Source organism: Bos indicus, chromosome 15 (genome assembly GCF_029378745.1).
Source record: "Bos indicus isolate NIAB-ARS_2022 breed Sahiwal x Tharparkar chromosome 15, NIAB-ARS_B.indTharparkar_mat_pri_1.0, whole genome shotgun sequence".
NCBI classification, from domain to species: domain Eukaryota; kingdom Metazoa; phylum Chordata; class Mammalia; order Artiodactyla; family Bovidae; genus Bos; species Bos indicus.
The window spans coordinates 79149938-79294116 of record NC_091774.1 but is presented as its reverse complement, the minus strand read 5'-3'; the positions used below and the strand labels follow the sequence as shown (position 1 = coordinate 79294116).

The following is a 144179-nucleotide window of genomic DNA, read 5'->3' as shown; positions in this document are numbered from 1 at the left end:
TACAAGTAATAAAACTGAAGCATAGAAATGTAATTAAATTTTCAGAGTGTACATTGACAGACTCCTATTCTCACTTCTTAACTGAAGTACTATGGTGGGTCTGATGTTGAAAGATTTTCTACTGCTGTAGGAATTTTATGATATATCATTTGAATATAGAATATCAGTGTGGTAAAGAACCTCAGCCATTATTTGACGTTCTTATATTTCAGATGCCACCACTACAAGATCATTCAACATGTGGCATGTCCACTAGTGACTTGAAAGAGTATATCATATCCAAAAACAGGTTATGAGATCAAAGTCTGATTTTTCTTCCTTAAGCCCCCATGAAAATTGAAAAACTGTCTAGAGAGTTTCTGTAGTCAGTTGTTGAATGGGAGACTGAGCATTCCACAACAATGTCACTTCTTTTGAAAGATTCCTCTCATATAACTTTGAACTGAGATCTTGATTAATCTAACATAAGCTGAGCCCCACTGATTCCCAAGGAGATCTTATGTGACAAAGCTACTTCTAAAAACTGCCCATGGGTGGATTTTCATTTTGCTCTCCTGCTTAAAGTATTAAATGTAAAGTTTGCCCTCTCTCTTCTTTTCAAATTGTGTTGTACTGTAGTAATTAAACACACACAGGATATGGACACACAGGATATGGAGTCAGTCAAAATTTAGTTTAACCTCAGATGTGACATTGAATGTTGTATAAGTCATTGAACTTCTCTATGTATAAACTTCTTTATTTCATTTAATTAGCATAATACATGTGTGCTTTCTAAGTCACTGCAGTTATGTCTGACTTTGCCCAACTCTGTGGACTATATAGCCCACCAGGCACCTCTATCCATGGGATTCCACAGGCAAGAATACTGAAGGGGGTTGCTATTTCCTCCTCTAGGGGATCTTCCTGACCCAGGGATTGAACCCAAATATCTTATACCATAAAATTGAAATCAGGATTATGTTGGAAACCTTATGACACTTTACAGGGCTTGCTATATTATCAGTTCAGTTCAGTTCAGTCACTCAGTCATGTCCGACTCTTTGTGACCCCATGAATCGCAGCACACCAGGCTTCCCTGTCCACCACCAACTCCTGGAGTTCACTGAGACTCACGTCCATCGAGTCAGTGATGCCATCCAACCATCTCATCCTCTGTCGTCCCCTTCTCCTCTTGCCCCCAATCCCTCCCAGCATCAGAGTCTATTCCGATGAGTCCACTCCTTGCATGAGGTGGCCAAAGTACTGAAGTTTCAGCTTCAGCATCATTCCCCCCAAAGAAATCCCAGGGCTGATCTTCTTCAGAATAGACTGGTTGCCTTGCAGTCCAAGGCACTCTCAAGAGTCTTCTCCAATACCACAGTTCAAAAACATCAATTTTTCGGTGCTCAGCTTTTTTCACATTCCAACTCTCACATCCATACACAACCACTGGAAAAACCACAGCCTTGACTAGACGGACCTTTGTTGGCAAAGTAATGTCTCTGCTTTTGAATATGCTATCTAGATTGGTCATAACTTTCCTTCCAAGGAGTAAGCATCTTTTAATTTCATGGCTGCACTCACCATCTGCAGTGATTTTGGAGCCCCAAAAAATAAAGTCTGACACTGTTTCCACTGTTTCCCCATCTATTTCCCATGAAGTGATGGGACCAGATGCCATGATCTTCGTTTTCTGAATGTTGAGCTTTAAGCCAACTTTTTCCCTCTCCTCTTTCACTTTCATCAAGAGGCTTTTGAGTTCCTCTTCACTTTCTGCCATAAGGGTGGTGTCAACTGCATATCTGAGGTTATTGATATTTCTCCCAGAAAGCTTAATTCCAGCTTGTGCTTCTTCCAGCCCAGCTTTTCTCATGATGTACTCTTCATATAAGTTAAATAAGCAAGGTGACAATATACAGCCTTGACGTACTCCTTTTCCTATTTGGAACCAGTCTGTTGTTCCATGTTGAGTTCTAATTGTCACCTCCTGACCTGCATATAGGTTTCTCAAGAGGCAGGTCAGATGGTCTGGTATTCCCGTCTCTTTCAGAATTTTCCACAGTTTATTGTGATCCATGCAGTCAAAGGCTTTGGCATAGTCAGTAAAGCAGAAATAGATGTTTTTCTGGAACTCTCTTGCTTTTTTGATGATCCAGCGGATGTTGGCAATTTGGTCTCTGGTTCCTCTGCCTTTTTTAAAACCAGCTTGAACATCAGGAAGTTCATGGTTCATGTACTATTGAAGCCTGGCTTGGAGAATTTTGAGCATTAGTTTACTAGCGTGTGAGATGAGTGCAATTGTGCGGTAGTTTGAGCATTCTTTGGCATTGCCCTTCTTTGGGATTGGAATGAAAACTGACCTTTTCCATTCTGTGGCCACTGCTGAGTTTTCCAAATTTGCTGGCATACTGAGTGCAGCACTTTCACAGCATCATCTTTCAGGATTTGAAATAGCTCAACTGGAATTGCATCACCTCCACTAGCCTTGTTAATAGTGATGCTTTCTAAGGCCCACTTGACTTCACATTCTAGGTTGTCTGGCTCTAGGTCAGTGATCACACCATCGTGATTCTCTTGGTTGTGAAGATCTTTTTTGTGCAATTCTTTGTATTTTTGCCACCTCTTCTTAATATCGTCTGCTTCTGTTAGGTCCATACCATTTCTTTCCTGTATCGAGCCCATCTTTGCATGAAAAGTTCCCTTGGTATCTCTAATTTTCTTGAAGGGATCTCTAGTCTTTCCCATTCCGTTGTTTTCTTCTATTTCTTTGCATTGATCACTGAGGAAGGCTTTCTTATCTCTCCTTGCTATTCGTTGGAACTCTGCATTCATATGTTTATATCTTTCCTTTTCACCTTTGCTTTTCGCTTCTCTTCTTTTCACAGCTATCTGTAAGGCCTCCTCAGGCAGCTATTTTGCTTTTTTGCATTTCTTTTCCATGGGGATGGTCTTGATCCCTGTCTCCTGTACAATGTCATGCGGGGAGCTGCCCATGAAAACGGGGTCATTTGTCCGAAGGACACAGCTCTGGGAGCTGCCTCAGTCCTTGAGGGTTTGCTTGCAAACATAGCTCTCTGTCCCACCACCCCAGAGATTAGGCGCTTATTTACTACAAGCACCTGGAGTTCTGTGCAAACTTCTCATGCACAGGGAAATGTTACCTGGTGTAAGAAATAATAACAGGGAGCCATTCCCATGCTCTCAAGATTTCTTGTGACTGTTTGTAGGATGTATAGGCCAACCAAGAAAAAATGTCAACTGTCTTGTCTTTCTCACGCTCTTCTGTATAAATATGAGGTGCTGAATAAAGTTGGTGTCAGACTGCGTCCCTTCTTGGAGACGTGTCTGAACCTCTCGACCCCATCTTTGTTGTAGTCTCTTGCTTTAGTTTCTTTCTTAGCCCCGCCGTGCACGTTCTCGGGACCTGATCGACTTTGCTGGCTGGCACCAGCAGGTGGCGCCCAAAACAGGGACTCAAGAATCGGAGGGCGACCACGGCCGCTGCCCGCCAAGATTGAGGTAAGTAAAAAGGAATTCCTAATTAATTAAAGTAAAGGGCAGGGAGGGTGATTGTCAAGAGTAATAAATCATGGGACAAGGCAATAGCTGCCAGTTATTTGTACATATGTTGAAAACTATGTTAAAAGGTAGGGGAATTCATGTAAATAAGTTACAGCTAGAGAAGTTTTTACTTTTTATAGAAGAAGTTTGTCCCTGGTTTCCAGAGGAAGGAACAGTTAGTCTGGAAACTTGGAAAAAGGTAGGAAAACAATTGCAGACATACTATTCCTTACATGGTCCCAATCGTGTTCCTGTGGATGCTTTTTCTTTGAGGACTCTCGTAAGAGACTGTCTGGATCCTGAACATGAGGGACATAAAATTCAAACAGCTCTCAGGGATTCCACAGAACCCGAAGTTGCAGAGCCTCCAGCCCCTCTGCCTGAGCTGCTTTATGCTGTGCCTGAGGGAGCAGCTTGTAAGGCTGGAGGGAGTGATGATGTGTTAAGGTCTGATGAACAGGAAGAGTTAAATGAACAAGCGGCTCAGTACCATAGAGAGGATATGCCTTGGGAGATGATGGTTAGCATTCAATCCCCCTCGGGAAAAGGGGAATTAAAGCATTCAGGGCTTTCAGAAGAACAGCTGGAGAATTTAATTCAGAGGATTGTTATAGCAGTAAAAAAGGATGCACAGGGAGACTCCCACTCCAACCAGCCTACTCCTCCAGCATATCCTCCCTCGGTTCTTGCTGGACTCGATCCACCTCTGCCTTTTGCAGAGCTGCGAGAGCTTATATCTATGCCTGCTTCTTGGCCCGGTGAAAACATAAAAATTAAAAGTGAGATATTATTATCTCCTCTTCAACAAGCGATTAAGCGAGCTAATGAAGAAGGAGAACATATTCCCGGGTTTTCAGGAATCTATCCAGTATTTGAAAATGCTCAACAGCAGAGGTATTATGAACCGCTGCCCTTTAAGCAACTGAAAGAGTTAAAAATGGCTTGTGCACAATACGGCCCGACTGCACCGTTTACTCAGGCTATTATAGAGGCTTTAGGAAATCAAAATCTGCCACCTAATGATTGGAAACAGGTTGCTCGAGCTTGTTTATCTGGAGGAGATTATTTACTATGGAAATCTGAGTTTGCTGAGCAGTGTGGGATCACAGCTGATATCAATCGGCGACAGGGACTGAACACCACTTATGAAATGATGGTGGGAGAGGGAGAATATCGAGACACTAATAGTCAACTTAATTATTTGCCTGGAGCCTACCCTCAGATTAGTGCTGCAGCTCTACGAGCATGGAAAAAACTTCCAAATTCTGATAAAAAGACTGAAGATTTATCTAAAATTCGCCAGGGGCCAGATAAACTATATGAAGATTTTGTTGCCCACCTGCTTGAGACAATTAATAAAATGATAGGAGATGAACAGGCGGGAATGGTGTTGGCTAAATTGGGTTATTGCCTTAGCTGGTTTTAGTGGATGGCTTGATAATCATTATCCCTCAGATAAAATTTTGCAATTTGCTCACTATCACCAATTTCTCTTCCCAAAAATCGTTGTTTCTCAGCCCCTTGCCAACGCCCTAACTATTTACTGATGGTTCTTCTAATGGAATAGCTAGTTTGATTATACAGGACAATACTACCACCTGGCGTACTAATTATAAAACTAATTATAAGTACTTATAAAACTAATTATAAGTCTGCTCAAGAAGTAGAACTATTTGCTGTTTTTCAGGCTCTATTACAAATTTCTGCTCCATTTAATTTATATTCTGACAGTCAATATATCATAAGAGCCTTAAACACTATTGAGACTGTTCCATTTATTGGTACCCTGAATTCTACTATCCAAACTCTTTTTCGTGATATACAACATTTAATTTGTTCCAAAGTTAATAAATGCTATTTTGGTCATATTCGTGCTCACTCTGGGCTTCCTGGACCTTTAGCACGAGGCAATGCTTTGGCTGATGAAGCTACACGTATGATATTTCCTTCATTGGAACAAATGGCAAAAACTTCCCACAGCTTACACCATCAAAACAGCAATAGTTTAAGACTTCAATTTGGCATTACTTGAGAAGCTGCCAGACAGATTGTTAAGCAATGTCAAACATGTCCTCAATTTTTTAGCGTCCCTCATTATGGAGTTAATCCTCGAGGATTGTTGCCAAACGATATATGGCAAATGGATGTTACCCATATTCCTAAATTTGGTAAACAAAAATTTGTTCGTGTTACTATTGACACCACTGGAAAAACCACAGCCTTGACTAGACGGACCTTTGTTGGCAAAGTAATGTCTCTGCTTTTGAATATGCTATCTAGATTGGTCATAACTTTCATTCCAAGGAGTAAGCGTCTTTTAATTTCATGGCTGCAATCACCATCTGCAGTGATTTTGGAGCCCCCAAAAATAAAATCTGACGCCATTTCCACTGTTTCCCCATCTATTTCCCATGAAGTGATGGGACCAGATGCCATGATCTTAGTTTTCAGAATGTTGAACTTTAAGCCAATTTTTTCACTCTCCACTTTCACTTTCAACAAGAGGCTCCTTAGTTCTTCAATCTCTGCCATAGGAGTGGAATCATCTGCATATTTGAGGTTATTGAAATTTCTCCTGGCAATCTTGATTCCAGTTTGTGCTTTATCCAGCCCAGCATTTCTCATGAAGTACTTTGCATATAAGTTAAATAAGCAGGGTGACAATATATACCCTGACATACTCCTTTTCCTATATAGAACCAGTCTGTAGTTTCATGTCCAGTTCTAACTGTTGCTTCCTGACCTGTATACAGATTTCTCAAGAGGCAGGTCAGGTGGTCTATTATCCCAATCTCTTCCACAATTTTCCAAAATTTGTTGTGATCCACACAGTCAAAGGCTTTGGCATAGTCAATAAAAGAGAAATAGATGTTTTTCTGGAACTCTTTTGCTTTTTCAATGATCCAACAGATGTTAGCAATTTGATCTTTGGTTCCTCTGTATTTTCTAAATCCAGATTGAACATCTGGAAATTCATGGTTCACGTATTGTTGAAGCCTTGCTTGGAGAATTTTGAGCATTACTTTACTAGCATGTGAGATGAGTGCAATTTGTAGTGCAGTAGTTTGAGCATTCTTTGTCATTGCCTTTCTTTGGGATTGGAATGAAAACTGACCTTTTCCAGTCCCGTGGTCACTGCTGAGTTTTTCAAATTTGCTGGCATATTGAGTGCAGCACTTTCCCAGCATCATCTTTTAGAATTTGATATAGCTCAACTGGAATTCCATCACCTCCACTAGCTTTGTTCGTAGTGATGCTTCCTAAGTCCTATTTGACTTCCCATTCCAAGATGTCTGGCTCTAGGTGAGTGTGAGTGATCACACCATCGTGATTATCTGAGTTGTGAAGATCTTGTTTTGTACAGTTCTTCTGTGTATTCTTGCCACCTCTTCTTAATATCTTCTGCTTCTGTTAGGTCCATACCATTTCTGTCCTTTATTGAGCCCATCTTTGCATGAAATGTTCCCTTGCTATCTCTATTTCTCTTGAAGAGATCTCTAGTCTTTCTCATTCCATTGTTTTCCTATACTTCTTTGCATTGATCATTGAGGAAGGCTTTCTTATCTCTCCTTGCTATTATTTGTAACTCTGCATTCAAATGGGTATATCTTTCCTCTTTTCCTTTGTTTTTTGCTTCTTTTTTTTTTTTCACAGCTATTTTTAAGGCCTCCTCAGATAGCCATTTTGCTTTTTTGCATTCCTTTCTCTTGGGGATGGTCTTGATCCCTGTTTCCTGTATAATGTCATGAATCTCCATCCATAGTTCATCAGGCAGTCTATCAGATTGCATCCCTTAAATCTATTTCCCACTTTCACTGTATATTCTTAAGGGATTTAATTTAGGTCATACCTGAATGGTCTAGAGGTTTTCCCTACTTTCTTCAATTTCAGTCTGAATTTGGCAATAAGGAGTTCATGATCTTAGCCACACTCAGCTCCTGGTCTTATTTTTTGCTGACTGTATAGAGCTTCTCCATCTTTGGCTGCAAAGAATATAATCAATCTGATTTCAGTGTTGACCATTTGGTGATGTGCATGTGTAGAGTCTTCTCTTGTGTTGTTGAAAGAGGGTGTTTGCTATGACCAGTGCATTCTGTTGGCAAAACTGTTTGAGCCTTTTATCTACTTCATTCTATATTCCAAGGCCAAATTTGCCTGTTACTCCAGGGATTTCTTGATTTTCTACTTTTGCATTCCACTCCCCTATAATGAAATGGACATCTTTTGGGGGGTGTTTGTTCTAAGAGGTCTTGTAGGTCTTAATAGAATCAGTCAACTTCAGCTTCTTCAGCATTACTGGTCAGGGCATAGACTTGGATTACCACGATATTGAATGATTTGCCTTGGAAACAAATGGAGATCATGCTGTCATTTTTGAGATTGCCTCCAAGTACTGCATTTCAGACTCTTGTTGACTATGATGGCTATTCCATTTTTTCTAAGGGATTCTTGCCCAAAGTAGTAGATATAATGGTCATCTGAGTTAAATTCACCCATTCCAGTCCATTTTAGTTCCCTGATTCCTAAAGTAGTGATGTTCACTCTTGCCATCTCCTGTTTGACCACTTCCAATTTTCTTTGACTCCTGGACCTAACATTCCAGGTTCCTATGCAATATTGCTCTTTACAGATCAGACTTTGCTTCTACAACCAGTCACATCCAAACCTGGATGTTGTTTTTGCTTTGGCTCCATCCCTTCATTCTTTCTGGAGTTATTTCTCCACTGATCTCCAGTAGCATATTGGGCACCTACTGACCTGGGGAGTTCATCTTTCAGTGTCCTATCTTTTTGCCTTTCCATACAGTTCATGGGGTTCTCAAGGTCATAATACTCAAGTGGTTTGCCATTCCCTTCTTCAGTGGAACACATTTTGTCATAACTCTCGACCATGATCCATCTTTTGGTTGGCCCTACATGGCATAGCTCATAGTTTCATTGAGTTAGATAAGGCTGTGGTCCATGTGATTAGATTGGTTAGCTTTCTGTGATTGTGGTTTCTCTCTGTGTGCCCTCTGTTGCCTTCTGCCTGTTCCTAGCATCTTACTGTAATTTCTCTGATCTTGAACGTGGGGTATCTCCTTCCAGCTGCTTACCGCTCCAGCATGTCGCAGCCTAAGAGGGAGTTTAGGAGTATACAATTAAGAGGGACAAGCTACTGTGTGTTAAATAGATGACCTATAAGGATGTATTGTATAGCATAAGAAATTATACCCACTGTCTTGTAATTTTTTTTAAATTTTGTTTATTTTTAATTGGTGGAAAATTTTTATTGGTTTCTTCTGTATAACACAAGTCCATTATAATTATATATATATATATATAATTATGTATGTAATTTATACTATATATAATTTATAATTATGCACATATTTATACATAGATATGTATATATAGGATAATTATATCTAATAAAATCAGGATATGTATATATGTCCCCTTCCCTCTTGAGCCTCCCTCCCCCTTCCCCTACCATACCCCTCTAGCTCTTTGAATAGAGTATAATCTGCCAAAATACTTAATCCTATGCTGTTCACTTGAAATTAGTACAATATTATAAATCAAGTATACCCAGATTTGTAAAGTTAAATGTTCTTAATCCATTGTCTTAATGCTCATGGTATAGTATTCTTTTAAGCAAACGGTGTAGTTAGTGTCCCCTTTGCATTTCACTCAAGAACAGTTAGAAGTTAAACTGACCCAGACCAAAGGAGGAGTACACACACATGCACACAAAGGGACATATAATAATTTTGTTGTGGGTTATGTACCTTTTTGATTAAGCTTAACTGATAAATAAAGAGGCAACTAAATATCCAATTAAAATTATTATATTTTACCTGGACAAAAAATTTTAAATAATATAGAGATCAGAAACCACTTTATGATCAAAGTGCCACATGCTTTATTTCATTTATTTTCATATGATCCAAGTGCCACTTAATGTTTTATACAGTTATCTGCATATGATCATATTTTAATTGCTTTGAGACTGAAGCTTGTGTCTTAAGAGGACTGACTCACAATTAAAACCTATAATCTAGTCCCCATGGTTACCCAACCCTCTTTAAAGAAAGCAAAATAAAAGGGCAGTCATGTGTACATTCTCAGAAGGTGGCTTGAAATTTTTGCAGAGATAATTCAAAGTTTTATGACTTTTCATTTCATTAAAAAAAATGTAAAGCTTTTTATTTTAAATTTCACCTGAGCGTATTAAGAATTCTAATAAGAAATAAAATAATGGACAGCACAACTAAGACTCTAAGCAGGAAGCTGTAAATACCTGGTGCTGCCATTCCCTGCTGTGGACAGGTACAGTATATGCAACTACGTGGAATTAATTTGATAGCATGCTTTGTAACGAGTGCAGTTGCTTTGGTCCACTTGAAAAAAACTACAAAAGCATTCTCAAGAATGTCATAGATGTCAAAATATTGGTTATTTGCAGTTGGCCCTGTGTTTGCTGCTTGAAGAACACCGGAGTGATTTCCGGATGGTGATGCATGAATTTTGCTGTTGAAGAATGTACAGAGAAGTCTTGATGAGAAAAGAAGACATTTGAGTTAACCATACATGCTTGTGCAGAGGATGAGAGAGAACTCAGCAAAAATAGCTCTATACTTTGCATTTTGGATGTGAGTGGGTTAGAAGAGAAAGAATAGAATGTATATGCTGCATTTTAGAACCTTAAATGGACTATACGGACTTTGACCAGCAAACAGGGAGTTCCACAACCCAGATTCAATACAGACAATTGGTTATTGAATTCCAGTGCTTGTTCATTTGCCCACTAATTTCCCCTTTACTACAGTCACTCCGGGAGTTGGTGATGGACAGGGAGGCCTGGCGTGCTGCAGTCCATGCAGTCTCAAAGAGCCAGACATGACTGAGCGACTGAACTGAACTGAACTGATAGTCACCCTGCTTACTCTACTATATTATCCCAGGATTTTATTTTTTCCATGTGTTAGTAACTTCATTAATATTCCTACTATTTCTTGTGAAATTTGGACAATGACATATTTACAAGGAATACAAGTTTAAGCATACAACATCTTTAGTAAATGGCTAGAAATAATTGTACTTTGCTGACAGAGTTCATCCTGTTGGGTTTAGCAGACACACTGGAGCTACAAGCTATCCTTTTTTCTCTTTTTTTGGTGATTTACACACTTACAGTTGTGGGAAATATTGGAATGATCCTTTTAATCAGGACTGATTCTCGACTTCATACACCTATGTATTTCTTCCTGGCAATTCTGTCTTTTGCAGATGTTAGTTATTCATCCACTATCACTCCAAAGATGCTGGTAGACTTTTTATCAGAGAAGAAAACCATCTCCTTTGCTGGCTGCTTTCTGCAGATGTACTTCTTTATAGCCTTTGCTACAATTGAATGCATCCTTTTTGGGTTAATGGCCCATGACCGCTATGTGGCCATATGCAACCCTCTCCTTTACTCCTTGATCATGTCCAGGACGGTCTGCCTAAAAATGGCAGCAGGGGCTTTTACAGCAGGACTGTTGAACTCTGTGGTTCACACAGGTTATGTGAGCAGCTTGTCATTCTGCAATTCCAATGTCATCCATCACTTCTTCTGTGACAGTCCTCCAATTTTTAAGCTCTCATGTTCTGACACACGCCTGTATGAAAGCATCTTGTCCACTTTTGCTGGTGTGAATATAGTTGGGACTCTGCTGGTGATCCTCACCTCCTACTGCTACATTCTCTTCTCCATCTTCTGTATGCATTCAGGGAAGGGGAGGCACAAAGCATTCTCCACATGTGTATCTCACCTGACAGCCATCATTCTGTTCTATTCCACCTCCATCTACACTTATCTCAGACCTTCCCCCAGCTACTCCCTGAATCAGGACAAAGTCGCTTCCGTGTTCTACACAGTGGTCATCCCCATGTTGAATCCTCTGATCTACAGCCTCCGCAACAGGGAAGTGAAGAAGGCTTTATGGAATGTAATTACTAGGAAAAGGGTCCCTTCATTTCTGGGGTTATTTGGTTAATTTTCTGAACTAAATGGAGTATTTAATTAACTTTAAAATACCGGTTGAAGCTTACTATGATTGTGGACTTCATTTTCTTAACTTAGTAAAGTACATATTGAACTTTAAAATGCTGGATCAACATTTTTCATTAGACTATTTTCTAAGTAATCATGTTGTGCTGCTGCTACTGCTGCTGCTAAGTCGCTTCAGTCATGTCCGACTCTTTGCAATGCCATAGATGGTAGCCCACCAGGCTCCTCCGTCCATGGGATTTTCCAGGCAAGAGTACTGGCATGGGGTGCTTGTATTTATATCCAAATATATGAATCCAACTGGAGATGGAAATTGCAACCCACTTTAGTATTCTTGATTGGGAAATCCCATGAACAGAGGAGTCTAAAGGTTTTCTCTGTCCATAGGGTTGCAAAGAATTGGAAATAACTTAGCAACTAACCCTCACATCCAATAAGATAAGCTAAATTATCAAATTCATATGAAACTCTAAAACTTTCATCTAATTGTTCTATATTTCCAATGGGTTCTCAAATATATGATGTGTTTTAATGAAATTTTGGTTAGAGAATAAAAAGACTAATTATTGGGCTTCCCAGGTGGCACAGTGGTAAAGAATCTGCCTACCAGTGACAGAGATGCAGGGGACATGGGTTTGACCCCTGGGTCAGGAGGACCCCCTGGAGAAGGAAATAACCCACTCCAGAATTTTTACCTGGAAAATTCCATGGGCAGAGGAGCTTGGTGAGCTGCAGTCTGCCATGGGGTAGCAGAGAGGGAAATGACTGAGTACCTTATCATTTAGAGACAAAAGTTACAATATCATAGGATCTAATCAACAAAGGTCCATCTAGTCAAGGCTATGTTTTTTCCAGTAGTCATGTATGGATGTGAGAGTTGGACTGTGAAGAAAGCTGAGCAGTGAAGAATTGGTGCTTTTGAACTGTGGTATTGGAGAAGACTCTTGAGAGTCCCTTGGACTGCAAGGAGATCCAACCAGTCCATTCTAAAGGAGATCAGTCCTGGGTGTTCTTTGGAAGGAATGATGCTAAAGCTGAAACTCCAGTACTTTGGCCACCTCATGTGAAGAGTTGACTCATTGAAAAAGACTCTGATGCTGGGAGGGATTGGGGGAAGGAGGAGAAGGAGACGACAGAGGATGAGATGGCCGGACGGCATCACTGACTCGATGGACATGAGTCTGAGTGAACTCTGGGAGTTGGTGAGGACAGGGAGGCCTGGCGTGCTGCAATTCATGGGGTTGCAAAGAGTCGGACATGACTGAGTGACCGAACTGAACTGAACTGAATCATATAGAGTATTTTTAAGGTCCATTTAGCTTTTCCTTTGGCCTTGTTTGTCAGAATTCATGATTAGTATTAATAAGAGATATTGCTATATTACATATGTCAAAAATGCTTAAAATTGATTTCCATTTTAAGTTTTTGAATTATTTCCCCAAGAGATGCTTAAGTCATATTTCAATACTCAACTTTTAATTGTAGCAGTAAACCTTTTATTTCCCTTCTTCCCCTCATGAACATATATGTTCATTAAATAATAAGTATGAGCTTATGCAAACATATGCTATCAAGAAAATTGCTGACTGACTAGAATGCACCAATTAAAGTAGCACTCTTTGGATTCCTTCCATTCTCCATAGATTTTCCAATGCTTTTCTCACTTTCTCTCTCTCCCAGACTGAGACATATACACAAACCACAAGCAAACACATTCAACTATGGCAATTTTTAAGCAGTACATGGCTCCAAATCAGGTAGGTCAATGCTCAGTGAATGAATGTGACACATATTCTGTATAACAAGTTCATGGATTTCCTGCATATGGGAATCTGTTATCAAGTTAGTAATAAACATGAGTTAAGATGTGATATGTCTTAAAGTTAAGCATTATATGGAGTTAGCTAGAAATCTGGCTTAGTAGGACTCTGGAGGAAACTGAGTAGGAGCCCAGACTTGCTAAGGAGACAAGCCCTGAGATTTGCTGTCAAGCTAACCTTATGGCCTGGCATGAAAGGTCAGTCCATTCTAACATCCATCGCCCTATGGTCCACATAGTTGATCTTCACTAAAGGGATATTCATGAAGCCATCAATGTTGTTGGTTCATCCCTGGATCCTGCTCTCACCCCACAGGTCCAAATGGTTATCTGGTCCTGGAGGCCATGCTGCAAACTAATCAGGCTGTTCTCAGAGATGGTTCACTCCTTCACTGAGTGACTCAACCACATTTTTCTGTACCAGCTGGCTGCTCATTGGCTGTATTTTTCTGCTTTCCCTGTCCTGAGTATTCAATGAAATCATATACATGGTCAAGATATTTCATTAATAAATATCAATATTATATTCCTTGCATCAAATGCTTTAATTTCTAGTATATTTTAGAAATAGAAACAATGTTTGGAAGGTTAAATCCATTTATGCTGTGATTTAGGGCTTCCCCAGAAGCACTCTTTAACAAGTGGTGCTGGGAAATCTGGTCAACCACTTGTAAAAGAATGAAACTAGAACACTTTCTAACACCATACACAAAAATAAACTCAAAATGGATTAAAGATCTAAACCTAAGACCAGAAACTATAAAACTCCTAGAGGAGAACATAGGCAAAACACTCTCTGACATACATCACAGCAGGATCCTCTATGACCCACCTCCCAGAATATTGGAAATAAAAATAAAAATAAACAAATGGGACCTAATTAACCTTAAAAGCTTCTGCACATCAAAGGAAACTATCAGCAAGGTGAAAAGACAGCCTTCAGAATGGGAGAAAATAATAGCAAATGAAGCAACTGACAAACAACTAATCTCAAAAATATACAAGCAACTCCTCCAGCTCAACTCCAGAAAAATAAATGACCCAATCAAAAAATGGGCCAAAGAACTAAATAGACATTTCTCCAAAGAAGACATACAGATGGCTCACAAACACATGAAAAGATGCTCAACATCACTCATTATCAGAGAAATGAAAATCAAAACCACAATGAGGTACCATTTCATACCAGTCAGAATGGCTGCGATCCAAAAGTCTACAAGCAATAAATGCTGGAGAGGGTGTGGAGAAAAGGGAACCCTCTTACACTGTTGGTGGGAATGCAAACTAATACAGCCACTATGGAGAACAGTGTGGAGATTCCTTAAAAAACTGGAAATAGAACTGCCTTATGATCCAGCAATCCCACTGCTGGGCATACACACTGAGGAAACCAGAAGGGAAAGAGACACGTGTACCCCAATGTTCATCGCAGCACTGTTTATAATAGCCAGGACATGGAAGCAACCTAGATGTCCATCAGCAGATGAATGGATAAGAAAGCTATGGTACATATACACAATGGAGTATTACTCAGCCATTAAAAAGAAAACATTTGAATCAGTTCTAATGAGGTGGATGAAACTGGAGCCTATTATACAGAGTGAAGTAAGCCAGAAAGAAAAACACCAATACAGTATACTAATGTATATATATGGAATTTAGAAAGATGGTAACAATAACCCTGTGCACGAGACAGCAAAAGAGACACTGATGTATAGAACAGTCTTATGGACTATGTGGGAGAGGGAAAGGGTGGGAAGATTTGGGAGAATGGCATTGAAACATGTAAAATATCATGTATGAAATGAGTTTCCAGTCCAGGTTCAATGCACGATACTGGATGCTTGGGGCTAGTGCACTGGAATGACCCAGAGGGATGGTATGGGGAGGCAGGAGGGAGGAGGGTTCAGGATGGGGAACACATGTATACCTGTGGCGGATTCATTTTGATATTTGGAAAAACTAATAGAATTTTGTAAAGTTTAAAAATAAAATAAAATTGTAGTTAAAAAAAAAAAAAAAAAGAATCTGCCTATTAATGCAGGAAACACAGGTTTGAACCCTTGGTCAGGAAGAACACCTAAAGAAGGAAATGGCAACCCACCCCAGTATTCTTTCCTGGGGAAGCCCATGAACAGAGGAGCCTGGTGGGCTACAGTCCATGGGATCACAAAGAGTCAGACAAGACTGAGCAACTAAACACCAAATTCTGAGTTTTAGGTTTTATGCATATCATATTTTTGAACCTTGTTCTCTAATCTCTCTAAGTCTGCTAAGTCACTTTAGTCGTGTCCGACTCTGTGTGACCCCATAGACAGCAGCCCACCAGGCTCCCCCGTCCCTGGGATTCTCCAGGCAAGAACACTGGAGTGGGTTGCCATTTCCTTCTCCAATGCATGAAAGTGAAAAGTGAAAGTGAAGTTGCTCGGTCATGTTCTACTCTTAGCGACCCCATGGACTGCACCCTACCAGGCTCCTCCACCTATGGGATTTTCCAGGCAAGAGTACTGGAGTGGGGTGCCATTGCCTTCTCCAAATCTAAGTCTAGTCTCTTATATTTAGTTACTTTCATTTGCAAAGTCTTCAAATATTTCCAACTTTGGGAACTATTACCACTTAATTATATTTGTTAATTTTAACTAACTGAATATGTACTGCTTATGTAAGTCAAGATTATTTATTTAGCCTTTAATTGCTTGTTAAAATTATTTTTAAATCATATTTTCTTGCTCATTCAAAGAATTTGTGTAAAATATATTCAAAATATGTATATTTTTAATTTTCTTTGACTCAAAAGAAACTTAGATTGTAAAAGCATTGAGACCTCTAATTTTGAGTTTGATTTTATCCTTCTCTTCTTTAAAAGACAATATTTATTAAACCCTCCCTTATGAATGTAGCATTCTTTTGTGCCTTTGGCTATTTGCATTTCATTCTGTTTTTCTAATGTCCCTGTCTTTTATTTCACTTAAACGTTTAACGTTACCACCTAACACTTATCAACCATGTATTGCCTTATTCAAGGGTTTGTGAGTGTTTTATTTACTAAAGTTAATGAATTTTAAAACCCATGCCTTTATGCTTTGTTCAGTCAGTATTCATCAGCAATTCTGGGAAATCAGAGACTAACTTACAAAACCTGTGAATGTCATAAAGTTGGAAAATTAAGCAAACACACTGGAAAGGATGAAATAATCACAAAGATTCAAATATACAACCTCCAAAAAAAAATGAGACTATTGGAGTCCTGTATTTAGGAAGAAGAAATGTGCAGAGACAGTAGGTATTAATATATAAAAATAATGTTTTATTTACATTAGCTAAATATAAACTAACATACCCAAAAATAATTTTCATTGGTTCATTTAAAAATGGGAAGTCTTACATTTTGTAAACAGCTATTAGGTAAAGGGTAGTGGTGAGGTTAAGTGAAGCAATAAGCCTGTTTAACTTCATACAACTCAATTAAGTTAAAACATAGTGTATTATGCTTCAAAAGACAAAGATCAGTGATATTATGTCAAAAGGACAAAAATTAATGGTCACGTGTATGGAAAAAAGTGAAATATAAAGTTGTTGAATAGATTTAAAAATATTCAATCTGTAGTAAAAGAAAGCACAATGAACTTTATTGAAAATATGTAGATTTATTGAAATATATAAATTTATAGAAGCAATTTTAAAACAAATAGTCTTTTAGAAACTGTATGGAATATATCTCAAATAGAAGGTGTGGTATCAGAAAGCAGAAATGTGGTCATTTGTTGTTAAACTTAGGTATACTTTATTTCTTTGGCTGGGAAATTGGTATGTATCATCTTTTTATCTTTAAATTTTGTGATTTTAATCCTACTGTGAAGACACTGCATATACCTACACTTCATTCTTAAGTCTCAAAATAGTTTGTGGGATGTTTTAGTTACTTAATAAAAATTATTACCCTAGAGTTGTTACTAAAGAAGGATGAATCTTGGCCAAGGAATTTCAAGTTTTTGCAAACAAAAGATCAACTGGTTGAAGAGCTATGTCAAAAACTTGGTTTCTGAATTGGGCTCCAAGTCCTCAACTTCCTGAAATTGTATGATCATTGTAACCTTGTGTTGTAAAATAAATAAACCTATAAGATATCATTCATTATGCATATTTGTGTTAAGTCTGTTTCAGATCCATTAGCACACTGGTAAGAGAAGACAGAAAAATGAAAAGAACATACAGACTTGGAGAGTATATGGAGATACAAAATTTATCTAAAGGCAACACTGACTCTTGCTTTAGTATAAAAAAAAAATCATTGCCAAGATGCATAATTCAGAGCAGTTTTCCCTACATTTTCTTTTGGATGTTTTATGGTTTCAGGGCTTATATTTATCTTTAATCAATTTGGGTTGATTTTTGTTCATGCTGTAAGATAGGTGTCCAATTTCATTCTTTTACAAGTGGTTATACAATTTTCTCAGTATTATTCATTGGCGAATTGGTCCTTTTCCCACTGAGTGTTCTTGGCTTCCTTGTCAAATATTAGTTGACTATACACAAATGTTAGTTGACTATACACAGCCGTGCTGTGCGGCATGCAGGGTCTTAGTCCCCCAACCACAGATCTAACCCAAGCCCCCTACAGTGGAAGCATGGAGTCTGAACCACTGGACCACCAGGGAAGTCCCTAAAAGACTTGGTCTTAATGCTCACGAGGGGTCCAAGAGATAACATTTTAGGCCTGCAAGGAACAGAAGTAGAGTATTATTTGCAATAGCGAAGACATGGAAGCATCTTGACTGTCCATTACTGGATGAATAGGCAAAGAAAATGTTGTATGTGTATGTAATGCACACACAAAATGGAGTTATTAGCCATAAAAAAGGAAACCTTGTGATTTGTGACAACACGGATGGACCTTGAGGGCATTATGCTAAGTGAAAAACTAACCAATCTGATCACATGGACCACAGCCTTGTCTAACTCAGTGAAACTATGAGTCATGCCATGTAGGGCCAACCAAGACAGACAGGTCATGGTGGAGAGTTCTGAAAAAATGTGGTCCACTGGAGAAGGGAATGGCAAACCACTTCAGTATTCTTGCCTTGAGAACCCCATGAACTGGGTGAAAAGGCAAAAAGATAGGGTACTGATAGATGAACTCCCCAGGTCGGTAGGTGCCCAATATGCTACTGGAGATCAGTGGAGAAATAACTCCAAAAAGAATGAAGAGACGGAGCCAAAGCAAAACAACATCCAGGTGTGGATGTGACTGGTGATGGAAGCAAGGTCCAATGTCATAAAGAGCAATATTGCATAGAAAGCTGGAATGTTAGGTCCATGAACCAAGACAAACTGGGAGTGGTCAAACAGGAAATGGCAAGAGTGAACATCAACATTTTAGGGATCAGGGAACTAAAATGGACTGGAATGGGTGAATTTAACTCAGATGATCATTATATTTACTACTGTGGGCAAGACTCCCTTAGAAGAAATGGAGTAGCCATCATAGTCAACAAAAGAGTCTGAAACCCAGTTCTTGGATGCAATCTCAATAACAACAGAAGGCACACCATTGAATATCAGGGTAATCCAAGTCTATGTCCCTATCAGTAATGCTGAAGAAGCAGAAGTCAAACGGTTCTATGAAGACATACAAGAACATCTAGAACTAACACCCAAATTGCTAATGCTAAGTCACTTCAGTCGTGTCCGACTCTGTGTGACCCCATAGACGGCAGCCCACCAGGCTTCCCCGTCCCTGGGATTCTCCAGGCAAGAACACTGGAGTGGGTTGCCATTTCCTTCTCCAATGCATGAAAGTGAAAAGTGAAAGTGAAGTCGTTCAGTCGTGTCTGACCCTCAGCGACCCCATGGACTGCAGCCTTCCATGCTCCTCCATCCATGGGATTTTCCAGGCAAGAGTACTGGAGTGGGGTGCCATTGCCTTCTCCAACACCCCAAAAAGTTGTCCTTTTCATTATAGGGGACTGGAATGCAAAAGTCAAGAAATACCTGGAGTAACAGGCAAAGTTAGCCTTGGAATACAGAATGAAACAGGGCAAAGTCTAATAGAGTTTTGTCAAGAGAACACACTGGTCATAGCAAACACACTCTTCCAACAACACAAGAGAAGACTCTACACGTGCACATTACCAGATGGTCAATACAAAAATCAGATTGATTTTATTCTTTGCAGCCAAAGATGGAGAAGCTCTATGCAGTGCCAAAAACAAGACTAGGAGCTGACTGTTGCTCAGGTCATGAACTCCTTATTGCCAAATTCAGCCTTACATTGAAGAAAGCAGGGAAAACCACTAGACCATTCAGGTATGACCTAAATTAAATTCCTTTCATTACACAGTGGAAGTGAGAAATAGATTCAAGGGATTATATCTGAGAGACAGAGTGCCTGATGAACTACAGACACTGTTTGTGACATTGTACAGGAGAGAGGGATCAATATCATCGCTAAAAAAAGAAATGCAAAAAAGCAAAATGGCTGTCTGAGGAGACCTTACAAATAGCTGTGAAAAGAAGAGAAGTGAAAAGCAAAGGCGAAAAGTAAAGATATACTCATTTGAATAAAGAGTTCCAAAAATAGCAAGGAGAGATAAGAAAGTCTTCCTCAGTGATCATTGCAAACAAATAAAGGAAAATGATACAATGGGAAAGACTAGAGATCTCTTCAAGAAAATTAGAGATACCAAGGGAACATTTCATGCAAAGATGGGCTCGACAAAGGACAGAAATTGTAGGCACCTAACGGAAGCAGAAGATATTAAGAGGTGGCAAAAATACACAAAAGAACTGAACAAAAAAGAACTTTACGACCCAGATAATCACAATGGTATGATAACTCAGCTAGAGCCAGACATCCTGGAATGAGAAGCCAAGTGGGCCTTAGGAAGCATCACTATGAACAAAGCTAGTGGAGGTGATGGAATTCCAGTTGAGCTATTTCAAATCCAGAAAGATGATGCTAGGAAAATGCTGCACCAATATGACAGCAAATTTGAAAAACTCAGCAGTGGCCACAGGACTGGAAAAGGTCAGTTTTCATTCCAGTCCCAAAGAAAGGCAATGCCAAAGAATGCTCAAACTACTGGACAATTGCACTCATATCACACGCTAGTAAAGTAATGCTCAAAATTCTCCAAGCCAGGCTTCAACAGAGTGTGGACCATGAACTTCCAGATGTTCAAGCTAGTTTTAGAAAAGGCAGAGGGATCAGAGATTAAATTGCCAACATCCACTGGATCATCAAGAAAGCAAAAGAGTTCCAGAAAAGCATCTATTTCTGCTTTATTGATTATCCCAAAGCCTTTGACTGTGTGGATCATGACAAACTTTGGAAAATTCTTAAAGAGATGGAAATATCAGACCACCTGACCTGCCTCTTCAGAAGTCTTTAGGCAGGTAAGGAAGGAACACTTAGAACTGAACATGGAACAACACACTGGTTGCAAATAGGAAAAGGAGTACATCATGCAGAGTTCATCATGAGAAACGCTGGGCTGGATGAAACACAAGCTGGAATCAAGATTGCTGGGAAAAATATCAATAACCTCAGATATACAGATGACACCACCCTATGGCAGAAAATGAAGAAGACCTAAAGGGTTTCTTGATGAAAGTGAAAGAGGAGAGTGAAAAAAATGGCTTAACGTTTAACATTCAGAAAACTAAGATCATGGCACCTGGTCCCAACACTTCCTTGCAAATAGATGGGAAACAGTGGAAACAGTAACAGACTTTATTTTGGGGGGCTCCAAAATAACTGCAGATGGTGATTTCAGCCATGAAATTAAGACTCTTGCTCCTTGGAGGGAAAGTTATGACCAACCTAGACAACATATTAAAAAGCAATTACATTACTCTACCAGCAAAGGTCTGTCTAGTCAAGGCTATGATTTTTCCAGTAGTCATGTATGGATGTGAGAGTTGAAGTATAAAGAAAGCTGAGCACCTAAGAATTGATGCTTTCAAACTGTGCTCTTGGAAAAGACTCTTGAGAGTGCCATGGTCTTCAAGGAGATCCAACCAGTCCATCCTAAAGGAGATCAGTCCTGAATATTCATTTGAAGGACTGATGTTGAAGCTGAAACTCCAATTCTGGCCACCTGATATGAAGAACTGACTCATTTGATAAGACCCTGATGCTGGGAAAGATTGACGGCAGCAAGAGAAAGTAACGACAGAGGATGAGAAGGTTGGATGGCATCATTGACTCAATGAACACGAGTTTGTGAAAACTCTGGGAGTTGCTGATGGACAGGGATGCCTGGCATGCTGCAGTCCATGGGGTCACAAAGAGTTCCACACGACTGAGTGACTGAACTGAACTGATACATATATGTTTCTTCATGGTCTCTCAATTCTGATCCATTTTTTTTTTTAACATGAGTACCATACTAGCTCAATAACTATAACTGTCAAATATCATTTGAAGTCTGGAAGTGTGATCACTCCAGATTTGCTCTTGCTCAAAATTCCTTAGCTGCCAAGGGGTTTTACATTGCTCAATGTATAAGGAAACTTGATGTAGTTGGGTGCTATTAATGAACACTTTCTTTCTAAATACTTTAGCAAATTACATCTCTCAAAGTAAGCTGCAATATGAAATGAATTGTTTCTATTTCTAGTACTTTTTTATTTCTCCATTTACAAATCCATCCGTGAAACTTTAAAATCAATTTGAATCCAGCAAGCAGCCAACTTAGTCATGCTACAAACAGACCTGACATGGGCAATCATGTCATGACAAAGAAGATGAAGAGAATGGAATCACAAAATACACTTTTAATAAGAGGAAGTGGAATGGAAGAAGAGACTGATGACAAGATATTTGTGGGATGTATTCAGGAAAAAATCTCTTGGACAGAATCTGAACTCAGTGACTCAGATTTTAGCATTGATGTCCTTTATGTATGGATGTGAGAGTTGGACTATAAAGAGAGCTGAGCACTGAAGATTTTATGCCTTTGAACTGTGGTGTTGTAAAAGACTCTAGAGAGTCCCTTGGACGGAAAGGAGATACACCCAGTCAATCCTAAAGGAAATTGATCCTGAATATTCACTGGAAGTACTGATGCTGAAGCTGAAACTCCAATACTTTGGCCACCTCATGTGAATCACTGATTCATTGGTAAAGACCCTGATGCTGGGAAAGATTGAAGACAGGAGAAGGGGGTGACAGAGGATGAGATGGTTGGATGGCATCACTGACTTGATGTGCAAGCTCTGGGAGTTGGTGATGGACAGGGAAGTCTGGCATGCTGCAGTCCATGGGGTCACAAAGAGTTGGACACGACTGAGCAACCTAACTGAACTGAACTGAACCTACCAGGTGTGAGCTGATAGCTCTTTTGTGGTTTTTATTGGCGAGGCCCTGCTTATTAGTGATGTTGAGCATCTTAATACACTTGTTGACCATTTATATATATTCTTTGGAAAAATGTCTTCAAATAATTTGCCAAGTTTTAATCTTTTTTATTATTTTTTTGCTATTGAGCTGCATGAGTTTCTTATATATTTTAGATATTAACCTTTTATAGAATATATGGCTTGGAAATATATATTTTCCATTTGAAGATAGCCTTTTTATTTTGTTGATGTTTTATTTTGCTGTACAGGAGATTTTTAGTTTGATGCGGTTCCACTTGTTTATCTGTGCTTTTGTTGCTTAAGATTGACTGGTTTGATCTCCTTGCAGTCCAAGGGACTCTCAAGAGTCTTTTCCAACAACACAGTTCAGAAACATCAATTCTGCAATGCTCAGCTTTCTTTATGGTCCAACTCTCACATTCACACATGACTACTGGAAAAACCATAGCTTTGACTGCACAGACTTTGTCGACAATGTTATATATCTGCTTTTTAATATGTTGTCTAAATTAAAAGACGCTTACTCCTTGGAAGAATAGTTATGACCAACCTAGATAGCATATTGAAAAGCGGAGACATTACTTTGCCAACAAAGGTCCATCTAGTCAAGGCTATAGTTTTTCCAGTGGTCATGTTGGATGTGAGAGTTGGACTGTGAAAAAAGCTGAGTACCAAAGAATTGATGCTTTTGAACTGTTGTGTTGGAGAAGACTCTTGAGAGTCCCGTGGACTGCAAGGAGATCCAACCAGTCCATTCTAAAGGAGATCAGTCCTGGGTGTTCTTTGGAAGAAATGATGCTAAAGCTGAAACTCCAGTACTTTGGCCACCTCATGCGAAGAGTTGACTCATTGGAAAAGACTCTGATGCTGGGAGGGATTGGGGGCAGGAGGAGAAGGGACAACAGAGGATGAGATGGCTGCATGGCATCACCGACTCGATGGACATGAGTTTGAGTGAACTCCGGGAGTTGGTGATGGACAGGGAGGCCTGGCATGCTGTGATTCATGGGGTCGCAAAGAGTCGGACATGACTCAGCGACTGAACTGAACTGAGGTCTGTCAACTTTTCTTCCAAGGAGCAAGCTCTTTTAATTTCATGGCTGCAGTCACCGTCTGCAGTGATTTTGGAGCCCAAAATAAAATCCTATGTCACTGTTTTCAGTGTTTCCCCACCTATTTGCCACAGAGTGATGGAACTGGATACCATCATCTTAGTTTTTTGAATGTTGAGTTTTAAGCCAGTTTTTTCACTTTCCTCTTTCACCTTCACCAAGAGGCTCTTTAGAACTTCAATTTCTGCCATAAGGATGGTGTTGTCTGCATATCTGAGGTTACTGATATCTCTCCCAGCAATCTTGATTCCAGCTTGTGTTTCATCCCGCCCAGCATTTCATATGATGTACTCTGCATATAAATTAAATAAGCAGGGTGACAATATACAGTCTTAATATACTCCTTCCCCAATTTTTAACCAGTTTGTTTTTCCATATCTGGTTCTAACTGTTGCTTCTTGACTTGCATACAGATTTCTCAGAAAGCAGGTCAACTAGTCTGGTATTGCCATTTCTTGAAAAATTTTCCAATTTGTTGTGATCCTCACATTCAAAGACTTTAACATAGTCAATGAAGCAGAAGCAGATGTTTTTTCTGGAATCCCTTGCTTTTTCTGTGATCCAATAGATGGCAATTTGATTTCTGGTTCCTCTACCTTTTCTAAATCCAGCTTCAACATGTAGATGTTCTTTGTTCACATGCTGTTGAAACCTAGCTTGGAACATTTTGCACATTACTTTGCTAGCATGTGAGATGATTGCAACTGAGTGGTATTTTGAATATTCTTTGGCATTACCTTTCTTTTGGAGTGGAATGAAAACTAACCATTTCCAGTAGGTTATCTGCTATCAAAATGAAAAAAGATTTAAAAAAAGTTGGCAAATATGGTTATAAGAGAATCCCTGTACACTGCTGGTGTGAATGTAAATTGGCAGAGTCACTATAGAAAGCTTCTGCACAACAAAGGAAACTATAAGCAAGGTGAAAAGACAATCTTAAGATTGGGATAAAATAATAGCAAATGAAGCAACTGACAAACAGCTAATCTCAAAAATATACAAGCAACTCCTGCAGCTCAATTCCAGAAAAATAAACGACCCAGCAAAAAATGGGCCAAAGAACTAAATAGACATTTCTCCAAAGAAGACATACAGATGGCTCACAAACACATGAAAAGATGCTCAACATCACTCATTATCAGAGAAATGAAAATCAAAACCACAATGAGGTACCATTTCATACCAGTCAGAATGGCTGCGATCCAAAAGTCTACAAGTAATAAATGCTGGAGAGGGTGTGGAGAAAAGGGAACCCTCTTACACTGTTGGTGGGAATGCAAACTAGTACAGCCACTATGGAGAACAGTGTGGAGATTCCTTTAAAAACTGGAAATAGAACTGCCTTATGACCCAGCAATCCCATTCCTGGGCATCCACACCGAGGAAACAAGAATTGAAAGAGACATGTGTACCCCAATGTTCATCGCAGCACTGTTTATAACAGCCAGGACATGGAAGCAACCTAGATGTCCATCAGCAGATGAATGGATAGGAAAGCTTTGGTACATATACACAATGGAGTATTACTCAGCCATTAAAAAGAATATATTTGAATCAGTTCTAATGAGGTGGATGAAACTGGAGCCTATTATACAGAGTGAAGTAAGCCAGAAAGAAAAACATCAATACAGTATACTAATGCATATATATGGTATTTAGAAAGATGGTAACGATAACCCTGTATGCGAGACAGCAAAAGAGAAACAGACATATAGAACAGTCTTTTGGACTCTGTGGGAGAGGGAGTGGGTGGGATGATTTGGGGGAATGGCATTGAACATGTATAATATCATATATGAAATGAATCACCAGTCCAAATTTGATGCATGATACAGGATGCTTGGGGCTGGTGCACTGGGACAACCCAGAGGGATGGTATGGGGAGGGAAGAGGTAGGGGGTTTCAGGATTGGGAACACGTATATACCTGTGGCAGATTCATGTGTATGTATGGCAAAACCAATATAATATTGTAAAGTAATTAACCTCCAATTAAAGTGAATAAATTTATATTTTTTTAAAAAAGAAAACAATATAAATGCATTTCAAAAATAAAAATATACAATAATTACTATATGACACAGCAATCCATTTCTGAGTAAATATTCAAAAGCAATAAAATGTCTCAAAGAGACCTCTGAACTCCCTTGTTTAATACGAAATTATTCACGATAGCGAAGATAGAAGAACAATGTTTTTGTCAACAGATAAATGAATAAAAGTGGTGTGGTATTATATGCAATGAGTTATTATTCAGTGTTAAAAAATAAAGAAATCCTGGCATGAATAATAACATGGATGAACCTGGAGGACATAATGCTAAGTGAAATAGGCCAGACACAAAAGACATATACTGCATGCAGTGCTTATATGTGTAATATAAATTAAGAAAACAGAACTCAGGAATGGAGAGTAGAAATACTGATTGCCAGGGTGAGGGAAAGAGGGAGATGTTGTTCAAAGGATGCAATCTTTCTGCTATAAAATAAGTTCCAAGGGAAGCTTTCCAGGTGGTGCTGGTGGTAAAGAATCCACCTGCCAATGCAGGAGATGCAAGAGATGTGGGTTCAGTCCCTGAGTTAGGAGGATCCTCTGGAGTAAGAAATGGCAACCCATTCCAGTACTTTCACCTGGAGAATCCCATGGACAGAGGAGCCTGGCAGGCTACAGCCCATTGGTTGCAGTCAGACACAACTGAAGCAACTTGGCACGTGGCACACAAGTTCTGTGAATCTCATGTACTTCACGATGACTGTAGAGATTAATACTGTCAACAAAATTTGCTAAGAGAAAAAACAGATGAGGTGATAGATATGCTAATTTTATTTTGGTAACTATTTCACAATTTACAGATATTTTAAATAATCACCTTGTGTACTTTAAATATATTACAAAGTTACAATTTGTAATACTTTTACATTACAGCTTTGCCAATTATACTTTAATAAATCTGGAAACAAAACAGAACCATTATATTAATGTTTAAACACCACTCCTTAATTCCTACCATGACTCTAAAAACTTCAAATTATATGAACAACTTGATTGAACAAGGAAAATTTACCAGAATTATTTTGTTTTTCTGTCTCCTCAAGAAAATCAAAAGTTAATTTAATTTGTGTTTTCCTTTACATATTTCATCTCTAGTTTTGAATGTTCATGCCAGTTACCCTTGAATAGAAATGCCATCAGGCCCAGCAATCAGATTTAGTATCTTTGTGATCAGCTCCAGGAGACTTTACCTTCCACGGAAAAGCAGTATAAAGTAGACCTAGACGTGATCTACAGTTCATGAGGTAGTGGCCGTATTCACGTTTTCACTTCTTCAATAGCAAAAATTTGACTTTCTTCCATAAAAAATGACAGATCAATATTTTTAAAATTTTTTCACAAAATAGTCATATAGAAACATCATATATTCCAATAATACAGATTTAAGGCATTTCCACTTGTCACGATTACTGAACTACCTTTCTTCCCATTGGATCAAAAATAAAAGAGATCATGACAGATGTGATTACTAATTTGGAAAGACTCAATGATGAAGGTATAAATCATTGAGTCCTTCAAAAGTCACATAGTTCTCTAGCTAGATGGTGCAATACTTGGAGTTGAATGTGCATCAGCAAATAAGACAAATGCCCTAGAATCAAGGAATTATGACAAGAGAGAAAGTCAGATCATGGAACAAATTTTAAAACATAATATAATAAAGGTCAAACTAGCTATTAAATAAAGAACACTACAATAGAAATGTTTAACTTCACTTGAAAGAATAATGGGTTACTTGTCATAGAATGTGACATATCAGCTCTACCTCAGAGATGAACAGGTGATTGACAGTCAGACCCTGTCACCACTTTATAGGCTGTAAAGTTGTCTGTGTCTTGTGAAGAGTATAGCACAACACCTGATACAGCTAGATATTTATTGAACACTACAATAAATGTGAAGAGGTGACTCCTTGGAAAAGACCCTGATGCTGGGAGGGACTGGGGGCAGGAGAAGAAGGGGACGACAGAGGATGAGAGGGCTGGATAGCATCACCGACTCGATGGACATGAGTCTGAGTGAGCTCCGGGAGATGGTGATGGACAGGGAGGCCTGGCATGCTGCCATTCATGGGGTCACAAAGAGTCGGACACGACTGAGCAACTGAACTGAACTGAACAATAAATAAAGTGCTTCCCTGGAGGCTCAGAGGTAAAGAATCTGCCATGAATGCAAGAGATGCAAGATCGATCCTTAGGTCAGGAAGATCCCCTGGAGAAGGAGGTGGCAACCCATTCCACTAGTCTTGCCTGAGAAATCTCATGGACAGAGGAGCCTAGCAAGCTACAGTTCATGGGATCCCCAAAGAATCAGACACAACTTAACAACTAGACAATGACAACAATAAATAAATAAATAGGTAAAGGCTGACTACATGATGGTAAGGAATCATTCTGCAATGCAGGAAACCTGGGTTCAATACCTGGGTCTAGAAATTCCTTGGAGAAGTGAATGGCTAGCCACTCCAGTATTCCTGCCTGGAGAATTCCATGGACAGAGGAGTCTGGGGGTTACAGTCCATGGCATTGCAAAGAGTTGGACATGACTGAGTGACTGAACTGAACTGAACTGACACAGCCTACCGAAGATTCAGAGCAACAATAAAAACTCAATCCATCCTTTCTCTCTTACTAAGTTTAAAGCCTTTGTGTCATTTTCCAACTTGACCAACTTCAATAGAAAACTTGAAACTCTGTGTACTATATTCTCTTGTGAAACTGTGTACTATATCCTTTTGTTAAAGCTTATTTTTTCTTATGAATATACTTATAATTAAAGAAAAATCCTATACATGGCATGAACAGAGGGCCATAACTCATAAACAAATTAGATAATGCATGAACACTGGATAATTTGCAAGATATAGCCTGTGAAGTTAAGAAATGGTGCATTAATAATTAGAAACTTAGTATCCAATGAATTCATACACAGATATAGATCAAATTTGAGATTCTGAATGTCCTATTCAGCCTTTCCCAGCAGGAGAACTGCTCTACTTTCCTAAGATGTAGAGTTTGGGGAGATAGGGAAAGGGGAGTGGCCAAGTGGCTAGAGCTCCTCAGAGCATATTCCACAGAGAGAGAAACTTCAAGGCAGCACTAATTGACCCAGAGGCTGTCATGGTTATTTTTTAAGTTATCACTTGATAAACAGTTTATTGAGTTTAAAAATATAGCATGTCATGAAGAGAAGATTCTCCTCAACAAATCAGAGGGTACTTTTTATACCTAAGTTGTACTGATTTAAGCAAATTATGAACTTCAAGCAAAGTTAAGAATGGATGAATTTGTTACTTGAATACATCAGACATTTATATTAAAAAGGCCATATTTTCTGTAATAGAGCAACATGTGGTGATTTTTAAAACAAAAGGTAAGCAGCTATAATTTTGCCCTGGTTAATTTATTATAGCATGTTTTTAATTCAACAATCAAAAGAAATACAAATTTTTTTTTTCCAAAAAAGATTTGTTTATGAGATAAATCTTCTGAACTTGAGATATACAGACAGTATATTGAATTTTGATTAACAAAACGGGCTCTGGTGTTACACTGCTGAATTTGGCATCATCTAAATCACACACTACCTTCTTGACATTGCACAATTTACTTAACCTTTCTTGCCTCTGGCTTTTTATGAAAATGTGAATCATTAGAGTACTTATTTCATTTATATTGCAATACATGAGATAACAAACAAAGTTAGCACATAATCTGTTTAAATGTTGATAGAAATAAAACATTTATTTCAGATAATCACACCTCTCTCCTTTCCATTGCTGATCGTCAGTGTTCTTGCCTGGAGAATCCCAGGGACAGGGGAGCCTGGTGGGCTGCCGTCTCTGGGGTCACACAGAGTCGGACACGACTGAAGTGACTTAGCCGTAGCCATAGCCATTGTTATTTAGTCACTAAGTTATGTCCTGCTCTCTCGGATCCCATGGAATATAGCCTACCACCTCCACTGTCTCTGGGATTTCCCAAGCAAGACTACTGGAGTGGTTTCCATTTCCTTTACTGGAGAACCTTCCCAACCCAGGGATCGAACCTGTGGCTCCTGCCTTGGCAGGTGAATTCTTTACCACTGAGCCAACAGGGAAGCCCATTGCTATACTTGTTTCTGCTAAAATAGAAAAAAATGGTAAAGGAAGAACCGAAGTTCCCATGTTGGAATTGCCAACAACGATTAATTGTTAGTGGAGAGAACAGATCAACTTCTGTAAAGAGAATAATCAAAAAAAGTTATTTATGGGGATGTTTCAGATATTAAATAGGATTTGAGTTAGATTTTTTATTTAATTTTGCTTTCTATAACATAGCCTCCTTGTCTCGTGTTTTCTTAGTACAACTGTAAGAATTGGCATAGATAAGAGAAAAAATACATTAAAAGTCCTGAAAGTTAGAATGTTTTTTCCCAAGATACTGTTTTTTGTCTGTACCTACCCAGCATAAAGTAATTACTAAATTTAACTCAGTATTCCTGACAAAACACTGCCTTGTACATCTTTTCTCTCCCAGGCTGAGAAAAATTCCACTCCAGGGCCGGATACAAAGTGGCTAATTTCCGAAAGAGCCAAAACTTAGTTTTAAAATAATAATGATAAATACAATAAGTATGATGATGATCATAAGAAAGAACGCCCTATAGGACTACAACCATCTATTCAAATCATAGTTAACATAGTTGATGCTACTTGCCCCTCAAAAAACTGAGTTACATCTTATTATTACTGTATATATTTTCAACTAAGAAAAAACAAGCTCTGGTAATTTAAGTAAAGATATATTACAAGAATATATCTAAGTTTCATTTTAAGTTATTCAATGTCAGAATCTTTGGTCAGTGAGTACTTGAATCTGTTTAAATGGACCATGATTGCTGAGTAGAAAATCTACATGCATGCAGTTGCCTGTCAAGAAATCCTTATACATAAGCTGTTCACCTATGTAAGTGCTTGACCAGTTTTTGGAATATGAAACTGAGTGAGTATATGAGTGCATTTTTTTTCCTGGAAAATATTTTACTATATTTTCTTAAAAGTAACAATAAAAGAATAATTCTGTGATACCCTAAGATATGACAATCTTCCTCAAGTTATTTTCTGGACCTCCCGTAATGCCTTTAATTCTCACTGGGTAGACTCCACACATCCTAGGTTTCTGTCTGACTCATCTATCTGAAACCACACTAATTTCTGAGTTTGTAATGACAGAAACTAAATTCATATTATTTATGCTTAGTGTCCATAGTATATAACACACTTTTTATTTAGCATCCACTTAGTAATAACAGCTTTCCCCAATAAACTACAATATGTATGACAAAATATATATTGATTTACTGCCTCATACATTCAAACAAGGGTTTACCAGGTGGCTCAGTGGTAAAGAATACGCCTGCCAACGCAGGAGTCACAGGGAGGAGACGTGGGTTTGATCCCTGGGTCGGGAAGGTTCCCTGGAGGTGGGAATGGCAACCCATCCAGTGTTCTTGCCTGGAAAATCCCATGGACAGAGGAGCCTCGTGGGTTACAGTCCATGGGGTAACAAAGAGTCAGACACGACTCAGCGAATGAAGACACACAGACACATTCATACAAACATCTGTGTCACTGAAAATTCAATCCCCCCTTTCCTCAGCTGGTTTTTAAATGCTATCATCTCTGAAGAAAAATAAAACATATATACATACATAGAGATATAAAATCTTGAAGGTGTGAGATGATATAACATGCAAAAGTAGCTACCCAAAAGTGCAAAGAAGAGGAAATAAAGAGCAAAGAGATCAGAAAACGTAAAGATAGAGATGACAAGAGAAGATTCAGAGAAGCACACTAAGTCTGAGTTTGAGCAACATACCATTAATATTTGAACTAGAACTTCTCAGGCCCTTGTTCCCTTCTCTTGACACTTTTGAGCTATAGGCAGAGATGAAACAGGAGGGAACTTCTGCCTTTAGAATTCACTCTGAAAAATTAATCACTGACTTAAAGATAATTCACTACAATAAGAAGGGAAAAACTTGAAATTAATGAGAGCTAAGAAGTTAAAGTAGAAATGGTAAATATTTGAGTTGTCTGGGTTTTGTGTCAACAGTGGGAAACTGGAGAGCTCCTTAAAAGAAGAGAGGGGAGTTGTGCTCTAAAGGAAGCAAAGGCAAATTAGGGAAATGAAGGTAAAAGTTAAAAAGAATGTATGACAGTGTGGATCTAGGAAATTGCAGCAATCTGTGAAAAAAGTCACAGTTTAGCATTAATGCAGGTTGGCTGGAAATCACAAAAAAATGATTTTGAGGAAGCAAGTCTGGTGATGGAGAGACTAAATTTATTTGGTGAAAATGCTTAAATATTAAAAGGAGTTGATTAGAGAAATGGTACAGTGCATTTAGCACTGACAGTGTGGATCTAGGAAATTGCAGCAATCTGTGAAAAAAGTCACAGTTTAGCATTAATGCAGGTTGGCTGGAAATCACAAAAAAATGATTTTGAGGAAGCAGTCTGGTGATGGAGAGACTAAATTTATTTGGTGAAAATGCTTAAATATTAAAAGGAGTTGATTAGAGAAATGGTACAGTGCATTTAGCACTGTGTATTTCAGATTCAGATATTTAGAATATATATTACTCATTCACAATACATTATACATATATATATATATAATATAATGCCTATATTAAGAAACTCATATTTAAAGATAAGAAAACATACAAAAGGACATCTTACATTTTGTCTGGCATGAACTCTGAGATTAAATTCTCTTAGACATTTTATTTTCCCTTTTTCTTACTTAGTTACCCTGTGAAGGCTATCATCTTTTAGTTTTTGTTGTTTAGTCACTAAGTCATGTCTGACTCTTTTAGACAGTATGCACTGTAGCCTGCCAGGCTCCTCTGTCCACGGGATTTCCCAGGCAAGAATACTGGAGCACGTTGCCATTTCTTTCTCCAGAGAATCTTCCCAACCTAGGGACTGAACCTGTGTTCCCTGCGTCTCCCCCACATTGCAGTCAGATTCATTACCACTGAGCCGCCTGGGAAGCCCCCATAATCTCACTTAAGTATTTTTAAAGGTCTAAAATTTGGTAAGCAGGTTTATCGGTCATTAAGATTGTTGAGGCGCCATGGTAGGGGTGAGGACGTATTCCAACAATTCTTACTGACTTTATGTCAGGTTCTAAACTTCAAGTGAATGTGTGACCCGCCATGATGTTTTATTTCTAATATTAATTTCTATGATATATTAAGTGGTATATTGCCCTCTATGATGGAGGCAAGTGGAGAGTTCTAATTTTTTTTCTGTCTGGGATCTAAGCCTCTTTCCCAGCAAGTGAGTGACCCAGGCTGACCTGAGCTCCATCTTGCAGTTGAGTTTTATGATCACCATGCCCTTTGGTTATCTGAGATGGAGCTCACTTCAAATCAGATGTGAAAGACTCTTATAAACTAATTGCAAATTAGAAGGTGCTAGGCAGAAAAAATACAGCTAAAAAGCAAACGGAGACCAGGAAGGGGAAGTATATTTCTTTAGAGAATGTCCCAAGTTACCTAGAGCTGTTCTTATCCTGAGAATAGGCTACTTTTCATGTTTGCTCTTATTTTACTGTTGTCTGTCTTGCTGTGTTATTCATATATTCAAAATCTCTCACATGAGTCAAAAGAACAGAACTCAAGATTTTTTTGTTTTTACATAGTGGAAACTGAGGATATTGGATTTGATATATCTTAAACACAAAACAAATAAAATTTTAAATGGATATATATATTATATTGTGTGTGAACATGCATTAATTCCCTTCAGTCATGTCTGACACTTTGCAACCCCATGAATCCCCACACTCCTCTGGCCATGGGATTCTCCAGGCGAGAATACTGGAGTGGGTTGCCATGTCCTCCTCCAGAGGATCTTCCCAACCTAGGGACTGGACTTGTGTCTCTTACATCTCCTGCATTGGCAGACAGGTTCTCTATATTCTATCAGTGAAGTTAAAATCATCAATTTATTTTAACCCATTTCACTGCTGGTTCCAGTGAATTGTAGTGACTTCTAACCTTTTGTTCGCAGATGGGATCCAGAGGACAAAATCCCCCACAGTGGAACCAGACTACATTGGTGGATTTCATCTTGCTTGGCTTCTCTGATATTCCCGACCTACAAGGATTTCTTTTTGGGGTGTTTTTGATCATGTATATGATTATTCTCATGGGACATAGTCTCATTATCATAATAACCAAGATGGATCCTTCCCTCCAGACTCCCATGTACTTTTTCCTAGGGAATTTTTCTTCCTTGGAAATATGTTATGTATCAGTCACTGTCCCAAGGTTATTAATAGATCTTTGCAGTCAAAGCAGAAATATATCCTTTCTGGCCTGTGCTGCTCAAATGTATTTCTTTCTGGTGTTTGGAGCCACTGAGTGCCTTCTTCTGACTTCAATGGCTTATGACAGGTATGTCGCCATTTGCAACCCACTGCTGTACCCTCTCCTCATGAACAGTAGGTTGTGTATCCAACTGGCCGCTGGCTGTTGGGTCAGTGGAGTTCCAGTGCATATAGTATTAACCTACCAGATCTTCTCTCTACCCTTCTGTGGCTCTAACCAGTTGAATCACTTCTTCTGTGACATACCTCCAGTGCTTAAGCTTGCCTGTGGGGACACCCTTATTACTGAGACATTAGTTTATGTAATTGCTGTTCTAGTTGTCACTGTTCCTTTTATGTTGATTCTTGGATCTTACGTGAGAATAATTGAGACCATCTTGAAGCTGCCTTCAGCCACTGGGCGAGCCAAGGCCTTCTCCACCTGCTCCTCCCATCTCATGATTGTGGCTTTATTCTTTGGATCAGGACTCATTACATATTTAAGACCAAAGTCCAGTCATTCTATAAGAATGGACAAATTTCTCTCTCTTTTTTATACCATTGTCACACCAATGTTTAACCCCATGATATATTGTCTGAGAAATAAAGAGGTTATGGTAGCACTGAGAAAATTTTTACTGAAATGAATTGTAATATGACTCAAAACCATCACTTCATAAAATTTGTTTCTTATTTATTATAGTCTCCATGCACTAATTTCTGTTCTTTTCCAATTTTTCTATGAATCTTAATTATTATAGATAAGTGATATCATGTCTAGATTAAATAAAGCCTCCTGCTATTTTTAAATAATAAATTTACCCCAAACTCAGTTCAAGGTATTGAAATTTCTGAAATAACACGTGGTGGTGTTGGTTTAGTCGCTAAGTCTTATCTGCTTCTTGTGGCCAGGTTGCTTTGTCCGTGGGATTCTCCAGGCAAGAATAGTGGAATGGGTTTCCATTTCCTTCTCCAGGTGATCTTCCTATCCCAGGTATCGAACCCGGGTCTGCTCCATTGCAGGCAGATTCTCTACCAATTGAGCTGCGAGGGAAGCTCTCATAGCAGTTATTAATGGTTTTTGTTAGTGTTGTTGCTTTTTAACATTCAAGAACATTGCCTATATGCATGCATGCATGCTCCATTGCTTAGTCCTATCTGACCCTTTGCAGTCCCATTGTCTGCAGCCCCCAAGCTCCTCTGTCCATGGGATTTCCCAGGCAAGAATACTGGAGTGAGTTGCCATTTCCTCCTCCATGGGATTTTCCTGACCCAGGCACCCACCCATGTCCAACCACCTGGGAAGTCCCAATGCCTACATATTCTGATTAAATGAGATTGTTCAAGCTTATATCCCAAGTGCCAACATATTGTCTAAAAAATAATAGACTAAAATAATGACTTATAACAAAGTATAGCAGGCCTAGTACTTTTTGCCCCATTTGAAGATGAGCACTTGAACTGAAAATACGACATCATTTTTCAAGACATAAAATGTTAACTTAGGGTAGATATACCTCTGATGACTTCACAGAATGATGGGAAGAAGTAATAATATCTTGTTGCATTTGAGTTCAGAAAGTTTTTTCCAGATTTTCCTTGTGAAGTGTGGCAAGGCAGGTCAGGAAGTTTGGTTTTTTTTTTTTTTCACTGCAAAACACCTCTCATGAAGACAACCCTGGAAACCAGTTTCTAGAGTGAGGAAACTAGACAGTGCGGGGAGATGGCCTCTAATGCTGCCAGTGCAGATGTGACCACAGTGATGGACAAGAGTGGTGCCTGAATGATCACCAGTCACTCCAAGTGTGTATAGAAAGCTGCGAGTCCTGTAGGACGAGAGTCAGTGTAGATGCTCCTACACACACCCCTGTTTCTACAAGAATTAGAGAGGGAAAGATCTGGGGATGCCTCCACATACGCTGGTAGGGCACCCTCAGGTACTGGCTTCTGAATATAGTATTCATCTCAGAACACACTACATGCTTGAGGGTACGAAAACACTGTCTTATTTTATAGGAAAAGAACCATTTTGGGGGTCAGTGTTGTTGCCAAAGAGAGATTTTCTACAATGGCCAACTCATTGATCTCCTGGGTACAAGATCACTTCTATATCATAACACGCATAGAGTCCATTGTGTCCCATTGAGTGAAAGTCCCTCAGCTGTGTCCAACTCTTTGTGACCCCATGGATGGTAGCCCACCTGGCTCCTCTCTCCATGGAATTCTCCAGGCAAGAATACTGGAGTGGGTAGCCTTTCCTTTCTGCAGGTTATCTTCCCAACCCAGGGATCAAACCCAGGTTTCTCACATTGCAGTTTCTTTATCATCTGGGTCACATGCATAGAAAACCTCCCCAAACTGGTTCCTTGGTTTTGACCACTTAAATCTTATTTTAAATGGGCATTTCTCTCTGAATATGCCTTTTAGCTCGCTATGTATTATTCTTCGCTTTCCAACATGCTTCCTAGTGTTAGTCACTCAGTCATGTCTGACTCTGCAATCCCATGAACTGTATCCCACCAGACTCTTCTGTCAGTGGAATTCTCCAAGCAAGAATACTGAAGTGGGTAGCTATTTCCTACTCCAGGGGGTCTTTCCAACCCAGGGATCTAACTGGTGTCTCCTGCACTGCAACAGTCTCTTTACCATCTGAGTCACTGGGGAAGCCCCTGGGATATCCTTATCCTTCCTCAAAAATCCAGGTCAGTACTGGCAAGTGAAGAGATCTGTTTTCCTCTGATATTAGAGGGAAAAGTTCAATGATGCTTTGTAAAAATAAGCTTACATGAAAAATATTATGAATATTAGAATGAAATTCCTTTACAAATGAGGACAAAATGTTTTACAAAGACTAATAGTTAACAAAGGAATTCAGAGCTTTTAATGAGTAGGTAAATTATAGGGCAGATTGTTTAGAAGTCAAGTACCACTATGAACATAGGGGTGCATATATCTTTTCCAACTATAATTTTGTTTGCATATATGCCCAGAAGTAAATTGCTTGATCATATGACAACTCTATTTTCAGTTTATAAAGGAACCTGCATACTCTTTGCTATAGTAGCTATATCAATTTTCATTCCCACCTATAATATAGAAGGGTTCCCTTTTCTTCACACCTCCAGCATTTACTATTTGTAGACTTTTCAATGGGCTTCCTTTGTTGCTCAGTTGGTAAAGAATCTGCCTGCAGTATGGGAGACCTGGGTTTGATCCCTGGGTTGGGAAGATCTCCTGGAGAAGGGAACAGCTACCCACTCCAGTATTCTGGCCTAGAGAATTCCGTAGATTATATAGTCCATGTGACCACAAAGAGTCGGACACGAATGAGTGACTTTCACTTACTTACTTAGACTTTTATGTGGCCATTCTGACTTATACGAGGTGCCACTTAATTGTAGTCTTGATTTGCATTTCTCTAATGATTAAGAAAGTTGAGACTTTTTCATGTGCCTGTTAGCCATCTGTATGTCTTCCTTGTAGAAATGTCTATTTAGGCCATCTGTCCATTTTTGGATTGGGCTGTTTGTTGATGGTATTGTTATTGAGCTATATGAGCTGTTTGTATATTTTGGAAGTTAAGTGCTTGTTGGTTGCATTGTTTGTAAAAATTTTGACCCAGTTGGAAGATTGTCTTTTCATCTTGTTTATACTTTCCTTTCCTGTGGAAAAGCTTTTAAGTTTCATTAGGTCCCATTGGTTTATTTTTGCTTTTATTTCTATTGCTTTGAAAGAATGACAAAAGAAAATGTTCCTATAATTTATTTATTTCTATAAATATTCTCTCCTTTCATATGGACACCCAATGTAATTTATTTCACCTGTGACTTGTATATTTGATATCAAAAATCTGTAGTTAATCCCCATGTAAGTTAAGAATCACAGACAATTTCAAAAAAATAAATGCATATGTGCTCTGAGGCATATAGTAATTCCCATTGGCTATCTATTTTACATATTGTAATATAAGTTTCCTTGTACACCTGTGGCTGATTCATGTTGACATTTGGCAGAAACCAAATGTAAAGCAATTATCCTTCAATTTAAAAAAATCAATAAATTTTTTTAAAAAATGAAAAAAGAAAAGAAAAAACAAATGCAATTTGTTTATATTTTCATATTATTGCCCTACTTGCTCAGGTAGAGTTTCTTCAATCAATGGATGTAGTTAGTGTCCCCTTCTCATTTATTTCACTCAAAAAATGAGCTGGATTAACACAATAATGGGATAAATTCCTTGCACTAAGGTTGAAAAGCAGAGACATTACTTTGCCAACAAAGGTCTGTCTAGTCAAGGCTATAGTTTTTCCAGTGGCCATGTATGGATGTGAGAATTGGACTGTGAAGAGGGCTGAATGCCAAAGAATAGATGCTTTTGAACTGTGGTGTTGGAGAAGACTCTTGAGAGTCCCTTGGACTGCAAGGAGAGCCAACCAGTCTGTTCTGAAGGAGATCAGCCCTGGGTGTTCTTTGGAGGGAATGATGCTAAAGATGAAGCTCCAGTACTTTGGCCACCTCATGAGAAAAGTTGACTCATTGGAAAAGACTCTGATGCTGGGAGGGATTGGGGGCAGGAGGAGAAGGGGACGACAGGATGAGATGGCTGGATGGCATCACTGACTCGATGGACGTGAGTCTGAGTGAACTCCAGGAGTTGGTGATGGACAGGGAGGCCTGGCGTGCTGTGATTCATGGGGTCGCAAAGAGTAGGACACGGCTGAGTGACTGAACTGAACTCAACTGAAGGTAAAGTATAATAACTTGATTGGGGATGTGCACCATTTTGGAATAAGCTAAAACTACAGAGAAAAAGTATATTAAATAACCAATCAAAATTAATAATTTTTAAACTTTGACAAGAAACATTAAAGTAACAAAGAGATCTGTAACTACATCATGAGTCAAATTCCACATAGTGTTTTATTGTATCTACCTGCATGTGATCATATGTAATTACTTCTGATAATGGAGTTTCCACTTTAGAGGATTGATTCTATAATTAAATCCTATTATCAGTCCCCATGGTTACCCTGCCCTCTTTAAGAAAAAACAGTATAAAAAGGCAGCAGTGAGCATGTATTCAAAAGTTGTCTCAAATTTTTACAAAGATATAATTCAAATTCTCTATGCTTATCATTTTATTTGAAGTGACAAATTTCCTATTTTTGTGCTTCAGCTGAGTTAATAGTTATTATAATACAAAAGGAAACAATAGACTAGAAAAGTTAGTACTAAGACAGATGCTATTAAGTGTGTGGTGCTGTCTCTGTCATTTACTACTGTGGACAGGTATATGGCATTAATTCGTTAGTGAGTTGTGTAAAGAGAACAGTCGTCTGATTTAAAGTACTACAGATATTAAAAGACACTTACTCCTTGGAAGGAAAGTTATGACCAACCTAGACAGCATATCAAAAAACAGAGATGTTACTTTACCAACAAAGGTCCGTCTAGTCAAGGCTATGATTTTTCCAGTGGTCATGTATGGATGTGAGAGTTGGACTATAAAGAAGCTGAGCACAAAAGAACTGATGCTTTTGAACTGTGGTGTTGGAGAAGACTCTTGAGAGTTCCTTGGACTTCAAGGAGATCCAACCATTCCATCCTAAGGGAAATCAGTCCTGGGTGTTCATTGGAAGGACTGATGTTGAAGCTGAAGCTCCAATACTTTGGCCACCTGATGAGAAAAGCTGACTCATTTGAAAAGACCCTGATGCCAGGAAAGATTGAAAGTGGGAGGAGAAGGGGACGACAGAGGATGAGATGGGTGGATGGCATCACCAACTCAATGACACAGGTTTGGGTAGACTCCAGTAGTTGGTGCTGGATAGGGAAGCCTGGCGTGCTGCAGTTCATGGGGTCGCAAAGAGTCAGACACAACTGAGTGACTGAACTGAACTGAGCTACAGAAATATTCTTATGAACATGAAAAATGTTAAAATAGCGGTTATTTAAAATGGGTTATTTTTGCTATTTGGAGAACACAGAAGTGATTTCAGAGTGGTGGTGCATGAATTTGGGGCTAAAGAATATAGAGAGCTATTTTTATGAAAAACAAAATAAATCCATTTGAGTTAATTCAAATACCTGTGACTATTTCAGCAAAGATAGTTCTGTACTTAGAATGTGGGCTAAGAGAGAAAGAATAGAACATAGATGTTGCATTTGTAAAAAGCAGAAGTGAAACATGGATTTAGATCAGTTATTTGAGAGTCATACAACCGAGATACAACACAGTAAATTGCTTAATCAATGTCAATGCTTATTCACTTGTACACTAATTTTCCTCTTGCTTTGGTTACTTTATTTAGTATGCTCTGTTGTCCTTAGTTTTTACTCATATTTTTTCTTATTTTGTTAATATTTATTAATAATTTATTAATATTATTTATTACTATTTCTATTATGTCCAGCAAACTTTTTAAAAGGAAATATTTATACCTAATGTAAGTTTAAGTAGAAATTAAAAGATGTTACTGTTGGAAGGAAAACTATGGTAAACCTAGACAGTATATTAGAAAGCAAAGACATCACTTTGCTGACAAAGGTCTATATAGTCAAAGCTATGGTTTCTCCAGTAATCATGCATGGATGTGAGAGCTGGACCATAAAGAAGGCTAACCGCTATAGAATTGATGCTTTTGAACTGTGGTGCTGGAGGAGACTTTTTTTTTTTTTTTAACTTTACAATATTGTATCAGTTTTGCCATACATCAACATACATCCGCCACAGGTGTACACGTGTTCCCCATCCTGAAGTCCCCTCCTACCTCCCTCCCCATGCCATCCCTCTGGGTCATCCCAGTGCACCATCCCCAAGCTTCCTGTATCCTGCGTTGAACCTGGACTGGCGATTCATTTCTTAAATGATATTATACATGTTTTAATGCCATTCTCCCAAATCATCCCCACTCCCTCTCCCAGAGTCCAAAAGACTGTTCTATACATCTGTGTCTCTTGAGAGTCCCTTAGACTGCAAGGAGATCAAACCAGTCATTTATAAGTAGATCAAACCAGTCAATTCCAAAGGAAATCAACCCTGAATATTCACTGAGAGGGTTGATGCTGAAGCTGCAATACTTTGGCCACCTGATGCAAAAAGCCAATTCGCTGGAAAAACAAAAAAAACCCTGATGCTGGGAAAGATAAAAGGCAAAAGGAGGAGGGTGGTGGAGGATGAGATGGTTAGACAGTATCACTGACTCAATGGACATGTATTTAAGCAAACTCCTGGAGATTGTGAAGGACAGGGAAGCCTGGCGTGCTGCAGTGCACATGGGGTCACAGAGAATCGGACACAACTTAGCGACTGAAAGCACACACACTAACTTATTTATAATAAATGGCCAGAAAAAAATATATTTCACTGACTGATTTCGTCTTTTCAGGATTGGCAGACACACTGGAGCAGCAGGTTATCTGCTTTTTGCTCTTTTCTGTGATTTACACACTTACAGTTGGGAATGTTAGGATGATCCTCTTAATCAGGACTGATTCCCGACTTTATACACCATGTACTTTTTCCTGGCTAACCTGTCCTTTGTGGGTGTCTGTTATTCATCCATCATCACTGCAAAGATGCTGGTAGATTTATGATCAGAGAATCCATCTCCTTTTGCTGGCTGCTTTCTGCAGATGTACTTCTTTTTAACCTTGGCCAAAAATGAATGTATCCTTTTGGGGTTAATGGCCCATGACCTCTATGTGGCCATATGCAGCCCTCTCCTTTACTCCTTGATCATGTCCAGGATGGTCTGCCTGAAAATGGCAGCAGGGGCTTTCACTGTAGGACTGCTGAACTCCAAGTTTCAAACAAGTTGAAGAAGCAGCTTCACATTCTGCAGTTCTAATGTTATCCATCACTTCTGTGACTTCCCTTCAATTATTAAGCTCTCATGTTCAGACACATATCTGTATGAAATCATCTTGTCTGTAGTGCCTGGTGTGAATACAGTCAGAAGTCTGTTGGTGAGCCTCACTTCCAACTCCTACATTCTCTTCTCCACCTTTTGTATGCATTCAGGGAGGAAAAGTGCAAAGAATTCTTCACATGTGCCTCTCACCTGACTGATATTATTCTGATTTATTCCACCTCCATCTACACTTATCTGAGACCTACTTCCAGCTACTCCCTGACTCAGGAGTAACTGGCTTCTGTGTTTTACACAGTGGTGATCCCCATGTTGAATCCTCTGATCTACAGCCTCAGAAATAAGGATATAAAAAAGGGTTTATGAAATATAATTACTAGGAAAAGGGTTCCTTTATTTTGTGAGTGGTTCAGGCCTAAATAGACTATGTCTTGAAATTTGAAATACTGGTCAAACTTATTTTCATTAGATCACTGTCTATGTAATCATGTTCTTTTAATACTCAATTCAGTTCAGTGGCTCAGTCGTGTCTGACTCTTTGCGACCCCATGGACTGCAGCATGCCAGGCTTCCCTGTTCATCACCAACTCCCAGAGTTAACTCAAACTCATGTCCATTGAGTCAGTAATGCCATCAAATCATCTCATCCTCTGTCATCCCCTTTGCCTCCCACCTTCAATCTTTCCCACCATCAGGGTCTTTTCAAAGGAGTCAGTTCTTCACATCAGGTGGCCAAAGGATTGGAGTTTCAGCTTCAGCATTATTCCTTCCAATGGATATTCAGGACTTATTTCCTTTAGGATGGACTGGTTGGATCTCCTTGCAGTCCAAGGGACTTTCAAAACTTTTCTCCAACACCACAGTTCAAAAGCATCAATTCTTCAGCACTCAGCTTTCTTTATAGTTCAACTCTCACATCCATATATGACTACTGGAAAAACCATAGCTTTGACTAGACGGTCCTTTGTTGGAAAAGTAATCTCTCTACTTTTTAATAGACTGTCTAGATTGTTCATAACTTTTCTTCCAAGGAGCAAACATTTTTTTTTTAATTTTATGGCTGCAGTCAGCATCTGCAGTGATTTTGGAGATCCCCAAAATAGTTGGTTACTGTTTCTCCATTTATTTGCCATGAAGTGATGGGACCAGATACCATGATCTTAGTTTTCTGAATGTTGAGTTTTAAGCCAACTTTTTCACTCTCCTCTTTCACTTTCATCAAGAGGCTCTTTAGTTCTTCACTTTCTGCCATAAGGGTGGTGTCATCTGCATATCTGAGGTTATTGATATTTCTCCTGGTAATCTTGATTCCAGCTTATGCTTCTTCCATTCCTGCATTTCTCATGATGTACTCTGCATATAAGTTAATATTATACAGCATTTATTTGATGAATATAATTTATCCTATTAGGTAAGAGCATAGAGTTTTCTTCTAATCATTGCATATTTCACTAGCTCCTTAAAATAGGGCTTATTTATAAAGAAATTTAGATTAGGGAAATAAAGGACTAAGTATATAGAGACAAAAGTAACAAGGTCACATGAAACAAACCATTTAATGACTTTTCCTTTTTTTTGATGTGTTTGTTTTCACCATTTATGATTTGCAAGTGATATATATCACCAGTGGCAAAATATTTTAAATTCATTATATAGTTCCATTTTATTTTGCTGAATCATTTCCTGGTGATATGCTTAAATAAAATTCAAGAATGTTATTTTAAATGTCATAGTAAACTCTTCAACTTTTTTTCCTTTATTTCCACAAATGCATACATATTCACGAAAGTATACATATGAATTGTGTGGCAGTGTTCTATATAGAAAACAGCTGTTTGGTTAAAAAGTACAATTAGGCCAGTTTTTTTTTTTCTATTCCTTTCTTTTCTTCTTAAACATTTCCTATTCTTCTATGAGTCTCTCCTCCAGAATGATACATATACACAAAGCCACATGAACACACACTCAGTTATGTTTAATCAGGGCATAGTCCCAAAACAGGTATATCAGTGTTTAATGGGTGAAAATGACATATTCTGTATAATAGACTCATGGATTTCCTGCTTATGGTAATCTTCTGTCAACTACCAACAAAATCCTTTAAAGTTAATCTGACTATTAAAAGTAAGCCTTAATGTGAAAGTGGAATGGGAGTGACTTAATAGAACTCAGGAGGAAATTGAGAGGGGGTCCCACTCCAGTGTTCTTGCCTGGAAAATCCCATGGATGGAGGAGCCTGGTAGGCTGCACTCCATGGGGTCACTAAGAGTCAGACACGACTGAGTGACTTCACTTTCACTTTTCACTTTCATGCATTGGAGAAGGAAATGGCAACCCACTCCAGTGTCCTTGCCTGGAGAATCCCAGGGATGGGGAGCCTGGTAGGCTGCCATCTATGGGGTCGCACAGAGTTGGACACGACTGAAGCGACTTAGCAGCAGCAGCAGCAGCTCTTGTTAAGATATTAACTTTATTGTATAGTTTTTGGAGAGAAATTCCCCATGGCCCTTGCCTTGCACTTGCTGCTGAAGTGGCACCTGATAAAAGCTGTGGTGTTCAAGTGAACTGGGATGAGGTAAAGCTGACCTCAAGACCTGTCATTAAGTTGTCATCCAGCTCAGACATCTAGGTCCCTTTGTGGCCCACATAATTCCCGTTGGTCAGAAGAATATTCATGAACTTAGTAGTCAGCATCTCTTCAATTTATTTCACTCAAACAGCAGTGGATTTCAGGTTAAACTTACCCAGAAATGTGGTGAGTTACATATACACACATTTACACTCACACACACACTCAGACTTATGCATACATGGGGGGGAAATTATAGTTTTGTAGTGGGTTATATACCCTTTTTGGAATAAGCTAAAATTATTAAAATATAGGCAAGTAAATAGCCATTTAAAAAATTTTTATCTTTGAAAAGCAACTTTCAAGTAACACAGAGATACATAATCAAGTTATGATGCAAATCCACAGTGTGTGATTCCATCTACCTGTGTGTGATCACATTTTAATTACTTTTGAGAATGGAGTTTCTGCCATTAGAGGATTGACTCACAATTAAAAGCTATAGTCTAGTCCCCATGGTTACCCAACCCTCTTTCAGGAAAAAAAAAATCCAGCTTGTTATATATTCAAGATGTGTCTCAAGTTTTTCACAGAAAGAATCCGTACTATCTCTGGTTTCATTTCACTTCAAACATTAAAATTGTCTCTTTATAATTTTTATGCTGCAACTGAGTTATTAGAGAAGATTCTGATAAGAAAGAAAACAATAGACCAGATGAATTAGTACTGGGAAGGATGTTATTGGGTACATGCTTCTGTCTCTATTGTTCCCTGCTGAGGACAGGTATAGTGACTGCTATTATAGGCCACTGATTTGATAATATGTTTTGTTAATGAGAACAGTTGTGTGGCTAACTTTTAAAATACTACATAATAATCTCAAGAATATAATAGGTGTCAAAGTAGTGGTTATTTTAAACAGATTATGTTTGCTGCTTGGAGAACACAAAAGTGATGTCCGGGTGGCAAGTCATAAATTTTGAAAATGAAGAATATAGAGAATCATCTTTGTGAGAATAAAAATGTATTTGAGTTAAACAAATACCTCCTCAGAAAATGAGAAAGACTTCAGCAAGGTTAGTTCTGAAATGTGTATTTTGGATATGGGCAATAAGAGAAAGAATGGAACAGGAATGTTGCATTTGCACAAAACTGAAGTGAAATAAGTTGACTTAGACCAAGGATTTGTGGACATTTAATATGGAGAATTGCTTAATAAACTCCAACGTATATTCATTTTTTCACTAATTTCTACATTATTTCAGTTGCTCTATTTACTATACTCTATTATCCAAAGCTTCCCCCTCATATGTCACTAACCTCATTAACATTCCTATTACTTCATGTAAGCATAGAGCAGTGAAATGTTTCCATCTAATGCAAGTTGACACATAATATATCTGTAATAAATGGCCAGAAAAAATTATACTTCATTGACAGAGTTCATTCTGTTGGGATTAGCAGACACACTGGAGCTACAGGTTATCCTCTTTTGCCTTTTTTCTATGATTTATATGCTTACAGTTGTGGGGAATGTTGGGATGATCCTCTTAATCAGAATGGATTCCCGACTTCACACACCCATGTATTTCTTCCTGGCTAACCTGTCCTTTGTGGATGTTTGTTATTCATCCACCATCACCCCAAAGATGCTGGTAGATCTATTATCAGAGAAGAAAACCATCTCCTTTGCTGGCTGCTTTCTGCAGATGTACTTCTTTATAGCCTTTGCTACAATTGAATGCATCCTTTTTGGGTTAATGGCCCATGACCGCTATGTGGCCATATGCAACCCTCTCCTTTACTCCTTGATCATGTCCAGGACGGTCTGCCTAAAAATGGCAGCAGGGGCTTTTACAGCAGGACTGTTGAATTCTGTGGTTCACACAGGTTATGTGAGCAGCTTGTCATTCTGCAGTTCCAACGTCATCCATCACTTCTTCTGTGACAGTCCTCCAATTTTTAAGCTCTCATGTTCTGACACACACCTGTATGAAAGCATCTTCTCCACATTCGCTGGTGTGAATATGGTTGGGGCTCTGCTGGTGATTCTCACCTCCTACTGCTACATTCTCTTCTCCATCTTCCATATGCATTCAAGGGAGGGGAGGCGCAAAGCATTCTCCACATGTGTGTCTCACCTGACAGCCATCATCCTGTTCTATTCCACCTCCATCTACACTTACCTGAGACCTACTTCCAGCTACTCTTTGAATCAGGACAAAGTGGCTTCTGTGTTCTACACAGTGGTGATCCCCATGTTGAATCCTCTGATCTACAGCCTCAGGAATAAGGAAGTAAAGAGGGCTTTATGGAATGCGATTACTAGGAAAATGGTCCCTTTATTTCTAGGATTGTTGCCTTAATTTTCTTGACTAAACAGAGCATGTTTTGAAGTTTTAAAGTGTGGATCAAGCTTACTATTTTTCATTAGAATATTTTCTAATTAATCGTGTTTTATTATTACTCAAGTACTTGTATCCAATTAGGTATAAACTAACTGATATAAAATGTGTATCAGACTGTTATAAAATTACAAAATTTTCACCTCATTATTTTATATTTCCATTGTATTATCAAAATTTGTGCTTATTCATAAAGTAATCTTAGTTAGGGAAATGAAGTTATTACATATTTAAAGACAAATATAACAGTATCACATGAAACTAGCCAAGTAAAGAACTTAGAATGTTCAGTTTATTTTTTCCAATGCCTCCTTTTTCACCATTTATATTTTGTAATAGATTGTTATATAGCACATATGCCATATTTTTAGTTTTGAAGAGATTCCCATTTTATTTCATGGAATAATTTCCTGGGGATATGCTTAAATCAAAATTCAGGAATATCATTTTAATAGTAGCAGTAAAAACATTGACTTTTATTTCTGCTATTCCTACAAACATATTCATTAAAAAAAGAAATTATGAATTTGTATAAAAGAATGTAACTTAGAAAACTGTTCTCTGATTAGAGTGCACCACTTACAGTAGTTTTTCTTCTATTGCCTTCTTTCCTTCTCAAAAATTTCCTATTCTTTTCTCACTTTCTGTCTTCCACATAATTTATACAATCAAAGCCACCTCACACACATTCAGCTACTCCAGAATTTAATTAGCTCTACCTGATAGATGTTGATATTGAATGGATGTAACATACATATTATGGAAATCTATCAATTAACAATAAGTAATCAAAATTAATCATAATATTAAAGCTAAACATTAATATTAAGGTGGAATGGGAATTGGCTTATTAGAACTCTGGATAAAGTTAGTGGGGTTCAGGGTTTGCTAAAAAGATCGACTCAGATATAATTTTTGAAGGGAAATTCTCCATGGCCTTCCTTTGCTCTTTCTGCAAAAGTTGAGCCTGATAGAAGCTGTGATGCTCAAGTCATCTGGGATGTGGCAGAACAGATCATGGTCTGTTGCTAAAGGTCATTGAGGTCAAGTGTCCACCGCCCTCTGTGGTCTGAAGAATATTCATACAATCATTTGTCTTGTCTGTTCACCCTGGGCTGTACTCTCGGTCCATATTTTTTCTCTTCCTGGAAGCCCTGCAACAGGCTGATCTCAGCGAAGATTCACTCCTTCACTAAGTGACTCACCTGCATTCCACTGCACCAGCCAGCTGCTCTTTGGTTGGTCTCTTTCTACTTTCTCTATCATAGGTACTTCTGGGATCAAGATACTTCATTAACAAATACTAATATTCTACTCCTTCCACTAAATGCTTTACTTTCTAGTAAAACTTAGGAATAGAAACATTGTGTTCAGAATGAAATACAGTTATTCTGCTATTTGGGTGTTTTGACATATTGCATTCAGAACCATATTCACTGTTCTCTCATTCAGCCTTCTGCATTTAATTAATCTCATTTAATCAAGCTTGCAAGTATTTAAAACTTTGGGAGATTTTTTTAAATTATTGAATGTGTGCTCCTTATATACATTAGACTAATTTTTAACCTGCGTTTTTTGTAAAACGTGTTTTTAAAATTATTGTATGTTCTTTCTTTTTTATATTTTATTTTATTCTTTAACTTTACAATATTGTATTGGTTTTGTCATATATCAACATGAATCCACCACAGGTATACACGTGTTCCCCATCCTGAACCCTCCTCCCTCCTCCCTCTCTGTACCATCCCTCTGGGTTAGGCTTCCCTCATAGCTCAGTTGGTAAAGAATCTGCCTGCAATGCAGGAGTTCTGGGTTCAGTCCCTCGGTCTGGCAGATACCCTGGAGAAGGAAACAGCAACCCACTACAGTATTCTTGCCTGGAGAGCCCCAGCGACAGAGGAGCCTGGGGGGCTACAGTCCATGGGGTCACAAGAGTCAGACACGACTTAGAGACTAAACCAGCACCACTGCCTTTAAGCCTGTTTGCTATACACTACGCTACTTCCTGTTTATCTAATTTTCCAAGTATTTTATCTCATTTGAATGTTTAATGTTACCACCTTTTCCAAATATATAGTTACCAATCCATGTTTTGCCTTATTCAAATCTTTATGAACAATTTATTCACTGAAAGTAGTGAAGTTTGAAACCTATGCTTTTGGCTTTGTTTTGCTCCATATTAATTAGTGTTTAGGTCAGATAAATCAAGCTCATAATACCTGGGAATGTCACAGTTTGGAAAAGTTGGGAAAAAAGTAAGTAAACAAGTTGAAAGGAATGATATAATCCATATTCAATAATCATATGGATCCCAATAAATAACCAAAAAGGGGGATGTTACTAAGAAACAGAGCCCTGAATTTAGGCGAAGAATATGCAGAAAGTGTTTGATATTAATATATAATGATGATTTTTTAGTTTAGTTTGTTAAACAGAAATTTCCCAACAAAATTTTTATGTGTCTACTGAAAACTGGAAATTATACATTTTGTAAGCAATAATTAGGTAAAGGTTAGTACTGATATTAAGTGAAGAAATAATCTTATTTCACTTCATACTGCTCAAATTAAATTAAATATAGTGTATTAATTAGTAATCACATTTCAATGGACAAAGATGAAAACATATGATGTCCAAAAGGTAATTTGTAAATGGGTAGGTGTACAGAAAATATTCTAATATGAATTAATTGAATTGATGTGAGAATATTCAATCTGTAGAGATTAATGTACACTATTCTATGCATCTGTGTCTCTTTTGCTGCCTCACATACAGGGTTATCGTTACCATCTTTCTAAATTCCATATATATGTGTTAGTATACTGTATTGGTGTTTTTCCTTCTGGCTTACTTCACTCTGTATAATAGGCTCCAGTTTCATCCACCTCATTAGAATGGATTCAAATATATTCTTTTTAATGGCTGAGTAATACTCCATTGTGTATATGTACCACAGCTTTTTTATCCATTCATCTGCTGATGGACATCTAGGTTGCTTCCAAGTCCTGGCTATTATAAACAGTGCTGCGATGAACAATGGGGTACATGTGTCTCCTTCAATTCTGGTTTCCTTGGTGTGTATGCCCAGCAGTGGGATTGCTGGATCATAAGGCAGTTCTATTTCCAGTTTTTTAAGGAATCTCCACACTGTTCTCCATAGTGGCTCTACTAGTTTGCATCCCCACCAACAGTGTAAGAGGGTCCCCTTTTCTCCATACCCTCTCCAGCATTTATTACTTGTAGACTTTTGGATCGCAGCCATTCTGACTGGAGTGAAATGGTACCTCATAGTGGTTTTGATTTTCATTTCTCTGATAATGAGTGATGTTGAACATCTTTACATGTGTCTGTTAGCCATCTGTATGTCTTCTTTGGTCACAGCAGGATCATCTATGACCCATCTCCCAGAATATTGGAAATAAAAGCAAAAATAAACAAATGGGACCTAATTAAAATTAAAAGCTTCTGCACAACAAAGGAAACTATAAGCAAGGTGAAGAGACATCCTTCAGAATGGGAGAAAATAATAGCAAATGAAGCAAATGACAAAGCTTGTATATCTCAAAAATATACAAGCAAGTCCTGCAACTCAATTCCAGAAAAATAAGTGACCCAATCAAAAAATGGGCGAAAGAACTAAACAGACATTTCTCCAAAGATATAAATTTTAAAAGTTCCCAGAAAAATAGAAAGAAATGAGTGAAATTAATGAATATTTAGAAGAAAAAGTAAGCATAATTTGGTGACTGACAAATGTAGGTAAAATAGATGAAGAATTACAAACCCATCATATTTTCCCTTGTGTTTGATTTTATGTATGATAAAATTGAGAATGAAAACAGAGGAACATGTTTGGAGAGAAACTGTATGTAAATATTGTGGCCATTTCTCACAATATACATACCACATTAATCCTAATTTCCCGCATAGATTACTGCAACCACATCTTAAGTGGTGTCACTGCTTCCACTCCTATGTGCACTAAAGTGTATTGTGTTCTTCTATCATAACATCTCTCAGACATTTTCCTGACTACTAACAATGGAAGAGTACACATTATATGTGATTCAGTTCAGTTCAGTCGCTCAGTCGTGTCCAACTCTTTGCGACCCCATGAACCGCAGCACGCCAGGCCTCCCTGTCCATCACCAATTTACAGAGACCACCCAAACTCATGTACATTGTGTTGGTGATGCCATTCAACCATCGCATCCTCTGACATCTTCTTTGACACCTGCCTTTAAGCTTTCCCAGCATTAGGGTCTTTTCAAATGAGTCAGCTCTTCGCATCAGGTGGACAAAATACTAGAGCTTCAGCTTCAACATCAGTCTATCCAAAGAACACCCAGGACTGATTTCTTCAGGATGGACTGGTTGGATCTCCTTGCAGTCCAAGTGACTCTCAAGAGTCTTCTCCAACACCATAGTTCAAAAGCATCAATTCTTCTGTGCTCAGCTTTGTTTATAGTCCAACTGTCACATCTATACATGACTACTGGAAAAACAATAGCCTGACTAGATGGACCTTTGTTGGCAAAGTAATGTCTCTGTTTTTCAATATGCTGTCTAGGTTTGTCATAATTTTCCTTCCAAGGAGTAAGCGTCTTTTAATTTCATGTCTGCAATCACCATCTGCAGTGATTTTGGAGCGCAGAAAAACAAAGTCAGCCACTGTTTCCCATCTATTTGCCATGAAGTGATGGGACCAGATGCCATTATCTTTGTTTTCTGAATGTTGAGCTTTAAGCCAACTTTTTCACTCTCCACTTTCACTTTCATCAAGAGGCTTTTTAGTTCTTCTTCACTTTCTGCCATAAGGGTGGTGTCATCTGCATATCTGAGGTTATTCATATTTCTCCCAGAAATCTTGATTCAAGCCTGTGCTTCCTCCAGCCCAGAGTTTCTCATGATGTACTCTGCATATAATTTAAATAATCAGGGTGACAATATACAGCCTTGACGAACTCCTTTTCCTATTTGGAACCAGTCTGTTGTTCCATGTCCATTTCTAACTGCTGCTCCCTGACCTGTATATAGGTTTCTCAAGAGGCAGGTCAGGTGGTCTGGTATTCCCATCTCTTTCAGAATTTTCCACAGCTTATTGTGATCCACACAGCCAAAGGCTTTGGCATACTCAGTAAAGCAGAAATAGATGTTTTCCTGGAACTCTCTTGCTTTTTTGATGATCCAGCCAATGGTGGCAATTTGATCTCTGGTTCCTCTGCCTTTTCTAAAACCAGCTTGAACATCAGGAAGTTCATGGTTCACGTATTGTTGAAGCCTGGCTTGGAGAATTTTGATCATTACTTTACTAGCATGTGAGATTAGTGCAATTGTGCGGTAGTTTGAGCATTCTTTGGCATTGCCTTTCTTTGGGATTGGAATGAAAACTGACCTTTTCCAGTCCTGTGGTCACTCCTGAGTTTTCCACATTTGCTGACATATTGAGTGCAGAACTTTCACAGCAGGATCTCCTAGGATTTCAAATAGCTCAACTGGAATTTCATCACCTTCACTAGCTTTGTTCATAGTGATACTTCCTAAGGCCCACTTGACTTCACATTCCAGGATGTCTGGCTCTAGGTGAGTGATCACACCATCGTGATTATCTGGGTTGTGGAGATCTTTTTTGCATAGTTCTTCTGTGTATTCTTGCCAGTTCTTCTTAATATCTTCTCCTTCTGTTAGGTATTCCATACCATTTCTGTCCTTTATTGAGCCCATCTCTGCATGAAATGTTCCCTTGGTATCTCTAATTTTCTTCAAGAGATCTCTAGTCTTTCCTATTCTATTGTTTTCCTTTACTTCTTTGCATTAATCACTGAGGAAGGCTTTCTTATCTCTCCTTGCTATTCTTTGGAACTCTGCATTCAGATGGGTATATCTTTCCTTTTCTCCTTTGCTTTTCACTTATCTTCTTTTCACAGCTATTTGTAAGGCCTTCTCAGACAGCCATTTTGCTTTTTTGCATTTCTTTTTCTTGGGGATGGTCTTTCTCCCTGTCTCATGTACAATATCATGAACCTCCATCCATCGCTCATCAGACACTCTATCAGATCTAGCCCCTAAATCTATTTCTCACTTCCACTGTATAATCATAAGGGATTTGATTTAGATCATTCCTGAATTGTGTAGTAGTTTTCCCCACTTTCTTCAATTTAAGTCTGAATTTGCCAATAAGTTCATGATCTGAGCCACAGCTACACAAGCTCCGGAACTTGTTTTTGCTGACTGTATAGAGCTTCTCCATCTTTGGCTGCAAAGAATATAATCAATCTGATTTTGGTGTTGACCATCTGGTGATGTCCATGTGTAGAGTCTTCTTTTGTGTTGTTGGAAGAGGGTGTTTTCTATGAACAGTGTGTTCTCTTGGCAAAACTCTATTAGCTTTTTTCCTGCTTCATTCTGTACTCCAAGGCCAAATCTGTTACTCCAGGTGTTTCTTGACTTCCTACTTTTACATTCCTGTCCCCTATAATGAAAAGGATATCTTTTTTCAGTATTAGTTCTAGAAGATCTTGTAGGTCTTCATAGAACCATTCAGCTTCTTCAGAATTACTGCTCAGGCCACAGACTTGGATTACTGTGATATTGAATGGTTTGCTTGGAAACCAACAAAGATCATTCTGTCGTTTTTGAGACTGCATCCAAATACTGCATTTTTTGGACTTTTTTGTTGACTGTGATGGCTACTCCATCTTCTAAGGGATTCTTGCCCAGTGTAGTAGATATAATGGTCATCTGAGTTAAATTCACCCATTCAAGTCCATTTTATTTTGCTGATTCATAAAATGTCATCATTCACTGTTATCATCTCCTGTTTGACCACCTCCAATTTGCCTTGATTCACACACTTAACATTACTGGTTCCTATGCCATATGGCTCTTTATAGCATTGAACCTTGCTTCCATCACCAGTCACATCCACAGCTGGGTGTTGTATTTGCTTTGGCTCCATCTCTTCATTCTTCTGAAGTCATTTCTTCACTGATCTCTGGTAGCATATTGAGCACCTACCATCCTGGGGAGTTCATCTTTCAGTGTCCTCTCTTTTTTGCCTTTTCCTACTGTTCATTGGGTTCTCCAGACAAGAATACCAAAGTTGTTTGCCATTCCCTTCTCCAGTGGACCACATTTTGTCAGAACTCTCCACCATGACCCGTGCAACTTGAGTGGCCATACAAAGTATTGCTCATAGTTTCATTGAGTTAGACAAGGCTGTGGTCCATCATTGAGTTGCGGTTAATCTGACCTTAAGGTTAGGTTTTACTGAATGCTTCAATAAATAAAGGCTGAATGTGTGAATTATTTTACATAGTTTAGCCTTATATTGCAAAAAATTAACACTACAATCTCTCTTATGTATGTAACTTTCAACTAATTATAAATTATATATATATATATATATATATATATATATATATATATATATATATATATGGTGACCTTAACTCATAAACAAACTACATGAAGGGTGAATTCTAGACAATTTCCAAATTCCATTCTGTGGGGTTAAGGAATGGTATTTTAATGAATTTAAAATTTTTATGCACTGATTGCATAAATAGATACTGCCCAAGTTTAAGACTGTGAATATTTTAAACAGGCTTTCCTAGGACAATAATCCTACTCTCCAAAGATGTAGAGCACTTGGAGACACATAAAGGGGCATAGGGAGGTAGCTAGTGCTCCCCAGACCATATGTCATAGAGAGAGAAACTGGTGCAGCACTAATTGACCCAGAGGAGGCTGTGATTATTTCTTAAGTTGTCTCAATAAACAGTTTATTGAGGTTAAAAATGTAGTTTGTCATGAAGAGATGTATCCACAATAAAAACAGACAATTTCTATTTAAGTTCACTGATAGATTTAAGGTATGAGCTTCAAGGGAAAATAGTAAGGATTGAATTAGTTACTTGAATAAAACCAGACATGTATATTACATAGGGCAATATAAATTATAAAAGAGAAAGGCATAGTGACTTCTTCACAATATAAAAAAAGAAAAAGTAAGGAGCAAGTATTTTAACCAGCTTATTTTATAGTAGTGTATTCTTTAAAATAAAGAATGAAAAAAAAAAAGTTCCTTTCAGTCAAATTCATTAATGAGATAAATCTCCTGAACTTGAAATATGCAGGCTATAAACACAAGAAATCAAACTCTCATTTTTAAGACAGTGAGTGAGATACGGCATTTGGCACTTGCTTTCTGATAATTATTCAGACAGAGATATTTTAAATCGATATTACATGACTTTCACATGTCTATAATATGTTTTACATATTCACAATATCTATGTATTTTCATAATTATCCATGCATATTCATAAATATATATCTGGAGGTAGAAAAATATGCAAAAGCTGACTTTGCATTTGTCTGTTGTCAGGTCTGTGACTGCTATGATCAAATTTTTATACCCATTTTTTCCCTTTTTCTTATTTAATTGCTGCTAAAGACCTCATGAGAAACACTGGACTGGAAGAAACACAAGCTGGAATTAAGATTGCCAGGAGAAATATCAATAACCTCAGATATGCAGATGACACCACCTTTATGGCACAAAGTGAAGAGAAACTAAAAAGCCTCTTAATGAAAGTGAAAGTGGAGAGTGAAAAAGTTGGCTTAAAGCTCAACATGGAGAAAACGAAGATCATGGCATCTGGTCCCATCACTTCATGGGAAATAGATGGGGAAACAGTGGAAACAGTGTCAGACTTTATTTTTCTGGGCTCCAAAATCACTGCAGATGGTGACTGCAGCCATGAAATTAAAAGACGCTTACTCCTTGGAAGGAAAGTTATGACCAACCTAGATAGCATATTCAAAAGCAGAGACATTACTTTGCCAACAAAGGTTCATCTAGTCAAGGTTATGGTTTTTCCTGTGGTCATGTATGGATGTGAGAGTTGGACTGTGAAGAAGGCTGAGTGCCAAAGAATTGATGCTTTTGAACTGTGGTGTTGGAGAAGACTCTTGAGAGTCTTGAGCGTCCTTTGGATCCTTTGAGAGAGTCTCTCAAGTTGGATCAAGGAGATCCAACCAGTCCATTCTGAAGGAGATCAGCCCTGGGATTTCTTTGGAAGGAATGATGCTAAAGCTGAAACTCCAGTATTTTGGCCACCTCATGCGAAGAGTTGACTCATTGGAAAAGACTCTGATGCTGGGAGGGATTGGGGGCAGGAGGAGAAGGGGACAACAGAGGATGAGATGGCTGGATGGCATTACTGACTCGATGGATGTGAGTCTGAGTGAACTCCGGGAGTTGGTGATGGACAGGGAGGCCTGGCGTGCTGCAGTTCATGGGATCACAAAGAGTTGGACACGACTGAGTGACGAACTGAACTGAACTGAACCGAAAGACCTCAAAATTATCTAATTACCTTTCAAGGCCCAACATGTAAAATATAAGTAGAGTTGCTAAGTTTGCTGGGGACCAGCCATAATGAGGTTGAAGACATGTTACATCAAATTTTTATTTATTTTTGCCAAAATAAATTAAATAAGAATTTGATGTAACATGTCTTCAACCTCATTAGTTTAAAAATAAAATAAAATTAATTAAAAAAAATAAAATATAAAAAAAATTCTTATTTATTTCATATTCTAAACTTCAAGTGAACGTATGACTTGCTATGATGTTTTATTTATACTATAGACTTCTGTGGTATATCACATGGAATTTGCATGTTGATGGCAAGAACATATTTCTTATTTTTCTAATGAAAGTTTGAGTCTCTTTCTTACAGAGTGGTCTGGAGCATGGTGGTGGTGGGAGAGGGTGGTACTGAACTGGGCCTGGCAGTGGAGTCTTAGTGATCACACTGTCCTTTGAGTACCTGAGATGCAGCTCACAAGAGAAACACCAAAGAAAACATGAAAAAAAACACATATAAAAATTGAAAATTAAGACGCTCAAGGCAGAAAAATACAAATAAAAAGCTAATAGAAACCAAACTGATCAGGAAAGAGAAGCATTTTTCAGAAGAAAATGCCCCCATTTCCTACAGCAATTCTTATCCTGAAAATAGGCTACACAACATGTTTTTTTTTGCTTTTGTTATTGTCTATTTTACTGTTACTCATAAACCCATAATCTTTATTGTGAGTCAAAAGAAAGAGTCTAAGATTATTTTCTACTTTACATTGTGGTATTTTAGGATGCTGCATTTGATTTATTAACAAAAATATAAAAAAAAGGGGGGGGGTAGCTATCATGTGAATTAATTTGAAATCATCAAATTATTTTGTCCAGTTTTTCTGCTGGACACTGTGCATCTGAGTGACTTTAAGCATTTTATTCACAGATGGAATTCAGAGGGTAAAATCCACCAGAGTGGAACCAGACTACATTGATGGAATTCATCTTGCTTGGCTTTTCTGATATTCCTGACCTACAAGGATTTCTTTTTGGGGTGTTTTTGATCATGTATATGATTATTCTGATGGGAAATAGTCTCATTATCATAATAAACAAGATGGATCCTTCCTTCCAGACGTGCATATATTTTTTCCTAGGGAATTTTTCTTCCTTGGAAATATGTTATGTATCAGTCATTGTCCCCAGGTTATTAACAGATCTTAGTAGACAAACTAGAAATATAGCCTTTCTAGCCTGTGCTGCTCAAATGTATTTCTTTCTGGTGTTTGGAGCCACTGAGTGCCTTCTTCTGACTTCAATGGCTTATGACAGCTATGTCGTCATTTGCAACCCACTGCTCTACCCTCTCCTCATGAACAGTAGGCTGTGTGTCCAACTGGCCACAGGCTGTTGGGTTAGTGGAGTTCCAGTGCATAGTGTTAACCTACCAGATCTTTTCTCTACCCTTCTGTGGCTCTAACCAGTCTAATCACTTCTGTGATGTACATCCAGTGCTTAAGCTTGCCCTTGGGGACACTTTTATGATTGAGATATTGTTTTATGTAATTGCTATTCTAGTTGTCACTATTCCATTTATGTTAATTCTTGGATCTTACGTGAGAATAATTGAGACCGTCTTGAAGCTGCCTTCAGCCACTGGGCGAGCCAAGGCCTCTCCACTCGTTCTTCCTATCTCATGGTTGTGGCTTTATTCTTTGGATCAGGACTCATTACATATTTAAGACCAAAGTCCAGTCATTCTATAGGAATGGACAAATTTCTCTCTCTTTTTTACACCATTGTCACACCAACATTTAACCCAGTGATATACTGTGTGAGAAATAAGGATGTTATGGTGGCTTTGAGAGAATTCTTACTGAAATTGATTGTACTGTGATTTAAAAATATTAATTCATAAAATTTGTTTCTTATTCATTACAGTCTCCACTCAATAATTTCTGTTACTTTATCATTAGCTGTCACTTAATATTTTAGATAAATGATTTATAATGTTTATATTACATAAACTATGATGTTATTTTAAACAGAAAATTAATCCCAAACTCTATTAAGGATATTGATAACTCTGATATAACACATAGCATTTATTAATGGGTCTTGTTACTGTTGTTGCTTTTTAATTTTGCAGAATATTGCCTATGTTTCTCTTTCCAATGAAATTATTCAGCTTTCTTTTTCTAATCCCAGCGTATAGCCTGAAAACTAATAGGCATCAAATTAGCTTTATTAGATTAAAAAACTAAAAGCATGATATAGCAGGCCTGGTATTTTTTTTTTAAGGGGATTATACCTGTTTTTTATTTATTTTTTTATTTTATTTTTAAACTTTACAAATTGTATTAGTTTTGCCAAATATCAAAATGAATCTGCCACAGGTATACATGTGTTTCCCATCCTGAACCCTCCTCCCTCCTCCCTCCCCATACCATCCCTCTGGGTCGTCCCAGTGCTCTAGCCCCAAGCATCCAGTATCATGCATCAAACCTGGACTGGCAACTCGTTTCATACATGATATTATACATGTTTCAATGCAATTTTCCCAAATCTTCCCACCCTCTCCCTCTGCAACAGAGTCCATAAGACTGTTCTATACATCAGTGTCTCTTTTGCTGTCTCGTGCACAGGGTTATTGTTACCATCTTTCTAAATTCCATATATATACATTAGTATACTGTATTGGTGTTTTTCTTTCTGGCTTACTTCACTCTGTATAATAGGCTCCAGTTTCATCCACCTCATTAGAACTGATTCAAATGTATTCTTTTTAATGGCTGAGTAATACTCCATTGTGTATATGTACCATAGCTTTCTTATCCATTCATCTGCTGACGGACATCTAGGTTGCTTCCATGTCCTGGCAATTATAAACAGTGCTGCGATGAACATTGGGGTACACGTGTCTCTTTCCCTTCTGGTTTCCTCAGTGTGTATGCCCAGCAGTGGGATTGCTGGATCATAAGGCAGTTCTATTTCCAGTTTTTTAAGGAATCTCCACACTGTTCTCCAATAGTGGCTGTACTAGTTTGCATTCCCACCAACAGTGTAAGGGGGTTCCCTTTTCTCCACATCCTCTCCACCATTTATTGCTTGTAGACTTTTGGATCACACCCATTCTGAAGTCTGTCTTTTCACCTTGCTAATAGTTTCCTTTGATGTGTAGAAGCTTTTAAGTTTAATTAGGTCCCATTTGTTTATTTTTGCTTTTATTTCCAATATTCTGGGAGGTGGGTCATAGAGGATCCTGCTGTGATGTATGTCAGAGAGTGTTTTGCCTATGTTCTCCTCTAGGAGTTTTATAGTTTCTGGTCTTATGTTTAGATCTTTAATCCATTTTGAGCTTATTTTTGTGTATGGTGTTAGAAAGTGTTCTAGTTTCATTCTTTTACAAGTGGTTGACCAGATTTCCCAGCACCACTTGTTAAAGAGATTGTCTTTAACCCATTGTATATTCTTGCCTCCTTTGTCAAAGATAAGGTGTCCATATGTGCGTGGATTTATCTCTGGGCTTTCTATTTTGTTCCATTGATCTATATTTCTGTCTTTGTGCCAGTACCATACTGTCTTGATAACTGTGGCTTTGTAATAGAGCCTGAAGTCAGGTAGGTTGATTCCTCCAGTTCCATTCTTCTTTCTCAAGATAGCCTTGGCTATTCGAGGTTTTTTGTGTTTACATACAAATTGTGAAATTATTTGTTCTAGCTCTGTGAAGAATACTGTTGGTAGCTTGATAGGGATTGCATTGAATCTATAAATTGCTTTGGGTAATATACTCATTTTCACTTTATTGATTCTTCCAATCCATGAACATGGTATATTTCTTCATCTATTAGTGTCCTCTTTGATTTCTTTCACCAGTGTTTTATAGTTTTCTATATATAGGTCTTTAGTTTCTCTAGGTAGATATATTCCTAAGTATTTTATTCTTTCCGTTGCAATGGTGAATGGAATTGTTTCCTTAATTTCTCTTTCTGTTTTCTCATTATTAGTGTATAGGAATGTAAGGGATTTCTGTGTGTTGATTTTATATCCTGCAACTTTACTATAATCATTGATTAGTTCTAGTAATTTTTTGGTGGAGTCTTTAGGGTTTTCTATGTAGAGGATCATGTCTTCTGCAAATAGTGAGATTTTTACTTCTTCTTTTCCAATTTGGATTCCTTGTATTTCTTTTTCTGCTCTGATTGCCATGGCCAAAACTTCCAAAACTATGTTGAATAGTAATGGTGAAAGTGGGCACCCTTGTCTTGTTCCTGACTTTAGAGGAAATGCTTTCAATTTTTCACCATTGAGGATAATGTTTGCTGTGGGTTTGTCATATATAGCTTTTATTATGTTGAGGTATGTTCCTTCTATTCCTGCTTTCTAGAGAGTTTTTATCATAAATGGATGTTGAATTTTGTCAAAGGCTTTCTCTGTGTCTATTGAGATAATCATATGGTTTTTATTTTTCAATTAGTTAATGTGGTGTATTACACTGATTGATTTGTGGATATTGAAGAATCCTTGCATCCCTGGGATAAAGCCCACTTGGTCATGGTGTATGATCTTTTTAATGTGTTGTTGGATTCTGATTGCTAGAATTTTGTTAAGGATTTTTGCATCTATGTTCATCAGTGATATTGGCCTGTAGTTTTCTTTTTTTGTGGGATCTTTGTCAGGTTTTGGTATTAAAGTGATGGTGGCCTCATAGAATGAGTTTGGAAGTTTAACTTCCTCTGCAATTTTCTGGAAGAGTTTGAGTAGGATAGGTGTTAGCTCTTCTCTAAATTTTTGGTAGAATTCAGCTGTGAAGCCATCTGGACCTGGGCTTTTGTTTGCTGGAAGATTTTTGATTACAGTTTCAATTTCCGTGCTTGTGATGGGTCTGTTAAGATTTTCTATTTCTTCCTGGTCGAGTTTTGGAAAGTTGTACTTTTCTAAGAATTTGTCCATTTCTTCCACGTTGTCCATTTTATTGGCATATAATTGTTGATAGTAGTCTCTTATGATCCTTTGTATTTCTGTGTTGTCTGCTGTGATCTCTCCATTTTCATTTCTAATTTTATTGATTTGATTTTTCTCCCTTTGTTTCTTGATGAGTCTGGCTAATGGCTTGTCAATTTTATTTATCCTTTCAAAGAACCAGCTTTTGGCTTTGTTGATTTTTGCTATGGTCTGTTTTGTTTCTTTTGCATTTATTTCTGTCCTAATTTTTAAGATTTCTTTCCTTCTACTAACCCTGGGGGTCTTCATTATTCCTTTTCTAGTTGCTTTAGGGGTAGAGTTAGGTTATTTATTTGACTTTTTTCTTGTTTCTTGAGGTATGCCTGTATTGCTATGAACTTTCCCCTTAGGACTGATTTTACAGTGTCCCACAGGTTTTGGGTTGTTGTGTTTTCATTTTCATTCATTTCTATGCAAATTTTGATTTCTTTTTTGATTTCTTCTGTGATTTGTTGGTTATTCAGCAGCGTGTTGTTCAGCCTCCATATGTTGGAATTTTTAATAGTTTTTCTCCTGTAATTGAGATCTAATCTTACTGCATTGTGGTCAGAAAAGATGCTTGGAATGATTTCAATTTTTTGAATTTACCAAGGCTAGATTTATGGCCCAGGATGTGATCTATCCTGGAGAAGGTTCCATGTGCGCTTGAGAAAAAGGTGAAATTCATTGTTTTGGGATGAAATGTCCTATAGATATCAATTAGGTCTAACTGGTCTATTGTATCACTTAAAGTTTGTGTTTCCTTGTTAATTTTCTGTTTAGTTGATCTATCCATAGGTGTGAGTGGAGTATTAAAGTCTCCCACTATTGTTGTGTTATTGTTAATTTCTCCTTTCATACTTGTTAGCATTTGTCTTACATACTGCGGTGCTCCCATGTTGGGTGCATATATATTTATAATTGTTATATCTTCTTCTTGGATTGATCCTTTGATCATTATGTAGTGACTATCTTTGTCTCTTTTCACAGCCTTTGTTTTAAAGTCTATTTTATCTGATATGAGTATTGCTACTCCTGCTTTCCTTTGGTCCCTATTTGCATGGAAAATCTTTTTCAAGCCCTTCACTTTGAGTCTGTATGAGTCCCCCGTTTTGAATTGGGTCTCTTGTAGACAACATAAGTAGAGGTCTTGTTTTTGTATCCATTCAGCCAGTCTTTGTCTTTTGGTTGGGGCATTCAACCCATTTACGTTTAAGGTAATTACTGATAAGTATGATCCCATTGCCATTTACTTTATTGTTTTGGGTTTGAATTTGTACACAATATTTGTGTTTCCTGTCTAGAGAGTATCCTTTAGTATTTGTTGGAGAGCTGGTTTGGTGGTGCAGAATTCTCTCAGCTTTTGCTTGTCTGAAAAGCTTTTGATTTCTCCTTCATACTTGAATGAGATCCTTGCTGGGTACAATAATCTGGGCTGTAGGTTATTTTCTTTCATGTCTTGCCATTCCCTCCTGGCTTGAAGAGTTTCTATTGAAAGATCAGCTGTTATCCTTATGGGAATTCCCTTGTTTGTTATTTGTTGTTCTTCCCTTGCTGCTTTTAATATTTGTTCTTAGTGTTTGATCTTTGTTAATTTGATTAATATGTGTCTTGGGGTGTTTCGCCTTGGGTTTATCCTGTTTGGGACTCTCTGGGTTTCTTGGGCTTGGGTGATTATTTCCTTCCCCATTTTAGGGAAGTTTTCAACTATTATCTCCTCAAGTATTTTCTCATGGTCTTTCTTTTTGTCTTCTTCTTCTGGGACCCCTATGATTCGAATGTTGTAGCGTTTAATATTGTCCTGGAGGTCTCTGAGATTGTCCTCATTTCTTTTAATTTTTTTTTCTTTTATCCTCTCTGATTCATTTATTTCTGCCATTCTATCTTCTAATTCACTAATCCTATCTTGTGCCTCTGTTATTCTACTATTTGTTGCCTCCAGAGTTGAGCACCATTTGTTGAGCACCATTAATAAAACATCTATGTTAAAGATGAAAAGTTTCTCTACCATGAGGATCACCCAGAGAGATTCACAACATTACATGGAGAAGAGAAGAGGGAGGAGGGAGTTAGAGGTAACCCGAATGAGATGAGGTGGAATCAATAGTGGAGAGAGTGGGCTAGCCAGTAGTCACTTCTTTATGTGCACTCCACAACTGGACCGCTCAGAGATGTTCACGGAGTTATACAGAGAAGAGAAGAAGGAGGAAGGAGACAGAGGTGGCCAGAAGGATAAAAGGGGGTGAATGAAAAGGAGGGAGACAGATCCAGCCAGTAATCAGTTCCCTAAGTGTTCTCCACCATCTGGAACATACAGAAATTCACAGAGTTGGGTAGAGTAGAGAGGGGTTAGGGAGGAGACACAGGCGACCTGGTGGAGAAAAAGGAGAGTCTAAAGGGAGAGAGAACAGTTAAGCCAGTAATCTCGTTTCCTAGTGAAAAATGGGTACTGAAGATTGGGTTCTTAAAGGTATAAAATTGGTAACAAATACATAAAAGCAAAAATTAAAAATCTAGAGTAGAGTTTGGAATTTTAAAAATACGATGTTAAAGAAAAGAAGAAGGAAAAGAAAGAGAGAAAAAACGAGCAAACAAAAACAAACAAGGTCGCGAAAATTATAAAGAAAATATAGGTACAAAATTGATAACTAATACTAAAAAGCAAAAGTTAAAAGTCTAGAGTAGAGTTTGGAATTTCAAAAATACAATGTTAAAAAAAAGAAGAAGAAAAATAAAGAGAGAAAAAAATGTTGCAAAAATTATAAAGAAAATACACGTACAAAATTGATATCAAATACCAAAAGACATAAATTAAAAATCTAGAGTAGAGTTTGGAATTTCAGATATACAATGTTATATAAAAGAAGAAGAGAAAGAAACAGAGAAAAAAAAAGTCACAGAAATTATAAAAAAACTATAGGTACAAAATTGATAACAAATATCAAAAAGATAAAATTAAAAATCTAGAGTAGAGTTTGGAATTTCAAAACTACAATGTTAAAGAAAAGAAGAAAAAAAAAAACAAGGTCAAAAAATTATAAAATATATATATATGAAGTTTGCTGAGGAAAACAAAATAAGGTCTTTTTTTTTTTTTTTTTCAAAGTAATAGGTTATAAAAGTGAAAATTAAAGGAATAATAGAGGACTTAAATTTTTTTTTTTACATTAAAAAAGAAAGAAAGAATGATCGTAAAAATAGTAAAAATATATCGAGGACTTTCTGGTTTTGTTGTGAGTATTGTGGGTTCAGCTCATTTTTGGCTAGTTCCTTGGTCCGACTTTTATTTCTCAAGATCTCTAGGCCCCTTCCTATGTAATAGGTAGTAACAACAGGGTTTTAATCTATTGCCTGTAGCTTCCAAGGCGGTTCCCTCTGTTATAGCTTCTTCTGTTTGCTGGACTCTTCAGTGTCTGGTTTCCGCCCTGACACAAAGGGGATGGTGGAGGACACTTTTTTTTTTTTTTTTGCTTTCTTTCTTTTTAGGCTCACTTTTTCAGTTGTGCTGTGGGGAGGGAGGGAGGGATGCTGCAAACAAGTAACACTGGCGTGTGCTCACAGTGCCTCAGCCACATTGGGTCTGCCCCCAGTCACAGCGCGTGTAGCCTCCCTGCCCACACTGCTCAGGCCTTAGGTTGTTCTGCCAGGAACCATCCGTGGCTGGCCCTGGGCTGCCTGCACCTCCCAGGTCCAAGCCGCTCAGGTTCAGGCACTCAGGTAGTCCTCAGAGGCACAGACTTGGTTGGGCCTGCGTTTTGTGCCCTTCCCAGGTCCGAGCAGCTCAGGTGATGAGGTGTTTAGTGAGCACGATTGCTGCAACTTATCGCCTCCCCTGCCACTCAGTTATCTAGGTGTACAACCGGCGCACCTTCTCAGGCAGATGTTGACCATCCAGACCCCCAAGAACTTTTAGGTAGCAAAGAAGCCTGCTTACAGTTTTATAGATAATGTCTCTCTGGGGCTGCAATTGCCCCCCTTCCGGCTCTGGCTGTGTGTCACCGGAGGGGGAAGGTCTGCAGCCGGCTATCTCTGTTCAGTCCTTTGCTCTGGCCTGGTGGTGTCTTAGGTTAGGGCTGGCTTTTCATGTGATAGATATCCCACAGTCTGGTTTGCTAGCCCAGATTATTTCACTCAGATAGCGCTCAGGGTATTCAGGCCAGGTCCTTACTCTAAGCGATGCAGCCCGTGCCGTGCCTCCCTGCCCAGCCCCCGCTTGCTAATGGCATGTGCAGGTGTCTGCGCTGCTTCTCCGCTGGGGGAGTAACCGTAGGGCTCACAATCTGCGAGTTTTAATTGTTTATTTATTTTTTCTCCCTGTTATGTTGCCCTCTGTGCTTCCAAAGCTAGGCACAGATTCAGCAGTGAGAAGGTTTCCTGATGTTTGGAAACTTCTTTCTTTTTAAGACTCCCTTCCTGGGACAGAACTCCGTCCCTTCCTCTTTTGTCTCTTTTTTTGTCTTTTACATTTTTTCCTACCTCCTTTCGAAGACTTGGGTTGCTTTTCTGGGTGCCTGATGTCCTCTGCTGGCATTCAGAAGTTGTTTTGTGGAATTTACTTGGCTTTTAAATGCTCTTTTGATGAATTTGTGGGGGAGAAAGTGTTCTCCCCATCCTACTCCTCCGCTATCTTGGCTCCTCCCCCCCAGGCCTGGTATTGATAGTCTCATTAAAAGATGTGTGTCTGAGCAAAAATTATGACATCATATTCGACACATAAAATGTTAACTCATTGGCAGTTGTACCTCTGCTGACTGTACAGAACAACAGAAAGAAGCAAAGATCATTTGTTGCATTTATTTCTGAGAAAGGTTTTCCAAATTTTCCATATATACTGGTAGGGCATCTTCAGATACTGGTTTCTGAATATAACTTTCATGTCAGAACATAGTACCTGCATAAGAAGAATATAGTTTTCTAGGAGAACCATTATTCTGATTGATAGAGGGTAGAAAAGAGAGATTTTCCAGCCATGGCTGGCTCGTCGACCTCTTGAATATAAGATCATTCCAGGAAAGATTTCCTTCAACATAACGTGAAAAGGAAGCCTTCCCAAATTTGATTCCCTGGTTTTGACCACTTATTCAGGCTCAAAAATCTTACTTTTAACTGGGTGACTTGCTCTGAACATGCTTTTTAACATTCTGTCTTTTATTATTTGCTTTGAGATATCCTTATTTTCCTCACTGAGGCTGGTGACTGAAGCCATGAAATTGAAAGATGCTTGCTCCTTGGAAAGAAAGCTATAACAAACCTAGTTCAGTTCAGTTCAGTCGCTCAGTCGTGTCCGACACTTTGTGACCCCATGAATCACAGCATGCCAGGCCTCCCTTTCCATCACCAACTCCCAGAGTTCACTGAGACTCACATCCATTGAGTCAGTGATGCCATCCAGCCATCAAATCCTCTGTCGTCCCCTTCTCCTCTACCCCCAATCCCTCCCAGCATCAGAGTCTTTTCCAATGAGTCAACTCTTCGCATGAGGTGGCCAAAGTACTGGAATTTCAGCTTTAGCATCATTCCTTCCAAAGAAATCCCAGGGCTGATCTCCTTCAGAATGGACTGGTTGGATCTCCTTGCAGTCCAAGAGACTCTCAAGAGTCTTCTCCAACACCACATTTCAAAAGCATCAATTCTTCGGCACTCAGCCTTCTTCACAGTCCAACTCTCACATCCATACATGACCATAGGAAAAACCATAGCCTTGACTAGACGAACCTTTGTTGGCAAAGTAATATCTCTGTTTTTAATATGCTATCTAGGTTTGTCATAACTTTTCTTCCAAGGAATAAGCGTCTTTTAATTTCATGGCTGCAATCACCATCTGTAGTGATTTTGGAGCCCCAAAAAATAAAGTCTGACACTGTTTCCACTGTTTCCCCATCTATTTCCCATGAAGTGGTGGGACCGGATGCTATGATCTTCATTTTCTGAATGTTGAGCTTTAAGCAAACTTTTTCACTCTCCACTTTCATCAAGAGGCTTTTTAGTTCCTCTTCAATTTCTGCCATAAGGGTGGTGTCATCTGCATATCTGAGGTTATTGATATTTCTCCCGACATCTTGATTCCAGCTTGGGTTTCTTCCAGTCCAGAGTTTCTCATGAGGTACTCTGCATAGAAGTTAAATAAGCAGGTGACAATATACAGCCTTGACATACTCCTTTTCCTATTTGGAACCAGTCTGTTGTTCCATCTCCAATTCTAACTGTTGCTTCCTGACCTGCATACAAAGTTCTCAAGAGGCAGATCAGGTGATCTGGTATTCCCATCTCTTTCAGAATTTCCCACAGTTTATTGTGATCCACACAGTCAAAGGCTTTGGCATAGTCAATAAAGCAGAAATAGATGTTTTTCTGGAACTCTCTTGCTTTTTCCATGATCCAGCAGATGTTGGCAATTTGATCTCTGGTTCCTCTGCCTTTTCTAAAACTAGCTTGAACATCAGGAAGTTCATGGTTCACATATTGCTGAAGCCTGGCTTGGAGAATTTTGAGCACTACTTTACTAGCGTGTGAGATGAGTGCAATTGTGCGGTAGTTTGAGCATTCTTTGGCATTGCCTTTCTTTGGGATTGGAATGAAAACTGACCTTTTCCAGTCCTGTGGCCACTGCTGAGTTTTCCAAATTTGCTGGCATATTGAGTGCAGCGCTTTCACAGCATCATCTTTCAGGATTTGAAATAGCTCAACTGGAATTCCATCACCTCTACTAGCTTTGTTCATAGTGATGCTTTCTAAGGCCCACTTGACTTCACATTCCAGGATGTCTGGCTCTAGGTCAGTGATCACACCATCGTGATTATCTGGGTCGTGAAGATCTTTTTTGTACAGTTCTTCTGTGTATTCTTGCCATCTCTTCTTAATATCTTCTGCTTCTGTTAAGTCCATATCATTTCTGTCCTTTATTGAGCCCATCTTTGCATGAAATGTTCCCGTGGTATCTCTAATTTTCTTGAAGAGATCTCTAGTCTTTCCCATTCTGTTGTTTTGCTCTATTTCTTTGCATTGATCACTGAAGAAGGCTTTCTTTTCTCTTCTTGCTATTCTTTGGAACTCTGCATTCAGATGTTTATATCTTTCCTTTTCTCCTTTGCTTTTCGCTTCTCTTCTTTTCTCAGCTATGTGTAAGGCCTCCCCAGACAGCCATTTTGCATTTTTGCATTTCTTTTCTATGAGAATGGTCTTGATCCCTGTCTCCTGTACAATGTCACGGACCTCATTCCATAGTTCATCAGGCGCTCTATCTATCAGATCTAGGTCCTTAAATCTATTTCTCATTTCCACTGTATAATCATAAGGGATTTGATTTAGGTCATACCTGAATGGTCTAGTGGTTTTCCCTACTTTCTTAAATTTAAGCCTGAATTTGGCAATAAGGAGTTCATGATCTGAGCCACAGTCAGCTCCTGTCCTTGTTTTTGCTGACTGTATAGAGCTTCTCCATCTTTGGCTGCAAAGAATATAATCAATCTGATTTTGGTGTTGACCATCTGGTGATGTCCATGTATAGAATCTTCTCTTGTGTTGTTGGAAGAGGGTGTTTGTTATGACCAGTGCATTTTCTTGGAAAAACTCTATTAGTCTTTGCCCTGCTTCATTCTGTATTCCAAGGCCAAATTTGCCTGTTACTCCAGGTGTTTCTTGACTTCCTACTTTTGCATTCCAGTCCCCTATAATGAAAAGGACATCTTTTTTGGGTGTTAGTTCTAAAAAGTCTTGTAGGTCTTCGTAGAACCATTCAACTTCAGCTTCTTCAGCATTACTGGTTGGGGCATAGACTTGGATTACTGTGATATTGAATGGTTTGCCTTGTAAATGAACAGAGATCATTCTGTCATTTTTGAGATTGCATCCAAGTACTGCATTTTGGACTCTTTTGTTGACCATGATGGCTACTCCATTTCTTCTGAGGAATTCCTGTCCACAGTAGTAGATATAATGACAAACCTAGAGAAGTATTAAAAAGCAAAGACATCACTGTATTGACAGAGGTACATATAGTCAAAGCTATGGTTTTTCCAGCAGTCATGTATGGATGTGAGAGTTGGACCATAAAGAAGGCTAGGTGCTGAAGAGTTGATACCTTCTAATTGTTGTGCTCAAGAAGACTCTTGAGAGTCCTTTGGCCTGCAAAGAGAGCAAACCAGTCAATTCTAAAGGAAGTCAATGCTGAATATTCATTAGAAGAACTGATGATGAAGCTGAAGTTACAATACTTTGGCCACCTAATGAGAAGAAACTCATTGGAAAAATCCCTGATGCTGGGAATTATTGCGTTTAGGAGGAGAAGGGGGCAAGAGAGGATTAGATGGTTGGATGGCATCACAGACTCAACAGACATGAGTTTAAACAAACTCTGGGAGATAGTAAAGGATGGGGAAACCTGGCATGCTGCAGTCCATGGGTTGCAGAGTCGGTCACAGCTGTGTGACTGAACAACAACGTAGGATATTAAATATAGCTCCTTGTGTGTATATACGCATGCACATGTGCACACACATGCGTGCACACACACACATACTAGGACCTTGCTGGTCATCTATTTTGCAAATAATAGTTTGTATCTGCTAATCCTAAACTCCAAATTTGCCCCCCCTACCCTTTTTCTCCTTGTGTAACTATACATTTGTTTTCTATGTTTGTGAGTCTCTCTGTTTTGTAAATAAGTTCATTTGTGTCATTTTTTTAGATTCCACATATAAATGATATCATACCATATTTGGATATTTGTCTTTCTCTTTATGACTTGCTTCATTTAATATGATAATCTCTAGGTCAGTCCATGTTGCTGTGAACGGTATTATTTTATTCTTTTTTATGGCTAATATTCCATTGTATATATGTACCATTATTTTTATCCATTCATCTGTCAACAGACATTAAGATTGCTTTCATGACTTAGCTATTGTAAATAGTACTACTAAGAACATAAGGGAGCATATATCTTTTCTAATTATAGTTTTATTCAGATATATATCCAGGATTGTGATTGCTGGATTATATGGCAATTCTATTTTCGATTTTTAAGGAACCTCAATAAGTTTTCCACAGTGGCTGCACCAGTTTGCATTCCCACCAGCAATGTACTAGGATCACCTTTTATCCATAAGATCTCTAGCATTTATTATTTGTAGATTTTTTTTAATGATGGCTATTTGATTGGTGTGAGGTGATACTTCATTGTAGCTTTGATTTACCTTTCACTAACGACTATTGTTATTGAGCATCTTTTCATGTGCCTGTTGGCCATCTGTATGTTTTCTTTGTAGAAATGTCTAATCAGGTCTTCTGTCAATTTTTTCTTGGATTGTTTGCTGTTTTGTTGTGTTGTTGTGATTGAGTTATATGGGCTGTTTGTATATTTTGGAAATTAAGCCCTGGTCATTTGCATGGTTTGCATAAGTTTTTACCCAGTCCTAGGTTGTCTTTTCATTTTGCTTATGGTTTCTTATGCTGGCAAAAATTTACATGTTTCATTAGATCCTATTTATTTACTTTGATTTTTAGTTCTATTACCTTGGAGATTGAACAAAGAATATGTTCTCAATGATTTATTATTTCTCAATGCAAATAGACTCTCTCTTCATATGTACACATAGTGTGATTCATTTCTCTTTGTGATATGTGTTTTTGGTATGGAATACTTGTAGTTTAAATTCTTTGTAAGATCAGAATCACAGACAATTTCAACCAACAAATGTAATTACAGAATCTTAAAAATATATTTTATTTAAATATATTGTCTTATTTAATCAGAGTAGAGTATTTAAAGGGGGTTTTAAAAATAGTTGAAGTGAGTGTCATTTTCTTATTTATTTCACTCAATTACTGAGCTGGAATAAAGGTTAAACTCACTGAGACAAAGAGAGGGGTGAACACATACATGAACACACACAAACTCAAACAGAAAAGGAAAAATAATTACTTGGTAGTGGGAAATGCACCCTTTTGGAATATGCTAAATCTACAATGAAGCAATTAAACATCCAATTAAAATTAATATCTTATAAACATTGGGGAAACATTAATGTAACAAAGAAATCAATAATCACATGAGGATGCAGGATCTATATCCCATTTGACTGTATCTAGCTGCACGTGATCTTATTTTAACTGCCTCTGAGATTAGAGTTTACGCCTTTAGAGGACTGATGCCACAACCAAAACCTGTAATACCGTCCTCATGGTTACCCAACCCTCCTCAAAAAAAAACAAATAAAAGGCAGCCGTGTGTATATGTTCAGAATGTGTCTCAGATTTTTACAAAAAGGTAATTCAAATTTTCCATGCTTTTCATTTAATTTAGAAAATGAAAATCTCCTTTTCATTTTTGTGCCTCAACTGAGTTATTTGGCTTTCTAATAAAAAAAGAAAACAGTAAACTAGAAAAGTTAGTAATGGGAAGGATGCTGCTAAGTACTTGGTGCTGCCATTGAATAATGTGGACAGGTACAGTGTGTGCTAATATTAATTCATGGCATTAATTTGATAGTGTGCTGTGTATTGAAAGAGTCATTTGGTTTAATTTAAAACATGACAAAATCATGTTTATGAATATGGTAAATGTCAAAATGATGATTATTTGAAATGGAATTTTTTTACTGCGTGGGGAATACAGAAGCAATTTTCAAGTATTGATGCATAGATTTTATTTTATTTTTTTAATTTGTTTATTTTAATTGGAGGATAATTACTTTACACAGATTTTAGAGTTGCAGAATATGCAGAGTGGTCCTGAGGAGAAAAAAATTGCATTGAGTTAAACTCACATACCTGTTCAGACCATGGGAGAGACTTCAGCTAGAATAGTTTGGTACTTTGCATTTTGGATATAGGCTAGAAGACAAAGTATAGAATATATATATTGCATTTGCAGAAACTGAAGTGAAATATGTGTACTTGGCCCAATAATTTGAGAATCCTTCAACCCAGGTGTATTTAACACAGAGAATTGCTTAATAAATGCCAATGCTTATTCTTGGAGAAGGAAATGGCAATCCACTCCAGTATTCTTGCTTGCAAAAATCCCATGGACAGAGGAGCCTGGCGGGCTACAGTCCATGGCGTCACAAAGAGTCGGACATGACTGAGCGACAATGCATGATGCTTATTCATTTGTCCACTAATTTTCCTCTTGCTTCACTTGTTCTATATATTATGCTCTGTTATCCTAGATTTTTTTCATGTGTGATTAATTTTATAGGACCTACTACTTCCTTTAAACTTTTGAGAGGAAAATATTTAGAGTGAATTCAAGTTTAAGCATAAAATTTCTGTAATAAATGGCCAGAAAAAATTATACTTTGCTCACTGAGTTCATCCTGTTGGGTTTAGCAGACTCACTGGAGTTACAGATTACCCTGTTTTGCCTTTTTTCTGTGATTTATACACTTACAGTTGTGGGGAATGTTGGGATGATCCTCTTAATCAGAGCTGATTCCCGACTTCACACACCCATGTATTTCTTCCTGGCTAACCTGTCCTTTGTGGATGTTTGTTATTCATCCACCATCACCCCCAGATGCTGGTAGATCTATTATCAGAGAAGAAGTCCATCTCCTTTGCTGGGTGCTTTCTGCAGATGTATTTCTTTTTAGCCTTGGCCACAACTGAATGCATCCTTTTTGGGTTAATGGCCCGTGACCGCTATGTGGCCATATGCAACCCTCTCCTTTACTCCTTGATCATGTCCAGGACGGTCTGCCTAAAAATGGCAGCAGGGGCTTTTACAGCAGGACTGTTGAACTCCATGGTTCTCACAAGTTGTATAAGCAGCTTTAATTTCTGCAGTTCCATTGTCATTCATCACTTCTTCTGTGATAGCCCCCTACTTTTTAAGCTCTCCTGTTCTGACACACACCTGTATGAAAGTATCTTGTCCATTTTTGCTGGTGTGAATATCGCTGGAAGTCTGCTGGTGATCCTCACCTCCTACTGCTACATTCTCTTCTCCATCTTCCATATGCATGCAGGGGAGGGGAGGCGCAAAGCATTCTCCACATGTGCTTCTCATCTGACAGCCATCATCCTGTTCTATTCCACCTCCATCTACACTTATCTGAGACCTACTTCCAGCTACTCCCTGACTCAGGACAAAGTAGCTTCCGTGTTCTACACTGTGGTGATCCCCATGTTGAATCCTCTGATCTACAGTCTCCGGAACAGGGAAGTGAAGAAGGCTTTATGGAATGTAGTTACTAGGAAAAGGATTTCTTCATTTCTGTGATTGATTAATTTTCTGAACTAAGTAGAATATACAATTTAATTTTCAGAAACTGGATCAAGCTTATTTTCATTACAACTTAATCTGTATAATCACGTTCTGGTAATGTTCATGGACACGAGTCCTGTTAGATATAACTTATCAAACTTATGTAAGATCATGAAACTTTTTTCTAATCATTGTATGTTTTCCTATAGATTTCTAAAATGTGATTTATTCATAAAGCTGTCTTGGTTATGGAAATAAAGTGTTAAGTATATAGAGATAATTTTTGCAATGTTACATGAATCTAGTTGTGTATTATATTTGTAATTGTCAGCTTTTTTAATGTATTTTTTCAACATTTGTGATTTGTAAAGGATTGTATATATCACATGTGTGAAAATGTTTTCAATGTAGATTTCCACTTTATTGAATTAGGGTGGTAATCCTTAAATCAAAAATCAGTAATATCATTTAACTGCTATAGTAAACATGTGTACTTTCATTTCTTTATCCCCATAAACACATACTTATTCATTAAAGAATATATAGGAATTTGTTTAAATGTGTTTTGTTTAGAAAACTGCTGTCTGGTTAGAAAGCACCAATTGCAACAGCTTTTCTTCTGTTCCCATCTTTTCTTCTCAAAAGTTTCCTGTTCTCTCACATTTCCTCTCCCAGACTGATGCGCATATTATACACAAAGCCACATGCACAATCAGTCAGCTAGAGCAGAGTGTAATCAACATATAGTTCAAAGTGGGTAGATTGATCTTTGAAGGATAAAATAGACCCATATCCTTTAAAACAGTCTCAGGGATTTCCTGATTATGGAAATATTCTACCAGTCACCAATGAATCCATTAATCTGTATATTATATTAAAGGTAAGCAATAATATATAGGTGGAATGGAGTGGCATAGTAGAATTCTGGAGGAAACTGAGTGGGATTCAGGACTTGCTAAGATGCTAACCACACTTAGAACTTTTGGAGGGATATTCCCCTGGCTCTTCCCTTGTCCTTGCTGCTGAAATTGCTCCTGATAGAAGTTACAATATTCAAGTCATCTGGGATATAACAAAGCAGATCCCATGACCTGTCACACCATCCAGTGCCCTCTGCTGTCCATATAGTCCAGCTGGGTCTGATGAACATTCATGTAGGCATGTTAGAAGTTAGTGTCTCCTTCTAATTTATTTCACTTAAAAACAGAGCTTCCATGTTGGCTCAATTGTTAAAGAATTTTCCTGCAGTGCAGGAGACCTGGGTTCAGTCCCTGGGTTGGGAAGGTCCCTGGAGAAGGAAATGGCAACCAGTTCCAGTATTCTTGCCTGGAGAACTCCATGGACAAGGGAGTTCAGCAGGCTACAGACCAAGGGGTCCCAAAGAGTCAGACACAACTGAGTGACTAACACACTCACTTTCAAGAACAGATCTAGACTGAAGATTAAATTCAGCCAGACAAGTGTAGGGGTACACACACACACACACACACACAAAGGGAAGAATCATAATTTGGTAGAGGATTATGTAACCATTGGAATAAGCTTAAACTTCAAAGAAAGAGAAAATTACATAGATCTTTTTTTTTTTAATTTGACAAATAAATAACTTTGAAATAGCAGAGAAATCAGAAGGTTCCGTATAGTGTTTAATCACATCTACTTGCACGTGATCATATTTAAATACTTCTGAGACTGCAGTTTCTGCCTTTAGAGGATTCCTGACACAATTAAAACCTATAATCCAGTCCCCATGGTTACCTAACCCTCTTTGAGGAGAACAAAATTAAAGGATAGCAATATGCATATACTCAGAATGTGTCTCAAATGTTTACAAAGTGGTAACTCAAAATGTCACTGCTTTACATTTCACTTAAAACATGAAAATTGCATTTTTTATGTTTTTTTTATGCCTCACCTGAGTTATTAGGGATTCTAGTAAAAACAGAAATAATAGACTAGACAAGTTAGTACTGAGAAAAATGCTGTTAAGTACTTGGTGCAGTCTCTGTCATTCACCGCCATAAATAGTTATAGTGTGTGCTACCACACGGCATTAATCTGATAGTGCACTTTGAAAGGAGAACATTTATTTGTGTGCCTTAATACACTACAATATCATCATTAAGAATATGATAGATGTCAAAATATCAGCTATCTAATTGGGCTACTTTTTGCTTCCTGGAGAACACACAAATGATTTCCAAGTGACCATACATAAATTTTGGAGTTGAAGAATATAGAGAGCAGACTTAGGGAGGAAAAAAAATGATTTCAGTTAAATCCAAATACCTGCTCAGAGAATGGAAAAAAACTTCAGCAAGAACAATTCTGTACTTTGCATTTGGATATGGACTAGAGGGGCAAGAATAGAACATAGATGCTGCATTCGAAAAGGAACCTTGAGTGATGTATGTGTATTTAGATGAGTCATTTGGGGATCCCTCAGTCCAGAATTAATAGAGCCAATTACTTAGTAAAATCCCATGCTTATTCATTTGTCTACTAATTGTCCTCTGACTCTGTTTACAGGGCTCTGTTGCCCCAGGTTTCTTTTCCCTATATGCTTTACTTTATCAATATTTCTATTTCTGGTAATTTGTGCAATGGGAAATATGCACACCCAGTTTAAGTTTAAGCATACTGTATCTGTAATCAATGGGCAGAAAAAATTGCACTTCACTCACAGAGTTCATCCTGTTGGGATTAGCAGATACATTGGAGCTACAGGTTATCCCCTTTTGCCTTTTCTTGGTGATTTACATGTTTACGGTTGTGGGAAATGTTGGGATGATCCTCTTAATCAGGACTGATTCCAAACTTCACACACCCATGTATTTCTTCCTGGCTAACCTGTCCTTTGTGGGTGTTTGTTATTCCTCTACCATCACTCCAACAATGTTGGTAGATTTATTCTCCAGGAAGAGGACAATCTCTTTTGTTGGCTGCTTTTTGCAGATGTACTTCTTTATAGCCTTTGCCACACTAAATGCATCCTTTTTGGGTTAATGGCCTATGACTGCTATGTGGCCATAAGCAGCCCTCTCCTTTACTCCTTGATCATGTCCAGGATGTTCTGCATAGCAATGGCAGCAGGGGCTTTTACAGCATGTTGAACTCCATGGTAAACACCAGTTACGTAAGCAGCTTACCATTCTGCAGTTCCAATGTCATTCATCACTTCTTCTGTGACAGCACCCCCCACACACTTTTTAAGCTCTCCTGTTCTGACACACGCCTGCATGAAAGCATCTTTTCCACATTTACTGGTGTGACTATGGTCAGAACTCTGCTGGTGACCCTCACCTCCTACTCCTACATTCTCTCTCATAAAGTTGTCATCCTCCTCAACCCTCTGTGGTCCATGTTGCTTATCTCGGTCAATAAATATTCATGTAGGCATGAGGTTAGTAGTTATTTTCTCCTTCTGATTATTTTCACTCAAGAACAAACGTGGAATAAAAGTTAAAATTACTCTGCTAAGGGGGGGTGGGGGATACACACAAACCCACACAGGGAAGGACAGTAGTATGGTAGTAGGTTATATACCCATTTGGACCAAGCTGCTAACACTACAAAGAAAGAGGCAATTAAATAACCATTTTTAAATAAAGCAGAAACTTTAAAAAGACAGAGATCAGGAACCGTGTTATGATGATCGCACTAGTGTTTGATTCCATCTCTCTGGGTGTGATCACATTTTAATTATTTTTGAGACTGCAGCTTCTGCCTTTAGAGGATTGATTTCACAACCAAAATCTATAAACCAGTCCCCAAGTGCACCCAACTCTGTTTAAGGAGAACAAAATAAAGAAGCAGCAATGTGTATATACTCAGAAGCTGTCTCAAATTTTTACAAAGAGCTAATTCAAATTTTCACTGATTTTCATTTCATTTAAAACATGAAAACTATCTTCTTTCTATTTTTGTGCCTTAACTGATTTATTAGGGATTTTGACAAAAAAAGAAAATACTTGACTAAATAAGATAGTACTGCGAAGAATGCAATAAGAGCTTGGTACTGCCATTCATTGCTGTGGACAGGTATAGTGTCTGCTACTATATGGTATTCATTTGATAGTGTGGTTTGTGATGAGAATGGTTATTGGTTTACTACAAAATCATTCTTAACAATATGCTGTGCTGTGCTTAGTCACTCAGTCTTGTCTGACTCTTTGTGACCCCATGGACTGTAGCCCACCAGGCTCCTCTGTCCATGGAATTCTCCAGGCAGGCATACTGGAGTGGGTTGCCTTGCTCTCCTCTTCTAAACAATATAATACATGCCCAAATTTTGGTTATTTGAAACGGGCTGCTTTTGCTGCTTGGAGAAAACAAAAGCAATTTCCAGGTGGTGATGCATGAATTATTAAGTTGAAGAACATACAGAGTGATCTTGAGGAGAAAAAAAAAATGTATTTGAGTTAAAATTAAGTGTCTGTTCATAAGATATGGGAGAAACTTCAGCAAGGACACATCTATATTCTATATTTTGTATGTGGGCTAGAAGAGAAAGAATACAACATAGATGCTGGATTTGCAAAAAAAAAAAAAAAAATTAATCTGAAATAAAATATGTGGACCTTGACCAGTCATTTTTTAATCCCTCAACCCAAATGTGATACAACTGCTTAATAAATTCCAACAGTTATTCATTTTTTCTACTAACTTAACTATTATGTCAGTTTCAGTATTTACTATGCTCTATTATCCTAGGCATTATGTTTTCTATAAGCCAACCACTAAAACTCATTCATATTTGTGTTATTTCCTGTAAACTTTGGGCCTAATGCAAATTTAAGCATACTATACCTGTGACACCTAGTGTAAATTTAAGCATACTATACCTGTGACAAATGGCCAGAAAAAATTATACTCTGCTAACGGAGTTCATCCTGTTGGGCTTAGCAGACACATGGGAGCAGCAGCTTGTCCTCTTTTTCATTTTTTCTGTGATTTACACTGTGACAGTTGTGGGGAATGCTGGGATGATCCTCTTAATCAGAGCTGATTCCCGACTTCACACACCCATGTACTTCTTCCTGGCTAACCTGTCCTTTGTGGATGTTTGTTATTCATCCACCATCACCCCAAAGATGCTGGTAGATCTATTATCAGAGAAGAAGTCCATCTCCTTTGCTGGCTGCTTTCTGCAGATATACTTCTTTATCCTTTTTGCCACAACTGAATGCATCCTTTTTGGGTTAATGGCCTATGACCGCTATGTGGCCATATGCAACCCTCTTCTTTACTCCTTGATCATGTCCAGGACGGTCTGCCTGAAAATGGCAGCAGGGCTTTTACAGCAGGACTGTTGAACTCTGTGGTGAACACCAGTTATGTAAGCAGCTTGCCATTCTGCAGTTCCAATATCATCCATCACTTTTTCTGTGACAGCCCCCCACTTTTTAAGCGCTCCTGTTCTGACACACGCCTGTATGAAAGCATCTTTTCCACATTTGCTGGTGTGAATATGGTTGGAACTCTGCTGGTGACCCTCACCTCCTACTGCTACATTCTCTTCTCCATCTTCCGTATGCATTCAGGGGAGAGGAGGCACAAAGCGTTTTCCACATGTGCGTCTCACCTGACAGCCATCATCCTGTTCTATTCCACCTCCATCTACACTTATTTCAGACCTTCCTCCAGCTACTCCTCCAGGCACTCAGGACAAAGTGGCTTCTGTGTTCTACACAGTGGTCATCCCCATGTTGAATCCTTTGATCTACAGCCTCAGGAATAAGGAAGTAAAGACAGATTTATGGAATGTAATTACTAGGAAAATAGTCCCTTCACTTCTGGGATTTTTTGGTGAATTTTCTGCATTAAACAGAATATGTTGAAATTTGAAAAGCTAGACTCAAATTAGTTTTTCATTAGAATATTTTCTAATTAATCAAATCCATTCATATTCACATACATGTATCCAATTAGATATAAGCAAAGTTACCAAAGTTATATATAAAACTATGGAAGTGTCATCTAATCATTCTATATTTCTTTTGGGTTCTCAGAAATAGGGGTAACTTGTAAAGAAATTTGGGTTATGAAAATAAGCAATTCAGTGTTTAGAGTCAAAATCAACAATATCACATGAAACTAGCCATGTAGAGTATTTGCAACTGTCAATTTATTTTTTCCTGATGCATGTTTTTTCACTATATATAGTTTGTGACAGAGTGTTATATACAACATATATCAAACTTTTTAAACTTTAAAATAGATTCCAGTTTTATTTGTGGAATTATTTCCTGCAGAGTTGCTTAAGTCTAAATTCAGGATTATACTTTTAATAGCAACAGTAAACACGCCAACTATCATTTCCTTTATCCCTGGAAAAACACACATATCTGTTAAAGAAAAAAAATATGAATTGGTGTAAAAGAGTATTATTTAAAAAACTGCTGTCTGACTTGAACGCACAAATTTATGATAGTTTTTCTTCTATTCTTTGTTTTCTTCTCAAAAGTTCCCTACCCTTCTCTCACTTACTCTGTTCCAGATGACATTAGTACATAAACACAAAGACACATGCACACATACTCAGCTAATCACGTTTCAAAGGAAAATAAACAGTATCCTGTCAAGAAGGTAAAATTCAAATGGCTAAGTGTAGAAGAATAAAAACTCCAATATAAAGTAGCTGAATTTATGTGAAAATATGTAAGCTGTATAGAGTAATGTGCACATAACTTCACTGCAAATATGTAGTAGTGGTGGTAGCGTTAGTTGCTTCAGTTCAGTTCAGTCACTCAGTCGTGTCCGAACCTTTGCAACCCCATGAATCGCAGCACACCAGGCCTCCCTGTCCATCACCAACTCCCGGAGTTCACCCAGACTTACGTCCATCGAGTCAGTGATGCGATCCAGCCATCTCATCCTCTGTCATCCCCTTCTCCTCCTGCCCCCAATCCCTCCCAGCATCAGAGTCTTTTCCAATGAGTCAACTCTTCGCATGAGGTGGCCAAAGTACTGGAGTTTCAGCTTCAGCATCATTTCTTCCAAGGAACACCCAGGACTGATCTCCTTTAGAATGGACTGGTTGGATCTCTTTGCAGTCCAAGGGACTCTCAAGAGTCTTCTCCAACATCACAGTTCAAAAGCATCAATTCTTCGGCACTCAGCTTTCTTCACAGTCCAACTCTCACATCCATAAATGACTACTGGAAAAACCATAGCCTTGACTTGGCAAATCAATGTCTCTGCTTTTGAATATGCTATCTAAGTTGAAGTTTCACCCAATTCTTTGACACCCCATGCACTGTAGCCCATCAGGCTCCTCTCTCCAAGGGATTCTTCAGGCAAGAATACAGGAGTAGGTTGAAAATATATAATTTATTGCCACTAGATAGCTTTGTTGCCAATCTGTAGCCTTATAGAAATAATTTTAAAACAAATAGCTTTATTGAAACTATATGGGATGTAGGTCAAATGGAAAGTGTGGCACTAGAAAACAGAAATGTGGTCATTTTTTGCTAACCTGAAATATAATTTACTACCTTGGATGGGAAATTGATGTGTACTTATGTTAGCGTTCTCTTTAAACTTTGTGATACTAGCCCTTCTGTAGACACATTGCTATGTCTAAAACTCTGAATTTGTGAATCGGGCTCAAAGTGTTAAATCTCCTGAAATTGCGTTATCATGTTTCCCTTTGTTATAAAACAAATAAGATGTAAAAACACAATTTGTTAGTCATGGTTGCATTGTGTGTGTCAGTCATTAACTCATGGGTAAAGGAAAATAGAAAGATGAAAAATGCATACATACTTTTTATACATCTGTTTGATTATCCTCTATCTCCCTGATTTCTGACTTTAAATTTTCTCCAGTCAATAGTGAGGAAGATATGGAAAACAATTCCCAGTCAAAAAAAAAAAATACAACTACAGAAAAAAAGAGATAAATACTTTCTCTTGGTTCTTAAATAGCTGCAATAAATAGTTTGCGTGAACCCTCTTTGTATAACAGGCACTGTGGACTCAGTCACCTGTGGCCAGGTGAGTGCATTCACATGTTAGTGCAATGGCTATGTGGAATGTGGGAGATGAGTGTGAAGAATGTTCTTAGATAATTTATGCAGAAGGAGAGCAGAAAAAAAAGTAGTGCATCTGTGCTAACTTGGTTAAACTCTGATAAAGATAGGAAACTCCTGTATTTTTAAGATCTGAGTGTTCTAAAGCAGAGTATTTGCAAAGAGTTGGATGCTACTGAGTGATAAACATGCACACACATCCCAATTTAAGGTGAAGCTTCATTGTAAACAGTCATTCAGGGACAGGTGGCTCTGCTATTTTTCCACTGATGACTTCCATGGCTTCTGGTGTCATTTTGTGGTTTTGCAGCCAAAATAGGGAGGAGTGGAATTCTAGGAGATGTCCTCTTGTTACTGAGTCCGAGTTCGCTCTGCTTTCCACACGACAGGCCAATGAATGAATCTGAGAGACAAGGTGTTGAGGCAAGGAAAACGACTTTATTTAGAAAGCAGCTGACCCTGAATATTCACTGGAAGGACTGATGCTGAAGCTGAAGCTCCAATACTCAGCCTGATGTGAAGAGCTGACGCATTGTAAAAGACCTTGATGCTGGGAAAGACTGAGGGCAGGAGAGGAGGGGTGACAGAGGACGAGATGGTTGGACGGCATCACTCGATTGTCACGAGTTTGAGTAAACTCAGGGAAACAGGGAAGGACAGGGGCGCCTGACGTGCTGCAGTCCATGGGGTCGCAGAGTCAGACATGACTGTGACCGAACCGTAATTGTCACATATGGTTGATTGTTCTCTCGAGGCCAGCTGTTTCCATGACATTTTCTTCAGCCATTTATTTTGGTTCTCTGGTCCTGGTCAAAATTCTCCTCCTTTGATAATTCTTGCTTTGCTGACTTTATGGCTTTGGGTTTCTGTGGTCAAGTCAGGAGGAAGGAGTAGGAAAGTTGCAGGAAGGGGAACTCCTTCCAGAGCTCAAAAAGGGACTCTCGTCTAACACTCAGAAATGAATTGTCCAATTGTCACTTGCTGACCAAGCAAGAGACTTTATTGGGAAGGAATGCCCAGGCAGACGCCTGGATGGTGAGGGAGCCCGGGAGGACCACCCTGCCTCGTGACTCACAATCTAGGGTTTTATGTTGGTGGAATTGATTTCCAGGTTGTCTTTGGCTGATCATTCTGACTCAGGTCCTTCCTGGTGATGCACGCATTGCTCAGCCAAGGTGGATGTCAACGAGAAGGCTTCTGGGACATGGTAGGACACATGGAGTCTCTATTTGACTTTTCCCAGATTGTGGAAAATCTGACTTTTCCCAGATTGTTGATGGTGTCTTGTTAGTTTCTTACCAGGACTTCCTGGTAAAATAATTCATGCAAATATGTACTAAGATTTCTAGTCAGGGTGGGCAGTTGCAGTCAGTGTGTTTCCCCTAAGAGAAGCAATGAGAAGGCCATGCACATGAATCAGCAACAAAGAATGCATATTAACAAATAATGCAAATTTTATTTCTCAGCAATGATAGGAGAACACAGTCGGGGAGACATGGGAAACAGAATCACTCATCAAGGAGTTTTAATTTTGAGAGTCCTATTGCTGATAAGTCACTTCAGTCGTGTCCGACTCTGTGCGACCCCATAGACGGCAGCCCACTAGGCTCCCCATCCCTGGGATTCTCCAGGCAAGAACACTGGGGTGGGTTGCAATTTCTTTCTCAAGAGGGTCCTATTACATAACCATAAAGATAAAAGAGAAAAAGGTTAGATATTACTGTACTCAGGAATTAGACTTCAGAGTTAAAAGATTGTGATACCTTGAAATGTACATTAATTTTTTATTGTCACGTAATACATTATCAAAATTTTAGTTTAAACACAGACAGACACAGATACATATACAAAGACACACAGTAATTATTTCCAAGTTCTGTGGACCAGGAGTCTTATCACTGAGTTGCATATTCTGTGAAGGGTCTCACAAGATTGCAATCAGGGTATTATCCAGGGTTGTAGGATCAGCTGAGGATTAACTGGAGAAAGACCCAGTTGTGTTGGCATAATTCAATTGCTTGCAGTTGTTAGACTGAAGGTGTCACTACTGGCTAGATACTGGCTACAGGCTCTCTGCTCCTTGCTGCATGGTCCTCCTCATAAGCAACAACTAATATGACAGATTGCTTCTTTAAGGCAGCGTGGGCAATAGAACCTCCTACCAAGATGGATGTTACAGGCTTCCGTAGTGGATTCTTACTTACATAATCATAGGCATCCTATCGTACTTCCCTGCCTGGACTAGTAGCAGCGGACGTGACCAACTACACTCAGTTGGAAGGTATTGATCGAAAGTATGGCTATCAGGAGGCAGGGACCACAGAATGCACCTTGAGTCTGTCCATTATGGAAGGAAATTCACAGTGTCAGTCTCATGACCATGCCGGTTTTATGCCTGGAGACAATTTCCTGATCAAACTGTGGATAAATAGAAATGAGAGAATAGCACAGATGTATCACTGAACTGACGGGGCAGAGATCAGAACTCAACAAAAGATCCTAAGATCTGCCCCGAGGCACAAAACGTAAGGGAGGTGTGTTGGTGGCTGGGGCTGGGGACCGACCCATAGACCTGTATTAAATTTTCCTGAGAGTCTCTGGGAGAACAATGGGATATGCATACCCCAGAGAAGGTTGCAGGAGGCTTCTAAGAAAATGACTACCATATGGTTGCAGAAGGAATGGAGATACTAGAGATAAAGCATAGCTCAGAGTCATAGGAGTTGCCTCCCAACCAGAACAGTCAACATCTGGGTATATCCGTGAAATGGGCGACAGTGGGCCTCTGGGCCAGACACCTGGTGTTGTCAAGGGGAGTAGAATTGAGCCTTTGTTCTCACCCCGATACTCCAAGGACAAAGCCAGTGGTAAAAACAGCCCTGCTAAAGCCAAGAGACAGGTAGGTGCCCACTCCTGAGGTCAAGGAAGACGTCCCTGTCTGCACATGTGCAAGAAGTTCTTGAAAAGGGAGGGGGCCCCACCCTGTAATAAGTGGGCACCTCTGTGGTGGGATCCATCTTAGAAAAAAAAATGTGCACTCCTCTTGAGGAGGATCCAGGGACCAGTCAGATTGAAGGAAGAAACAAGACAATAGGCCAAAGATAAAAAAGCCCCAGAAGGACGGTCCTATATGTGTGATTTACACACCTCCACAGTGCACTCTTCCTCACTCAGAACACCCCTCCTTCCTTTCAGGGTGTGTGTCTCTGCCTAGTTTCTGATGTACTGCACTCCTCCTCATTAGAGATGATGCCCATACCCTTTCTTTCTGGGGGTGCCTCTCTGCCCTGCTTCTGAGTTGGATAAACAAACTGTTTTCCTGCGTGATCTCCCATGCACTGAGCTATATCTCTAATAGTAAAATTTGCACCTTTTTTTACAGTTTTTCTCTTCTTGAAACATTCTTGTTTTCAGCTAGGGGCAAGAGTCAGAGCCGCTTTAACTCTAGCCCCTGGTGGTCTCGTGACTAGGACGCTTGGTTTTCATTCCATGCACCATCAGTTCACTTCAGTTCAATTGCTCAGTCATGTCCAACTCTATTTAAATTACCTAGAATGTGGAAAGCTCAGGAAGACTAACCTCCTGTCCATAAAATAAAAAAAAAGAATCAATTGAAAATGACTGCAAGATGTCTCAAGTGATGGATTTAGCAATGCCTCCCATAATCTCTTAATAGGATAGCCAAGGACTTGAAATAAAATATAGCTAAACAAAATTTGAGTTAAATACAGAGCTTCAGGGCTTCCCTGGTGGTTCATTTGGTAAAGAATCATCCTGCAAAGGGAGATCTGGGTTTGATCCCTGTCTTGGGAAGATTCCCTGGTGAAGGGAACGGCTACCCTCTCCAGTGTTCTGGCCTGGAGAGTTCCATGGACAGAGGAGCCTGGCATTCTGCAGTCCATGAGGTAACAAGAGTCAGACACGACTGCATGACTTTTACTTTCACACACAGAGAGTTTCAACAAATACATAAAACCTGTAAAAAGCACACTGAAATTCTAGAGTGATAGGTAAAAAGAAAGGAAATGAAACATAAGCAAAAAGTAAGTAAAATGAAAAATTAATAGGATTAGATTTACAGTAATTTGGACACAGTCAAAAAAATGTCAGTGAACTTGAATTCAAATTCTGGAAAAAATAAAACCCATCAAGAGTATTTAAAAAATGATATAAAAAAAGTCACAGCCTCAGGAACAGGCGGATTGTCTAAAATTGTCTAAAATATGAATAACTGAAGGCCAAGTGTAAAGCACTAATTATAGTGACAGAATAATTTTCAAACTTGTTGGAAATCACGAATGTATGTATTACAGTGAGCCCCTTTAGAATGAATAAGAGTAAAATCTATCACACCATCGTGAGACGGTTACAGGATGCAAGGTTGTGTCCCTGATGCACAGTGAAGCCAAACACAGCTGAAACATCCCAGTTTGGAGCAGAGAAAGCTTGACTTCAGGGCCATGAAAGAACAGGTGCCTCATACTCCAAAAGCATTTGGAACTCCGACAAACATTTTAACAAAACATGTTTAAAGACCAGATGAGGGAGGGATCCCAGTATACATGATCAGCTCATGTACAATTATGTATTTGATTGATTCTGAGGGAGCAGAGCAGCTAACATTATCAATCATTAGGTGTCAGTAGGTCTGGAAATCAAGCAGTTAATTTCTTCCACTTGGTAGTGGTCACTAACATTTGAGGACTTCCCTGGTGGCTCAGATGGTAAAGAATCTGACTGTACAGCAGGAGACCTGGGTTTGATCCTTGGGTCAGGAAGATTCCCTGGAAAAGGGAATGGAAACTCACTCCAGTGTTCTTGCCTGGAAAATCCCATGGACAGAGGAGCCTCGTGGGCTACAGTCCCAAAGAGTAGGACATGACCGAACAACTAACACTTGACTTCTTCAGCATCTGAAAAACCCAGGAAATAAGTATGAAATACTATTATCTGGGTACTTCACAGAGGAGCTAGACAGAGGATTTCAGGGAGATGCAATAGGAATCCTGATCTGTTAGACAAATGATGACTTAAAGCTAAAATATTGACAGATAATTTGGGATTATAATATAAATACAAGTATAATATATGACATCAATAACACAAAGAATGCAATCTGAGGAACTGGCAGAACACTGTTACAAGATTATGATGTTTGTGAAATGTCAGGTGTGACGTGCTTGATGTGAGATATGAAGTGGAATGTGGAAAGTTGTAAGCAAAAATCAAAGTGGAACAATTTTAACTGTAGGCAAACATTGATATCTTGCGCATTTTAAATTGTAAATGCCGAAGCAATCATTGAAATAATAATAAAAAGTCAGAGCAATATATCAAATGTAAAATATAAAATAATTAATTCCAAAATTGGCAGAAGAGCAGCAAAACAAAAGAATAAATGGAAACAAATAGGAATTTATAATAAAAAAATGTTAAACAAATATGGACTAAGCAGTCCAAGTGAAAGGTAAACATAAAGATTTAAAAAAGCTATATGTTCAATACCTGCCACATTGAACTGCGTTTTGAATGTAGAGATTAAAAGTGATTGAAAGTAAAAGAAATGAAAAAGTGAGATAATTTCCATATAATAAATTGTTAATAAATATTTTTGCATGTGCAAAAATGGAGAGAAGAAAAAAATGAGATAGGGAATAAAGAAGAAAGAAAGAAAGTGAAGTCACTTAGTCATGTCCGAATCTTTGAGATCTCATGGACTGTAGCCCACCAGGATCCTCAGTCCGTGGAATTTTCCAGGCAAGAGTACTGGAGTGGGTTGCCATTTCCTCCTCCAGGGGATCTTCTAGACCCAGGGATTGAACCCGGGTCTCCCGCATTGCAGGCAGACGCTTTACCGTCTGAGCCACCAGGGAAGCGAGGTATAAAAAAAACATATTTATATATTAGATATTAAAGAGGTCATCGTGCAAGTATGTTCAGCATGGGGTGTGTGTGTGTGCATGTGTGTGTTCTAAATTGCTTCAGTCACGTTGGATTATTTGCGACCCTATGGGTTACAGCTCTCCAGGTTCCTACGTCCGAGATTTCTCAGGCAATAAAACTGGAGTGGGTTTCCATGCCCTCCTCCAGGGCATCTTTCCAACCCAGGGATTGAACCCTGTGTCTCGTGTCCCCTGCACTGGCAGGTGGCGTCTTTAGCACTCGCACCTCCTAGAGTCTGTTCTGAGTATAAAGCAAATCTGTCAAAATCAGAAGTAAACACAGCTCTCAAAGAACACTTTTGAAATAGGAAAGCATTTCCTATTTAAGCAGCAGTAAGATGGGAAAAAATGAATCAGACATTTGCTTGTACTGTATGTAGTTTATCTTGTTTCCCTGCTTCATCCATAAACTTCCATTAACAAATACAGCTTGTGTGTGTGTGTGTGTGGATTACATTTATTTTGTTAATTTATTATTTTATTTTTGGAGGCTAATTACTTTACAATATTGTATTGGCTTTGCCATACATTGACATGAATCCACCATGGGTGTGCATGTGTTCCCCATTCTGAACCTCCCTCCCCATCCCATCCCTCAGGGTCATCCCAGTGCACCAGCCCTGAGCACCCTGTCTCATGCATCAACCTGGACTGGCGATCCGTCTCACATGTGATGATACACATGTTTCAATGCCATTCTCCCAAACCATTCAGCTTTTGTTGGTAATAAGAATATTTTCCAGCTTCAGGAAGGAGATTTTTGTAGGAATTCCTCCCAGCGATGAGAGGTGTGTGTGTGTACAGGGGGCGAGGTTGGCGGGATGGAAGACGCATCTTCTCTTTTCTGGCTGCAGGGAGCTCGTGTCAGAGCCTGGTATGATTCTCAAGTTCTCAGTGTGTGCACACCGGGCATATAGGGATCCTTTTCCTAGGAATAGCGTGGTTTCAGGCACAGGGTTCCTGGTCAAAATCCCGTGTATAACACGGTCATAAGGTTCCTGCTGCCGTATGCTGTGTGGTAAGTGTTTGCCCTAAAACCTGTGGGGTTGGGCGGGGCACATGATTTAGACTCAGAAAACGTAGACTTTATTCTTTTACTTACAGTCTATTTCTACATTTTTGGCAGTGAAAGTGGGATCCAGCCGATAGACGTCACTGTTAGGTACTATTTGAAACTACCTAACATCCCCAATTGGAGAAGGCAATGGCACCCCACTCCAGTACTCTTGTCTGGAAAATCCCATGGACGGAGGAGCCTGGTAGGCTGCAGTCCACGGGGTCGCTAAGAGTCGGACACGACTGAGCGACTTCACTTTCACTTTTCACTTTCATGAATTGGAGAAGGAAATGGCAACCCACTCCAGTGTTCTTGCCTGGAGAATCCCAGGGACGGGGGAGCCTGGTGGGCTGTCATCTCTGGGGTCGCACAGAGTCGGACATGACTGAAGCGACTTAGCAGCAGCAGCAGCAACATCCCCAATAGAAGTGTGGTAAAATAATTGCAAGGGAGTATAACCTCCTGACTAAGGAAAAACACTGAGGCTTGAAATTCGAAGAAATCGTCTCCTAATACAGTGTAGATGAGCAGAAATCCAGGCCTGGAAAATGACTCTGTTACAGGAACAATAGCAAAACTTAGTCTGTAAATATTAGATTCACGCTTGAAGGGCTTCTCTCCACAAAATATATGCATGTGGGTTGAAACTTAGAAATGTAAATTACTAAATATTTCAACAAGAAAGAGGAGAGTTTAATTTAGAAAATTTTATAAATAATTGTTGTTCTTGGGACTTCCCTGGCAGTCCAGTGGTTAAGACTTCACCTTCAAGTGCAGGGGACACAGGGTTCATCCCTGGTCAAAAAACCAAAAAACATGAAACAGAAGCAATATTGAAACAAATTTAATAAGACTTTAAAAATGATCCACCTTAAAAAAAAAAAACTTCAAATATAATTGTTCTTAATCTTTGTTTATAGATTTCATTAATGAGCTGTATATTCAGGGATTCCCAAGGTGTCTGAGAGATAATCATACTTTGAATAAAATAACCTTAGTTTCGCTTAAAGGTGAGAGAATAAGTAGAGCATGTTCAGATGATAATTATGCATTGTTTTCGAAAAAAGACTATTCAGAGGAATTATAGAGAATAAAATAACACAGGTAAGAAATCAGTTGATAAAGAATTTGAACATTTTCCTGCAAGTACTGTTGGACCATTCAAAGTGTTGCTTCTTCTAGGACATCTTTACCTGCTGACTGCATTTAGTAAATGGAGAAGGCATGAAATTATACCTGTGGAAGGCCTGAAGGAAAGTCTGGTCTGCCATGGAAGAACTGTTTGCAAAAACACACCAACTTAATTGGCAACAGGAGCATTTAACTAGCAATTTAGATGTATAGAGGGAAAAGAAATATTCCCTTGAGGAAGTGAGGATTTCCTCTATAAAGAGCCTTGCTTTATAAAAGCAAGTTAAGTCCCTGTTTAAAAATCTTACAGATCTTAAACAGTGTAACATTTTAAAATATATTTTAAAAATTCATCAAGAGGAATAAAGTAACCAGAAAAATTTGAAAAAGGTAAATATAAACTATTATGTATTAATATTCTATTTTAATTCAAGATAGTTTCTAAATTTCAGGATCAAGATTTAATAAATAATATCAAACAACTATGGGCTTTCCCTTGTGGCTCAGATAATAAAGAGTCTGTCTGCAATGCAGGAGAACCATATTTGATCCCTGCATTGGGAAGATCCCCTGGAAAAGGGAATAACTACCCATTTCAGTATTTTTCCCTGGAAAATTTCACAGAGTAGGTAAGCTATCCTTCATGGTATCACAAAGAGTCTGACATGACTGAATGACTAACACACATTCCAAACAACTAAAATCATGAGTATATATGGATTGAACACCTATGTATTCTTTAAGATATCCTTATTTAAGTTAGATTTATTACTTTCTGCATTAAAAAGTTAAATAATGTGTTTGAAGCATTTGAAATATATGCTTCTAATGTGTCAATTCTGGAACGTGAGCATGCTACAAACAAAAGACGCCATGAAGTCTGTCCAGGCCACAATAGAGAAGAAGGATCTGAAGACCATCACCTTCTCCAGCTCCGAGAGGCCTGTCATCCCAGGTCTTGACACAGGGGTCTGGCTTTGCCCTGCCTCCTGCCTGCGTGTTCTCATTCACAGGAGGGGAGGATTCATAAAGATGGTCCAGCTTGCTATCTTCTCAAGTCTTCCAGTTTTTATCTTTATGACACATTTCTTCCTGCCTTATCTTTGCCCCCGGAGAAGGCAATGGCACCCCACTCCAGTACTCTTGCCTGGAAAATCCCATTGATGGAGGACCCTGGTAGGCTGCAGTCCATGGGGTCACTAAGAGTCGGACACAACTGATCGATTTCACTTTAACTTTTCACTTTCATGCATTGGATTGGAGAAGGAAATGGCAACCCACTCCAGTGTTCTTGCCTGGAGAATCCCAGGGACGGGGGAGCCTGGTGGGTTGCCTATGGGGTTGCACAGAGTCAGACAAGGCTGAAGGGACTTAGCAGCAGCAGTAGCAGCAGCAGCAATGTGTCTATTGCTAACATAATACTAACATTAATATTATTCATTTCTAGAAATAATCTATTAAGAAAACTGTAATCAAAGAATGCTATATTGCATTCAAATTAATCAAACATATTTTGCTAAACTGACAATAAAGAAAATGTTGCCATTACAACTAAAATACTTTCAATGAGAAAGAATCACATTTTATTAGTGAATTTCCTTCTATAGAGCATCCTGAGTGGCACTAGTGGTAAAGAATTTGCCTGCCAGTGCAGGAGACATAAGAAACACGGGTTCGATCCCCGGGTCAGGAAGATCCTTTGGATGAGGGTATGGCGACCCACTCCAGTATTCTTGCCTGGAGAATCCCATGAACAGAGGAGCCTGCCAGGCTACAGGGTCGCAAAGAGTTGGACAGAACTGAATATCTGAGCACTTCCCTCTATAAGAGAATATATGAAGCATTTTTTCACATCCGAATTATAATTTCCTGAAAAAGAATATTTAACTTAACCTTTTGGTTGATTTTTATTATTGTTTATGTTACGCAATCAAATCAGACCACAAACCAGGAAGGAATTGGACACAATATCTGACCACATTTGTGAAACTTTTATATGTATTGATCTTTCTTTTCCTTCAGTTCAATTCAGTTCAGTTGCTCAGTCGTGTCTGACTCTTTGCCAACCCATGAATTGCAACATGCTAGGCCTTCCTGTCCATCACCAACTCCCAGAGTTCACTCAGACTCATGTCCATTGAGTCAGGGATGCCATCCAGCCATCTCATCCTCTGTCGTCCCCTTTTCCTCCTGCCCCCAAACCCTCCCAGCATCAGATTCTTTTCCAATGAGTCAACTCTTTGCATGAGGTGGCCAAAGTACTGGAGTTTAAGCTTTAGCATCATTCCTTCCAAAGAAATCCCAGGGCTGATCTCCTTCAGAATGGACTGGTTGGATCTCCTTGCAATCCAAGGGACTCTCAAGAGTCTTCTCCAATACCACAGTTCAAAAGCATCAATTCTTCGGTGCTCAGCTTTCTTCACAGTCCAACTCTCACATCCATACATGACCACTGGAAAAACCATAGCCTTGACTAGACGGACCTTTGTTGGCAAAGTAATGTCTCTGCTTTTGAATATGCTATCTTGGTTGGTCATAACTTTTCTTCCAAGAAGTAAGCGTCTTTTAATTTCATGGCTGCAATCACCATCTGCAGTGATTTTGGAGCCCAAAAAAATAAAGCCTGACACTGTTTCCACTGTTTCCCCATCTATTTCCCATGAAGTGATGGGACCAGATGCCATGATCTTAGTTTTCTTTTTCTTTTTTTTTTAATTTTTAAATTTTATTTTATTTTTAAACTTTACAATATTGTATTAGTTTTGCCAAATATTGAAATGAATCCGCCACAGGGATCTTAGTTTTCTGAATGTTGAGCTTTAAGCCAACTTTTTCACTCTCCACTTTGACTTTCATCAAGAGGCTTTTTAGTTCCTCTTCACTTTCTGCCATAAGGGTGGTGTCATCTGCATATCTGAGGTTATTGATATTTCTCCCTGCAATCTTGATTCCATCTTGTAGTTCTTCCAGCTCAGCATTTCTCATGATGTACTAATTTTGGCGGAAGAGTATTTAAATATCTTAAATTACTGCTGCTGCTGCTGCTAAGAGGCTTCAGTCTTGTTCGACTCTGTGCGACCCCATACATGGCAGCCCACCAGGCTCCTCCATCCCTGGGATTCTCCAGGCAAGAATAGTGGAGTAGGTTGCTATTTCCTTCTGCACCAAAATTACTACAGTTAAAAATAGTTAAATGTCAAAAAGTTGTGTTTTTAAGCAATGAGATGTATTTTGATTCAGTAATTTGGAATTCTAATCGGTGGAACCTTATGATCTTGAATATAAAAGCTTTGTCTCTTACATTCTTACAGTTTTAACTTTCTCACTCCTTAGAAAATAACCACTTCTGATAATAATTTCTACTTTTAAGTTAATTCAGAAGCATTTATGGAGCAGTAAATTAGGGCAGATCTTTATGCCATATCTTTATAAAATGAGTTATTAGATATAATGTTAAGGGTAAAAAGGATATATAAATAGTCAATAGCACATTGTGTTAGATGTTTTAGACCAGATATTATATTATAGATGAGATTGATTGGGGAATAAAAATCATGGAATTTAAACAATTAATTGATGTTTTGACTGTAAGAAGTAGTTTATCTGCTTTCTCCATTCTCATAGCATAATTTAAATTAAAATTATGAGACATATAGATTTTATTAGAATGTAGATGTAACATTATAAATCATTTAAGATTTTTTTCCTGCAGATGAGTTTATAGCTCCTGATTTCAAATCAAACCTCCCCAAATCACAGAACACAAGTGTGTAAGAAAGTAACTGAGAACTGATTAAAACTAAAGCCCATGTCCTAGTCCAATTGTACAAAAAGAAAATGCATTCAAGAAATGTAAATTTAGAGAGAGAAGATCATTTGAAAATTACAGAAACAAATCTCACTATCATGATGGAATTTGTCCTCTTGGGCTTCACTGATATTCCCCAATTTCAATGGTTTCTTTTTGGGATATTCTTAGTCATCTACGTGATTATTCTGTTGGGGAATGGCATCATAATTCTAATAACCAGAGTAGATGCCACTCTTCAGACGCCCATGTATTTTTTCCTCGGCAATTTTTCCTTCCTAGAAATCTGTTATGTATCCATCACTCTTCCCAGGATGCTCATGGACCTTTGGACCCAAAAAGGAACCATTTCTCTTTTTACTTGTGCTACACAAATGTGCTTCTTCCTTATCCTTGGAACCACTGAGTGCTTCCTCCTGGCTGTGATGGCCTATGACCGCTGTGTGGCCATCTGTGACCCTCTGCACTATCCCCTGGTCATGTGCCCTGAGGTCCGCATCAGGCTGGTGGTTGCCTCCTGGATCAGTGCTGTTCCAGTCCAGATAGGCCAAACATGCCAGATTTTCTCTCTGCCTTTCTGTGGCTCCAACACAATCAATCATTTCTTCTGTGACATTCCACCATTATTAAAACTGGCTTGTGGAGACATCTTTGTGAATGAGATGGTGGTCTATATATTTGGTATATTGTTTGTCACTGTTCCCTTTTTGCTGATACTTGGATTCTACATCAGAATTATCTCCACCATCCTGAAGTTGCCAGCAAACACAGGATGGACCAAAGCTTTCTCCACTTGCTCTTCCCACATCACTGTTGTACTTTTATTCTACGGATCAGCCACTGTCACCTACTTAAAGCCTAAATCGAACCAGCATGAAGGAATAGACAAAATGATATCTCTTTTCTACACCATTTTGACTCCAATGGTCAATCCTATCATATATAGTCTGCGGAACAAAGACGTTAGAAAGGCAATGAGAAAATTTCTTCCCTAATTATCAGGATTATGAGACATTTGAAATAATACAGAAATTATGCTGCATTTATGTATGTAATTTGTTCACTGACTTGATTGAAATTTACTGTTTAATATTGTCCTAAATTTTTAAATACAGCTCATACTGTAATTTCCTTTTAGTAGAGAGTTATGTCCTCAAGTTTATGTCAATTGTGTTCATTTACTTAGCAATGTTTTACTTTTAAAGATCAGTTTTCTCCTTACTGTAAACTAATATGTGCTGCTGCTGCTGCGTCACTTCAGCTGTGTCCAACTCTGTGTGACCCCAGACACGGCAGCTCACCAGGTTCCCCTGTCCCTGGTATTCTCCAGGCAAGAACACTGGACTGGGTTGCCATTTCCTTCTCCAAAACTAATATGTAGAGGTGTCTAAATAAACAAGAAGGTATGATATTCAGGATGTGCTATAATTGAAAGTATGTCATTTTCCCTTTTTTTATGCCTTTCTATACTCCATCTGGGATTTCTTTGGAAGGAATGATGCTAAAGCTGAAACTCCAGTACTTTGGCCACCTCATGCGAGGAGTTGATTCATTGGAAAAGACCCTGATGCTGGGAGGGATTAGTGGCAGGAGGAGAAGGGGACGACAGAGGATGAGATGGCTGGATGGCATCACTGACTCAATGGATGTGAGTCTCAGTGAACTCTGGGGGTTGGTGATGGACAGGAAGGCCTGGGATGTTGTGATTCATGGGGTCGCAAAGAGTCGGACATGACTGAGCGACTGATCTGATCTGATCTGATACTCCATCACTTCATGGGAAATAGATAGGGAAACAGTGGAAACAGTGTCAGACTTGATTTTTGGGGGGCTTCAAAATCACTGCAGATGGTGATTGCAGCCATGAAATTAAAATACGCTTACTCCTTGGAAGGAAAGTTATGGCCAACCTAGATAGCATATTCAAAAGCAAAGACATTACTTTGCCAACAAAGGTCCATCTAGTCAAGGCTATGGTTTTTCCAGTGGTCATGTACAGAAGTGAGAGTTGGACTGTGAAGAAAGCTGAGCACTGAAGAATTGGTGCTTTTGAACTGTGGTGTTGGAGAAGACTCTTGAGAGTCCCTTGGACTGCAAGGAGATTCAACCAGTCCATCCTAAAGGAGATCAGTCCTGGGTGTTCATTGGAAGGACTTATGCTGAAGCTGAAACTCCAGTACTTTGGCCACCTCATGCGAAGAGTTGACTCGTTGGAAAAGACCCTGATGCTGGGAGGGATTGAGGGCACGAGGGGAAAGGGATGACAGAGGATGACATGGCTGGATGCCATCACTGACTCGATGGACATGAGTTTGGGTAAACTACCAGAGATGGTGATGGATAGGGAAGCCTGGCGTGCTGTGATTCATGGGGTCGCAAAGAGTTGGACACGACCGAGCAACTGAACTGAACTGAACTGATACTCTACTTTTATATTCTCTATTAAATAAATAAAACTGCTATAGAATCATTACTAACTGATTTCCTCATAGGGAAAAAAAAAACACCCTAAATATCTAAGGGTATACGTATGAGAACTACTTATAAAACAATAATGTGTAGTGTAATGTTTATTGCAGCACTATTTTTCTAAGCAAAAAAAAAAGAAAATGAATGTTCATATTGAGAAAAGTTTTAATAAATACTGTGCATAAATATAATAGACAAATATGGAGTCATTAATAAAACACATTACATCAATATGGTAAGGGCCCTTAATAAATCATTTATTCTTGTATCCATGTTTTTCTGTCATTCCTTCCTAGACTGACCCTTTGTTTAGCTATACAATTACCTTTGACAAGGAAACTTTAGTAAATATGAATCAGATCAGATCAGATCAGTCACTCAGTCGTGTCCAACTCTTTGCAACCCCATGAATCGCAGTACGCCAGGCCTCCCTATGCATCACCAACTCCTGGAGTTCACTGAGACTCACGTCCATCAAGTCAGTGATGCCATCCGGCCATCTCATCCTCTGTCATCCCCTTCTCCTCCTGCCCCCAATCCCTCCCAGCATCAGGGTCTTTTCCAATGAGTCAACTCTTCGCATGAGGTGGCCAAAGTACTGGAGTTTCAGCTTTAGCATCATTCCTTCCAAAGAAATCCCAGGGCTGATCTCCTTCAGAATGGACTGGTTGGATCTCCTTGCAGTCCAAGGGACTCTCAAGAGTCTTCTCCAACACCACAGTTCAAAAGCATCAATTCTTTGGCGCTCAGCCTTCTTCACAGTCCAAGTTTCACATCCATACATGACCACAGGAAAAACCATAGCCTTGACTAGACGAACCTTTGTTGGCAAAGTAATGTCTCTGCTTTTGAATATTCTATCTAGGTTGGTCATAACTTTCCTTCCAAGGAGTAAGCGTCTTTTGATTTCATGGCTGCAGTCACCATCTGTAGTGATTTTGGAGCCCAGAAAAATGAAGTCTGACACTGTTTCCACTGTTTCCTCATCTATTTCCCATGAAGTGGTGGGACCGGATGCCATGATTTTCGTTTTCAGAATGTTGAGCTTTAAGCCAACTTTTTCACTCTCCACTTTCACTTTCGTCAAAAGGCTTTTGAGTTCCTCTTCACTTTCTGCCAGAAGGGTGGTGTCATCTGAATATCTGAGGTTATTGATATTTCTCCTGGCAATCTTGATTCCAGCTTGTGTTTCTTCCAGTCCAGTGTTTCTCATGATGTACTCTGCATAAAAGTTAAATAAACAGGGTGACAATATACAGCCTTGACGAACTCCTTTTCCTATTTGGAACCAGTCTGTTGTTCCATGTCCAGTTCTAACTGTTGCTTCCTGACCTGCATACAAATTTCTCAAGAGGCAAGTCAGGTGGTCTGGTATTCCCATCTCTTTCAGAATTTTCCACAGTTTATTGTGATCCACACAGTCAAAGGCTTTGGCATAGTCAATAAAGCAGAAATAGATGTTTTTCTGGAACTCTCTTGCTTTTTCCATGATCCAGCGGATGTTGGCAATTTGATCTCTGGTTCCTCTGCCTTTTCTAAAACCAGCTTAAACATCAGGAAGTTCACGGTTCACATATTGCAGAAGCCTGGCTTGGAGAATTTTGAGTATTACTTTACTATCGTGTGAGATGAGTGCAATTGTGTGGTAGTTTGAGAATTCTTTGGCATTGCCTTTCTTTGGGACTGGAATGAAAACTGACCTTTTCCAGTACTGTGGCCACTGCTGAGCTTTCCAAATTTGCTGGCATATTGAGTGTAGCACTTTAACAGCATCATCTTTTAGTAAATATGAATAGCACTTTGATATTCGAATTTGTGCTCTCTAACAATGGAAATCTTTTCATCACTGTGTTAAAAAGCTCAGTCTAGACTCCTGGACAATTAAAGAGCACTTAGACAGAAGCTACAGCTCATATATAAATGATATAAAGATCAAATCAATTTCAACAGACTTGCAATAAGCTACTTTAAGGGTGTTTGTATCAATTACCCAACATTCTGTACATGTTCTTTCAAGCGTATATTATTCATTGTTGTTAAAAATTTCTCACTCTCTTTCTATACTTAAATATGCATTTTAATTGTTGTTTTGGAATACTCATATATGGTAAATTTTTCTAAGTACTTTCATGTCTGAAAATTTACTTCACAAAGTTAATATCTCTGGTCTAAAATAAAAGTCTCTCTGCTGAGTACTGCAGATCAAAATTTGAATGACCTTCAGCATTACTACAAAGGAATAAGTTACACACACTGTTAGATATTGGGAGTGAGGATAAAAATTTCACAACCTAATTTTTTTAAGTCTACAGTTCTCAACACAATGGTACGTGTATCTTTACTTTTATAAGGGAAAAAAAAGACCAAAAAAGACTAAAAAATGTAAAACTAAACTAACAAACAAAACCCAAACAAACAAACAAGTCAGATTATGTTCATATGTTCTATGGGCACAATGGAATTAAATGTAAATGATATTTTGTGAGTGGTGGGGAATGGTGAAGGGAGGGAGCATGAGAAAATTTCTGCATATGACAGACATATTCCTTATCTTGGTTGAGATGGTGGTTTCACTGGTGTACACACGTGAAAATATGTCTAATTATAAGTTTTCAATATTCAATGTTTATTACACTTCATGCATTAGGGCTTCCCAGGTAGCTCAGCTGGTAAAAAATCCACCTGCAATACAGAAGACTCTGGTTCGATTTCTGAGTCGGGAAGATCCACTGGTAAAGGGACAGGCTACCCACTTCAGTATTCTTGGGCTTCCCTTGTGGCTCAGCTGGAAAAGAATCCACCTGAAATCAGGAGATCTGAGTTTGATACCTGGGTTGGGAAGATCCTCTGAAAAAGGGAACGGCTACCCATTCCATTATTCTGTCCTGGATAAGTCCATTGACTGTATGGTCCATAGGGTCCCAAAGAGTCAGATATGACTGAGAGACTTTCACTTTCACACATTAGCAAAATGTTAAAAAGAAATTTTAAAAAGATTGGAATTAAAAGTAGAAACTTTCAGTAAAAGAAAACAAAGCAGAATTGTTACTATCAGTCTTGATCTATCAGCAATGTCAAACAAATATTTAGCCTGTAGTAACATGAACTGTTGGTAATTTCATTTCAGAAATAAACTAAAAAAAAATGTGGTAAATACAAGAATAAACATCACACATGATGTTTCTATTTTATTTTCAATACATATGTGTCTTTAAAACAAGCTTTTTAATATTATAATTATATAACACTAGTTCATAAAAGGTATCATAGGTCTTACGGTAATTTGGTAGGTAATGATCAAGTGTTCAGTTTCTACTAATGCCCTGTAGCAAGTCAAGAGCTCAATATTAAAAAGAAGAGTACTTTGAAGAGAATGAAAGAGTCTTACTCAAAAATCCTTAAGGCTTGAGCTATAATTCACTTTTGGGGACCTGTCAAAGGCTTCAAGCAGCATCACTATCTGCCATGGACACTTCAAACACCATTGGATCTGCTGAAACACATGGACCAAGTGATAGACAGGCTTAGATAATAGCTTGGACCTATTGCAGAGCCTTCTGTTGTTCTAGGCTTCATTCAAAACTAGCAGATTTTTGGGTCACTTGGGAAATGGGCCACAGGAACATACTTAAAAAAGGAATATGTTGCCTCCCAAATCTAAAAAGGCCCAGTATATCTGATCTTTCTTTCTTTGCTCTAGGAGACAAGAGATGCAACAATGACTATTCATCTGAGAAGAGCCATCCCAGCATGCTCCACTTCACTGGCCCCCTAGAAATTTCACTGAGTCAGAAAACCCTTGAAATTTAGTCATGTTTATTTCTTACCCAGTGGTAGGAAAGTACTTTACCAACAAGCCGGAGCATTTGCTGCTTCTTGTTCCCTCGGTCCAGTCAGCATCATTCCATCAGTGTTAGGACCAGTGTTATGTTCTTTGGAAGAGAAAGATGATGAAGAGCTCTACAAACTAAATTATGACAGATGGAGAGCCTCAGTTCAGTTCAGTCGCTCAGTCATGTCCGACTCTTTGCTGCCCCATGGACTGCAGCACACCAGGCTTCCCTGTCGATGACCAATTCCTAGAATTTACTCAAACTCATTTTCATTGAGTCAGTCATGCTATCCACCGTCTCATCCTCTGTCAACCCCTTCTCCTCCCACCTTCACTCTTTCCCAGCATCAAGGTCTTTTCAAATGAGTCAGTTCTTCTCATCAGGTGGTCAGAGTATTGGAGTTTCAGATTCAGCATCAGTTCTTCCAATGAATATTCAGGACTGATCTCCTTTAGGATGGACTGGTTGGATCTCCTTTTAATCCAAGGGACTGTCAAGAGTCTTCTCCAACACCACAGTTCAAAAGCATCAATTATTTGGTGCTCAGCTTTCTTTATAGTCCAATTCTCATATCCATACAGGACTACTGGAAAAACCACAGCCTTGACTAGATGGACCTTTGTTGGCAAAGTAATGTCTTTGCTTTTTAACATGCTGTCTAGGTTTGTCATATCTTTTCTTCCAAGGCACAAGCATCTTTTATTTTCATGGCTGCAGTCACCATCTGCAGTGATTGTGGACCCCCCAAAATAAAGTGTCCAGTAGTTACAGAAAATTATGATTATTTCCTTTTCCCCAGTGCATTTACCTTGACAAAATCTTTGAGTCCCTTTGGGGAGGGTGGGATAAATATTAGAAATAAAAATTCTGGCTATTGTACCAAGCCCTTCTTTAGAGGATCCAGAATCCCCTTCATTGAATGGTTCCTGGGGCTGTAAAATGGCTCAATTTTGGGAATTAATGAAGAGCCATGACTGTCTATTTTAATAATTTTAGTTAGATTTTGGTTCCCTTGAATTAAATCTTTTCTCCTTACAGAGATTGAGTAAGAATTTAATAAGCATTTATTTTACTTCTAGGGAAACCATGAATACCTAGCCAATGCCATAGGTCTATGTGAATCATACTATTCTGATGCTGCTGTTCGTTACAGTAACTAGGACCACTGTACCTTTGGTGATTGATTGTTGCCAGTTGGCACCTGCCACCCTGGAATCCAATAAATATCAGAGCATTTTTCAATTTAGTGACTGTAGTTCCCTTTGTAAGATTTGGTCTTAGAGAAGGCCACATATGGAGATCTTCAAGAGCTAGAGCTCCCTTCACAAATATATTTCTCATTTTGTTGGTGAAAAGGATGCCTTTTGCACAGTCCAAGTGTGAATTAATAGATCTTAAGTGACAAATACACTTTAATATTCCAACCCCTCCCTAAGACTGCGAGTCGCTTTCCCTACATCAAACAAAGCAGATTGGCCATTACCATATATCTCACTGTTGGCCACCTTTTTCTCCATGTTTTAGCCAACTCACCAATCAAACCTGTTACAGTCCTTTTTAACTCCCAAAACTGTGGCCTAAAATAAAATCTCTGCTAAGTTGGTCCATACCAATGTTTGGCTTAATCTAACATTACGTTCCTTCCACCATTACTCCTCACTCTTAATAACCAAACATGTTCCCCATATGACTATCTGTAAAAATCAGAGACTCAGTTAGTACTGACAGAGTATGGCATACCTACACATGGGTCACAGTTCATGGGTCACTCCACTTGGGTCTCACCTTTTGGGGCCTTCTGGGACTCATGTATACAGGTCTAGAAGCAAAGAGAGGCAGTTAGGGTGGGTCCTGATGAGCATCTGCAGTGAAGCAGACGATGGCAGCCTCAGAAGAGGCCATAACACTTCCCTCAGGCAATGCTGGGTTATCTACATTGTCTGCATGGTCATCTCCAATGGGAAGATCAGAGTGGTAACACCATTTCTCTTGGTCATATAGATTTACTGTTTTAATTTTTAGATCCCCTTTTTTTAAATTTATTTTCCCCAGTCAATTCCCTCTAATTAAACAGTAGGTACTATACAAGGCCAGCTGATATTTGTTGTGTTTTTAGCAAACTCATCTCTGTAGGTATAGGAGATAAGGGCAGACACAGAAAATTTGAAGTCATGTATATAGCACTCAAGTTGGGAATTTGAATCCTTTATTAGTAGAAGGTAGTGGTGTCAAGGGGAAACTGAGCCAAAGCTGAGTCAGGACCAGGAATGGAGAGAAACCCATATAGATGTTCTGCAGCTTAGTGGGGTAAGGGAAATATTTAGCAGGTACTTGTATGTTATTCTTGAGTTGTGTTTTTTTTTTTTTTTTTTATTCTTTAGTTCATGAACATTATTGATAAATGCTAACACCAAGACTCTGTATTTTGTGAGAAAATAATGGTTTATACATGCTTCTGTGTGTATATGTGTGGGTATAAGTAAAATGGCACCCCACTCCAGTACTCTTGCCTGGAAAATCCCATGGACAGAGGAGCCTGGTCGGCTGTAGACCATGGGTCGCTAAAAGTCAGACACGACTGAGTGACTTCATTTTCACTTTTCACTTTCCTGCATTGGAGAAGGAAATGGCAACCAACTCCAGTGTTCTTGCCTGGAGAATCCCAAGGACAGGGGAGCCTGGTGGGCTGCCGTCTATGGGATCGCACAGAGTTGGACACGACTGAGGTGATTTAGCAGTAGCAGTATAAGTAAATCCAATATTTGCCTGTTGAAGTCCTAAACTTCTTACCTCAGTCTGTCACTGAATTTAGAAATAGGGTCTTTGAGGGGGCAACTATAGGGTGGGACCTTAATTCAATATGATTGTGTATGTTGATGAGAGAGGCCTCAGAAGAAAACAACCCTGGATACACCTTGATTTCAAACACAAAGCATCCAGGACAGTGAGAAAATACATTTGTGTTGTTCAGCCACAGTGTTATGTAGTTTGCTATGGCAGCCTTGGCAAAAGTGTATCACCAGTTATCAGCATGTATATGTATATATGTTGGTATATATGTGTATATTGGGGTGTGCATATATTTATAAACTCGTTAAGAAACCAAAGGATGATCATTATCCACATCTGCAAAAACCACACAGTTGGCTGTTGACCATAATCTTTATTTATGAAATATCCAAGAAGAAATAAAAGGCATAAACGTAAAAATAAAAAACTTGTATCTTGACTTTTTATATGGAGACAATAACATAAGTCTTAATTTCTTCAACTCAGTGTTTAGTGTGAAAATGTACTTTATGAACAAACTAATTTTTTCCCAAACACTCTTTTGATTGCCTCTTTGACATCTTTGTTCCTTAAACTGTAAATAACAGGATTTAGCATGGGAATGATAATGCTGTAAAATATTGACACAATCATGTCATGGTCTAAAGCATAGCTGGAACTTGGTCTCATGTACATAAAGAGGATGGTCCCATGGTAAATGGACACTCCAGTTAGGTGAGAGCCACATGTTGAAAAGACTTTCATTCTCCCTTCAGCAGAATGCATCCTCAGAATGGCCAACAGAATGAAACCATAGGAGATCAGGACAATCAGGACAGTGACTATCTCAATGGAGCCCACAAGGTAGAAGAGCAGAAGCTGGTTTGTGTGAGTGTCAGAGCAAGAAATAGCGAGGAGGGGAGGGATGTCACAGAACACATGTCTGATTTCATTGGAGGCACAGAAGGAGAGGCTGAAAGTAGCCACTGTGTGTACAGTAGCATGCACGATGCCACCAACATAGGAAGCAATGATGAGTGGCACGTAGACTCTGGGAGCCATGCTGACTGAATACAGGAGGGGGTCGTAGATGGCCACGTAGCGATCATATGCCATTGCAGCCAGAAGAAAGCATTCTGTGGTCCCAAAAGTAACTAAAAGAAGTGTCTGTGTTATACACTCAAGATATGAAATAGTTTTATTTTCCACCAGGAAATTGACTATCATTTTTGGAGTGACGACTGAAGAACAGCAGGCATCCAAGGATGATAACACACTCAGAAAATGGTACATAGGTTTGTGGAGCCTGGAATCCACAATGACCAAGAAAACCAACCCCAAATTCCCTATCAGTGTAAAAAGATAGATTGCTAGAAATAGTAAAAATAGAAAAACTTGAACCTCAAAATCATCTGTAAACCCCATCAATATAAACATGGTGATTTCAGTCACATTTCTTACCTGAACCCTGTATAAATCTAAATGTGATCGTGACCCTGACATTTCAGCTTTTATTTTTCTGTTCTAAAGGCAGTATATAGTGAATATAGAGTCCATGCAATTATACCCTCCTATTTGCTTCTTAGAAGGGTATATTGAATCCTAAAATTATTTGCAATGAGGGAATAAGCAGGGATTAAACGCTGAATTCAAGTGGATGTATCACCCTGTAAAAATAAATAAATTAATTATTGTTGGTTAAATTTGTTCCATTAAAAATTTTGCCAATTTAGTTTATTTTCTGTTAAATTTACTGCTTACTGTTTTAGCATTACATCATTTTAAAAATCACAAATACAAATATAGGAAGTTTTAAATTAACAAATAATGGAAACTACACATCTGAGTGCTAATCCTAGATTTCATTAGTGATTATACCTTTCTTTAATTTTGCAACTTATAAAATGGGAGCAAACACACATCATAAAATTGTGTTGAATTTAAATGATAAAAACCAATGTGGAAATTATTAAGCTTTAAAGAATGTCCAGATGACTAAATGGGATAAGTTAGACTTACTTTACAACTAGCTCATGAGGCAGCTTTTCCAAGCCGAATCATTTTATGTCCTCTTTTCTGACTACTTTCCCTGTTTAACTAGTACTGCTGGAGGAACAGTGGTGAACAGAACAGAATACATTATTCTGCAGTTAAATGCAGTATGCCAAAAAAACATCAAGTTGTTGGTTTGTGGTTTTGCATTTCAGCTTTCATTCTTTGAAAAACATAACATTCAGTTTGTTCATTTTCTCCCCCACAATTTATTATACTGCTAATGTTTTCTTGACTACCAACTAAAATTTTCCTATACATACATTCTATCTCTGCAAAGTCCTTGCATGTGTGTTTGAGACACATTCGTAGCAAAAATAAACTATGAGACGTTCATTCCATATATTATAGTTGCACATGGAGTTTGTACAAATACTATAAACTAAATGTCACCTGATGATATATAATAAAGTTCTTTCTATAATGCATTGCTAAAAACATAATATCCAGATTAAATCCCAATGTAGCAAGAATAATGGACTGGGTTGCCGTTTCCTTCTTTCAAATAACCACGTAGAGTAGTGCTATTCACTAACTGAGCATTGATCATATGGGGAAGAGGAAGATCTAGAAAGAAGATAAGTTCCATTCTAGACGCAAGAGTTTTAAATATCTTTGGAATATCCAAGTACTAATGATGCCCAAAAGCAGAGACATTACTTTACCAACAAAGGTCCATATAGTCAAAGCTGTGGTTTTTTCAGTAGTCATATATGGATGTGAGAGTTGAACCATAAGGCTAGTGCCAAAGAATTGATACTTTTCAACTGGAGAAGACTCTTGAGTGTCCCTTGCACTGCAAGGAGACCAAACTAGTCAGTCCTAAAGGAAATAATAAGTCCTGAATATTCCTTGAAAGGAATGATGCTGAAGCTGAAGCTCCAATGCTTTGGCCAGCTGATGCCAAGAGCCAACTCATTGGAAAAGACCCTGATCCTGAGAAAGAAGAAGGCAAGAGATGGTGACAACAGAGGATGAGATGGTGGGATGGCATCACCGACTCGATGGACATGAGTTTGAGCAAGCTCGGGAGTTCATGATGGACAGAGAAGCCTGGCATGCTGCAGTCCATGGGATTGTAAAGAGTTGGACACAACTGAAAATTGAACTGAACGGAACTGAATGATGCCCAATTAATGGTAGATTTATGCATTTTTATGTATATCTCCCTAATTTGTTTCAAGTCAAGACCATGTATCATTTTATTAATCAAGAGAAAAATAAATGTTATATAGATTTTAAAAAAAAAATCCCAATGTAGTGTTTTATCACTGCTATATTTCCCTATGCTGGCAGTGTTGCTTATTCAAAGGAATATGAAAACAAAGAAAATGTGTAATACATAATCAAAATGTTAAAGAATCACCAGTATCTGGTCCTACAGCTTCCATTTTTGAAACATAATTAAGTATTGCATCTATATTATAGGAGCAAGATTTCAGCCTGCTAACTTTTGTTCTTCCTCGGCGTTCCATAGACCAATATGCATTAAGGGTGTACGAAATCTGTAGTGCAAAAGACTGGGTTGAATTCAATGACTTACAAATGATTTATATTCTTAACATGAAACATTATATTTTTTGTTTTGTTTCAGATCAGATCACACCAGATCAGTCGCTCAGTCATGTCTGACTCTTTGCAACCCCATGAATCACAACACGCCAGGCCTCCCTGTCCATCACCAACTCCCGGAGTTCACTCAAACTCACATCCATCGAGTCAGTGATGCCATCCAGCCATCTCATCCTCTGTCATCCCCTTCTCCTCTTGCCCCCAATCCCTCCCAGCATCAGAGTCTTTTCCAATGAGTCAGCTCTTCACATGAGGTGGCCAAAGTACTGGAGTTTCAGCTTTAGCATCATTCCTTCCAAAGAAATCCCAGGGCTGATCTCCTTCAGAATGGACTGGTTGGATCTCCTTGCAGTCCAAGGAACTCTCAAGAGTCTTCTTCAACACCACAGTTCAAAAGCATCAATTCTTCAGCGTTCAGCCTTCTTCACAGTCCAACTCTCACATCCATACATGACCACAGGAAAAACCATAGCCTTGACTACATGGACCTTTGTTGGCAAAGTAATGTCTCTGCTTTTCAATATGCTATCTAGGCTGGTCATAACTTTCTTTCCAAGGAGTAAGCATCTTTTAATTTCATGGCTGCAGTCACCATCTGTAGTGATTTTGGAGCCCAGAAAAATAAAGTCTGACACTGTTTCCCCATCTATTTCCCATGAAGTGATGGGACCGGATGCCATGATCTTCGTTTTCTGAATGTTGAGTTTTAAGCCAACTTTTTCACTCTCCTCTTTCACTTTCATCAAGAGGCTTTTTAGTTCCTCTTCACTTTCTGCCATAAGGGTGGTGTCATCTGTATATCTGAGGTTATTGATATTTCTCCTAGCAATCTTGATTCCAGCTTGTGTTTCTTCCAGTCCAGCATTTCTCATGATGTACTCTGCATATAAGTTAAATAAACAGGGTGATAATATACAACCTTGACGAACTCCTTTTAGACTTCCTTATATCAAGAGGAGAAGCAAATGATTATTAGAAGAAAAAGAAAAAATGAAAAAACAAAAATTCTACGTCTTTGCTTTCCCAGAAACTTCCCTCTAACACACATAACAAGTAATAATAATGGCATAATGTATGTGCTAAGTCATTTCAGTCTTGTCCAACTTTGCAACCCTATGGGCCATAGTCTGCCTGGCTCCGCTGTCTGTGGATTTTTCAGGCAAACATACTGGAGTATGCCGCCATGCCCTCTTTCAGGGAATCTTCTTGACCCAGGATGTTCTACCCTGATCACTGCAGGAACCCACAGCTCTTATGTCTCCAGTATTGGTAGGTGGGTTCTTTACCACTAATGCTACCTGGGAAGCCCCGACAATAGCATAATACATGAAAGTATTAGAATAAACTACTTAAGTTTGAAAGATACATTAATAAAATAACATAAAACCACAATAATAATATGAAATAGATTAATATATAAATTATCACAAAAATATATTTATGTTTTAAATTTTTCTCATTTTCTTTAACCTTCATCTATTTCTGTCTCTCACTCTTCTCTCTCTCTTTTCTCTCTTTCAAGAAAGTAAGTATAGAGTACCAAAGTGTTTACCAGAGAGTGCCAGATACAAAACAGGAATTAGACAAATAAGAAAACACACAGTGTAAAGCAAAAAAGATCATGCAAGCAAAATTTGAAAAATGTACCAATAGCTCCTCTACCAACCCTTGACCAACATGAGTTGAACTATGTAAATACACTTAAACATGGGTGTTTTTCAATATATATGCTGAGAAAAAATTTGGAGACTTGCAGCAATTTGAAAAAATTTGTAGAACTATGTAGCCTAAAAATATTTTAAAAATTAAAGATTATTTGGGTATGTCATGAATGCATAAAACATATATAGATACCAGTCTATCTTTACATAGGCATGCTAGAATCAAGATTGCCAGGAGAAATATCAATAACCTCAGATATGCAGATGACACCACCCTTATGGCACAAAGTGAAGAGGAACTAAAAAGCTCTTGATGAAAGTGAAAGAGGAGAGTGAAAAAGTTTCCTTAAAGCTCAACATGCAGAAAACGAAGATCATGGCATCTGGTCCCATCACTTCATGGGAAATAGATGGAGAAACAGTGGAAACAGTGTCAGACTTTATTTTTTTGGGCTCCAAAATCACTGCAGATGGTGACTGCAGCCATGAAATTAAAAGACACTTACTCCTTGGAAGGAAAGTTATGACCAACCTGCAACAGCATATTGAAAAGCAGAGACATTACTTTGCCAACAAAGGTCCATGTAGTCAAGGCTATGGTTTTTCCTGTGGTCATGTATGGATGCGAGAGTTGGACTATGAAGAAAGCTGAGTGCCGAAGAATTGATGCTTTTGAACTGTGGTGTTGGAGAAGACTCTTGAGAGTCCCTTGGACTGCAAGGAGATCCAACCAGTCCATTCTAAAGTAACTAACCTCCAATTAAAATAAATAAATTTATATTAAAAAAAAATAAATAAAGAGATCAGCCCTGGGTGTTCTTTGGAAGGAATAATGCTAAAACTGAAACTCCAGTACTTTGCCCACCTCATGCAAAGAGTTGACTCATGGGAAAAGTCTCTGATGCTGGGAGGGATTGGGGGCAGGAGGAAAAGGGGACGACAGAGGGTGAGATGGCTGGATGGCATCACCGACTGGATGCACATGAGTTTGAGTGAACTCCAGGAGTTGGTGATGGACAGGGAGGCCTGGTGTGCTGCGATTCATGGAGTCACAAAGAGTCAGACACGACTGAGCGACTGAACTGAACTGAACTAAATATAAAATCAATAACCTGTTAGTTTTCTATTTTACAGTTTTACTTTAGAGGAATCACTTGACTTTATAGAATGCTTCTCTCATTTAAATGGAGAAACCTGTGTACTGGCCGATCATTATAAGTATTTTTTAATGTAACAATGCTTCCAGTAACTGTATTATAAATATGACTGTATTATCATATGTCATAAAATGTAAGGACTTTGTCTCTTGCATCCAAGGTGCTCCAGCACAGGCACTTCTATCAACTAATATTTAAGGAAATTAGAACTGATTATATCCAGCAATAGTACTTTAAGAGATAGAGCCTAGAAAACCAAAAGTATGGATTCCAAATTTTTAACAATATATCCACATTCTGGAAAACTAAAATCAAATAATCTCCTCAACTCTCATACAGTGAGAAAACATGCAGAACTTAATATCTGTGAAAGAAATACTACAGACACCCGTCTTGAAAAGAAGGAAAGACGTGATAGCAGTTACCATGTGTCATCAAGTGGCTACTAGGTATTAGAAAATTTGTGTACTTCGTCTTAAGTAATCTACATGGCAAGCTGTAGTTAAATAATCCAGCGTTTTACACATGAGAAACCTAAGGACTAGCTAGACACATAAGTTAACCAAGTTTACATAATAAGTTACTAGCAGAGTCAGGATTCAAATTCAGGATTTTCTGTTCCCGCATGTTAAGCTATTTCCCCTTGACCGTATTGCAGACTCTTTGTGATATATCATAGTTCTGGAAATGACACACCCTAGAAATAATGCCAAATAATAGCTTCATGTATTTGAATTAATTTATACAGTTAAGGATCAGGATATTAAAGCAAAACAAAACAAAAAACAGAAGTACCTTCTAGAGCAATTAACTGACTAGTAAGATAGATTTCAAATTGATTTATATCCCTCCATGAGAAAAACATCTTAATCACCAAATGGCACTTACCCAGTTGCTGATTGATTCTTAACTATCTCTCCCTTTAATGTATTTTCTTGTATAAATCAACATTTTATTTCTACCATCCTCTTTCTGTTATCTTCCACTGAGGAAATTAATTTTCTAATCTATAGTTCTATATACTTAAGTATAGTAAGAGTGGGTTCTAGTTCTCTACCGTGTTCCCTGCAGTTCTTAAAGCTTCTAAAATGTTTTTATAAGTGATGAAAAACCTTTCCTCTTACCTGTGGAAATTAATTGCTCAATTAAGGTATATACGAATATTAGGCATTAGGAGTCTTACACCAGATTGCCGAGCTCTTCTTGAAATCTACAGGGAAGCTCCAAGGAATAAATACACTAATTCTCTTCTGGGAAAGAAAGTAACAACCTGATTTCATTTTTTCCCCCATAGTAAATGAGTAGCTGGCTCTGGAGCAATGAACTCTTATTATAAATAAAATTGAATAAGTGCAGTAGGCCTCTGAATAAAATGATCTCAGTGGAAAAAGGATATTCATAGAATTGGAAATTAAATCTGATACAGGACATAGTCCTCATTCTGACACTAAATACCTATGTACAAGGAAATATGACCTGTTATCTCCCAGAACTATGTAGTATTACTTCTCTCAAAATTCTTTATACATACACATAATGAAATTATGTGAAAGCATAGGCTATGAGAGAATTCATAATCATTTAATGATGATTATTATAGTTACTTAAAAGTGCTAGATTTCTGAGTATTATGAGACAAACTGTTTAAATAAATAGTTTAAATGTATTAAATTTTAGTGAGTAGTTTAATGGAAGAGGTATGATATAAATATATGAATAGATAGTTTGACAGGAGACGTGGTACAGTATACAGGTAATTTTAATATTCTATGTGGTAGAACCTTTTAAATTAGAGATTTGGCAGATAAATTTCAAGCTTTTTCAGTTGCATCAGTTCAGTTCAGTTCAGTTGCTCAGTTGTGTCCGACTCTTTGCGACCCCATGAATCACAGCACGCCAGGCCTCCCTGTCCATCACCAACTCCCGGAGTTCACTCAAACTCACATCCATCGAGTCAGTGATGCCATCCAGCCATCTCATCCTCTGTTGTCCCCTTCTCCTCCTGCCCCCAATCCCTCCCAGCATCAGGGTCTTTTCCAATGAGTCAACTCTTCGCATGAGGTGGCCAAAGTACTGGAGTTTCAGCTTCAGCATCATTCCTTCCAAAGAAATCCCAGGGCTGATCTCCTTCAGAATGGACTGGTTGGGTCTCCTTGAAGTCCAAGGGACTCTCAAGAGTCTTCTCCAACACCACAGTTCAAAAGCATCAATTCTTCGGCACTCAGCCTTCTTCACAGTCCAACTCTCACATCCATACATGACCACAGGAAAAAACATAGCCTTGACTAGATGGACCTTTGTTGGCAAAGTAATATCTCTGACTTGTATTTTGGAATGTGCCATATACCACTCCATAAATTAGTACCTAGAAATGCATTTAAACTGTTTTCAAGCAATTCTAAAACAATACATACATGCTTCCAGTCTGCATCCAGAGATTCTAAATCAGTAATTAGGAAGTGCTGGTGATAGAGTCTGAGTACTAAACCAAAGAGAAAAAAGAAGATAAAAGTAAAGCAAAGAATGAAAAGAAACAGGAAGAAAAAAAAAGGAGGAAAGAAAAGAGGAAAGGAAGGAAGATAGAAGGAAGGAATTTTGTAAACAGTCCAACTGTGAACAAAGGCTCTGTATAAAATGGAATGGCAAAAGATCTCTATATTCAGTGGAGCCCTACTTAAGATTAAACAAGCATTTTTACAGAAAAGACAAAGTAATAAAATATAATTTTTATGAAAATGTAAAGGAGCTAAGGTATTCAAAACATTTTTGAACGTGTTGGAGGCCTCACATAATTTCAAGATTTAACACAAACCTAAAATAACCAAGATATTGTGGCACTGGTGAGAGGATAGACACCTAAGTCTGCAACAAAATAGACTTTTCAGAAGTAAATTTACACAATATAGTCAACAGATTTTTGAAAAAGGTGTTAAGAAAAATACATAGAAGAAGGATATCCCTTTTTCAAAATAATGATGCTGAATATGGATAATAGCTTAAAAGAATACTAAATCTTAACAATATGAAAATGGAAGATTAACCATAAAACATGGACATAAAGTGCAGAGAGTTTATCACAAAAAATACACAGATGGCAACTTAGCACATTAAAAAAAATGTTCAACACCATTTGCAATTCAGTTCAGTTCAGTTCAGTTGCTCAGTCGTGTCTGACTCTTTGCAACCCCATGAATCACAGTACTCCAGGCCTCCCTGTCCATCACCAACTCCTGGAGCCTACTCAAACTCATGTCCATTGAGTCAGTGATGCCATCCAGCCATCTCATCCTCTGTCATTCCCTTCTCCTCCTGCCCTCAATCTTTCCCAGAATCAGGGTCTTTTCCAATGAGTCAGCTCTTAGCATCAGGTGGCCAAAGTATTGGAATTTCAGCTTCAACATCAGTCCTTACAATGTACATGCAGGACTGGTCTCCTTTAGGATGGACGCGTTGGATCTCCTTTCAGTCCAAGGGACTCTCAAGAGTCTTCTCCAACACCACAGTTCAAAAGCATCAATTCTTCTGCACTCAGTTTTCTTTACAGTCCAACTCTCACATCCATACATGACTACTGAAAAACCATAACCTTGACTAGACAGTCCTTTGTTGACAAAGTAATGTCCCTGTTTTTCAATATGCTGTCTAGGTTGGTCATAACTTTCCTTCCAAGGAGTAAGCATATTTTAATTTCATGGCTGCAATCGCCATCCACAGTGAATTTGGAGCCCAGAAAAATAAAGTCAGCCACTGTATCCACTGTTGCCCCATCTATTTCCCATGTGATGGGACTAGATGCCATGATCTCAGTTTTCTGAATGTTGATTAAGCCAAATTTTTCACTCTCCTCTTTCACTTTCATCAAGAGGCTCTTTAGTTCTTCTTCACTTTCTGCCATAAGGGTGGTGTCATCTGCATATCTGAGGTTATTGATATTTCTCCTGGCAATCTTGATTCCAGCTTGTGCTTCCTCCAGCCCAACGTTTCTCATGATGTACTCTGCATATAAGTTAAATAAGCAGGGTGACAATATACAGCCTTGACGAACTCCTTTTCCTATTTGGAACCAGTCTCTTGTTCCATGTCGAGTTCTAACTGTTGCTTCCTGACCTGCATACAGGTTTCTCAAGAGGCAGGTCAGGTGGTCTGGTATTCCCATCTCTCTCAGAATTTTCCACAGTTTATTGTGATCCTCACAGTCAAAGGCTTTGGCATAGTCAATAAAGCAGAAATAGATGTTTTATTGTGAAAAGAAGAGAAGTGAAAAGCAAAGGAGAAAAGGAAAGTTATACCCATTTGAATGCAGAGTTCCAAAGAATAGCAAGGAGAGATAAGAAAGCCTTCCTCAGAAATCAATGCAAAGAAATAGAGGAAAACAATAGAATGGGAAAGACTAGTGATCTCTTCGGAGAAGGCAATGGCACCCCACTCCAGTACTCTTGCCTGGAGAATCCCATGGATGGAGGAGCCTGGTGGGCTGCAGTCCATGGGGTCACAAAGAGTTGGACACGACTGAGCGACTTCACTTTTACTTTTCACTTTCATGCATTGGAGAAGGAAATGGCAACCCACTCCAGTGTTCTTGCCTGGAGAATCCCAGGGACGGGGAAGCCTGGTGGGCTGCCATCTATGGGGTTGCACAGAGTCAGACACGACTGAAGCAACTTAGCAGCAGCAGCAGCAGCAGCAATCTCTTCAAGAAAATTAGAGATACCAAGGGAACATTTCATGCAAAGATGGGCTCGATAAAGGACAGAAATGGTAGGGACCTAACAGAAGCAGAAAATATTAAGAAGAGGTGGCAAGAATACAAAGAAGAACTGTATGAAAAAGATCTTCACGACCCAGATAATCACGATGGTGTGGTCACATGCCTAGAGCCAGACATCCTGGAACATGAAGTCAAGTGGACCTTAGGAAGCATCACTATGAACAAAGTTAGTGAAGGTGATGGAATTCCAGTTGAGCTATTTCAAATCCTGAAAGATGATGCTGTGAAAGTGCTTCACTCAATATGCCAAGAAATTTGGAAAACTCAGCAGTGGCCACAGGACTGGAAAAGGTCAGCTTTCATTCCAATCCTAAAGAAAGGCAATGCCAAAGAATGCTCAAACTACCACACAATTGCACTCATCTCACACGCTAGTAAAGTAATGCTGAAACTTCTCTAAGCCAGGCTTTGGCAATACATGAACCGTTAACTTCCAGATGTTCAAGCTGGTTTTAGAAAAGGCAGAGGAACCAGAAATCAAATTGCCAACATCCGATGGATCATCAAAAAAGCAAGAGAGTTCCTGAAAAACATCCAGTGTGTATACATGCATATATATGTGTGTTTGTGTATACATGTGTATGTGTTTATCTGTAGATACATACATATATATATATATATGTAAAGTCTTCATCTGAATATGATAATAAAATACATATTACATACCCATGTTATGTGCAGATAGATATATATAGATGTCACAGTTTCCTGCATGTGCAAAAACTGCATATGTGGTGGGTTGACTATAATCTTTATTTTAAACATCTAAGAATAACAGGTAGACACAAATAAAGAAACAGAAAATATTTTAATTACAACTTTTTTATTTGAAAACAATAAACACCAGTCATAATTTATTTCAATTTAATGTTTAGTGTGAAAAATATACTTTGTTGATAAACCAATTTTTCCCTAACACTTTCTTCATCGCATCCTTGACATCTTTGTTCCTCAAACTATAGATGATGGGATTCAGCATGGGAATTATGATGGTGTAAAATACAGACACGATCATGTCATGATCCAAGGCATAGCTGGAACTGGGTCTCACGTACATAAAGAGAACCGTACCATGAAAAATGGACACTCCAGTTAGGTGAGAGCCACACGTAGAAAAGACTTTCCTTCTCCCTTCAGCAGAACGCATCCTCAGAATGGCCAACAGGATGAAACCATAGGAGATCAGAACAATTAATATGGTGGATATCTCAATAGAGCCTGCAAAATAGAAAACTAGAAGCTGGTTCATGCGAGTGTCAGAGCAAGAAATAGCGAGGAGGGGAGGGATGTCACAGAACACATGTCTGATTTCATTGGATCCACAGAAGGAGAGGGTAAAAGTAGCCCCTGTGTGTAAAGTAGCATGCAAGACACCAACAACATAGCAGGAAATTATAAGTGGCACATAGACTCTGGGTGACATTGTAACTAAATACAGGAGAGGCTTGTAGATGGCTACATAGCGATCATAGGCCATTGCAGCCAGGATGAAGCATTCCGTGGTCCCACAAGTAAGAAAGAGAAACATCTGTGTGGCACATCCAAGAAAGGAAATGGTTTTATTCTCTGATAGGAAATTGATCAGCATTTTGGGGGTGATAACAGAAGAATAGCAGGCATCCAAGAATGATAATGCTGCCAGAAAATAGTACATGGGGTTGTGGAGCCGGGAATCCATAATGACCAAGAAAACCAACCCCAAATTTCCTATCATTGTAAAAAGATAGATTGCTAGAAATAGTAAAAATAGAAAGATTTGCACCTCAGAATCATCTGTAAAGCCCATCAGTATAAACATGGTGACCTCAGTGCTATTTTTCATCTGAATCCTGTATAAATCTAAGTCTGATGGTGACCCTGACATCTCAGTCTTCATTTTTACATTCCAAAAGCAATATATGGCAAAAATAGAGTCCACCAATTACATCTTCACATCTGTTTCTGAGAAATCCTTTTCAATGAGGGAACAGTCCAGTGATTAAAAGTTGTGTCCAAGTGGATGCATTACTCTATAAAAACAAATTAACTGCTGTTGATTAAATTTTCATGTTAAAAATAGTGCCAGTTTACATGTTTTAACTTCTAATTTATTTTCTGTTAAATTCATGACTGCTCACTTTCATATTATGTCATCTTAAAATCCACAAAGACAAATGAATATAAGAGTTTTTAACCCCAAAATTATTATAGTAGAAAATACACATCTGAGTGCTAATCCCAGATTTTCTACAGTATGCATGAAGTTTACAATTTGTAAAATGTGAGCAAATACATTTACATCAGAAGTGAAGTGAAGTGAAGTAGTCGCTCAGTCGTGCCCGACTCTTTGCGACCCCATGGACGGTAGCCTGCACCAAGCTCCTCCATCCATGGGATTTTCTAGGCAAGAGTACTGGAGTGGATTGCCGTTTCTTTCTCCAGGGAATCTTCCCAACCCAGGGATCGAACCCAGGTCTCCCGCTTTGTAGACAGACGCTTTATGCTTTACATCAAAAGATAGTGTTAAATTTAAATGTTAAAAACCAACCAAGGAGCCGATTATACAGAGTGAAGTAAGCCAGAAAGAAAAACACCAATACAATATACTAACACATATGTATGGAATTTAGAAAGACCGTAATGATAACCCTGTATGCAAGACAGTAAAAGAGACACAGATGTATTGAACAGTCTTTTGGACTCTGTGGGAGAGGGATTGGGGGAATGATTTGGGAGAATGGCATTGAAACATGTATAATATCATATAAGAAACGAATCGCCGGTCCAGGTTTGATGCAGGATACAGGATGCTTGGGGCTGGTGCACTGGGATGACCCAGAGGGATGATATGGGGAGGGAGGTGGAAGGGCATTCAGGATTGGGAACACGTGTACATGCATGGCGGATTCATGTTGATGTATGGCAAAACCAATACAATATTGTAAAGTAATTAGCCTCTAATTAAAATAAATTAAAAAAAAAAAAACAAGTATGGCAAAACCAATACAATATTGTAAAGTAATTAACCTCCAATTAAAATAATTAAAAATTAAAAACCAACGTGAAAATTATGTAACTTTATCATGTCCCCAGATTACTAGGAAATAGGATTATTATTATTATCATTGTAATATCATTTAGTCATGTCCAACTCTTTGCAACCCCATGGACTTCAGCCCACCAGGCTCCTCTGTCTAGGCAAGAAAACTGGAGTGTGTAGTAGCCATTCCCTTCAGGGAATCTTCCTGACCCAGTGGTCGAACCTGGATTTCCTGCATTGCAGGCAGGTTCTTTATAGTCTGAATCACCAGGGAAGCCCAAGCAGATCCACTTGTACCAGAAGTGAGGTTCGAACCCACAAGGATATAAATCCATTGGCTCTTAAGTCCAATGCCTTAACCACTTAGGCATTCTGGTACCTGAATTTTCTATAATTAGTATAAGATACGGTCATCCCTAGGTGTGGAGCACATAGTTCCAGAATTCCCCTCCCCCATACCAAAATGAAAGATGCACAAGTTCTTTATATAAAATGAGAAGATATTTACTGCCAGGAGCCAGCGTGAGGAACTCTGCCTGTGGCAAAGGTCATGAAGAAGGAGGCTCGGCATACGCAAAGGTGCAATCAAGCCTCAGGGGTCCCTCTGGAAATTCTCGAGCATCTACCCCAAAACCGGAGTCTGCCTACTGTACTGCTTTGTGCTCTCACCTACGCCTCTGACTTTACAGGGGGGCTGTCCCCCACCACCTCTCTCTGAAAAAGAGTTAAATTACTGCTCCAGTTAATAAAGTTCCTGGGCATGACAAGAGTGTTTTAGTTCACAACCGTGAGAGGCATGAGATGTTCTAAACTGTCTGAATACAGATTCCTTTAAGCAGTTAAAAGATTGATTAGAAATTGTATTGGTGAAGGGTTTTTCACTTGTTGGGCCAATGTTTGCTGCTAAGTTTCCATATCCCTTACCTGCTGTGTCCCTGGCAGTGTATTGATTAATATAATTGGTGCATAGGAATGTAAGTAGTAGCTTTAATGTTTGTAACCTTGGACCCTTGAGTTAATTCTTTTTCTTGTTATAGCCCACCACACCTTTGCCCTATAAGAATGCAACTTTATCTAATGCTTTTGGAGGGTGGCGCCTGACTAATCACCTTTAGAGAAAAATAAGTTTTCTGAAGAAAGGATCTTAAAATGTTAACAGGCCTCTGGGCCAGAAGATGATGAAAATCACCTAAACTTTTGCATATGATTAAGTTTGCAGGAAGAAAGCCTGGCTTACTGCATGACTCTATCCCTTCCCCCATTATCCTCTATGCATAACTTAAGGCATAAAAACTACTTTGGAAAATAAAGTGCAGGCCTTGTTCACCGAAACTTGGTCTCCCCATGTCGTTCTGTCTCTCACCTTCTGGCTGAATTATTCAGCCTCTTTTGTCCACTGAATTTCCTCACTGAGCTATCCTTATTTAACCACTCTTTATATCCTTAATTAACATTTAATTAAGCAGTTGTTTCCTGATCCTCACCGACGCTGTCCCCACTTCGAATTCCCTGGATCCACCGGGGCTGGACCCCGGCAATTCACAATATAAGCAACACACCTCTTCTCAAGTACTTGAACCCATCTACAGATTACTTATAAAACCTAATATAATGTGCATGTTGTCTAAAAGGTTGTAAATACAATTTAAATGCTTTTAAAATAGTTGTCGATGTGCTGCAAATTTGTTTTACCTTTTGAACTCTGCAAATCATTATTTTCACAATACTTTGGATCTACATTTGATTGTATCCAGGGAAGTAGAACCCTTGGATATAAGTAGTACTAATTGTAAATATCTCCTGATGACAGATAATAATTCTTTAGAAAAGGTATTGCTAAAAGAAGCACATGACTATATAAACCACAATGTAGTGTTTTATTATGGCTCATATTTCCCTATGTCAGACTGTTGCTTATTCAGTGGAGTAAGAAGAAAGCAAAGCCCATAACAAACAAGCAAAATGTTAAAAGGTCATCAGTATCTGTTCCTAAAGTCTCCAGTATTGAAGCAATTCGATATTTCATTTACTGTATTTAGGACCAAGATTTCAGTATCATGACTCTTGTTTTTCTTCAGCGTGCTATACAGATGAATGAAAAATCTGCTGTGGGTGGGAATGAGCTGAATTCAGTGACTTACCAATAGCTTATATTACTAACATGAAATGCACTATGTCTTTGTTATAATGAGACATGCATACATCAAATAGAGAATGAGCAAATCAGCTTAAAATCACTTTTAGAAGGAAAACAAAGTCCCATGTCTTCATTTTCCCAGATAGTTCCACCATTCATGTGAAAATTTTTCTTAATTCATATAATAAATAATTTTTCAACTATGGAGTTGTCAAATCAAAAAGGAAAATCTTACTTAATCCTTAGAGAAATATATATGGTACAAATATAATATATAACTAAATCAACTGTTTATCTCTTTGTTAATTCAAAGAACTCACATATTACTCTTGAAAGCACATATATACACACAAATGTATTATAAAAATTCCAGTTTAGTTTGAATGGTTATATTAATAAAATATCTTATAAAACCATCAAGTTTATTAACATTAAAGGTATTAAGTGTACTAAATGTATTATTTGAGTATCGACAATATAGTCATTTTTAAAATTCTTTATTATCAGTCTTTCTGCTTCAAAATCTATATATTACACACAAAAATGTTGATTGACAAGAATCAGTTTCAAAATAGGAATTAGACAGATAAGAAATACAGTAAAGATAATTCAAATATGCAGGCAAATTTTGAAAAATACATCAAGATTGTCTAATAAAGAAATTCTTAATAATACATGTTCACTAACCCTCACAAGGGAAACTTTAGCTTTATTTTGATTCTAATTTTTATTTAACTGAAGTGTTTGAGGCAGCACAGTTGTGGAAGATAAAAAAATATTGTATTTAACTCTAGAACCTTAAAATTAATCTCATATTTAGCCCCTAATGTGATTTAGCCAAAGTAACTTGAGCCTTCAAATAAAAGAATAAAACTGATCAAAATTTTGGTGCATATTTTGTTTAACTATATGAACATGGTATGACAACAGATTTCTTATTTATGAGATGCATTAAAATGTTTTATTAAAGTATCAATGATATGTGAAGGATGCATACATATTAAATATGACTATAATTTGTTTCAAATTTTTCTTAACTTGATGGGGAAGTTATAAATAAATAGGGAACTAGGAAATCAAATTTTTGTCAAAGCATTGGATAATAAATGGACTCCAAACCAAAATCTTAAGTAGGTCTTCTTTTAGTTAAGCTATGTGTTACATGACACTTAATATAAATTAAAAATATCATTCTCATGAAATTAAACTAACTGAGTCCAGTATTTAATCCTATCAGTCATCTTAAAAATTCTCTTTCATTGCATTCTGATGTGGGGCATATCAATAAAATAATAATATGTTTACTTAAATATCCCAATAATTTTGTCCTTTACAACTTTCTCATAAACCTTTATATCTCTGATCTATTTTTTTTTCTATTCTCCATTTCTTTCTTTTCTTTTTTAAATTTATTTATTCTTTAATTGAAGGATAATTGCTTTGCAAATTTTGGTTTTTTCTATCAAACTTCAACATGAGTCAGCCATAGGTACAAAAGGTGGATTATGGATGAAGGCATATGTTATACTTAATCATACTTCATTAGAGCAATTACCTATTTCATTGCAGAGAAATTAGGAATGATAGACAAAATGTGTTTCCCGGGTGGTGCCAGTGGTAAAGAAACCATCTGCCAATGCAGGAGATGTGGGTTTGATCCCTGGATCACGAAGATACCCGGGAGAGGGAAATGGCAATCTAATCCAGTACTCTTGCCTGGAAAATTCCATGGACAGAGAAGCCTAGTGGGCCAGTCCATGGGGTGGCAAAAAGTCAGTCATGACTTAACACACACAGACAAAAAGTACTTGGTCATTTACTTTATCCAGGATGCTCTTCAAACAGGTGATTCTGTCCACTAATTAAGGAAATTAGAACTGATTGTTTTCGCATCTAGCTGATTTCACTTTGAGAGTAAGAGTCTAGGAAGATGGGTCCCAGATTTTTGACAAAGTATCATCATTCTGAAAAACTAAATCAAATGAGCTCCTCAATTCTCAAACAGGTGGGAAACACACACAATAATAGACACTCATGCAATGAATACACTGAGTTTGAGAAAAACAAAGCTGTGTTAACAGCTACCGCAAACCATAAAGTGGCTACAAGAGGTTGGAGATGGTATATATGCAATCTACATAGCAACCTACAACCAAATAAATGAGAATTCTTTTATCCAACAGACAACTGAAGGACCAGCTAGGCCTATGAACTGAGTAAGCTCACACAGTGAATTACTAGAGGCACCAAGGCTGAAGTACAAATTTCTCTGTTGCCAGACCCCATGCTATTACCATCAACATATCACAAGCTAATTGTAACATGCCACAATTCTGGAATTGCTATGCCCCTAGAAATACAAATTAACATTCTTATGTGCCTGAATCTTTTTTTAAAATCAAGCTTAAGTAGACTATGAAAACAAAATGAAACAAAAATCTTGCTATAGCTTCTAGATCAATCAGCTAATTTATATCCCTCCATGAGAAAAAATAATGATCTTCAAAAGACATATACCCAATGGCTGGTTAATAAATAATTTTCTTTCCATTTACTAATTTTCCTAAAGTTTAAATATAGCCATTTATTTATACCTTTACTCTGACTGCTGTCTTCCATCTAGGAAATTAAAACAATTTTCTAATTTATAGCTATATTGGGCTAAAAATTCAGGGAGTCTTTCTTATTTTCCCTACTATGGTCTCATAAATTTCCTCACTCAATCCTTAGTTAAGTTCTGAATTAAATATAAAAATTTATCTAAGAGTTAAATATTAAGGCATAGAATCTAGTGTGAGATTTAAGGTTATCGCTTCTAAAATATTTTGTAGTCAATGAAAATCCTTTCATATTACCTGTGAAAATGAACTGCGTGCTCAGTTAAAAGATGCTATGAGTATTGAGCATTTGAACTCTTATATCAGATTCTCTGGCTTTTGAAATCTTTAGGGATATCTCAGGGACAAAAAACACTAATTCTCTTCTGGGATAGAAAAGTAACAAGATTTTTTTTTTTCCCTCTTCTTAGTTATGAAAAAAAAAAAAGAAAAAAGCTTGATTCTGGAGCAATGAAAAACAAAGTTAAATGATTATGTGAATGCACTCTGGCCTCTGGTGTAAAATGATCTCTCAGTGGAAGAAAAATATGCACAGAATTGGAATGACATCTAATGATATAGGACATGGAACAAGCTCTGATGTTTAATAGCTATGCCATTGGGTTGATGATTTAATTACTATGAAATCCAATTTCCTCTACTTGAGAATATAATTTGCTACTACTCTCAAAATTTTGTAAATGTTTACATAATGAAATAATATGAAAATACCTACAATAGACTTCATTATCATTAAATAAAGATTACTGTAGATATTTAAATTTTAAACTGCTACACTATGAAGGGGTAAAGGGGTAAAGAGATAAAGTTCACTGGCAGTTTATAGAGGAGATATATTAATAAATGAATAAGATTATTGAAGGAGGGATTATAAAGTACACAAAAACAGTATTTTATGTAGTAAAATCAAGTTGAATATAATTAGGAACATTTAAACGATGGAGAAGTAACTTTCATTTCTGGTTGTGACATATAGGGTCACAGCAAGACATTCTTCCTGCTGAAACACTAGACAAATTTGGATAAAAAATTACAAAACTCCTATTTTGAAGGAAACAGCTATGGAAAAAGTAAAAAGTCAATGACAACATCAAAATGAAGGCTCATTAAGTCAAAGAGAGACAGTCCACTTGATCATTCACAATTGGGTGAATGATCATCTTTTACAAACAATGCTGAAAAATGCAGAAGGACATAAAATCATGCATGTTTATTGATTCAAAGAGTGATTGAAGGTGCCCAGTTCTTCTCCACAGGTTTGGGCATTGGCATTCTCAGGAGGGTAAAAAGTATATTTTCCCAGGAGATTGATTGGGGAAATGTCTTAGACTGTTTCATGTACTAAATCTACACAATATACATTTTTCATTCCCTTTTCTTGAAGGCAATTGAGATTTCATCCCTATTTCTAAATGATGATTTTCCTCCCTTTTCTGTGAACTGTTACTTAACTATTTGGTTCATTTTTCTACTTTTGTTTTATTTTGACTTCCTGATATTTAAGTAGAGGTTACTAATAAAAGCAAATAGCACTTTAGGTGAGGTATTATGTTTTGTCATCTTTATCAAAACATTGTAATTTTACTTTTAGTGTAAGGTTGTACCAAGTAGAATTATTTATTTTTGTGTAGATTTTTCGGTTTTGGGGTTCTGAATTCTAATTCTGAGTCAATCGAGAAAAAACTTTCTTTGCTTTAACAAAATAGAAACATGTACTATAACTCTTTTGTTATTTCACTTTCAAAATATGTAAATGTGCAAACCCTTAGAAGATTTTCCCATTCTATTATAATGTATTAATAAAAATCCATATTTCTTTCTCAAAATTCTCTCAGTAGTCCAATAGCAGATTTTTTTTTTTAATGCTCTTATTTTGCCAATTTGGTATGCTATTTTTATTATAGGATAAATTTTAATTTCTATCAGTTTTTCTCAATATAATTAGCCTATTAATGTGTTTTCCCAGAAAACTACATAGAAAAATATCAGATTATTTTTAACAACTAAATCTCTGTACAGTTACATTTTATTCCTTGTTCATTAACAAGTTGAGTATCTTCCCATTTTTAAACAATTGTTTCCCTCTGTTTTCTGTGAAGTGTTCCTTAAACTATTTGTATCATTTTCTAATTTCACTTTAGACTTTTCCTTGATAACTAAAAAATATCTTTTTGTAGTGGGAAATAAAAATCCATCTGAGATATGACGTATTTTTTCCAAAACTTTACCCATCCTAGTTTAACTTTACTTTTGGTGCATGCTCATTTCCATCAGGTAGAATTACCTACTTTTATGTAGGTGTTTTTTTGTTTTTTCATGTTTTGTGTCCTGAATTTTAATTTTGAGCCAAAGTCAAAGTTTTCTTGTTTCAAGATTATACAAATTTTAATTTAGAATGCTTTCATTGTTTCACTCATTTTCTACACTATTTAAACCTATGCATTATGTAAAGCTTTCCTATTTTAAAGCTACGGTGCTGTTCCAATAAAATTAATTTAAAAGTCTATATTTTGCAAATATGTTATGGTATTTTGGTATTGGACGATAAATTTGTGTCTTTTCTCTGAATTTTATTTTCTATGGCATCAGAAATTTCCTCTATCCATGCATAATCCTATACTGTGCTAATTATGAGACTTTAGAACTCCTTCCAGCACAGTTGCTTTTTGGTTATGCACCTGCAGTAGCTCAGACCTGGCTGGTTTCTCACATCACCCACTCCTCAGGCACCTTCCATGATGTCTTCCACATGATCCCTGATACTCTGTTATTACCTTCATAGTCACTCTGTTATACCATTACTATCAGAGCTCGGTCTCAGGGAAATATTTTATGTTTGTAATCATAAACCCTTAGAAGCCACTGTTTACTAATAAGTAACATGACTGGGTACAAATCAACATTTTTGAAACAATCTAGGTGTTGGGAATAATTGTTTTTTCCCAGAACTGAAGCCCAGAAGACACAGGTTGTATCTTTTCTACACTATCTCAGTTGGAGAATTTAAGTTATTTTATCCTATACAAAGTATTGGTATTATTTTCCCTTACAACTGCATTCACACTAGAAATGTGAAACAGAAAATAAAACCTCTGTTATCCGTGGTTCTAATTTTTTTTTTTATTCTAAGAATAATAATACAGCATCTATCTATCTCTTAGTTCTCCCTGGTGCCTAGGGAAGAATCAATAACATATAAGGGCATTGAGACGACCCAGAGGGATGGTACCGGGATGGAGGAGGAAGAGGGGTTCAGGATGGGGAACACGTGTATACCCTTGGCAGATTCCTGTTGATGTATGGCAAAACCAATACAATATTGTCAAGTAATTAACCTCCAATTAAAATAAATAAATTTATATTAAAAAAAATTAAAATAGTATTTATCATCTGGGCGATTACATGTGCAGGACCCTAAATAGCAATTAAGAATATAATATAGGAGGATATAAGAAAAACATGTTCAGGAAACTGTGCTGCAAGCTCAGTGTTAACAGAAAGAGGCTCACAGTAGAGTGTTCATGACAGCATTTGAATTAGGTGTGTGTCAGTTTTAGATAGTCTCCAGTTATACTGCTCAGCACCTTATTCATTTTTAAGAAATAAAAAGTGTGCTGTGCACTCTAGTCCATGGAGTGGCTGGAGAGAAAGTACTCTGGGTGGAGTGAGAACTACCTGGGAAAAATAAAAGAAATCAGAGGCTGCCAAATGATGCTTTTAATTGGAAATGTAACATGACTGGTCAAAGAGATCTCATGGGGTAGAGAAACTTTATTAAAGAGCCCTTTATTTTGGAAAGAACGGAATATTTTAAAGGTAAGTTGAATGTCTGATTAAATTGTGATTTCTCATAAACCAATATAATTATTTTTATCCTCGACAGCGAGATAAAATCAGCATCATATTATATAAGAATGGTAAATATGAACTATTTTATATTCTTGTAAGCTTTAGTTTATAACTTTTATTTTAAATTTTAATACTTAATATATAATAGCAAGAGTGATATGTTAAAGGAACTTCCATGTATTTCTGACTAGATCATATATAGTTTATAGTTAAAAATATTTAATAATAATATTAAATTATTTGAAATGCTAAAGACTTGAATAACTGATATATTTTATATAACGCGGGGAGATAACTTCGTTTTGAGCCAATATATTTTAAACGGCATTTTTAAATTAATTAGAATCCTGATGATTTTTTTAAAATTTAATTTAATTTTATTTTTTAACTTTACAATATTGTATTGGTTTTGCCATATATCAACATCCATCTGCCACAGATGGTACTTTAAGCAGAGATTTAATATAAAACAAAGACTGATGCTGAAGCTGAAGCTCCTATACTTTGGCCACCAGATGTGAAGAACTGACTTATTAGAAAAGACCCTGATGCTGGGAAAGACTGAAGGCAGGAGGAGAAGGGGAGCACGGAGGATGAGGTGATTGGATGGCATCACTGACTCAATGGACATGGATTTTAGCAAGCTCCAGAAATTGATGATGAACAGGGAAGCCTGGTGTTCTGCAGTTCACTGAATTGCAAAGAGTCAGACACAACTGAGCAACTGAACTGAAAGGAATATAAAACAATCTAGTTCATACAATTGTAAGTTCTGGGGAATTCAAGGAACATCTATTTTAAGAAAAAATAAATGCTCTTAAATTAATATAATGAAATAATTTTGAGTTCAATATTGATTTTATATTACTCACATGATTTAACCTGCTAATTAATATTAAATATACAGACCTAACTGAAGTAGATAGGGGAGAGATGGTAATATGACCAATAACAAACTGATATGGAATATCATCATACATCTTCTTAATAATTTTAATTTTTCCAAGTAATGGAGACTTAAGTTCAAAAATAGCAGTATTTGAGCATTAATATCTATTTCCCTTAATAATAAACACTTAAACATTTACAAGAAAGAGGTATAGTATAGATAATTTGGAGACAGCACACAGTCGTTGTTTTTTTCTAAATGGCTCACTGTTGAGAATAACACGCAAAAAATTTTGTCTTACCATGAATCTTGTTCGTGGTATATGTTGAAAATTTAACTATCAAAATGCTGGACTTGTACAATTAGAAATTATAATTTATTTAGCACTGAAGAACAAGAAATGTTGGGGATGAAGTAGTGAAAGCAAATGCTAAATCTTTCTCTACAGAGGAAACACAAAAAAGAGGACAACAAAAAACGAACAGCAATGGAAAACAAAAAAGCCAAAATAAATATACCAGGATAAAATCTAACTAAATTGAAGGAATTTCTTCTCTGGGTCTTTGCTGATGTTCACCATCTCCAGTGGCTTCTATTTGGGTTGTTTTTAGTCAGGTATATCATTATTTTGATGGGCAATAGAACCATAATTCTAATAATAAAAGTAGGTCTTGATCCCTACATTTCTATGTATTCTTTCCCTGACAATTCTTTCCTTTTGGAAATAGCTATGGAAATGTTACCCTTCTCACAATGCTCATGAATCCTGGAAGTCAAAGAGAACATCTTTTTTTTTTTTTTTCTTAGTTTAATTATGTAAACTTTTGAGCCCTCGTTTCTTCATCTATAATATCAATATACCATAACATTAACACAATTCAATAATATGCTATTGAAAGTAGCTTACTAACACAAGAGTAGCACAGTTAAAGTCATTTGTGTTTTCCAATTTCCTACTTATGTTTAAAGCTACAGTTTCCTAATCACCTTTCTTTTAAAATTCTTATATTAGAACTGATACAAATGTATTTTTTAATGGCTTTAAAAAAAAAGAAGAAAAAAATTCTTATATTTCCAAGTATATCTCAATATAGAAGAAATTTGAGTGTCTGTAGGTCTCACTAATTACTCACTAAACCATACTTGCTTACCTACCTACTAGCTAAAATAGCTATTCTCTGCTTTTGATATTTTTGACAACTGTGTATTAGCCATATTTTAAATAATGTATAGTTTTTGGTTTTAATTTTCATGTGCTGCATCTTATATATATATTATTAGCATGATAATTTTTAAATGAAAGCGACCTCTGGCACATCAAAGAGATTTTGGAATAGATTTACCAGGCAGAGTTTCAAAAATCATATCATCAATGTAATTCCTTCGAGATTGTCATTATTAATTAAATAGCCGATAAGTCAAGAACACTGTCAGACATAAGCTGCATCCTTGTAAAAGATAAATAAATGTTCCTCCTTTATAATGCCTGATGGCTATGTTGCTTATTTTAGTAGATAAAGCCAGTCAGAATGGTCTCAAATAAAGTGCACACACAAGAAGTAAGACCTATCATTGCAGAATATGGAAAGAAAGGCATGCTTTACTCTTGAAAAAGTTCTAATGGAAGAGTTGGGAAATTCCTGAAAAATACATTACAGAATTTGGTGATGCCCTACCACTGAGAAAGTGGGATGCAAATATTTCTGCTTCAGAATTTTGCTTTTTTAATAAAAGTAAAACGGATAGATTTTGCTCTGCACATAAACAGATTCAAAATGAAAATGCATAATTCTTAAACATATCACTTTTATTTAAAGTTAAACCTTGAATTGTAACTTATGCTTTTATATTTAGAATTTAGCATACATATTCCCCATTAAACTTCAGTTATGTTGAGTCCAGGATATAAAATACTAGACATTAATAGAGAATAGAAATATTATGAACTATTAATGATTACCCTAAATCCCTTTAATTTATAGAAATTACAAAACAAAAATGATAAATGTCTAACTGTGCTATTTTCACAGATGGAACCTCAAAAATATCTAGTGAATGTGAATCTCACTTCAACAATGGAATTTGTTCTTTTGGGATTTTCTGACATTCCCAATCTCCAAATGTTTCTTTTTGTGATGTTTCTGTTTACCTATGTGATAACTCTGATGGGAAATGGCATCATTATTCTCATAACTGGGACAGACCAGACTCTCCAGACTCCCATGTACTTTTTCCTTGGTAATTTTTCCTTCTTGGAAATCTGTTATGTGTCTGTCACTCTTCCTAGAATGCTCATAAACCTCTGGACTCAGAAAAGACATATTTCTTTGTTTGCTTGTGCAACACAGATGAGTTTTGTCCTTATACTTGGAAACATAGAGTGCCTGCTTCTCACAGTGATGGCCTATGACCGTTATGTGGCCATTTGTAGCCCCCTGCACTATCCTTTGGTCATGAACCACAAGGTCTGTGTCCAGCTGGTGGCTGCCTGCTGGGTCACTGGCATTCCGATTGAGATAGGGCAGACAAGCCAGATTTTCTCTCTGTCCTTTTGTAGATCCCACCAAATCAATCACTACTTCTGTGACATCCCCCCGGTACTGAAGCTGGCCTGTGGGGACACGTTTCTGAACGAGATGCTGGTCTTCACAGTTGCTGTGCTGTTTGTCATGGTCCCTTTTCTGCTGATACTTGGCTCCTACAGTAGAATCACCTCCACCATCCTGAAGTTGCCGTCGGCAACGGGAAGAGCAAAGGCTTTCTCCACCTGCTCATCTCATGTCATGGTTGTGACTTTATTCTTTGGATCTGCAATCGTTACATATTTACGACCTAAATCCAAAAATTCTTCCAGAACAGACAAATTTCTCTCACTTTTCTATACTGTTATCACCCCGATGTTTAACCCCCTGATATACACTCTGAGAAATAAGGATGTCTTGACGGCGTTAAGAAAACTTATACCCTAATGTAAAGCATTAGAGGCTTGATTTAAATTCATTTTCCGTTTTCCTATTTAATTTTGTCATTGTACAATCAGAAATAGTTTGCTTTTTCCACATGATTAATAGATTTATTATGTTTATTCATTCCTAGTCTTATTGTTTTAGGCTGGATTTTCTAATATCAGGATTATATTATGGTGTCTTGCTGATAAGAAACTATGTATTTAGGCAATCTTATATTCAGTCCACAAATTTACTGGTGACTTGCAATATTATGAGAAAAGGTAGTATCACTTACCTACCTTTTCCCCTAAAACCATAGATATTTTTGTACTTTCCTGTTCATATAACTATCATGCACTTTTTTTTTTCTTTTCATGATGTTTTTAGATAGTACAGATGGCAAAATTTTGGAGAACAGCTGTTAAATAGCTATGTGTTTTTAACTTTAGACATATTACCTTTCAACAACTTCAATTTGATCCTTCTGTAAGATTAAAAACAGAACTCTGCATAATGACCCTTGAATTTTGTAGTGTGGCACTAAATTTTTACCCTCTGCTTCTCTCTGAATTCTTCTTTGTAGATATACTTTGTTTATGTAGCCAAATCATGCTACTAGCATCTTGATAATTTGTTATCTTAATTTTTACTAATGCAAAAAATATTAATTCATGTTTGCTGTTTGGAGATATAAGATGTACAGGATTCAGTCATTTTGTGTCCATATAGTGTTATCCATTCTCTAAGAACTCTTTTTTTAAATTCTTTTGGTGAAGTATATAATTGAAATTAAAATAAAAATATGTTAACATGTAGTATATGCCGGGAGCTAGCATGAAGAACTCCGCTGTGGCAAAGGTCATGAGGAAGGAGGCTCGGCATATGCAAAGGCAGGATGAAGCCTCAGGAGTCCCCCTGGAAATTCTCAAGCATCTACCCCCAAAACCAGAGTCTGTCTACTTTCTGCTTTGTGCTCTCACCTACACCTCTGACTTTACGGGGGCTGTCCCCCACCACCTCTCTCTGAAAAAAGACTTAACTTACAGCTCCAGTTAATAAAGTTCCTGGGCATGACAAGAGTGTTTCAACCTACAGACTCCTTTGGAAGTCCTCTAGCCTGCCTGAATAGGTTCTTCAGGCCACATGTGATTGTTCAGAGCCTCCCAACTGTGAGAGGCATGAGATGTTCTAAACTGTCTAAATACAGATTCCTATGAGCAGTTAAAAGGTTGATTAGAAATTTTATTGGTGAAGGGTTTTTCACTTCTTGGGCCAATGTTTGCTGCTAAGTTTCCATATCCTTTACCTACTGTGTCCCTGGCAGTGTATTGATTAATATAATTGGTGTATAGGAATGTAAGTAGTAGCTTTAATGTTTGTAACCTTGGACCCTTGAGTTAATTCTTTTCTTGTTATAGCCCACCACACCTTTGCCCTATAGGAATGCAACCTTTATCTAATGCTTTTGGAGGGTGGTGCCTTACTTAAGAATAACCACTTTTAGAGAAAAATAAGTTTTCTGAAGAAAGAATCTTAAAATGTTGACAGGCCCCCTGGCCAGAAGATGATGTAAATCACCTAAACTTTTGCATATGATAAGTTTTCAGGAAGAAAGCCTGGCTTCGATTAGGATCAAGGACTGCTGTCCTTGAATGACTCTACCCCTTCCCCCATTATCCTATATGCACAACTTAAGGTATAAAAACTACTTTGGAAAATAAAGTGCGGGCCTTGTTCACCGAAACTTGGTCTCCCCATGTTGTTCTTTCTCTCACCTTCTAGCTGAATTCCAATCTGGAACGTGGAGGCTTGTCAAGCCTACTAACTATGCCTGGGCTTCTAAGATCTGACCGGGGAGGCCTTAGTGTCTCCTCTCTTTCGGGAGAACGGGAAGGCCCCTGCAGCCTACGTAGGTGACGCAAATTCCTTATTTTGGAATTTTATTAGCTTTCCACGTAAACCAAGTTATTCAGCCTCTTTTCTCCACTGAATTTTTTCACTGAGCTATCCTTATTTAACCATTCTTTATATCTTTAATTCTATTGTATCCTGATCACCAAAGCCGTCTCCCCTTTGAAATCCCTGGATCCACTGGGGCTGGACCCTGGCAAGTATATTATTTTCCCAAGTTTTCCTGGTTGTAAAGGATGATACTTGATAAGACAGAATCATTATATTAAACCAAAAAAAAAAAAAAACCTATTAAAAAAGATCTTGTATTTCTTCAAATGGAAAGAGTTGAACTACAGATGGTACACTGGATCATTTTCAGTCGAAATGATGCAGTCTGAGGAAGGTTTTTTCTTTTATATTTTCTTTTAAATCTGTCTTTCTCTTATTATACTATGTGTTTAAATTATTTTTCATAAGACCATAATTCATCCACCAGCTAGTTCTCTTCTTTGAGTAGGTATCATGTCATCCAAAAAGACATCTAAAAAGCACACCAAAATTACAGCAATCATTTCAGAGGACATAATGTGCAGATGACAGTCACAGATGACTACTGTGGGTATTACATATTACCCACTGAAAGGAATGAAGGAAGTAAAATTTAAAAGTTGGTTTTGTAACCATTTTAAAGTCCTTTGTTTCAATATTCTGTTACTGCACAGCAAAATATGTCCAAAATTTACAATTTAAAATAATATCATTTGATTGTATCCCATACATTGTCCAGTATTGAGGCAGGGATCAGCTGCATGGTTGTTCTCTGCCATATAGCATTGACTGTCATCAATAAAGAGAATTCATATGGTGACTGATTTGGTTTTCATGTCTAAAAAAGCTTCACATAACTATATCATGTAGTTACAATGATGCATTACAGAGAAGAAAAATCCAGTTTTCACTTAAATTTCATACTCTAGGGGAATAAACTGTTACTAGATAAATAATAAAGTAATTTAGCATAAAAGCATAAAATAAATCATACAGTAAAATGATCCACATTGAACTTGTAATATTATAATGGTGTTTAACTTAAGTTTGGGAAATAAGAAGTTAAAGAATGCTTTCAGTAAAGGATGACACTAAAGTAATTTTGTTTAATCTCAACAATAGGGCTAACAAACACAATTAAATTAAAAAATATTGAAACATGTCTTTCTGCAATTTGAACCAAGGAAAGGGATTTTTCTCTCTTACAGTTTTTTTTTTTTCCCCTAACATTTTACTAGAGATACTAGCCTATACAGTGAAAAGAGAGAGAGAGAGAGAGAGAGAAAGAATAAAATATATATGTGAACATTGTAAAGTGTTAGTCACTCAGTCACGTCTGACTCTTTGCGACCCAGTGGACTGTATCTTGCCAGGCTCCTCTGTCTATGGAATTCTCCAGGCAAGAATACTGGAGTGGGTAGCCATTTACTTCTCCAGGGGATCTTCCCAGCCCAGGGATCAAGCCTGGTTCTCCCACACTGCAGGCAGATTCTTTACCATCTGAGCCACCAGGGTTTTATTAACCCAATTGTTGGAAGACATTATATATGAATATGTGAAAATATTTAATAATCTACAATGAAGTTATTACACATAATAAATGAATTCAACATGTGTACTGAATACAGAATCGACAAACACAAATCAATTTATTTTCATATGTGTGTGCATGCTAAGTCACTTCAGTCGTATTTGACTCTCTGTGACCCTATGGACTGCAGCCTGCCTGGCTCCTCGGTCCATGGAATTCTATAGGCAAGAATACTGGGGTTGGTTGTCATGCCTTCCTCCAAGGAATCCTCCTGATCTAGGGATCAAACCCACATCTCCTCTGTCTCCTGCATTGGCAGGCAGGTTCTTTACCACTAGCACCACCTAGGAAGCCCTTATTTCCACACTGAAAAGCAAAAAATAAGTAGACATTTAAAATAGTATTTAAATAGGAACAAAGATATGAAAATTTTAAAAGTAATGAAAACGAAAAACCTGTAGGAAGTTTATTTAGTAAACTAGAAAATAATTTGAGAGAAATTTCAGATAAGGAACTAAATGGATTGCTATAACATTTTTATATACTGGAAAACTCAATATTTAAAAGATGTCAATTTTTCCTGATATAATTCAATTCAATGATACAGAAATTCCATAGATTAGGATAAAATTCCTTTGGTGTATGGGTGGGTGAGGTGGTGTATGGGGAGTGTGTGTGTGACTTGGCTGATTCTAAATTGTGTATATAAAGACAAGCAATTATTGCCAAGGCACTCCTGAAGAACAGTAAAGTGAGAGGATTTACTTTACTGGACAGCATGCCTTTTCATAACAGTGCAGAATTCAGAAAGTGATTGATAAAGACCTCAGTGATATGTGATAGAGAGCCCAACAAATACCTCCTTCATACACACACACCCCCCCCCCAAAAAAAAGATAAACCTAGAAGTAACCAGGGTTAAATACATAGCATAACAATGGGACAGATTTGTTTGATGCAGATTTCAATTAGGAAACTATTTAGGATTGAAGAACAGATTACATCTTTAAAGAACTGGATAAGGAGAAAAGGAAACCCTCTTACACTGTTGGTGGGAATGCAAACTAGCCACTATGGAGAACAGTGTGGAGATTCCTTAAAAAACTGGAAATAGAACTGCCTTATGATCCAGCAATCCCACTGCTGGGCATACACACTGAGGAAACCAGAAGGAAAAGAGACATGTGTACCCCAATGTTCATCGCAGCACTGTTTATAATAGCCAGGACATGGAAGCAACCTAGATGTCCATCAGCAGATGAATGGATAAGCAAGCTGTGGTACATATACCCAATGGAGTATTACTCAGCCATCAAAAAGAATACATTTGAATCAGTTCTAATGAGGTGGATGAAACTGGAGCCTATTATACAGAGTGAAGTAAGCCAGAAGGAAAAACACAAATACAGTATACTAACGCATATATATGGAATTTAGAAAGATGGTAACAATAACCCTGTGTACAAGACAGCAAAAGAGACACTGATGTATAGAACAGTCTTATGGACTCTGTGGGAGAGGGAGAGGGTGGGAAGATTTGGGAGAATGACATTGAAACATGTAAAATATCATGTAAGAAACGAGTTGCCAGTCCAGGTTCGATACACGATACTGGATGCTTGGGGCTAGTGCACTGGGACGACCCAGAGGGATGGTTTGAGGAGGGAGGAGGGAGGAGGGTTCAGGATGGGGAACACATGTATACCTGTGGCGGATTCATTTTGATATTTGGCAAAACTAATACAATTATGTAAAGTTTAAAAATAAAATAAAATTTAAAAAAAAATAAATAGTAACAGAAAAATGAAAAAAAAAACAAGTATCAAACTAGAATGATTTTTCTAACAAAATTATCCCACAAAACAGAAAGTGAACTTTAAGAATAAAAACATCAATATACAAACTAAAGGGAAAAAATATATCACAAGCATATTTGCATATGAGAATGTAAAAGGAAGCTCTTCAAGTAGAAGAAAATAATACAGATTAAAATAATTTGGATCAACACAAAGAATGAACAGATCATAAAACAGACAATAAGATGACCAATATTAACATTTTTCATATTTTAAAATGACCATCAAATAATAAATAACAATTGAAAACAACAAAAAAAAGAAGTATCATGGTGTTTATAAATTAAAGAATAAATGTGCTACCTATATATATATATGAATAATACTCAGTCATAAGAAAGAAATAATGCCATTTGCAGTGACACGGATGGACCTAGAGATTGTTAAACTGAGTGAAGTGACAAAGAAAGAAAAGTATCATATCATATCATGTATATATGGGATCTATTAAACTGGTACAAACAAATCTCTTTACAAAGCAGAAATAGAATCACACATATTGCAAACAAACTTAAGGTTACCAAGAGGGAAAGGTGGAAGGGGAGTGGTAAACTGACAGATTGGGATTGAAATATACATACTAACCTGTCTAAATAGATAGCTAGTAAGAACCTACTGTATAGCACAGGAACTCTACTCAGTACTTTGTAATAATCTATATGGGAATAGAATCTTAAAAAGAGTCAAAGAATGTATATGTATCACTGATTCACTTCGTTGTATGGTGGAAGCTAAATAACATTGTTAATCAACTGTATTTCAATAAACATTAATTTAAAAAGAGTAAGTGTAAGGCAATAATACAAAGCAAAAGATCAAATCAGATCAGATCAGTCACTCAGTTGTGTCCGACTCTTTGGACCCCATGAATCGCAGCACATCAGGCCTCCCTGTCCATCACCAACTCCCGGAGTTCACTCAGACTCACGTCCATCGAGTCAGTGATGCCATCCAGCCGTCTCATCCTCTGTCGTCCCCTTCTCCTCCTGACCCCAATCCCTCCCAGCACCAGGGTCTTTTCCAATGAGTCAACTCTTCACATGAGGTGGCCAAAGTACTGGAGTTTCAGCTTTAGCATCATTCCTTCCAAAGACATCTCAGGGCTGATCTCCTTCAGAATGGACTGGTTGGATCTCCTTGCAGTCCAAGGGACTCTCAAGAGTCTTCTCCAACACCACAGTTCAAAAGCATCAATTCTTCAGTGCTCAGCCTTCTTCACAGTCCAACTCTCACATCCATACATGACCACAGGAGAAACCATAGCCTTGACTAGACGGACCTTTGTTGGGAAAGTAATGTTTCTGCTTTTCAATATGCTATCCAGGTTGGTCATAACTTTCCTTCCAAGGAGTAAGCGTCTTTTAATTTCATGGCTGCAGTCACCATATGCAGTGATTTTGGAGCCCAGAAAAATAAAGTCTGACACTGTTTCCACTGTTTCCCCATCTATTTCCCATGAAGTGATGGGACCGGATCCCATGATCTTCGTTTTTTGAATGTTGAGCTTTAAACCAACTTTTTCACTCTCCACTTTCTCTTTCATCAACAGGCTTTTTAGTTCCTCTTCACTTTCTGCCATAAGGGTAGTGTCATCTGCATATCTGAGGTTATTGATATTTCTCCCGGCAATCTTGATTCCAGCTTGTGTTTCTTCCAGTCCAGCGTTTCTCATGAAGTACTCTGCATAGAAGTTACTTAAGCAGGGTGACAATATGCAGCCTTGACGAACTCCTTTTCCTATTTGGAACCAGTCTGTTGTTTCATGTCCAGTTCTAACTGTTGCTTCCTGACCTGCATACAAATTTCTCAGGAGGCAGATCAGGTGGTCTGGTATTCCCATCTCTTTCAGAATTTTCCACAGTTTATTGTGATCCACACAGTCAAGGGCTTTGGCATAGTCAATAAAGCAGAAATAGATGGCTTTCTGGAACTCTCTTGCTTTTGCCATGATTCAGCGGATGTTGGCAATTTGATCTCTGGTTCCTCTGTCTTTTCTAAAACCAGCTTGAACATCAGGAAGTTCACGGTTCACATATTGCTGAAGCCTGGCTAGGAGAATTTTGAGCATTAATTTACTATCGTGTGAGATGAGTGCAATTGTGTGGTAGTTTCAGCATTCTTTGGCATTGCCTTTCTTTGGGATTGGAATAAAAACTGACCTTTTCCAGTCCTGTGGCCACTGCTGAGTTTTCCAAATTTGCTGGCATATTGAGTGCAGCACTTTCACAGCATCATCTTTCAGGATTTGGAATAAAATTGTACAAATAGGAATATTTTCTTTTCATGATCTTAACATTTTGCATATTAAAGTATATAATTTATTTAATGATAGATTATATTAGGCAGATATTTATTTTGCAAACTTTACAGTTACAACTACAAGTTAATAAGGAGCATTGGATAAAAAAATGGTTCAGTTTAGTTCAGTTGCTCAGTCATGTCTGACTCTTTGCGACCCCATGGACTGCAGCCTACCAGGCTCCTCCATCCATGGGATTTTCCAGTCAAGAGTACTGTAGTGCGATGCCATCGCCTTCTCTGAGCCTTGAATAGATGGACCTTTGTTGGCAAAGTTTCTGCTTTTGAATATGCTGTCTAGGTGATACATAAATACTAAAAGTCTATTAAAACAATGAACAAAATATATGTATAAGAGAAATAAAACACAAACATCAAGGCAGTGAATTTAAATTTAGTCATATTTATAAAACCACTATTAAAATGTATAGCAATCTAATCAGTGTACAGCATGGTGGTGTTGGTGTTCAGTGGCTAAGTAGCGTCTGACTCTGCAACCCTATGAACTGCAGCACACCAGGCTTCCCTGTTCTTCACTATCTCCTGGAGTTTGTTCAAACTCATGTTCATTGAGTCAGTGATGCCATTTCATCCTCCATCGCCCCCTTCTCTTTTTGCCCTCAATCTTTCCCAGCATCAGGTCTTTCCAATGAGCTCTTTGCATGAAGTGACCAGTTCATTGGAATTCAGCTTTAGCACCAATCTTTCCAGTGAATATTCAGGGTTGATTTCCTTTAGGATTAACCAGTTTGATCTCCTTGCAGTACAAGGGACCCTCAAAAGTCTTCTCCAACACCACAGTTTGAAAGCATCAATTCTTTGGTGCTCAGCCTTCTTTATTTTCTAACTCTCATATTCATACGTGACTACTGGGAAAACCATAGCTTTGTCAGCAAAATGACGTCCCTGCTTTTTAATACACTGTCTAGGTTTGTCATAGCTTTTCTTCCAAGGCACAAACGCCTTTTAATTTCATGGCTGCTCACCATCCACATCGACTTTAGTGCCCAAGAAAATATAATAGAGCATGGTGACTATAGTTAAATAATTATGTATATTTGAAACTTGCTAACAGAAATTTAAAAAAAAAAATTCACAAGAAAAAAAAAACGCATAACTTTGGGTGGTGATGGATATTAACTAGACATTGTGATGATCATTTAAAATATATTTATGTTGAACAGCAGAAGTTAATATAATGCTATAAGTCAAGTATATCTCAAATAATCACTTTGATTGAATTTTTAAGGTCTTGCTTTGTGTTATGAAGATTATGCCTCAATACTATTGCTAATTTAAGCATCAAAGCCTAATGGAAATAATACTGACATTGTGTTGTTAGGCTCAAATATATCTATAAAATAAATTAATATGCATAAATATGTACCATAAATACTTATTCCATTATGTGTCATGTTAAGTCTTCAGTCTAAAGGTATACTTGTTGCAGCATGCTATAACACCCTTTTTTTAATGACCAAAAGTGAGAACTATGGCAGAGTCTGGCCTTATGCTCTTCAATTACATCTGTTTTATTGACATACAGTGAACATCATTCCCTAACCTTCTCAGAACTACATTGGACCTGGCGATTAGCTTCTGCAACGGCATAAGGGTAGAAATGATGTATTTATTATGTATAGAGGCTCTGAATAGTGTATTTGTTTCCTTATATTCTGTCTGTCTGGCGTCTCAGGTTTCTGAAAGCTGAAGATCCAAGTAGGAAACTACAAAGAAGAAGTAGGAACAGTGGGACCCCTAGATGGAAACAACCAGGGTTTCTGCATCACTGACTGCAAACGTGTGCTCTAATATGATTGCAAGATGTTAATTTATTTTGTTACACTGATACATTTGAGGTATTGTTTCAAACTGTAGATTTGTTTTCATGTGATGGTGATATTAAATTGAACAGATAAACATTCAATTCACTATCCTAATGACAGAATTAGGGATTAGATCAGTTTACTCACATGGGTGATGGACGTTTGATTTGTTTCATCCTGTAAGTAAAACTTAGTTGAAACAAATCATGAGTGCAATTCTCGTTTGTAAATAAACATGACACTAAATGACATGGATACCATATCAATTCTAAAAAAGAGTACATAGCTCCAATTTATGAGGAACATGCTGTAATAAAGATAAGCAAATTTAAAATACAAAAATGAAATGCAATTTCAGAAACACTGATAGTGTTTTCAAATTGTCAAAGAATCTCTAAACAGAAAGGAAAAAAATGTGCTTATGAGCAGAAGTGATATTGACCTTGTGACCTCATTCCTGACAATTTTACCTACATACCTGCCTGGAAGCAGCTGAAATAGAAAAAGCATTTTGACAGGAGAGTTGTGTTTTTTTTTTTTTTTCCCCGTCTTAAATAATTGTGTTTAAATGTTTATTTTTTTTTAATTTATTAATTTGAGGGTAATTGCTTTACAGTGTTGTGTTGGTGCTGCTGTACAACAAAGTAAATCAGTCATAAGTGTACATATATCCCGTCTGTCTTTAACCTCCCTCCCCCTCCCCGCCCCCTGCAGGTCGTCACAGAGCATCAGATTGAGCTCGCTGTGATTTATATATGGAGCAACTTCCCACCAGCTATCTGTTCTACATGTGGCAGTTTGTGTCTCAGCGTTAATCTCTCAGCTCTTCCCACCTTCTCCTTCCCTCAGTGTCTCCACAGGTCTGTTCTCTATGTCTGCGTCTATATTCCTGCCTTGCAAATAGGTTTTTCTGTATCATTTTTCTCGAGCACATATATATATATGCGTGTGTGTGTGTGTGTCCATGTGTGTTAATATATGATATTTGTCTTTCTCTTTCTGACTTACTTCACTCTGCATAACGGGCTCTAGGCTGTTTTCAAGGTGCCTTTCACTTTGATTCTGCTAGATACCTATGCTGATGACCGACTAGCTATCCTAACATGAATAAACCTATCCAGATTTTTGTCAGCAGAAAAACATACTTTAATTTCCACCAAAGTTAATCTAGGAACAGAGTGTTCCACTTCTGAAAAGGAATCTAACTTTCCCTGCAATGGACTGGAAAGAACAAACATACCACGTTTGTGTATTAGTAAGTGACACATTTTTCTAAAGATGTGAAAGATAAGATCTGGATGAATTATGGGAATTAAATTAAGGAAGGCAAATTTACAGCAATTCCTAACGGCCTGAAATGCAATAAATTGAAAGTTTTAATTTTTTTTTCCAGAAAATACTATTGATATGAGAAAATTAAGTGTCATTTCTCTGCTAAGTTTCTACCGCCACAGAGGGGAACCTTTATGCCAAGAAGGAGCTGCAGAAGACAAGTCATCTACAGAAAAAGTAGTTTTAAAACATAAACCCAGATGACCAACAAACAGAAGCAGTCTTCTAGAAATTAAACTGATACTCAAGAGAAAATGTCCCCCAGGGTTAGCATGACTACTTCCTATTTCAGAGCTGCTGATCTTTGAAGAATCCTCCAGAATGACAGTGACTTCCTGACTCAAAAGAATTATAAAAGTTTACAGGGTCAAAACATCTATATTCTCATAGATAACCTCATGTAAATCCATGAAGGTAAGATGATAGATGGTTTTATTTAAAAATAGTCCTGAATTTGAGGTTTAAGATACAAAGGATAAAACAGAAAAATATGAAATTCTGAGATCTTTATCTGAAAATTAGTTAATAACTTAAACAATGCATTTCTTAACTTTTTTAATGATAAAATAAAAGTAGATATAAGTGAAATAATAATAATAGTATTTATAATAAAACTTTCACTTAAGGTAATTTTGAAACCTAATTCTAGTAGAAATGGAGAAATATGAGAGAATATTTGTTGACTCAATTTTATTTATCAAAGTATTAATGCAAAAACAATAGTTTGTGGGGCTGGAAGATGGGAACAGATATAGTAGATTAATGAAATATGAAAACACAGTTAGGGAACAAACATTAATGAAGTGTTACGAGAATTGTCGGTGTTGGCTGCCTGATATGTGATGACATGAACCTGAAATGAAGCCAGATGACGGGCCTCTGTGTGTGTGTGTGTTAGTCCCACTCATATGCTTCTGCCATTTGCATTCCTAAAATAAATAATCATAGGGTTTAAATAAAGTTACGTTTATTTGATAAAATTACAGCAGAATTATATAGGGCATATTTTATTCACTTGTAAGAGAAGTAGATGACAATGGATCAGAGAATCACATATGTTAAGAAGAAACTATATTAAAATATCATGAAAATGAAAGTCACTCAGTCGTGTCCAACTCTTTGTGACCCATGGACTATTGAGTCCATAGAATTCTCCAGGCCAGAACACTGGAGTGGGTAGCCTTTCCCTTCTCCAGGTGACCTTCCCAACCCAAACATCAAACCTAGGTCTCCCACCTTGCAGGCAGATTCTTTACCAGCTGGGTCACAAGAGAAGCCCGGGAATACTGGAGTGGGCAGTCTATCCCTTCTCTGGTGGATCTTCCTGACCTATGAATCAAAACGGGGTCTCCTGCATTGCAGGTAATTATTTACCAACTGAGCTATCAGGAAACCCCAAATACCATGAAGAATGGGTCATATATATGGACTGAGTTAAAGATTAGTTGGTATTTGCAATGCAATGTACAATGGGTATTAGTAGGGAACGTTATTGGACCCATGGTGTAACTAATGCTGTCCAAGTGTGGCATAACTGATGGGTGAGGTACACAGACGAGAACAATACAATTACACATACTTGTTCCCCCGGTAACAAGGAATAAGTTTCAGAAAGTCAGCTCTCATTGAAGTAGAAATGGGAGGGCTTAAAATGTTTTGAATAAGAATTAGGCAAAAGTTTATAGTGAAAATCTTTGAATTGAAAGGAGATGGAATAAGTCAATAAGTATAGAAAAAGAAATTGATGAACCCAAAGAAAAACAATTGCAAGCCTGTGTCATATATAATTTCACCCTTAAAAGGGGTGAAATAGTTTAATACTATTGCTGCACAATAAGCTCTAAATCAAAATGCATATGTTTTATTGTTTCTGGTATCATTACCTCTGCTGCTCAGTCACTTCTGTCATGTCTGACTCTTTGTGCTCCCATGGGCCATAGTCGGCCAGGCTTCTCTGTCCATGGAATTCTCTAGGCAAGAATACTGGAGTGGGTTGCCATCCCCTCTTCCAAGGATCTTCCTTAGCCATGGATCAAACCCACATCTGTATCCCCTGCATTTCAGGCAAATTCTTTTACTGCTGAGATACCAGGGAAGCCCTTTGGTATCACTACATCCAAGTATAAAAAATGAAGATTTTATTTCTCTAATTGATTTTAACTGCACATCAGTTCATTGCTGAGGTTTCAAATCTCACTTCTTAGAAACTGAGGAAGGCAAAGGCAGCAATAACTGAAGGGATTATGTAAATAAGTTCATGTATCTAATTCAGTTAACAGAAGGGAAATGTTTCTCAAAAGCATTAATGAATTAACCATTTTGAATTTACCATATCTACAGATGGAGTACAAATTAAGAACAGAAAAATCAAACATCACTACAATGATGGAATTTATCCTCTTGGGGTTTTCCTATAGTCCCAATTTCCAATGGATTCTTTTTGGGATATTTTTAGTCCTCTATCTGACCATCCTGATGTGCAATAGTGTCATTGTACTGATAACAAGAATTGACCCTACTCTGCAGACCCCCATGTACTTTTTCCTCAACCACTTTTCCATTTTAGAAATCTGTTACGTAACTGTCACGATCCCAAGAATGCTCACGGACCTCCTGAGCCAGAAAGGGCACATTTCTTTCTTTGCCTGTGCCACACAAATGTGTTTGGTCCTTCTGTTTGGAGGTTTAGAGTGTCTCCTCCTGGCCGTGATGGCCTATGACCGCTACGTGGCCATTTGTAACCCTCTTCATTATGGTCTGATCATGAGCCCCCAGGTCTGTGTCCAGCTGGTCACTGCCTCCTGGGTCAGTGGGGTTCCTGTCGTAATTGGGCAAACATGGCAGGTTTTCTCTCTGCCCTTTTGCGGCTCTACCACGATTAATCATTTTTTCTGTGACCTCCCCCCAGTGTTCAAGCTTGCTTGTGGGGACACATTTGTGAACGAGATAGCAGTCTATGTAGTTGCAGTTGTGTTCATCATGGTTCCATTTCTGTTGATTGTTGTCTCCTATGGCAAAATTATCTCCAACATTCTGAAACTGCGATCTGCCAGGGGGAGGGCTAAAGCTTTCTCCACTTGCTCGTCTCACCTCACAGTGGTGGTCTTATTCTATGGCACAGCCTCCACCACCTATTTACAGCCCAAACCAAATCAGTCTGAAGAAACTGGGAAGCTGATCTCTCTTTTCTACACAGTTTTGATCCCAACGTTGAATCCCATTATATATACGCTGAGGAACAAAGATATCACTGTAGCACTGAGAAAACTACTAAGTAAATTATCAACTTGACTCGAAGGCTTGAAATTACAGAAGCAATTTGTTTCTGTGTTTCTCATGTAAATACATCAGAAAATGTCATTTGTATTATTTCTATGTTCCTTTGAGGGATTGGGGGCAGGAGGAGAAGGGGATGACAGAGGATGAGATGGCTGGATGGCATCACTGACTCAATGGACGTGAGTCTCAGTGAAGTCCGGGAGTTGGTGATGGACAGGGAGGCCTGGTGTTCTGCGATTCATGGGGTCGCAAAGAGTCGGACACGACTCAGCAACTGATCTGACCTGATCTGATCTGATGAAATGATATTTAATATCATCTCTGCCATCTCACATTATGTGAAAGGACTTTAGTGTCAAAGAGTTAAGGGTTTCTGGGTTATTAAAGCACACATTATCTCCATGGCAATGATCTATTCTGAAGACCCATTTTCCCTCTTATTAGGAAAGGGTGAGTTAAGAGATTTCCTGAGCAATAAAATGATAGTTAACTACTATATAATTAATGATCAGGGTCATGCCCTGTAAGAAATTTGCTTGAAACTTCCCATTTCTTCAGACATATTCACTGTCCTTTTCTGTACTTAGGATTGGATTTAAACGATAAGAAAGCAGGAACCACATCCAAGTTGGTGGGAGTAGCAGAGTCTTAGTATTTTCTGGCATTTTTTCCTTCTTTCTCTGTTTTGCAACTGTCCGTATCCCTTTCAGAGTACAAACCCTGAAAGGA

General features: G+C 38.0%; 9 protein-coding genes and 5 pseudogenes across 9 annotated transcripts; 12 read left to right on the top strand and 2 right to left on the bottom strand.

Annotated features, from left to right (window-relative positions):
* The first annotated feature begins 3553 nt into the window (after positions 1-3553).
* LOC109569087 (endogenous retrovirus group K member 7 Gag polyprotein-like) lies at positions 3554-5066 on the top strand. The gene has a single exon (XM_019974406.2). The coding sequence runs from the start codon at positions 3572-3574 to the stop codon at positions 4967-4969; it is 1398 nt and encodes a 465-aa protein (XP_019829965.2). The 5' UTR covers positions 3554-3571; the 3' UTR covers positions 4970-5066.
* Positions 5067-10606: 5540 nt separating this feature from the next.
* LOC109569086 (olfactory receptor 5F1-like) lies at positions 10607-11563 on the top strand. Its single transcript, XM_019974405.2, has one exon. The coding sequence runs from the start codon at positions 10607-10609 to the stop codon at positions 11561-11563; it is 957 nt and encodes a 318-aa protein (XP_019829964.2).
* A 13811-nt stretch (positions 11564-25374) lies between these two features.
* On the top strand, positions 25375-34926 carry LOC139187193 (olfactory receptor 10AG1-like). The gene is made up of 2 exons (XM_070803197.1): positions 25375-25473; positions 34012-34926. Exons 1-2 carry the CDS (start codon positions 25387-25389, stop codon positions 34924-34926), a joined length of 1002 nt encoding a protein of 333 aa, XP_070659298.1. The 5' UTR covers positions 25375-25386.
* Positions 34927-41791: 6865 nt separating this feature from the next.
* On the top strand, positions 41792-42516 carry LOC139187253 (olfactory receptor 5F1-like; annotated as a pseudogene).
* Positions 42517-46128: 3612 nt separating this feature from the next.
* LOC109570851 (olfactory receptor 5F1-like) lies at positions 46129-47085 on the top strand. Its single transcript, XM_070803264.1, has one exon. The coding sequence runs from the start codon at positions 46129-46131 to the stop codon at positions 47083-47085; it is 957 nt and encodes a 318-aa protein (XP_070659365.1).
* Positions 47086-57479: 10394 nt separating this feature from the next.
* On the top strand, positions 57480-58382 carry LOC139187192 (olfactory receptor 10AG1-like; annotated as a pseudogene).
* A 14365-nt stretch (positions 58383-72747) lies between these two features.
* LOC109569474 (olfactory receptor 5F1-like) lies at positions 72748-73691 on the top strand (annotated as a pseudogene).
* A 2640-nt stretch (positions 73692-76331) lies between these two features.
* LOC139187252 (olfactory receptor 5F1-like) lies at positions 76332-77142 on the top strand (annotated as a pseudogene).
* Positions 77143-78529: 1387 nt separating this feature from the next.
* LOC109569084 (olfactory receptor 5F1-like) lies at positions 78530-79516 on the top strand (annotated as a pseudogene).
* Positions 79517-93675: 14159 nt separating this feature from the next.
* Positions 93676-94641, top strand: LOC109569083 (olfactory receptor 10AG1-like). Its single transcript, XM_019974403.2, has one exon. The coding sequence runs from the start codon at positions 93676-93678 to the stop codon at positions 94639-94641; it is 966 nt and encodes a 321-aa protein (XP_019829962.2).
* An 8604-nt stretch (positions 94642-103245) lies between these two features.
* Positions 103246-104274, bottom strand: LOC109569421 (olfactory receptor 5T3-like). Its single transcript, XM_070803196.1, has one exon. It carries the CDS (start codon positions 104218-104220, stop codon positions 103246-103248), a length of 975 nt encoding a protein of 324 aa, XP_070659297.1. The 5' UTR covers positions 104221-104274.
* Positions 104275-114798: 10524 nt separating this feature from the next.
* LOC109569082 (olfactory receptor 5T1-like) lies at positions 114799-115839 on the bottom strand. The gene has a single exon (XM_019974402.2). It carries the CDS (start codon positions 115801-115803, stop codon positions 114799-114801), a length of 1005 nt encoding a protein of 334 aa, XP_019829961.2. The 5' UTR covers positions 115804-115839.
* Positions 115840-128469: 12630 nt separating this feature from the next.
* LOC109578956 (olfactory receptor 10AG1-like) lies at positions 128470-129408 on the top strand. The gene has a single exon (XM_070803195.1). It carries the CDS (start codon positions 128470-128472, stop codon positions 129406-129408), a length of 939 nt encoding a protein of 312 aa, XP_070659296.1.
* A 13085-nt stretch (positions 129409-142493) lies between these two features.
* Positions 142494-143462, top strand: LOC109569081 (olfactory receptor 10AG1-like). The gene has a single exon (XM_019974401.2). It carries the CDS (start codon positions 142512-142514, stop codon positions 143460-143462), a length of 951 nt encoding a protein of 316 aa, XP_019829960.2. The 5' UTR covers positions 142494-142511.
* Positions 143463-144179: the final 717 nt, after the last annotated feature.

Excerpts from the sequence above, each read along its gene's own strand:
- LOC109569087 (XM_019974406.2), top strand. The coding sequence starts at position 3,572 with ATGGGACAAGGCAATAGCTGCCAGTTATTTGTACATATGTTGAAAACT.
- LOC109569086 (XM_019974405.2), top strand. The coding sequence starts at position 10,607 with ATGGCTAGAAATAATTGTACTTTGCTGACAGAGTTCATCCTGTTGGGT.
- LOC139187193 (XM_070803197.1), top strand. The coding sequence starts at position 25,387 with ATGGAGTATTACTCAGCCATTAAAAAGAATATATTTGAATCAGTTCTA. Across the intron at positions 25,474-34,011 it reads AGCCTATTATACAGAGTGAA|TGGAACCAGACTACATTGGT; the intron begins GTAAGCCAGAAA and ends AATCCCCCACAG.
- LOC109570851 (XM_070803264.1), top strand. The coding sequence starts at position 46,129 with ATGGCCAGAAAAAATTATACTTCATTGACAGAGTTCATTCTGTTGGGA.
- LOC109569083 (XM_019974403.2), top strand. The coding sequence starts at position 93,676 with ATGCATTCAAGAAATGTAAATTTAGAGAGAGAAGATCATTTGAAAATT.
- LOC109569421 (XM_070803196.1), bottom strand. The coding sequence starts at position 104,220 with ATGTCAGGGTCACGATCACATTTAGATTTATACAGGGTTCAGGTAAGA.
- LOC109569082 (XM_019974402.2), bottom strand. The coding sequence starts at position 115,803 with ATGAAGACTGAGATGTCAGGGTCACCATCAGACTTAGATTTATACAGG.
- LOC109578956 (XM_070803195.1), top strand. The coding sequence starts at position 128,470 with ATGGAACCTCAAAAATATCTAGTGAATGTGAATCTCACTTCAACAATG.
- LOC109569081 (XM_019974401.2), top strand. The coding sequence starts at position 142,512 with ATGGAGTACAAATTAAGAACAGAAAAATCAAACATCACTACAATGATG.